The 144,179-nt window shown below is 39.7% G+C and overlaps 1 protein-coding gene across 6 annotated transcripts; it reads left to right on the top strand.

Annotated features, from left to right (window-relative positions):
• The first annotated feature begins 71,313 nt into the window (after window positions 1-71,313).
• On the top strand, window positions 71,314-137,041 carry elavl2 (ELAV like neuron-specific RNA binding protein 2). Of its 6 annotated transcripts, none has more exons than XM_060846694.1 (7): window positions 71,314-71,337; window positions 79,484-79,736; window positions 99,379-99,482; window positions 113,668-113,821; window positions 122,838-123,063; window positions 135,896-135,934; window positions 136,714-137,041. In XM_060846694.1, the coding sequence occupies exons 2-7, from the start codon at window positions 79,496-79,498 to the stop codon at window positions 137,039-137,041; spliced, it is 1,092 nt and encodes a 363-aa protein (XP_060702677.1). In that variant the 5' UTR covers window positions 71,314-71,337; window positions 79,484-79,495. The 6 variants fall into 6 exon arrangements, with proteins under 6 accessions (XP_060702677.1, XP_060702687.1, XP_060702661.1 ...); XM_060846704.1 differs by lacking the exon at window positions 135,896-135,934 and adding an exon at window positions 123,659-123,661; XM_060846678.1 differs by lacking the exon at window positions 71,314-71,337 and adding an exon at window positions 75,862-75,933.
• The last annotated feature ends 7,138 nt before the right edge of the window (window positions 137,042-144,179 follow it).

Here is a 144,179-nt window from a genome sequence, read left to right as displayed (position 1 = left end):
GAAGTCTTTTGACAGATCCTGCACCTGCAGTCATGGAACACAGGGAATCCTGAATATATTCAAATTGGGAGCAACTTGTAAAGAGAGACAGATACTGATATGGCTAGACCTCATGTATATTAAAGTCATCACACATTGAGCATGCTAATAACATCTGAATATATTATTCTGTTTCTCCCCTTCCAGTGAGTAAGTGCTTTTAGTTTAATAAACAATTTAGTGTTACAGTAACACACACATTCAAAACTAAAACAAATCTTTAGGAACAAGCATATTTGCCAAATTAGCAAAGCTTTTCTTACTTTATTTCAAATTGATAGATTAAGTCTAACAGCTGACCCATGAAACTTCCTGACCTTTGTACAACTTTTGGTGTAGAATTGGGACTCTGGTTTCAGGTCCTGACTTGCAAAGATCATGGCTCGGATATTTTGCGGAATGGGAGATCTCTGTCGGATTGCTCATACCTCTCCTACGTGTAACTTTTTTTCCCATTTGGACTGATTGCCAGTAAGTGCTGACCAGTAACTCTGGTCCCACCTCCTTCAGAAATGCGGAGCCTATCTGAAATCCAAACATTTCCTTGTAGTGCAGGACGATCGGGGAATATGAACCTCGGCTCTTTTATCACGGTAGAATATTCCATATTATGTGACTTAAATGCCCAGCTGCACAGCCAGCTGCTTTGACAGCTCCTGTGAGAGAATGTGTATGTAGGGTAGCGTGGAGTTGGAGTGGCAGCTGCAAAAAGGTGTCAAGAGAGCAGGTTGCCAGGTGAGTAAGGTGCCAGGTAAGCGATGGAGTCCTCAGAGCTGGTCAGGGAGGGTAGATGAAAGAATGTGTTGCTGGAAAAGCGCAGCAGGTCAGGCAACATCAAAAGAGCAGGAGAATCGATGTTTCGGGCATAAGCCCTTCTTCAGGAACTTAAAAGTCGATTCTCCTGTTCCTTTGATGCTGCCTGACCTGCTGCGTTTTTCCAGCAACACATTTTTCAGCTCTGATCTCCAGCATCTGCAGTCCTCACTTTCTCCTGGGGAGGGTAGATGGTCAGGTCAAGGTTCAGAATGTGCCAGGTCTCGCAGCCAGAATTGAAAACATCCTTACCCACTATTCCAATTCTGGAGCTTTCAACTTTGTGGCCTACATTGATATTTCATTTGATGGTGCCTCAGATACATCATCATCCTTTGACCTATGATATCCAATGTTGTGCTGGGAGAGAAGCACAGTCTACTGCTGCATCTTGACACTGTCATTTCCAGTGTTGCAGATAGTGGACTCAGAATAGCTGAGTGAGGTTTATATTCTGTCACGAGTATCAAATCTCTGCCCAATGAAAACCAATAAAATGTTTTGCTTCTGAGAATGATTCTAAATGATTCCTTTCCAACCTTCACGGGGTTACATCTGCTCTTGGTCAGTATGCATAATGTAAATGTTGCAACCCTTTCTTGACCACCATTCACGATATGACTGATTGCTGTCCCCTACTCCAGATTTTGAAGGACCACATTCTAGCTCCAGGTCACAATCTATTTCAAAATGAATGCGTAGTGCATGACTGGTCAAGTTTCTGCTACATGCATTAGAAGCATTTTGTTCCTTAATGCATTCCCATTTCACAACATCCTTCAACAGATCCTGCAATTGAGCGAAGAATGTTGCAAACTGAAGCTAAAATCAAAAGTAATATCGAAACAAGCTGAGAAAGATCTAAGGTTAGACTTTGTTTTTGGTTCAGGAACATTGACTATCATATCTATCCTCTCTTTAACTGACTATTCTCTTTCTCATTGATCATCAGACCAAAGAAGTCAGCTTACACAAAAGCACACAGTTGCTCCTTTGCAACTTAACAGTATGATCATTCACCCTTTTAAGCATTTCCTTAGAGAAATTAAGTTTCTCCTCTTTCGCTGAGGTCAAGATGAACACATCAGCCTGACTGTACCAGCATTATGACACTCTTTGCAAGAAGTTACTCATTGTAGCTTAGAATATTTTTGTAGATGACTTTATAGTGTGTGTGTGCGCACTTATCAGAGATACTAGGCAAAAGTAAGGACTGCAGATGTTGGAGATTAGAGTCGAGAGTGTGGCGCTGGAAAAGCATAGCAAATCAAGCAGCAGCCGAGGAACGGGAGAGTCGACATTTCAGGCAAAATCCCTTCATCAGGAATGAAGCTTTGAGCCGAGAGGGTGGTGAAATAAATGGGAGAGGGGTGACCCTGGGGGAAAGGTAGCTGAGAGTGTGATAGGTAGATGGAGGTGAGGGTAAAGGTGATAGGTCAGAAAGGAGGGTGGAGCCAATAGGTGGGAAGGAAGATGGACAAGTAGGGCAGGTCGTGAGGGCAGTGCCAAGTTGGAAGGTTGGAGCTGGGATAAGGTGGGGAGGGGAAATTAGGAAACTGGTGAAATGCACATTGATGCCATGGGGTTGGAGGGTCCCGAGTAGGAACCTCCAGTTGTCAGGTGGTCCAGGAGTGGGGATGGAGGAGGCCCAGGACCTGCATGTCCTTGATGGAGTGAAGTGTTTGGTCACGGGGCGGTAGAGTTGGTTGGTACAGGCTGAGATACTGTTGACTCTCTCAGCTTGTGTTGTGGGAAATAAGAATTACAGATTCCTTAATATCTTTAACATTTGTGCACCAATCTTGAAAGGTTGATAATAGATACTGCCCAACATTCATTACAAACTTGATTGTGATTGCATAGTCCCTGCAATGTATTATAGTCTTGTCTGAGTAGGTCACTACTTCAACTGGATGTGGTCACTGTGATCAGTTTTCACTGCCACATCATTTCTCTCCAGCTCCTTCAGTTCCTTTTTGACCTGTGTTTTAAGAGTCCAGCCTTGCAACATTTAGATCATACATTATGCCTAACTTTTGATGTGACCTTTCACACCAATTACATTTTCCTAACTTGCCTGTGAAGAAAGGTATTCAATAATGGGTTTATTCAATAACTAGGCAAAGATCTTTGTTGTCTCAATTTGAAAAAAAACACTTCCAGTCTAATGTCAGCTTACAAGACAATCTTCAATCATTACTTTTGGTTAATTCATATACTTCTCAACAACAATGGATAGTTATAATCATAGAAACCTATGTTGTGCAAAGTGACCATTCAGCACATCACATCTAGACCACCCCTCCAAAGAGCATCACACCCAGACCCAGCTCCCCACCCTGTATTTACCTTGGCTAATCCACCTAGCCTGGGCACTATGGGGAAATTTAGCATGGCCAATTGGACTATGTGAGGAAACTCACACAGACAGAGGGAGAACACACAAAATCCACACAGACAGTCACCCAAGTTTGGCATCGAACCCAGGTTCCTGGCACTGTGAGGCAGCAGTGCTAACCACTGAGCCACCATGCTGTCCACATGAAGGATTTCAACCTCACATTGGACATTACCATAGGACCATAAGACTATAAGACATAGGAGCAGAAATTAGGCCATTCAGCCCATCAAGTTTGCTCCACCATTCAATCGTGGCTGTTAAGTTTCTCAATCACATTCTCCCTGTAACCCTTGATCCCCTTGACAATCAAGAACCTATCTATCTCCTTCTTATATATACTCAATTACAGTCCACTTATCCACAGCAGAGTAGGTTTGCAATTCAACAGTGCTCTCATACCTATCTGGAATCATTACTGAGTAATGTGTAACCTTTTCAATGTGCATATTGATGTGTTTTTGATTTACCAGTCACTTATTATAGACTTTTGTAACATTTGATTGATTATCAATGATGTAAATACTGAAGAATCTAGTTCCTCTTCACTTTAGTACTTAGGATTCATTTCAAGATTGTGACCTCCATACATGTGACTCCAGTGCTCTCCATTAGCTTTGGAGTGAATATTCTTTCCTGCATTGTGCATTACTTAAAAAGCAATTTCTCTAACAGCCTATGATTTGGAACTAAAATATTTGGTAATTCTGTTGACATAATTGTGCCTTGTAATTGACTTCACAGTGATACTGGGCGGAACCTCATATGTGTCTGAGCAATGTGGAAATAGTCAGATAGAACAAAGGCAAGAGTTACACAGTTAATGGTCAGTGTTGTTGAACTGACAGACTTGGTTAGATTAGATTCCTTACAGTGTGGAAACCCCTTCAGCCCAACAAGTCCACACCGACCCTCCAAAGAGTAACCCACCCAGACCCATTTCCCTTTGATTAATACACCTAACACGATGGGCAACTTAGCTTGGCCAATTCACCTGACCTACACATCATTGAATTGTGAGAGGAAACCGGAGCACCCGGAGGAAACCCACGCAGTCAAGGGAAGAATGTGCAAACTCCACACAGACAGTTCCTGAGGCTGGGATTGAACCTGGGTCGCTGGTGCTATGAGGCAACAATGCTAACAATTGAGCCACTGTGCCACCCCAAACTCCACACACCTAGGGGTTCAAGCACATAGTTCTTTGAGAGTGGTGTCACAGCTAGACAGAGTGGAAAAGAAGGTGTTTGACATGCTTGCCTTCGCTGCTCAGACATTGAGTTCAGGAGTTGGGATGTCATGCTGCGGTTGTACAGAACATTGGTGAGGTCACTTTTGGAAAACTGTGCACAGTTCTGGTCATCCTGCTATAGGAAGGATATCATTAAATTGGAGAGGGTGCAGAAAAGATTTACGATGTTACTAGGACTGGAGGGTTTGAGTTACAGGGAGAGCCTGGATAAGGTGGTACTTATTTCGCTGGAGCCTAGGAGGTTGAGGGGTGACTTTATTGAGGTTTATAAAATCATTAGGAGCATAGATAAGCCAAATAGCAAAGATTATTTTTTCTCTCAGGTTGGGGAGTTCAAAACCAAAGGGCACAATTTTAAGATAAGAGGAGCCCTGAGAGGTAACTTTTTCACACAGAAGGTTGTTCATTATGAACTGTTTTGCCGAAGGAAGTAGTATATGCAGGTAGAGTTACAACATTTAAAAGATATTTGGACAGATGCATGAATAGGAAATGTTGAGAGGGAATGACCAAAATACAGGCAAATGGGACTAACTTAGTTTCGGAAACTAAGGGTCTGTATGACCCTATGTGAAAATTCAGGAGAGACACATCTCAACATCAAGATAATTTTGCCTCATCTTTTACACTTTCACATGCAGTATGATGAGTTTTTCATTGGGCAGTGGGGACTTGCCAATTGATAGTGATTAATCTTTGTCAAGTTCTTGTTGACTGTCCAACTTGATTCATTCACAATCTGTTTGTGATCAAATGTAGCCAACAAGCTAGGCATCAGGTAATCCCCTTATGGAGACCTGAGTGGGTCCTCGGGGGGTTGGGCTTGCTGCATGCTCCAAATATTCATGTTGGGCACCAGATTCAAAGATCTCAGGGCATGGTCCATGGGCACTAGCTATATGCCCCTCATGTTCATATATGAAATGTGCAGCTTCTGAGAACACCCAAGACACTTTTCTAATCCACATTCAGGATGTGCCTGCACTTCAGAGCTATTACTATTGTTGTTTAGCTCAGACACAAAGCCAGGAAGCTCATCATAAATGTCAGCAAGCCTCAGTCATCTCAAGGAGATTGTCTTTGCTCAGGATATCCTGGCACAATAAGTCAAGGGCAGTCTCTGATACCAGTCCAGGCCTTGATTGAGGTGGCCAGAGTAAGGACCCATTTCTCATGAAGGGGGTGATGAACTGACTGATGGGCAGCGCAGCATCTGTCTTGACTCTTTCTGCCATATGGTAGGCTGTTTACCTCCTAGAATGAAAGCGGTACAGGCAGATGAAACCTGTGGAAAATATAAGTCGATGGCATACCAGTATTGTGGTGCAGGTGGGGAGATGTCCTGCATGGGTGAGTAGGCAGCGCAGTGGGCATACAAGGGAAAGGTCCGAAGCTGGGGGTGCATGAGGATTAGTGTGGAAGATGCTGTAATCAACAATGAGAGTGGCAGAGCATGTGCCTTGAATGGGAGTGAGTACATTAGCAGAGATAGAGTGAGTGTCAGGTATTGAATAGAAGATTATGCTGGTAGAATGAAAAGAACATTGACCTTGTTCCTGTCACAGACAACAAAGACTGCTTTAACCCGGGTGGTATCCTCAGAACAGGCTGTTGTGCTTTCATGTCAGGACCTCTACTACTGGTCCTGTGGGAGGAGGACGTCTTCCCGTCCAGCAGGACCTCCAAGATTCACCCCACAAAGCAGCGTACCAATATCCCCCTGCCTGTCATGTCCAGTGCAAATGCCAGCAACATTGACAGGGCAGCTCCAGACTGACACTGCCTGTCTGGATGTACAATGAGTTTTTAAAGATGGCACCTGTGCCAAGGATGTTGGTTAAATCTGGGGTATCCAGTGAGTGGCGGGATGTTCCAGCAACAGCATCTGGTAAGATGAGATGGAAATCAGAGGTGATGTAGGAGTGAGATCAGCAATTAATGTGGCCAAGTTGATAAGATTTGGCAAGAAAACCCTCGCGATGAAAATCACTCCAACAAACTCAATATGATTTGCAGCGACCCCCAAAAGAAAACATAAGATTCAACAGTACGCTTCTGTTCAGATCTCCCCACTTCCATCTGGGAGTAGTCTCTGACAGTGGTCAAAAGTTGCAGCCATCATTGTCAGAGGACAACATTTATGAGCATTCTTCAGTCCATCTCCATGGTGAAAACAATCTTATAAAGTAAATAAAACTTTGTGTTCAGTAATGTTGAATTCTTCCTTCCATCAAACCACACATAAATCTGTGTCACAATACACAGGTTAACAATGAGTCCAAGTTGCAATGTAATGATAAACTCTTCAGTGTTTCTATTATGTAATTCTCTCACTGTTCTCCTGGTTCATTTTATTTCCAGTTGTTCAGGATTAAAGCCTTCCCCCAACTTGATGATAAATATTTTAAATGGCACAGAATGTTCTATATCTGGGGCAATGACTAGTTTGCATGTGTTATGATCCCAGTTTGAAATCTGGCTTGATCGAGTATATTTCTTGTTTGGATTTAATGAGGTGGTCTCTCACAGAAACACAAGCACACAATGCTACAAATTTAGGTTCAACAATGAAATAGAAGCTATTAAAGAAAAGAAATGGATAGAAAATAGAATAAGTTAGACTATTTACATATATTCAAACAACGATTTTGAAACACATGGTAACATATTGGGTGTCCTTGATAAGTATGTACCAGTCAGGCAGGGAGTAAAGGGTCTTGTGAGGGAGCCATGGTTTAATAAGGAATTGGAATCCCTTGTGAAAGGGAAGAGGGCGGCCTATGTAAAGATGAGGCGTGAAGGTTCAGTTGGGGCGATTGAGAGTTATAAGGTAGCCAGGAAGGATCTAAAGAGAGAGCTAAGAGCAGCGAGAAGGGGACATGAAAAGTCTTTAGTTGGTAGGATTAGGGAAAACCCAAAGGCTTTCTATAGGTATGTCAGGAATAAAAGGATGACTAGGGTAGGTATCGGTCCAGTCAAGGATAGTAGTGGGAAGTTGTGCGTAGAGGCGGAGGAGATTGGAAAGACACTAAATCAATACTTTTCGTCAGTATTCACTCAGGAACAGGACACTGTTGCTGATGTGAATATTGAGTCACAAGTGATTAGCATGGATGACCTTGGGGTATGTAGGGAAGAGGTCTGGGGAATACTGGAAAGGATGAAAATAGATAAGTCCCCTGGGCCTGATGGCATTTATCCTAGGATCCTCTGGGAAGCTAGGGAGGAGATAGCGGAGCCATTGGCCTTGATTTTTATGTCGTCATTGTCTACGGGAACAGTGCCAGAAGACTGGAGGATAGCGAATGTGTTCCCCTTGTTCAAGAAGGGGAGTAGGGATAGCCCTAGTAACTATAGGCCAGTGAGTCTCACTTCTGTTGTGGGCAAAGTCTTAGAGAGAATTGTAAGGGATAGGATTTATGAACATCTGGATAGGAATAATGTAATCAAGGATAGTCAGCATGGTTTTGTGAAGGGCAGGTCGTGCCTCACAAACCTTATTGAGTTCTTTGAGAAGGTGACCAAGGAAGTGGACGAGGGTAAAGCAGTAGATGTGGTGTATATGGATTTTAGCAAGCCGTTTGATAAGGTACCCCATGGTAGGCTAATGCAAAAACTACAGAGGTATGGCATTGAAGGTGCATTAGAGGTTTGGATTAGGAATTGGCTGGCTGGAAGGAGACAGAGAGTAATAGTTGATGGTATAGGTTCATCTTGGAGTGCAGTTACTAGCGGTGTTCCACAAGGATCTGTTTTGGGACCATTGCTGTTTGTCAGTTTTATAAATGACCTAGAGGAGGGGCTTGAAAGCTGGGTGAGCAAGTTTGCAGATGACACAAAAGTTGGTGGAGTTGTGGACAGCGAAGAAGGATGTGGCAGGTTACAGCGGGATATAGATAAGTTGCAGAGCTGGGCAGAAAGGTGGCAAATGGAGTTCAATGTAGGTAAGTGTGAAGTCATTCACTTTGGTAGGAGTAACAAGAAGATGGATTACTGGGCTAATGGTAGGCTACTTGGTAGTGTGGATGAGCAGAGGGATCTTGGTGTCCATGTACACAGATCTCTGAAAGTTGCCACCCAGATAAATAGTGCTGTGAAGAAGGCATATGGTGTACTGGGCTTTATTGGTAGAGGAATTGAGTTCCGGAGTCCTGAGGTCATGTTGCAGTTGTATAAGACTCTGGTGCGGCCTCATCTGGAGTATTGTGTGCAGTTTTGGTCGCCATACTATAGGAAGGACGTGGAGGCATTGGAACGAGTGCAGAGGAGGTTTACCAGGATGTTGCCTGGCATGGTAGGAAGATCGTATGAGGAAAGGCTGAGGCACTTGGGGCTGTTCTCATTGGAGAAAAGAAGGTTTGGGGAGATTTGATAGAGGTGTACAAGATGATTAGGGGTTTAGATAGGGTTGTCAGTGAGAACCTTTTTCCGCTAATGGAGTCAGCTGTTACTAGGGGACACAGCTTTAAATTAAGGGGTGATAGGTATAGGACAGATGTTAGGGGTAGATTCTTTACTCAGCGGATTGTGAGTTCATGGAATGCCCTGCCAGTAGCAGTGGTGGATTCTCTCTCTTTATGGTCTTTTAAGCGGGCATTGGAGAAGAATATGGAGGTTATTGGGCTAGTGTAGATTAGGTAGGCTTTGGTCGGCGCAACATCGAGGGCCGAAGGGCCTGTACTGCGCTGTATTTTTCTATGTTCTATATATCCCATTAAAACACTTGGTTACAGATCCTCAAGGTAAAATTGCCATAGTCTTAGCAGACAATAGGGCATTAGAGGGAGATCATGATGGTGATTTAACTTAAGGTTCACTAAGCCTCAGGTGAGGGAAGAGATTGGAAAGGACTGTACTTCATAGTAACTTCAGCCAGAGCAGGAATTGGATGCACACTGTTGATGTAATTTTGCATCATAACCAACCATCCACAACCAGCTGAACTAAGACCCCTTCACAGTCTCAGAAGTATCCCTTTTGGACAGTACACATCTGAGAAAAAAACACCTTCTTTCTACCACTACTGGCACACTATAATTATGACTTATACTCCCATTCAGAAAAATCATATAGACTCTTCCTGGCACTTTCAAACCCTTGAGCTTAAATATTTTCAGCTTCAAATTATCTCTTCAAGGTTTTTCCCAAATGCTTCTAGTCTGGAACTATTACTAAACAGCTTACTCTAGGCAATATAACTTTACTAAACTCTCCCTGTCTCACAAACACCGACTTGCACATCCATCTTCAAACAGGATTTCTGCAGATTTGGTCAAGTTAAAATTTAAAAATAAATCTTTTATATCAGATCCAGGTGCTCCCACTAAGTTTAAAAAAAAAACAAGTCCAGAGCTTCAATAGACAACTTCATCACATTCAGATAACTCCAAATCTTTGTAACTTGCTCACTCACAATCTCTCCTAACGTGAACTAAAATCCATTAGTTCCCGACAGGCTGTTTTTCTCAAAATGTTTTAAAATAGATCACCACATTGACAAAAATACCTACAAAGTAATCATGCAATTATTCAGAGACACAGAAAAAAAAAACATATGTCACTAATTCAAAATTCAAAACAACAAACTTTAAAATAACTCATATTAAATACATGTAAATGGCACAACCTACATCATAAAACCATGCACTTCTGGGACAATTGCTGCTAAGAAAATTGTTTTATTACAATGATGAATTAACGTATTCTGGATTTGAACATGTGGCTTTATGTCATATCCAGAGCTTGTGTTCAAAACAGATTGGTTGAAGAGGAGCCAAAGATAAGAATTGTATTTAGTCTTGAGCTTTTTTTAAAGCACAGTTTGTTACATATTAAGAATAAATACCAATATTTGTAATGTTCAAATACATACTGGGCACTAAACTTACTACGAGATCATTGGAAAACGTTTCCTTAAATCCATGGCTTTCATTAGCCGGGGGATTGAGTTTAAGAGCCATGAGGTTTTGCTGCAGCTCTATGGAGTCCTGGTTAAACCATACTTGGAATATTGTGTACAGTTCTGGTTGCTTCATTAAAGGAAAGATGTGGAAGCTTTGGAGAGGATGCAGAGGAGATTTACCAGAATGCTGCCTGGATTGGAGGGTATTTCAAATGAAGGAAGGTTGAGGGAGCCAAGACTTTTCTCATTGGAGCGAAGAAAGATAAGAGGTGACTTGATAGAGGTGTACAAGATGTTGAGAGGCATAGATAGCCAGAGACTTTTTCCCAGGGTGGAAATGTCTGTCATGAGGGGCATAAACCCTTGAGCTTAAATATTTTCAGCTTCAAAATATCTCTCCAAGGTTTTTCCCAAATGCTTCTTGTCTGGAACTATTACTAAACAGCTTACTCTAGGCAATATAACTTTACTAACCTCTCCCCATCTCACAAACACCGACTTGCACATCCATCTTCAAACAAGGTTCCTGCAGATTTGGTCAAGTTAAAATGTAAAAATAAATCTTTTATATCAGATCCCGATGCACCCACTAAGCTTAAAAAGAACAAGTCCAGAGCTTCATTAGACAACTTCATTACATTCAGATAACTCCAAGTCTTTGTAACTTGCTCACTCACAATCTCTCTTAACATGAACTAAAATCCATCAGTTCCTGACAGGCTGTTTTTCTCAAAATGCTTTAAAATAGATCACCACATCGACAAAAATACCTACAAAGTAATTATGCTATTATTCAGAGACACAGAAAAAACCATATGTCACTAATTCAAAATTCAAAACAACAAACTTTAAAATAACTCATATTAAATATATGTAAATGGCTGTGCTGTACTTTTCTATGTTCTATATTCTCTGTTCTATGTTTTAAATAATATAGCCTAGTGTCAGATGGTCTTGCATGTACAGGGAGTTGTGATGTTTGGGACACTCTCTCTCGGTGCACTGTTTAATGGCACGGGAGATCCTGGTATTGCTGGTCTTTGATATTGCTAGCTCCTCTTTCGCTGTACTCCTTGAGCTGGGTATCGCCGGTTCTGTCAATGCTGAGCATTCTTATTTCTCCTTCTCATCATCCTTCTTAACCTCAGGAATACCATCGCAATTGCTGAGTAAAATTGTCATCTGGCAAGGAAGTACTTCCTGTAAAGAAATATCAGGAATGAGATGAATGTTTTTTACTTGTGATCATGACAGAGTCAAGTTACCTTTTGATTCCTTATATGGGAACCCATATGCCACGTGAAAGACTGCCCTATAGCCACCTTGACAGGGTGAGGTGCATCGTTGATGATCTCAGCATGGATTTCCTTTTAGACCATACAACATGTGAACATAAGTAAGCCATTCAGCCCATCGAGTTTTCATTTAATGAGATCATGGCTGACCTGAATAATCATCAGAGCCACTTTCCTCATTTATCTCATAACGCTGGTTTCCCTTACTGATTAAAAATCTGTCAATTTAGCCTTGAATATATTCAACAACTCAACATGGACAGTCCTTTACAGTAAAGAATTTCATAGATTCACTATCCTTTGGGACAAAAACATCCTCCTTATTTCCCCCTTATTCTGAAGCAACACTCTCTGATCCTAGACTCTCGTCAAGGGGAAACAACATCTCTGTATCTACCCTGTCATATATGTTCATATAAGGTCTCCCTTCATTCTTATAATCTTCAATGAGTACAAGTCAACCTGCTCAATGTCTCCTCATTGGAAATCAAGCAAATCTTCTCTTGACTGCTAGAATTGGCAGTGTATTTTGCTTAAATAAGGGGTTAAAAACTGTTCTCTGTATTCTGGGTTGGGTCTGACTGGAGCCTTAGTGAGAAATGTCTGACTCTTCCACATTATGCCATGCATAAAACCTTTGTAACTTTGATCATTACACTGTTTTTCATGCATGTAGTAATTTGTTTAATCTGACTTTTGGTGGTCTTCATTGGTTTCTGCGATACAGCACCGCAACCTTGGAATCTACAGCCTGTATTCTGGTTTGATGCCCAGGTCCTTGTCTGTCCCATATATGGGCCTGTGCACACTCCAGTATGACTGTGCATGAAATCATTCACCACCCTCTGCCCCAGTTAACTCTGATTTCTCTCCACAGATGCTGCCGGACGTGCTGAGTTTTCCCAGCAATTTCTGTTTTCCTTTCTGATTTCCAGCATCTTTAGTTCTTACAGTTTTTTATATGGCTAATTTGTTAATTTTTCATTCAATTAGTTCACTCTGTACTCTCCCCACTGTACCACATGGACATGGCTTCTTCTTTTCCTTTTGCATCTCCTCTGTCCTTCTCTAATTACTGTCCCACCACCTGATTGGTATTTGGACCTTTCACTGTCTTCCCTGATATTCCTGCCCCTCCCCCAGATCTATTTCAATCCAAGTCCCTGTGCCTCACCTTAGATTCCCCAATGCCTTCTTCAATTCACTTTCTCTTTCTCCTTTTGCAGCTCCCACCCATCCATGTCCCCCTTGCACAATTGCCAATTCCTTTCCCCCACATGTCTCTGTTCCTCAGGACCCTTCCAGTATTCCCCACAACTGTGACCTCTAAATGCTACTCCCGATTGTTCATTTCCCATCATATCCATCTTAATCTGAACCTTTCGAGTTGAGCTCCCTTTTTGACACTGTTCTCAAGTTTGCTAAAAGCCATCAGTGTAGCTGCCTCTTTGGTTATAGGCTGTTGATTGAGTCAGGGATCATCGCTTACACTGTAAGAATAAATGAGCAAAACCACGTATGACTGAGGCTTCTCATGAGCTGCCTGACCCGCTCTGCCTTAATTTGTAAGCACTTATGAAAAACAATGGTTTAGTTACAAAGGAGCCAAGTTATTGAAGAGGTTTGTACTCACTGGAGCTTGGATGAAGAAGTCTATCCCACTGGATATATGCCTCACGTATATAGAAGGCTTTGTGATCACCTGGGTTTTCTGTTTCTTGCTTCATAAGATTGTGTCCACGAACGTGATTCCTGTGTCCTGTTTTTTTTTCCACTCATATGAAAAGGCTGGGCCAGCATTTATTGCCTATCCCTAGTTGCCCTTGAGAAGGTGGTGGTGAGCTGCCTTCTTGAACTACTGCAGTCCATGTGTTGCAGGTAGACCCACAAATCCATTTGGAAGGGAATAACAAGTTGCTACTAATAAATATTAAGTTAATAAATGCTCATATGAAAGGTTTAACCTGCTGTCAGGAAACTGAATTTATACTCCCCACCCATTCAAGTTCCCCACCCATCTTTCTAAAAGCTCCAGTGGGCCCTGGTGAGTTTGCCTGTAATTACTACCCAACAATTCACTTTTACTGAAAGTACACGCATATGGACATTGAGTGGGGACAGACTGGGGACCAGGCCTAGAATCATGCTGTAACAGGAAATTGACAGCTGCAGGAGATGGGACACAACAAGGGAAATAATTTTCACAGAAATCCACTCGCAGTAGGTTGAAGCCTAGGACTCAAACATTAACAAATAATTGCATGATGCACTATTTAATTTAATTAGAAAAGTTAAGAACAATTGCATGATTTTCTTCCTTCTCTCAAATTTCTTCTCAGATGATCATATTGTAAACATAATTTTATTTTTTTTGTGGGTTTTGGTCTTCCTTTAGTTTAAAATGAGAAGAGCACGCCTGCTGTTGTTCAATTATCTAGATTTGTAATAGAGGTGATTATTATGTCAGTAGTTATTTAGCATTCAGAAAGAGAATATAGCTTTCAGTTCATTGAGTTGAACAGATGTTAAAATCTTATTTAATAACACTTCTTAAAGTGATTTATGTTAGAGGCATATTTAAATTATATTTGTTCTGTATTGACATTCATTTATTGTGCAATTAAATGACCTGGCATCATCTTTATCAATATGTCATATTTATTTTCTGAATTTGATTGTGGATTTATTTTATTAGGGGATTCACGATCATCCAGGATATTATCCCAAATCATCAAAATTAATTCCGATTATGTTACTATCTATTATTTACCTGTAACCCACAAATTTTCAATTATTTTTAAACTTCAGGGAGTTTGTTCTTTTGAAGAGATTTTCAACTTGATGGACATGTGACTCTGCTGTAACTGAAGAAAGGGGATTATACTGGCCAAAAACAAATAACTGATGAACGAAAAATATATAATAGCTCAGAAACATCTTCTGCATCTATGTTAGAAACCCTGTTCTGTTAGTGCTATGTCTGTTTATTTGTAGTAAGTTTACAAATAAGTATGTAATAACAAGACATTGTTGCTGCGTTAGCTTAAGCTTTAGAACTTTTAATAAATCTGCCAGGATTTGTCCGTTAATTGCTTGCGCAAGGTATTTGACAGAAATATAATGCCAATACACAAAGCAATTCTCACTAAAGGACAGGATACTTTTAATGGTAGTCACAATACTTCCAGTGTTAAAACAATCTCATATGGCTTATTTGATGGTGAAACATTGAAAATATCTGAGGATTTAAAAAGGACCAGCCCTTTCACTTGAATTCAGTTTGAATTCTGTCCAAATTAATGGAGTAAACATCTTCATTGTGTGCCAACAGTTAAGTGTGCAAAGTGAAACAAGTTTGCATATATTTGTGCTGGTTTCTCAGAGGTCACAAGTCCACATCATGAAGATTCCATAATTTTATACTGATTTGTGATAAACTCACAAGTACATTCCAAGATACCAGAAGAACGATTAATGTGGGAAACGGGAATATCAAAGATATTGATGCATTCAGTGATACTCTCTTGAGATTAATGATGAGATCATGCTAAGCTCATTGAGGCTCTTGAGGTGTAGTGGTAGCATCTTCACCCCTAAGCCAGGAGCTTTGGGTTTAAGGCCCACCCGCTCCAGAGGTATGTAATAACATCTCTGAACAGATGGAATAAAATAACTTTGACTCTGAGAGGGGAGAACTCTATACTATTTTGCATCCATAATGTACTTAGAATCCAAAAGCAACTTACTGTAAAAGCAGAAGTTAAACATGGCAAATGTTCTAGCCCTGAATTTTAAACAAAAATTCAACCCATGAGTTCACAAGCAATGTACTCGCCTCTGCCCTTTCACTGATTCTGCTGACATACATGTAGGTAGGAAGGGTGCTTCCAAATCACTAACTTTCAGCTCCATGAAAACAACTATTAGTCAGGCACACCCACATCCCACAAGCCCAATGGGGTCTACTTGATCCTGCCAGAGAGCTTGTGTGCCTAATCTGACTCTACACCCAAAGAAAGCTGCTATAAATCTAACTGTAAGCGTGGGAAGTCTCAAATGGTAAGAAACTTTGAATGTTTTATTCTGATTTTCTTGGTGTGGGTGTGGGTGGGATGCTTTTCGGAGAGGTTGGTGTGGACTCAAAGGACTGAATAACCTGCTTCCATACTATAGAGGTTCTATGATTCTCATATTTGAATCCAGAAATATAGAAGTCTGACAATTTAACTAACCATTTGTGGTAATATGGCACAGATTCTCTGAAATAAATAAGAAAATTTCTGAAAAATTAGGAAGATATCAATTTTTTATCACTCATTTCCAATGACCCTTTATTTGCAATTGGTTCATCCTTTTGTCAATCAATAAATTACAGGTACAAAATCAAAATACTTCCAAAGATGGAAAGCTGAAATCGAAACTGAAAGTATTAGAAGTACCATTATTCCATTTTTTTCGACAATAGGTACTAACAATTGTTCTGCTTTTGCCAGTTTTAGTTCCTCTTGATCCATTTCAGAAAAATGTCCCAATACCATCACTTCTACTTTGTGCGATCAGCCTTTCATCTCTCTTCAAACCTGTCACAGATTTTCCTTTTTTCTCTCATCCACTGACTTTCTGCAAGAGCCATTGAGTCTTACAGCACGGAAACAGACCCTTCGGTCCAACTCATCCGTGCTAACCAGGTTTCCCAAACTAAACTAGTCCCATTTATTAACCCATATCCCTCCAAACCTTTCCTACTCATTTACCTGTCCAAATATCTTTTAAATGTTATAACTGTACTTGCATCTATCACTGGTAGTTCATTCCACACATGAACCATCCTCTCTGTGAAAATGTTACTCCTCTGGCCCCTTTTAAATCTTTTTCCTCTCGCCTCAAAATTATGCCCTCAAGTTTTGAACTCCCCTACCCTCGGGAAAAAAAACCTTTGCTATTCACCTTCTCTATACCACTCATGACTTTATAAGCCTCTATAAGTCACCTCTCAACTTCCTACGCTCCAGCGAAAAAATCCCAACCTATCCTCATAACTCAAACTCTCCAGTCCCAGCAACATCCTGGGAAATCTTTTCTGCACCCTCTCCAATTTAACAATATCTTTCCTATAGAAGGGTGACCAAAACTGTGCACAGTACTCCAAAAGTGGTCTTACCAACGTACTATACAACCAAAACATGACATCCTAACTCTGATACCCAATGGTCTGAGCAATGAAGGCAAACACTTTAAAATCTTTTACATCTCTACCATTGATTTCCATAGAAATGTCATGAAGGTTAACTCTCTTCTTTATTTATAATAAATTACTGGAGTTTGTTGAATAGTCTACTTATTGGGTTTGTTCAAAGTTGTCTGGGTGGCACAGTAGCTCAGTGGTTGGCACTGCTGCCTCACAGTGCCAGAAACCTGGATCCAATTCCAGCCTTGGGTAACTGTCTGTGTGGAGTTTGCACATTGTCCCCATGTCTGCGTGGGTTTCTTTCTGGTGCTCCGATTTCCTCCCATGGTCCAAAGGTGTGCAGGTTATGTGATTAACCATGCTAAACTGCCCATAGTGTCCAAGATGTTTAGCTGGTTAGTCATGGGAAATGCAAGATGACAGGTATTAAGGATGGGGGGAGTTAGGGATGGATCTGGATGGGATGGTCAGTGCGGACTTGATGGGCCGAATTCTGCACCGTAGGAATTCTATGATTGTTCAGCATATTTTTACTTTCTTCAATATAATCTTCTTTACGTAAGATAGATGCAATCACCTTACTTATTGAGAATTTCAATACTTTCATTGATTTTAGATTATAAGATCATAAGACCATATGACATAGAAGTGGAAGTAAGGCCATTCAGCCCATCGAGTCCACTCCGCCATTCAATCATGGCTGATGGGTATTTCAACTCCACTTACCCGCATTCTCCCCATAGCCCTTAATTCCTCGAGACATCAAGAATCTATCAATCTCTGTCAAGAATCTATCAATCATTGTTATGCTGATATTCTCTGCAGATTTATGCAATATTTTATGTATAAGCTTTTACTTATTTATAGTTTTTTTCAGTATTGTAATGTTATTATTTTGGTAAAGATAAACCTAAATTCCATTATATAAAAAAAAACCTATGTAAGGGCAAAAAGTCATCTGCATGCTAAGATTTGGTTTTGGTCTTTGTCAGCATTAAATTTGAAAAGGTTTCTTGTGTTGATGTCAAGGCTGTGTGTGTTATCATTGTTGGCTTTAAAAATGACAAGCTTGCGATCATTATAGGTGTGATTTTGTGTTCAATGGTGTCATCAGTTTTGTTACATGATGTGACACATAATCACCACTCTCAATAAAAACTACAATATTCTCAAATGCCAATTCCAGAAAATGAAGAGTATTCCTGACAATGCTCTCTGAGTGCATGACTGAAATTCAAAAAAATGTCAAACCCTCTATTAGGGAATACCAAAAGCAGTATTCACACCTAAACATACCTAACATTTATTACTTTTTGTAGAATATTTCTATCATCCATTCATCAGGACAATTTGCAAGAATACCAATTCAAAGGGAAAACAATATTTATTCTGCCCAAAAGGAGAGAGCTAATTGGTTCGTAAGTGAACTCTGCTTAATGGAGCCTTTACTTTAGAGAATACAACAATTAATGAAACAATTAATAATAGTTAACTGGCAGGCTTTGTTTAAATTTTAAATTGGTCAGGTTGACTCTGAATGGTCAGGATATCGTCAAGAGAAAACTAGCAAAACTAAAGCCAATGGGAATGAACGAGAAAGCTCTCCAGCTGGATTTATACCAAGCACAAAGGGAACTGGTAATAGCTGATAAATGGCAAGTAACATTTGTGCTACACCATTGTCAACTAATGTCTGTGCCCAATGAAAGAGATTATAACTACTTCCCATTGGGATTCAAAGGCATGACCATCATTAGATCCCATAATTGTCAACACCCTGGAGGTTACTATAAACCAGAAACTGAACTGAATAATCCACAAAAACATTGTGGCTACCAAGTCAGTTTATAAAGTTGGAAGTATGCAGTGAGAATTCATCTCTTGGCTCTCCAAAGCCTGTCTGTAATCTCCAATGTACAAGTCGGGTGTAATGGGATACTCCCTACTTCCCTGGATGAATGCAGCTCCAGCAACTTTCAAGAAACCTAACACCATCCAAAACAAAGAAGTCTACTTGATTGGCACTTGATGCAACATTCACTCCCTTCACTACATATGCAGTGCAGCAGCAGTTTGTGTCATCTGCAAAATGTAATACAACAACTTACCAAGCTTCCTTTGACAGCATTTTCCAAATCATGATCTCTACTATCTAGAAGGACAAGGGCACTAGCTTCATGTGACTACCACTCGCTGCAAGTTCCCCTCCAAATGACACATCATGCTGACTTGGAGTACACCTCTATTTTTCCATTGAGACTGGACCACATTCTGGAACTTCCTTCATATGGATGTATGTACATTACATGGACTTCAGCATGGTAATTCAGCACACCTACTCAAGGGTATATGGGGATCGGCAATAAATAGCCAGTAATACACACATCCCATGAAACAAAAATTAAACATTTTTGGCCTAATCTGCTCTATTATCTGGCTCAACATTAAGTTTTGCTTTATTACATTCTACAGAAGAACTTTGGAGTTATTTTTATTATCTTAATTGTGCTATATAAATACAAACTATTGTTGTTTGTTGATGATTACATAATATTTAGCTCCATTCACATTTCCTCAGATAAAGAAACAACCCACGAATGAATGCAGCAAGGCCTAAACAACATTCAAGTTTCGGCTCAAAAGTAGCAAGTATCAGTTGCACTGCACAAGAATCAAGCAACAGCATTCAACAACATCATCATCTATGTCCTATAGCAACATCTTGGGCTGGGACCATTGATCAGAAAAGCAACTGATATTGACATCTAAATGTTGCTAATACGTGCAACGAGTTTTGCATTCTGCAACAGATGTCCAGTCTTCTGTCTCTCAAAGCCACTTATGAAGCTCAAAAAAAGAGTGGGATGGAACACTGCTTCATGCCTAGGGAGGTGCAGCTGCAACAACACCAAAAGAAGCTCAACATCACCAATGACGAAAGAGTCCATTGGATAAGCACCCATTTGTAAACCTCAACACCCATCCTCTTTAATCAGCATGACGCACTTCTATTGACTGCAGGGTACACTACAGCATGACACCAAGACTTCTTTACCAGCATACCCAAACTCACAATGTCCACCATATAGATAAAAGGTGTATGGAAACATGATTTCTTCTAAGTTGCCTCAAATAGCATGCTATCCTGACTTAGACCAAAATGCTCTCCCACGATGCTTGCTTATTCAAAATCCCGGAAGATCCTGCCTGATGCCATTGTGGGATCAACTTTAACTAACTGACTTTAGCAGTTCAACAAGAAAGCTAACTCATACATTCTCAAGGGAGGATAAATGCAAGCTGTGCTAGTGATGTTCACACTCTAGGCTATAATAAAGAAATGTTTCATCCCATCTCAGAGCACTCAAACCACAAACAGTAATTGGATCATTTTCTTCCATTGCTGTTTGAGGGAAAGCCTTCCCAAGACTCACAATCCCGAGAGACAAAAAAAACTTCATCTTGTCTTGGTCTTAAATGGGGCATGTCTTGTGTTTTATTAGTGACTCCCGAGTCCCAGATTCTTCCACAACAAAATCTTCCTTTTCACATTCACCCTGTGAAGACCCACCAGAATCCTACATGTTTTCATAAAGATATTTCTAGACTCTTCTGAACTCTAGCAGACACAAGTCTAGTTTGTCCCACCTTTCATCAGAAGACAGCTGCTTCCATTCCAAGTATTTGTCTAGCAAATCTCTGAATTACTTTCAAGATATTTACATTTTTCCTTCAATGAGATAATTAATAGTCTTCAAGACATGGTCTCAGCAATGCCTTGTGTAACTGCAACATAATCTATCTACTTATACAATCAATTCCCTTCTCAATAAATAAGAACATTCGTTAGTTTGCTTTTGAAATTCACATATAAGGTCCTCCTGTATCTCAGAGTTCTGCAATCGCTTACTATTTAGATAGCATGATTTTTTAAAACTTCCTGTTAAAGTGGCCAATAGCATCTGCAATATGCACCATTTACCATAATCCTTGATCCCCTTATTTATCATGAACCTATCTATCTCTTTCTTAAATACACTCAATGACTTGGCCTCCACAGCAGTTTGTGGCAGTGAGTTCCACAGATTCACCACTCTCTAGTTGAAGAAATTCCTCCTCATCTCAGTTCTAAAGGGTTGCCCCTTCACTTTGAGTCTGTACCCATAAGTCCTAGGCTTTCCTATTAGTGGAAACACCTTTTTCACCTCCACTTTATCAAGGCCTCTCAGTATAGTGTAGGTTTCAATGAGATACCCCTCATCCTTCTAAACTCCATAAAATACAGACCCAGAGGCCCTAGCTGCTCCTCTTATGTTAAGTCCTTCATCCTAGGGATCATTCTTCTTAACCTCCTCTGGACCACTCCCAGGCCAGCACATCTTTCCTTAGATACTGGGCCCAAAACTGCTCACAATATTTCAAATCTAGTTTGACCCCAAACTTCATAGAATCCCTACTGTGTGGAAACAGGCCCTTTGGCTCAACGAGTCCACACGGACCCTCCAAACAGTAACCCATCCAGACCAGCTGCCCTACCTTATTATCCTACACAACCCTGAACACTATTGTCAATTTAGCATGGCCAATCCATCTAACCTGCACATCTTAGGATTGCGGGATGAACTGGAGCACCCAGAGGAAACTCATGCAGACATGGGGAGAATGTGCAAACTCCCTCTCTGATGCTGTGAGGCGCAAGGCTAACTACTGGGTCACCGTGCCACCCATAAACCTTATACAGCCTCAGCAGGGCATTTCTATCCTTATGTTCTAGCACTCTTGAAATGAATGCTAACATTGCGTTTACCTTCCTAACTGCTAACTGAATCTGCATGTTAATCTGAAGAGAGTCCTCAACTAGGGTTTCCAAATTCTTTTGTGTTCCAGATTTCCAAAACCTTTCCCTGTTTAGAAAATAATCTACACCTCTATTCTTCCTAACAAAGTGCATAACTTCACACTTTCCCACATTGTATTCCAACTGCTATTTCTGTGCTCACTCTCCTCGCCATCCAATTCCTTCTGTAGTCATCCTGCTTCCTCCACACTACCTGTTCCTCCACCTATCTTTGTGTCAAGTGGAAACTAAGCAACAATGCCCTCAGTTCCTTCGTCCAGATCATGCATAGTTGTGGTCCCAACACTGACCCTTGAGGAACTCCACTAGTCACTAGCTGCCATCCTGACAAAGCCAATCCTCTATTCATGTCAGTCGCCTGTGTCAAGTCCCTGTGGCACATCTTGCTAATCAGCTAAAGACCCATTAATGAGTAAAAAATGAGGTCTGCAGATGCTGGAGATCATTTTCAGCTAAAGACCCATTAATGCCTATTCTCGATTTTATCTTCTCTTCTAACCCGCACACCTTTGGACAGTGTCAGGCATCTGGAGCACCCAGAGGAAACCCACACAGACACGGGGAGAATATGCAAACCTTGCACAGAGAGTTGCCAGAGGCTGGAATTGACCCCAGGTCCCTGGTGCTGTAAGACAGCAGTGTTAACCATTGAGCCACTGTACTGCCATATGGACACCATAATGGTGCCCATGGAGCTACGACTGATTGTCATGGAAACCCATTTGATTCATTAATGTAATTTAGGGAATGAAATCTTCTGTCCTTACCTGGTCTAGCCTACAAGTAACTCCAGACAAATAGCAATGTGCTTTATTCAAAATTGAGAAATAAATAGCCTAGAAAGCAAAGTCCACATCCCATTAATGAATATTCAAAGAAGCGTTTAGCACTTTGAAGTCTACACTTGAGCACATTTCTCCATAAATGTACTTAATTGAGTAAAATACATTATCACTCTTTATTTCAATTCCAAATCTTGGCAATCCCATAAGAACAGTGGCAGGCATAAAGCTGGCTAATACCTTCATACCAGGAAACTTTGTCCTTATCTAAACAAAAACAGCTGTGTTACTGAACAAAATAACATTTGCACATTAACCATACTGTACCCTTCCCCAGAAGATTCTTGTTAGGGAATTAAATTAAATTTTGCTGCATTTTATTAGCTTAATAAACAAAATGAAACACGTAATTAGTCTTGGGTCAACCTACCAGTTTATATAGGCTTCAAACTATACCTTCCAATTAATCTGATTGGTTGATACTGATAACAGCCACTGCCAATACATAAATGCCAGTAAAAGATTACATTTGTCATGGTGTGTCTCAAGACATGTGTTTAAATAAAGAAGTAAATTATGTCAGGGAAACTTAAGTCATTCATTAGGATTATCTCTGGTACAAGATAATACAAATACATGAAACAACTTGAAAAATTACCGCGAGTTATATTTTAACAAAGGAGTTAATGAGGTGATTTCTGAAGAAACTGAACAGAGTAAATCAAAGCAAAGCATTTCTAATGGTTGAGGAGTCTGGAATAGGCTGATATCGACATAACATTAAGTGTAAGATTTGGGAAAGACAGCAGAAGAACATTTTAATTAGAGAAATACGCAAGAATGTATAGCACATGATATTCATTAGTCACTTTAGTCAAGATCATGTCAATACTTAAAGTGAAGTTATTTGAACAAAGTTATAGAGTCAAAGAGTCATCCAGCACAGAAACAGACCCTTCGGTCCAACCAGTCCATCGTGACCATAATGCTAAACTAAACTAGTCCCACCTGCCTGCTCCTGGCTCATATCCCTCCAAATCTTTCCTATTCATGTATCCGTCTAAATGTCTTTTAAATGTTGCGATTGTACCCACATCCACCTCTGGGCATTTATTCTGCACACAAGTCACTCTCTGTGCAAAAAAAAATGCACTTCATGTCTTTTTTAAATCATTCTCCTCTCACCTTAAAAATCTACCCCCCATCTTGCAATTTCAAACTGTAGGGAAAAGATAACTGCCACTCACTTTATCTGTACCCCTCATGATTTTGCAAATTCTATCTTGTTCCATTTCACTTTGATATTCTAAAAAGAATCACAATCAAATGCAATATATGGACATTTCATTAGCTATTATAATGAACTCAGGAAGAATAGTTGAATATCATATTCAGATGTGAAATAGGAGTTAAAAATTGGCAGGATAAGGTATAGATAACATTGAAAACTGAAGACATAAAATAAATATGATATGTTTTATTTGAAGTGTCACAAATTTTGATAGGTAAATTAAATATTTCCTCCTGTTACAAACAGAATACAGATAAAAGCTGAGGTTACCCATAGCACAGATATAAGTCTAAATAAGTCAAAAATATTGCAAGAATAGTTGCATGTTTCTGAACAACAACTGAAAAGCCACATTAATTCTGCTCACTAAAGGAAGAATGTGTGTAACTGTAAAAGGTTAATCAAGAGTAAGGACACAATGATGTTAAAGTGTATCATTCTAATTTAATTTGTGTTCTTTAGAAAAAGCACTTTACTTTGTTCACAGAGTACAAAAACAATTTATCTTAAAATGAACGAAAAATTAAAAAGAAACACTGTAAGCTAGATAATATATCAATTGTAAAAGAACTATACATTGGGTCAAAACTCCTAGAGAAAATTCTAAAATAGAATGACAGAAAGCAAGCTATTATTTTCCAAACAGTGCAATGATAAAACCAAATTGTTCCATCGTTTGTCACCAGTTTTATAACACAACTTTATGCAGCTTAACAACATATGATTCATATTTATGAACATTTTTGTACGTGGCATTATTGCCTGAGCTGGTGATGCTAGAGATGGAAGAATTGTTGAACTGGTCAGCATCCATAACAATGGTGTGTTCATTGGTGTTGCTACAGGCACTTCGATTCTGAAGTTCAGAGAAAACCCTGCGGAGGACAAAACAACAGATTTAAGTTTTCCCATCAATCTGGTCGTGCCAAACGAGATTTAGTAGTTAAATTATACAAATTTTCACTGTTATCATTCTCCACCACCCAGTCAAGGGATATCCACTACCAAAATGGTGACAGACTCAGCATGCAGTAAAGCAGAAATAAATGATGACAGCTGACCTGTTAATACATGAAGAACAATACTTCCTTAATGACTTGTAAATAAGCATTTGCTGAAAATGCAAATGGATTGAAAATATTGAAGCACAAATAATGAAAACACAAATCATAAGTTACTCAGTTAAGCAGCAGTATAATTGGCTCTTATTTGGATGGTATATTAGAAATATTTTATAGACTTGGACTTAGAGAGTTAAAATTTGTTGCTGACTGAAAAGTACAGAGTTTGGTAAATCATGAGGAAAAGTATAACATTTAAAGGACTCAAATTGCAGTTTATAATAAATATCCCCTCAGCTTCAGTGATACCCCATGCTCCAAAAAGAAGTTTAAGCAATTACTTCTATAGAAGGACATATTACCCTTCTGTGGTCTTGACTTGAATAAGAAATTTCCTTGCAGAGTTCAAAATTTCTATGCTCTATCTCTGAAAAACTTCCAACTTTCCCTTTCTAAAATTCAGTTGTCAGGTGAATCTACATTAACTTCCTTCTTGATTCCAAAGGTCATTGAGGCTAAGTTCCTGAAATGTCTATTTTCCAAAAATTGACTTTGAACTATGCATTCACATGAAAATAACTTTGCACAAAAGTCAATTGCAAAGGACATTCTATTTCCCAATAGGATTAGTATTAATTCAAAACGCTTAGGTGAACAATGACTTTTATGTTAGCAATCCTCCTATGTAAAATTGTTATTGGCTGCTCCTAACGTGTATGCAACAAATCACTGCAACCAATGGCCTTACACTGCACTGATTAGTCACTGTCCCATGGCCAAGAGGGAGATAACCTTCTCCTTGGTGCTTTCAATGTTAGAGTTGGGAGGGATATAAACCTCTAAAAAGGTGTTAAAAGCAAGGAAGTCATAGAGAAAGAAAAGACCAATGGAATCCTCCTCCTGACATAGTGTATGGGCTAGTCATAGCAAATACCCTTTTTCATCAGAGATACAAATACAAGACCATTGCACATATTGGTATTTGCTTGACCAATGTCATCATCCAAGTGAGAGATGGTGCATCGCCCTTGCCATGACAGGAGTGACCATTGCCCAATCCAGTGCAGCCCAAAAATAGAGCAGTGGCAACAGAAGCAATTCACAAGAAATTCAGTATGAATAAACTTAAGGACTCTGTGAAGAATGACCTGCTCAGTCAATGCCACATAAGACAAATTGGCAATGCTCAACGAACAGACAAGGCACACTGTCGACAGTGCCCAGTCTGCCCTTAAATCCATCATAAAAATCACTTCTTAAGATACTCTACCAGGAAGCACCAGGGCTGATTTGCCAAGAATGATTAGGAGATCAAGAGGTTACTAAACCTTATCTCTGTTGTTACCAAAGTGAGGCTATTGTATGTAGTCACAGAGAACTTGTCACCCATCTTGACCTGCCAAAGAATCTGCTTTAGTTTCCAATATTTTAAATAAAAGAATTTCCATTGATGACTGCTGTTCTACCTCAGAGAAAAATAAACTGATTCAACATTCACCAAAAAAAAAGAAAATCTGAGCATCAGAACTATAACCATGAATAACAATCCAGGAATGGCCTTAAAATTGATGAAAGGTTTTTTTTGATATTCAAACAGGGGAACCTGCACTGCTTAGTGCTCAGCAACTCAAGTCTGGCTAATTGGAGTTTACAAAAAACATACTTGTATTGTTTCAATGAATCGATGATTCAATTAGTTTGCAGTTCAGGAACAACTGAAAATGTGTGACAGGCACCTACAAGATTTATGTACTTTCAACATTTCAAAGACCTGAGATAGAAGCCCTCAAATGTGTTCTGATAATGCTTTGATCAACCAGTTCCATTGCTGCCTGCATTTGAAATAACTTATTATTCCTACACTGTACTTATCCCATCACGATGTCAGGAAGATTTCTTTTCAAGAATCCAACTAAATGGAGGGCAAATTTAAACTAATGAAATATTGATTTTGCCAAAGTTTTATTGAAATAAATCATAATGGAGATTATAAAATATAAAGTCAAACATCTTCTATTTTATCATGGCATCCTTTGTTGCTGTCAGATAAGTTCATTAACATTGGTGACATACCTGGTTTGTGCTAAATTTTAAAAAAATTAACTCATTTTTGAATGAATATAGTGCATAATAATTTGGAGCATTTTTTATGCCTGGAGGGTAGGTCAATACACTTGGTGCTAGCTGACTCTCTAAACTATCTTTGATCTTCAAGTTCCACTGCAATGTTGATAAATTCCCTATTTCAAAGGAACTTACGAAAGATACATTAAAGTGAAATGCGGGGTTATCTTATAATACTTAGAAGGAACATGCTCTCTGTAGAGTAGTTCAGAGAAAACTTGTATGAATAATGCTATAAGTACAAAACAATGCAAATTCCTCTCTTGCTATCTCACTTTGGAACCTAGTGCCTGACAATAACAATAATTCTCACATTAAAGGAAAGACAAACATCACGACCAGGTGAAGGCGTATATTACATGTATTGCGTCATTGACTGCTGGAGCATGTAATTCCATATTGGAGCTGAAGAATTGGAGAATAGTAAGAAATTATTATTCTTACATTCAAGAAATATAAGAATTATTCAAGAAATTCCTCTCCCACACTGTGAAATTATCTAAGTCAGAAATGTGTTGGAATACTCCCCACCTGCCTGGATGAGTATAGCTCCAACAACACTCAAGAAGCTTCACACCATCCAAGGCAAAGCAGACAGTTTGACTTTTTTTGTTCATTCACAGGATGAGGGCGTCACTGGCTTGGCCAGCATTTATTACCCATCCCTAATTGCCCAGAGGGCAGTTAAGTGTCAACCATATTGACGTGGGTCCAGAGTCACATGTAGGCCAGACCAAGTAAGTTTCCATCCCTAAAGGACGATAGTGAACTAGATTTTTTCCAACAATTAACATTGGATTCCTGGTCATCATTAGACTCTGAATTCCAGATATTTATTGAACTCAAATTCAACCATCAGCTGTGGCAGGATTTGAACCCAGGTCCCCAGAACGTAACCCAGAGACTCAGATAAAGAGCCAGCACCAATACCATTAAGCCATTGCCTCCCCTTAGTGGGAATTAGCACTACATTCACATATATCCACTCCCTCCACCACCGACGCTCAGTAATAGCAGTGTATACTATCTACATGATAAATTGCAGAAATTCATCAAAGATCCTCAGACAGCACCTTTCAAACACATGACCACTTTCAATTAGAAGGACATGGGCAGCAGACACTTGAGAATATCGCCACCTTCAAGTTCCCCTCCGAGCCACTCATCCTCTTAACTTGGAAATATATCACTGTTCCTTCACTGCCACTGGGTTAGATTTCCTGGATTTTCCTGTCTAAAGGCATTGTTGATTAACCATAGCAAGTGGACTGCAGTGGTTCAAGAAGGCAGCTCACCCCCACCTTCTCAAGGGGCAGCTTGGGACAGGCAATAAATGCTGGCCATCCAGTGACACGCACATCCCACAAAAGAATTTTTAAAAAAGAGATGTAAACATTTCTGTGTAGTCCAAGATGGAGGATGCGAACATTTCCTGGCTGGAAAAGGCTGCTCCTTTTTTGAGGTATTTTAGGTGTTGGAGGGGATTCCCTTGAATTCCAGGAGCAGCATTTACTGTTTTATATACTGTCACATTGTTTTGGAATTTTAGAGAAAGAAAAGTCAAAACAAGTTAAAAGGGAAAAAGACAGACAATAGACAGCACATGGTCTGTGCAGGATAGATAGAGAAAGAAACCCACACTGCTGACCAACATAACACTGAACCTGTGCAGTTACTGCCTTTGCTGTTTGAATTCATGTATTGCTGGACATTGGAGTGTGTCTAGGAAAACTTAACAACCCGCAAAATTCACAACTGATCTTGGAATAGGCAGTTTGAGAGAGTTCACAGCACAGAAACAGTTAAGTGAATAGTACAGCCTTGCTTTAAATCTACAATAGTGAGTAGAGTGGGTTCTTTCTCAATTATATGTTTTATTGAGATACGTCTCGTAAGTCATAAGTATTAAGTTAGCATGGAGCAGTGTTTTGTAGAGGAATAAGATGAAGGGCTCTGGCCCGAAACGTCGAATTTCCTGTTCCTTGGATGCTGCCTGACCTGCTGTGCTTTAACCAGCAACACATTTTCAGTAGAGGAATAAGATGGTGCTATTTCCTGGGTCTGTAGTGTTGAAGAAGCAAAAATGGCCCTTTGTAGAGTGATATGTTCTTCCGATCAGATGTGGAAGTTTAGGGAGGGTTTATGTGTTACTGAGGATTATATCTACAATAAATACCGTTAGTTGCAAATTTTTTTTTTGATTAGACTTACAGTGTGGAAACAGGCCCTTCAGCCCAAGTCCACACCGACCCGCCGAAGCGCAACCCACCCATACCCCTACATTTACCTCTTACCTAACACTACGGGCAATTTAGCTTGGCCAATTCACCTGACCCGCACATCTTTGTGACTGTGGGAGGAAACCGGAGCACCCGGAGGAAACCCACGCAGACACGGGGAGAACGTGCAAATTCCACACAGTCAGTTGCCTGAGTCGGGAATTGAACCCAGGTCTACAGGCGCTGTGAGGCAGCAGTGCTAACCACTGTGCCACCGTGTCGCCCCTAAAGTGCTGCGTAAGGCGACACCCCACCCCATCAACTGAATGCAGATAAGCGGTTGTTGGCAAAGCAGATTAAGGACACACAAGGAAGAGTCAGACACCCCAGATGGGACTTGAACCCACAACCCCTGGCTTAGGAGGCCAGTGCCTCACCCATTAGGCCACTGCAGATAGAATGGATCAGTTGGAGCAATAGTTAGAAACAATGTGGAATTTACAAGAGCAAAGGGGTGTGATGGATGGCAGGGATAAGAAGGGAGAAAAGCTGCAGATATAGTCACATAAATGGGTTAACTTCAAGCAAGGTAAGGAAAGTAGGCTGGTTGTGCAGGAGTCATCTGTTGCTATCTCCTTTTCAAACAATTACCCTGTTTTGGAAAATGTAGGGGGTGATGGATTCTCAGGGGAACGTAACATGAACAGCCAGGTTTCTGATATCAACACAGGATCTAATGTATTGAGAGGTATGTCGGGTTCTAAGTGATCGATTGTGCTCGGGGACTCTCTAGTCAGAGGCACAGACAGACATTTCTGTAGCCAGCAGCAAAAAATCAGAATGGTGTGTTGCCTCCCTGGTGCCATGATCAAGGATGTCTCAGAAAGGGTGCAGAATGTTCTCATGGGGGAGAGGGACCAGCAGGAGGCCATTGTACACATTGGAACCAACAACATAAGAAGGGAAAAGTATGAGATTCTGAAGGGAGAATATAGAAAGTTAGGCAGGAATTTAAAAAGGAGGTCCTCGAGGATAGTAATATTTGGATTACTCCCGGTGCTACAAGCTAGTGAGGGTAGGAATAGGAGGAAAAGCAGATGAATGCATAGCTGAGGAGCTGATGCACGGAAGAAGGATTCACATTTTTGGATCATTGGAATCTTTTCTGGGTAGAAGTGACCTGTATAAGAACTATGGATTGTACCTGAATTGGAAGGGGACTAATATACTGGCAGGGAGATTTGCTAGAGCTGCTTGGGAGGATTTAAACTAGTAAGGTGGGGGTGTGGGACCTAGGGAGATAGTGAGGAAAGATTTCAATCTGAGACTTGTACAGTTAAGAAAAGAAGTGAGTCAAACAGTCAGGGCAGGCAGGGACAAAATAGAGAATAAGGTAGGATTGATAAATTGAACTGCATTTATTTTAATGCAAGAGGCCTAACAGGGAAGGCAGATGAACTCAGGGCATGGTTAAGAACATGGGACTGGGATATCATAGCAGTTACGGAAACATGGCTCAGGGGTGGGCAGGACTGGCAGCTTAATGTACCACGACACAAATGCTACAGGAAGGATAGAAAAGGAGACAAGAGAGGAGGGGGAGTGGTGTTTTTGACAAGGGTTAGCGTTACAGCTGTACTTAGGAAGGATATTCTTGGGAATACATCCAGGGAAGTTCTGTGGATGGAATTAAGAAATAAGAAAGGGGTGATCACTTTATTGGGATTGTATTACAGACTCCCTAATAGTCAGCTGGAAATTGAGAAACAATTTCAGTTATCTGAAAAAATGGTGCACTGAGAACAAACTAGCTCTCAATGCCAGCAAAACCAAGGAACTCATTATTGACTTTCAGCGAGACATTACTTATGCCCACCTACACATTAACAGCACAGAGGTAGAATGAATGGAGAGGGTCAAGCTCCTGTGAATGGTCATCCACAACAAGCTTTCTTGGACTCTTCACGTGGACACACTGGTTACAAAGGTCCAACAATGTCTCTTCTTCTTCAGGCAGCTGAGGAAACATGGCATGACGGCGAATCCTCTTGCCAACTTTTATAGATGCGCCATCGAGAGCATTCTGTCTGGACATATCAATACCTAGTGTGGTAACTGTACCATTCAAGATCGGTGATGGTTACAGAGATTGGTGAACTCAAACCGGACAATCACAAAGGCCAATCTCCCACCTATAGAATCTACCTTCCAGGCCCGCTGTCAAGGAAAGGCCGTCAGCATTCTCAAAGATCCATCCCACCCTGGCAATGTTTTTCTACAGCCTCTACCATAGGGGAGAAGGTACAGAAGCCTGAACACATGCACCAGCTGGATTCATAATAGTTTCTACCTTACTGTTGTTAGAATACTGAATGGACTCACAAACTCTTAACATTCAACTGTGCCTGTGTTTTTGTTTTTGCCGCTGTTTACCTATTATTTACTTAACTCTGTGATCTGCCTGTATTGCTCGCAAGGTAAAGCTTTTCACTGTGCCTCGGTAGACGTGACAATAAATTCAGTTCAAATTCAATTCAATTCAATTGATAACAATAATAGGGTGGTTATGGTAGGGGATTTTAACTTTCCAAACATAGACTGGGACTGCCATAGTGTTAAGGTTTCAGATGGAGAGGAATTTATAAAGCGTGTACAGGAAAATGTTCTGATTCAGTATGTGGATGTACCTACTGGAGAAGGTGCTAAACTTGACCTGCTTTTGGGAAATAAGGCAGGGCAGGTGACTGAGGTCACTTTGAGGCCAGCAATAATAATTCTATTAGTTTTAAAATGGATTAGATTAGATTCCCTACAGTGTGGAAACATGCCCTTTGGCCCAACCAGTCCACACCAACCCTCCGAAGTGTAACCCACCCCGACTCATTTCCCTCTGACTAATGCACCTAGCACTACGGGCAATTTAGCATGACCAATTTATGTGACCTGCACATCTTTGGACTGTGGGAGGAAACCGGAGCACCCGGAGAAAACCCACACAGACACAGAGAGAATATGCAGACTCCACACAGACTGTCATCCGAGGCTGGAATCGAAACAGGGACCCTAGTGCTGTAAGGCAGCAGTGCTATAGCGATGCAAAAGGATAGACTAGATCTAAACACTGAATTTCTAAATTTGAGGAAGGCCAATTTTAGTGGTATTAGGCAAGAACTTTCAAAAGCTGATTGGGGGCAGATATTCGCAGGTAAAAGGACAGAAAATGGGAAGACTTCAGAAATGAGATAACCAGAGTCCAGAGACAGTATATTCCTGTAATGGTAAAAGGCAAGGCTGGCAGGTGTAGGGAATGTTGGATGATAGAGCAATTGAGGGTTTGGTTAAGAAAAAGAAGGAAGCACATGCCAGGTATAGACAGGATAGATCAAGTGAATCCTTAGAAGAGTATAAAGGCAGTAGGAGTATACTTGAGGGAAATCAGGAGGGCAAAAAGGGGACATGAGATAGCTTTGGCAAATAGAATTAAGGAGAATCCAAAGGGTTTTTTCCAAATGCATTAAGGACAAAAGAGTAACTAGGGAGAGAATAGGGCCCCTCAAAGATCAGCAAGGCGGTCTTTGTGTGGAGCCACAGGAGATGGGGGAGATACGAATGGAGTATTTTACATCAGTGTTTACTGTGGAAAAGGACATGGAAGATCTAGACTGTAGGGAAATAGATGGTGACATCTTGAAGAATGTCCATATTACAGAGAAGAAAGTGCTAGATGCCTTGAAACGCATAAAGGTGGATAGATCCCCAGGACCTGATCAGGTATACCCTTGAACTCTGGAGGAAGCTAGGGAAATGATTGCTGGACTCCTTGCTGTGATATTTGTATCATTGATAGTCAAAGGTGAGGTGCTGAAGACTGGAGGTTGGCTAACGTGGTGCCACTATTTAGAAAGGTGGTAAGGACAAGCCAGGGAACTATAGACCGATGAGCCTGACATCAGTGGTGGGCAAGGTGTTGGTGGGAATCCTAAGGGACATGATTTACATGTATTTGGAAAGGCAAGGACTGATTAGGGATAGTCAACATGGCTTTGTGCGTAGGAAATCATGTCTCACAAACTTGATTGAGTTTCCTGAAGAAGTAACAAAGAGGATTGATGAGGGCAGAGTGATAGATGTAATCTATATGGACTTCAGTAAGGCGTTCGACAAGGTTCCCCATGGGAGACTGGTTAGCACGGTTAGATCACATGGAATACAGGGAGAACTAGCCATTTGGATACAGAACTGGCTCAAAGGTAGAAGACAGAGGATGGTGGTGGAGGGTTGTTTTTCAGACTGGAGGCCTGTGGCCAGTGGAGTGCCACAAGGATCGGTACTGGGTCGACTATTTTTTGTCATTTATGTAAATGATTTGGATGTGAACATAGGAGGTATAGTTAGTAAGTTTGCAGATGACACCAAAATTGGAGGTGTAGTGGACAGTGAAGAAGGTTACCTCAGATTACAACAGATCGGCCAATGGGCTAAGGAATGACATATAGAGCTTAATCTAGACAAATGTGAGGTGATGCATTTTGGGTAAGCAAGTCAGAGCAGGACTTATTCAGTAAATGATAAGGTCCTGGAAAGTGTTTCTGAACAAAGAGACTTTGGTGTGCAGGTTCACAGCTCCTTGAAAGTAGAGTTGTAGGTAGATAGGGATAGTGAAGAAGGCATTTTGGTATGCTTTCCTTTATTCATCAGAGCATTGAGTATAGGAGTTAGGAAGTCATGTTGCGGCTGTACAGGGTGTTGGTTAGGCCACTTTTGGAATGTTGTGTGCAATTCTGGTCTCCTTCCTATTGGAAGAATGTTGTGAAATTTGAAAGGTTTCAGAAAAGATTTACAAAGATGTTGCCAGGGTTAGAGGATTTGAGCTATAGGGAGAATAGGCTAGGGCTGTTTTCCCTGGAGCATTGGAGGCTGAGGGGTGACCTTCTCGAGGTTTATAAATTTGTGAGGGACATGGATAGGATAAATAGACAAAGTATTTTCCTTGAGGTGGGGGAGTCCAGAACTAGAGTGCATAGGTTTAGGATGAGAGGAGTAAAGTATAAGGGGCAACTTTTTCACACAGTGTGTTGTGCATGTTTGGAATGAGCAGCCAGAGGATATGGTGGAGGCTGGTACAATTACGACATTTAAAAGGCACCTGGATGAGTACAGGAATAGGAAAGGTTTAGAGGGATGTGGGCCTGATGCTGGCAGGTGGGACTAGATGGGGTTGGGATATCTGGTCAGCATGGATGAGTTGGACCAAAGGGTCTGTTTCCAGGCTGTAAATCTTGATGAGTATAATGAGAACTGCAGTAAGAGAACTCAAAAATGATAGTGATATGACAAATGTTTCATCATTTTCAGAGGTCTTTAACAATATTTAAACTTTTATTCACAGTTTAACTTCCTCCGATGCTCATTTTGGTCATTCTCACATCCAGGATAAACTCCCAACTCAGGTAGTATCATAGCTTTGAGCCAAATAAGAATCTTCAAATGATATGTAGTGAGGTTTATCTAAGTTGGTCCCACATTAGACATGTATAGTATTTACCAAGATTCTATCAGAACTCAAATATCAAAAATACGAGATCAGATGGCAAATTGCAGAATGCTCCATCATTTCATATTGGGGTCTGATAAATGGGAATAGCAATGATCCTCACATTTAAGGGAGGGCTATAAGGATTGCCTGGAGAAACAATATGTTGCTGCACACAAGGACTGAGCCATTGGGATATGACCTTCCATTTGTGAGTGAGAGAACCAGAAAATAAACATTCATAAGCACATAAACTTCCATCCCATTTGGTCAGGGGTAATTTAATGAATAACTCAAGGGTGGCAGTCTTTTCATCAACTGTGTCCTTCAATATCTTTGGTACATAAACTCTTGCAATGATTTTAATCAAGATTATCCCAAATGTAAATCAACGTTTTGACATGCTTCAATTTTTTTCTTGGCTTCATCAACATCTCATAATACTACTGCATTGGTCTCACTGACAAAAATCACATCAGTTAATGGATGCCAACAAATGAGCAGCTTTGACTAGTAATGTGAAGCAACTTTCTCATTAATTTAGTATATGAAACCTTTTAGCTAGCTGGTTATACCTAGATATCGCATTGAACATCATGGTGTACAGATATGGTGGCTTAGAACGGTAAAAATAAATATAGCTGTCAAACATTAGTATTAGATACAAATTAAGTCATCATAATTTATTTAAGTATTGATATATTTTAAACTTGAATTACAATATACAATTACATACTAATGTAGGCAATGGGAGCAGGCCAATATGCCCCTCAACCTTGCTCCACCATTCAAGAAGATTATGGCTTTACATCTCTGTTCTGAATGTATGTCCTCTTATTCTGTAACTACATCCCAAGGTTCGAGGCTTCCCCACTGATGGAAACATTTCTCAATGTCTATCTTATCAAGCCCCCTCAAAATTATGTATGCTTCAACAATATCACCCATTCATCGCCTAAATTTGTAGAAACATAAAAGAAAGGAGATGGCATAGGTCATTTGACTCATGTATCCTGCTCTGCCCTTCAATATGATCATGGCTGATCTTCCAACTCAATCCCATGTTCCCGCTTTCTCCCCATATACATTCACTGCTTTAACCTTAAGAACTACATCTAAATCTTGACTGAAAACATACAATGTTTTGGTCTCAACCACGTTCTGTGGCAACGAATTTCACAGGCTCTCCACTCTCTGGGTGAAGTCATTTCTCATCTCAGTTCTGAATGACCTATCCCATATCCTTAGACCATACTCCCTAGTTTTGGACTCCCTGGTCATCAGGAACGTGCGCCCTGTGATTACCCTGTCCAGTCCTGTTAGAATTTTATAGATTTCTATGAGACAACCCTCATTCTTCTGTGACTCAGTGAACCCAGTCCTAATTGATCCAATCTCTCTTCATACATCCTGCCATTCCAGGAATAGTTGTGGTAAACCTTCATTGCAGTCCCTGTCATAGTCAGAGCTTTCTTCCTCAGATAAGGAGACTATGACTGCACACAACACTCACCAAAGCCTTGTACAATTGTGTCAAGCCAGAGCTGCTTCTGTACTTGAATCCTCTCACTATGAAGGCCAGCATATTATTTCCCTTCTTTACTGCCTGCTGCATCTGCACCTGTCTCTTTCCCAATCTATCACCTTTCAGATAATAATCTGGCTTTTTTTTTCTTTTTTTTAACCAGAGTGGATAATCTCACATACTTGATCTGCCATGCATTTGCCCACTTACTCAACTTGTCCAAATCACACTGAAGCATATTTGCAGCCTGCTGACAGTTCACTCACCCAACCAACTTTGTGTCATCTGAGAACCTGTATATATTACATTTATTTCCTTCATCTACATCATTAATATATTGTGAATAGTTGGGGTCCAAACACTGATAGCTGCAGAACCTAAGTAGTCACTGGCTGTCACACAGAAAAGAATTGTTCCTATTCTTTGATTCCTGTCTGCTAAACAATTCTCTGTCCATATCATTACACCACCTTCAATCCCTGGGCTTTAACATTACATGCTAATCTCCTTTGTGGGAATGTATCAAAAGCTTTCTGAAAGTTTGATGAATAAAGGCTAACCTGTTATCTGTTCTTGATAAGCCAACACCTTCATATCAGGAATCAGCCTGGTGAATCTCTTTGAACCACTTCTTTTATAAATACAAGGACCAAAGCTCTATACAGTACTATACTGTATACAACGCGTTAGGTGCAGCCTCACAATCACCCTGCACAGTTGTAACATTTCTCTAATTTTAAACTCCAAACTCTGAACAATAAGCCCAAAATTTCAGTCTTAATTCTTTGCTGCACCTACATGCTAGCATTTATGCTTTATGCACAAGTATACCCGAATTCCTCTCTATTGCACATTTTTAAAATCTCTCTCCATTTATATCATACTCTGTTTTTGAGTCTTCCTACCAAATAACATTACTCTCACTTTCCTATATTAAACTCCATCTGCCCGTGTCTTGCCCCTTCACCAAACCTATTTATATGCTCTTGTAGATTTTATAACTCCTCAACATAACATGCTTTTTCACCTATGTTTGTATCATCAGACAAATTTGGATACATTACACTCTGTCTTCTCCACCAAGTCGTTAATATATATAGGAGGAAAAAGTGAGGTCTGCAGATGCTGGAGATCAGAGCTGAAAATGTGTTGCTGGAAAAGCACAGCAGTTCAGGCAGCATCCAAGGAACAGGACATTCGACGTTTCGGGCATAAGCCCTTCATCAGGAAACTTCCCAAAATGTCGAATTTCCTGTTCCGTTAATATATATAGTAAATAATTGAGGTTCTGGGATTTGTGGTATTGCACTGGTTAGGAGCTACCACGGTGGCACAGTGGTTAGCGCTGCTGCTTCGCAGTGTCAGAGACCTAGGTTCAATTCCTGCCTCAGGCGACTGTTTGCGTGGGTTTCCTCCCACAATCCCAAAAAAAATGTGCAGGTTGGGTGAATTGGCTATGCTACATTGCCTGTAGTGTTAGGTGTAGGGGAATGGGTTTGAGTGGGTTGCGTTTATGGGCGGCACAGTGGTTAGCAATGATGCCTCACAGTGCCAGAGTCCAGGGTTCAATTCCCACCTCAGGCGACTCTCTATGTGGAGTTTGTACATTCTCCCCGTGTCTGTGCCGGTTTCCTCTGGGTGCTCTGGTTTCCTCCCACAATCCAAAAATGTGCAGGTTAAGTGAATTGGCCATGCTAAATTGCCCGTAGTGTTAGGTGAAGGGGTAAATGTAGGGGAATGGGTCTGGGTGGGTTACGCGTCAGCGGGACTTGTTGGGCCGAAGGGCCTGTCTCCACACTGTAAGTAATCTAATCTAAATCTTTCTAAAAAAGTTCCGTTAATCCTAACTCTTTTTCTTATGTCTGTTGCTAATCATCAATCCATGATGAAACATTAGCCCCAAAAAAGTCAAGCTGCTATCGAGTGCAATAATGTTTTCTGTGGTATCTTATTGAATGCCTCCTGAATATCCAAATACACTACATCCCTAATTATCTTTTATCAACTTTGTTTGTTATAGCCTCAAAGAACTGCAGAACACTTGTCAAACAAGATTTTCCTTTAACATAGGCATTTAATATGGTTATTTTAATTTTTCTAAATGTCCTGCTATTTCTACCTCAATCATAGACTCCAGCATTTCCTCAATGATAGATAGATGACCTGGTCGATAATTTTATTTTTTCTGTCCCATTGTCTTCTTGAACAGGGGCTTCACACAAGCAATTTTCCAATCTGCTGGAACCCTCTGGGAATGCAGCAACTTCTGCAATATTTTGGCCAATGCCTGCACTATCTCAATAGCCTCCTTTAAAAATCTGTAGTTGCAGGCCATCAAGTCCTGGTGACTTGTTGGCCTTCAATCTCTACTGCAGGCAGTCATTGGGTTGCAAACAGGCTCCATTCTGGAATTGTTCGCAAATCATTTTGTACCCAAGTCAGAACATAATGCAGAACAATATAAAGGAGGAGTTCATAAGGACAGGAAATGTTTAGATGTCAGTTCTATAAAATTACACCCCTGTATGAGATTAGTGCAATTGTTTGTAAGTCAAGTATTTGTAAATCTTGCCAAATACTTTGTCCCTCATGATAGAGATGATTACAAGAACTTTCCTTCCATGAACACCTTGCCTACCTGAAATCTTTGGGATGTTTACAGCATCCACTAATGTGAAGACCAATGCAAATATTATTTTAATTTATCTGTTCTATTTTATTATTTCCCCCAGTCACATCACCTTTAATCCCACACTTACTACACTCTTTTTATATATCTGTAGCAGCCCTCACTCTTTGTTTTTATGTTTCATATAAACCTGTTTTCATAATTTTCCCTCACTTTATTAGCTTTTTCTCATACATTTATAGTTCCTAAAAGACCCCCAATCTTGTAGCCTTTCACTACATTTTGCTGCTTTGTGCTCTTTAATTTTGATTGAATACCCTCCCTAACCACTTACATTACCGCAAGTGGTTTATCCTGCTAATCGAGTCTTCTTTTTCACCAGAATTATTTTTTTGAGTTGATATCTGCTGATCCACTGACTTCTTGGTTAGTATATTTTCATCATACCTCTGTACCATATTTAAGTTGAGACCACTGGTTTGATGCTCTGGCTGCACTCACACAAATTGGATGTGAAATCCCACCACATTGCGATCACTATCTTCAAGAATACCCTTAACCATGAGGCTGTTTATTAATTCTGCCTCATTACACGTTACTAGATCTGAACCAAATCTGTTCCTGGGTAGAGTTGTCCAATATGCTGCCCTAAGAAACAATCCCTGATGCACTCTATGAATTTTGTTGCTAGGTTATCCATGTCCATTTGATGTATCCAGTCAATATGCGGATTATATTCACTCATGACAATTTCAGTGTACTTCTTGCATGCCTCCATTATTTTCCAATTGATGTAAATTATTTGCATTCTTGGTCACACTGCAACCATATCTCCATAATAACTATCACAACATATTCATTTATTTCTGTTTGTAATCTATCTAGGTACAAATGGCTTCATGCATTCAGAGAAAGAGCCTGAAGCTTTGACTTATTACCATTACTACAGATCCTGGTTCTAATTTCTGCTGCACACTTCTGCATATCTTTTCTACCCCTCTCTGATACACTTTGATTACTTTTCACTTCTTCACTCCTCCGAACCTCTGCTCACCCATTTCTTTTTGATCTTTTAAACTTTATCATGTTGCGGTTGTACAGGACATTGGTTAAACCACTTTTGGAATACTGCATTCAATTCTGGCCTCTCAGCTATAGGAAGGATGTTATTAAATGTGAAAGGATTCAGAAATGATTCACAAGGATGTTGCCATGGTTGGAAGTTTGAGCTACAGGGAGAGGCTGAACAGGTTGGGGCTTTTCTCCTTGGAACATCAGAAGTTGAAGGGTGATCTTATAGAGCCCTATAAAATCATAAGGGGCATGAATAGCTTGAATAACCAAGACCTTTTTCCCAGGGAGGGGAGTCCAAAATTAGAGGTCATAGGTTTAAGGTAGGAAGGGGAAGATTTAAAACGATCCTAAGGGGAAACTTTTTCAAGCAGAGTGTGGTGCATGCATGGAAAAAGCTCCAGAGGAATTGAAAGAGGTGGTACAATTTCAGCATTTAAAAGGCATCTGGATGGGTACATAAAGGGTTTAGAGGGAGATAGGCCAAATGCTGGCAAAAATGTGACTAGATTAATTTAAGCTATCTGGTCAGCATAGACAGGTTTGACCAGAGGGTCTGTTTCCATGCTGTACAGCTCTATGACTCTATGACCCCTACTTTCCACATTAATCAATATAAAAAATCTTACGTAACACATTAGTCCCAACATGGTTCAAATATAACCCATCCCATGGAACAGCTCTGTCTTTCCTCGGTACTGGTACCAGTACACCATGAATTGGAACCAATTTCTCCCACGACAATCTTTGAGCCATGCATTGATCTCTTTAAGTCAATTGCATTATGAAAATTGCACATGGCTCAGGTAATAATCATGAGATTGTTGACTTTGTGTTCCTACTTTGTCATATAGCCACGATTTGCTTGTAATTCCTCAGCAGAGTCTTTTCCATAGTCCTACCTATGTATTTGGCTCCAGTGTGACCATGAAACATGGATGACTCTTCTCCTACCACACATTCCTCTCCAGCCCACAAGCAATGTCTTCAACCTTGTCACCAGGTAGCAACACAGCCTTTGGGATTCTGTGTCTTTGCTGCAGAGAACTGTATCTATTCCCCTAAATGCACTATCCCCTACTACTGCTATATTTATTTATTTTTTCCTCCCCATTTGAATGGCATTCTCTATCATGTACTTCAGTCAGTGCACTCAACCTTCCTGTGGTCTGAACACTCATTCATGCCACAATCAAGAATCTCACACATTTTGGAAAGGGCACTAGCTGAAGCTCATCCAAAACTAAATTTTGGATTGCCCATACCAGTCTCACTTGTAAGCACGCCTTCCTGTCTCTGACCACAAATCAAATCTGATATAATTAGTACAAGACTGTCTCTTGAAAGAGAATGTCCAGGTAACTCCCACCCCAACCACACCCCAAATATAGTAGTACCTGCAAAGTAGACTCCAGTGCAGCAATTCTGTGCCAAAGTTCCTTGAGCAGCCAACACTTACCCCACTTCCCACATACTATAGCAGCATCACATCACCTGCCCAGCCATCTCTATTCTATTGCATTTTAATTAATTATTTTGGATGTTAAATGTAATAAATTCTCATCAGCCGTAATGACAAATGGCTTGAACTCACAAAAGAGACACAGAAAAATACACATTAATCCCCTCGCTGCTTTTCTGTGAGTTTGGGATTGGGCTGTAGTGGTGGAAAGAATTGAAGGTAGAACTGGTAAAGACAAAGCAGGCTTCTGATGAAGGATCCTGAAACGTTGACTCTCCTGCTCTTCTGATGCTTGTGTTTTTTGACCTGTGTTTGTTTTCTCTAGCTCCGCATTTAATCCACTCTGACTTTTCAGCATCTCCAGTCCTCACTATCTCCAGAAAGGATTGAAGGGTTTTCTGCTAATGGTTTCTATCTCCCACCCTCTGACACAGCTCCTCTCTTCAATTTATGAAGTTGCTGTACCTTCTCTGGCTACTTATGGGTGTGCAAAGAGACTATCTCTTATTGAATACCTATATAATCAAGGAGGGCTTGCACAATTCGATCCGCTCACATGTAAAACTCAATCCGGTTATTGTTAAGCCTAGAGCAGGCCATCATAATTATCCCATTTTTGCCCTTTTACAGTTAAATAACATTATATTCATTAGAGTCCTCGTGTGAGTTGCTGAAGGTATGTTAGTTAATATACTAAGTTGTACAAAAACTAAATGCAGATCACCTTACAACACCAGTTATGTAATGTTATTAGTCTGATATTTGACATACTTATAATTTGTCATTTGAAACTATATCACATATCGCTCCGATAAAGCATCAACCAGGTGGGACGTTAACTATGTTTCTTTCTCCACATTGGCTGCCAAACCCTCTGAGCATTTCTAGTGTTTGTTGGATTCCTGAGATGCTGCCTAACCTGCTGTGCTTTGACCAGCAACACATTTGCAGCTGGATTTGATATCAGATTTGCAGCGTCTGCAGTATTTTCCCTTCGTGTGACTTTATGCAGCCATTGAATTTACTGCCAAGGTGTTTAACTTGGAAATGTTTGCACCAACATAGATAGAGACACGAAGGGAAAAAAGGCATTGGAGCATTTTAACATTGTCATTGCGTAATTGTATTTCATCCTAGCTTGTGTTAGCTGGATGTCAACACAAACACTAAAAAAATTACCGTATAAATCATTTTTATTGCACTTTAACAGAGAAACAGGTAAGCCAGTCCACAATTCAACTATGCCCTTTTTGTTGTCATAAAAAAAGTCTCCTTCTAATCTTCTCCCACTGTGAAGAGATGCCAAGAAGAATGTGTAAATCCTTGATTTCTTATTTTATCTGTGCACAGCTAAATCGATCCACGGCGCTTCTGCACCTGCTCCCTCGCTTTTTGCACTAATAATGGTGCCATCCAATCAGACCATTTAAACCAGGCTATTACAAAGGAAAATGAAAAATGCTGCTGCCCAGTGTCGTTTCCCCGTCTGGGAGATAAAAAACTAATAAATTTCACAAGCATGGCACATTTAACTGAAATTCCGTGCTCTTTCCCGCGATATAGCCAAGTGTTTTGCCCACTTGGTTACTGGATCCAGAGTTCCCCAAGGACTCACTGACTAGATCAATATCTCCCAGCACACGTAGTCAAAATGGCTCCATCTGGTCTCTGCTAGCTAGTAGGACATTCGCGGATAGACATTCTGTTGCTTGAGGTAATACGTATTATTTTAAAATATAACGTTTATCGTCGTCATGAGATACTTGCAGAAAATAGCATCTTTTTTTACTGTTCGAGAATTGTATCCTGCAGTTAGCTAACACATTCTGAAAGGCCTCCAATTTCAGGTCGCTGTTCCAAATGTAACTTTCCTCACATTCTTTAACGAGGGCAACGTTATTAGGCGTGAACCAGAGCGTTTCACAAGCAGCCCCCTGGTTTTAATGACTTGTTGAACAAGTGGGCTTTGTTTTCCGAGGCTGCTTAAATGAATGCAGCAAGACTGTCCCATCTGGCTTTAAGTTGGAAAAACAAATATTGCCTCGAGTTTAATTCGCGTCAGCTGGTGACTAGATGCGTTTCAATAACGCCAACTAGTTTCTTGGTCACGGCGTCAAAATTTTGGCGATGATTGGCCGGTAAAATAAACAATAATCATCAGATCAACACCACTTTCAACGACAGTTGCAGACTTTCTGCTAAAGTGTTACGCATGGCAAGTGAATTGCATCGGTTACAGTGAAAGTGAAAGTTCACTTAAAGTGAGTCTTCGGTCTTCTGAAGGTTGAAGACTGGAATTTCGCTTCTCACTTGGTCCTGAACTGCCACATTATACCAATTTCTTTATCCTGTTAATGTTACTGAGTCAGAGAGTAACAAACTTCTGTTGTGAGGTTACCTACGGTGTTCTCGATCCTCTGGATATTTCATGGACATGAACAAACGAATATAAGCCTTGGTAGAGGCCACAACATGTAGGAAGAATGTTTGCTTTCCATTTCCAAACTTCTGATTACGTGGCCGTGAAATGTTGACACTGGCTGCGCTTAAACAACCAAAAGTACTAATAAATCGGAGAGTTTTGCTGCATCAGCTCAGAATACTATTATGTTGACGTTTTTAACTGAATTCTGTGAGGAATCCGGTGCACGGTGTTGGAATAAGTCATTTTTAGGGGCTATCTTGTGGGCGAAGTTACTGCTTTAAAGAGTTGCGTAGTATTCTTGCATTTGGTTTTCGCAACCAAACAGCCACAAATGAACAGTATTCGTGTTACCCAAAACTCGGTTTTATTCGACCAGAATATTTCAAAACTCACACCAGCCACTTGTAAATGAGATATTTTAGGGGAAGCAATTTTTTAAAAAAATTGTAAGGTAGTTCTCCAATTTGATAGTGTCATTATATTCCAATCTAGATCGCAGCCTGGACTCATGTCACCATCAAAGTAAATAGTTGCCTTTTTAAACACTTTATTTAGTTCATACTGTGTGCAATTAACGAAAAGTATTTAACTTGTATTGATAAGTTATTTGAAAACCGGTTGGAATTATTTAAATAAGCTGATTAATGTTATTATATTATACGCTATGGTTTGTAGTTACAGTCGATGAATACAAAAGCCGCGGGATTTACCAGAAGTAAGCTTATTCTACTTAATAGAAACTTAATTTTCCACAGGTGAATCTGTTTGGGGACGGGGTGGAGGGGAACGTAGGACTCTCGTTCGCTGTAGCACACTTAAGAATGAGTCTCAATCCGAAAACAAGTAGTACAAAAACTCGCTTGCACTAAATTTCTGGTTTCTTTTTCCCCCCATAGACTATTACATTAAAATGTATTGCTACTAGGGAGGAAAATAGTTAACTATCGCACGAGGCGATACTCTTTTGGTCGAATTAGGTGCCACACTGAATAGTTGTGTAACCGCATTGAGCTGCCGGAATACTTGGTAGCTGAAGGTATGCAAGCCATGAAGCACGCGAAGTTAATGTTCGCTTGTTCTTTCAGAACTATGGACAGCTCTTACTGACGGGCTTCTGCAGGAGTTATTCTCCGAGTTTGACATTACGGAAACTGTCCCTTTGGTCCAACCCTATCCACATCCAACATTCATCCCAATCTGACCTAGTCCCATTTGCCAGCATTTGGCCCATATTCTTCTGAACCCTTCCTATTCATATATCCATCCAGATACCTTTCAAATGTTGTAGTTGTGCCAGCCTCCACCACTTCCTCTGGCAGCTCATTCCATAGCTGCACCACCCACTGAGTGAAAAAGAGTTACCTCTCGGGTCCTTTTCAAATCTCTCCCCTCTCTCCTTTTAAAGCTAGGATCTCCACTTCTGGACTCCTCACCCCAGGGAAAACACCTTTGGCTGTTTACCCTATCCATGGCCCCTCATGATTTTATAAACCTTTTATAAGAGGTCACCCCCTCAGCCAGACACTCCAGGAAAAAGAAACTCAACCCACCTAGCCTCGCCCTGTAGCTCAAACACTATAATTCCAGCAACATCATTGTAAATCTTTTCTGCACCTTTTCAAGTTTATCAACATTCTTACAAAAAGGACAACCAGAATTGTCTGCAGTATTCCACGTGATTCCTAGCATTCTCCCATTTAGATTGAAACGGCAATATATCTTAGCGACATGGAATCATAAAATTTTATAATCCAGACGTGTTACGATTAGAGTAATTTTGTCTTACGGATTTTAAGAAAAATGTTTACATATCACGGAATTTTAAAATTGAGATAAATGACAACTATTTCTAACAGCAGCCAGTGCCCCCTCGCTGTCAAGCACATTCTCCTCCTGAGGTGACCCTAGTCGTTGACTGCCTTTGACCAAGTCGCATTGCAGCCAACTGATGTTCACAAAAATAAAATACTTTGTTGGTTTAACATCTAACGCTGTGGTAGCCAAGCAACTGAGTACGCTGAGCACTTGGGGCTGTCGAGAGGCATTTTACAACAATTATTCCCATTATCTCCCATCCGCCAGTCTTCAATCACAATCTCTTTGGGAAATATTTCGAACCATAATACGTATTGCTCGGAAACACTGCTCCATTTGCCCAGATGCAATTTAAATGTGATTGAAACGTGGAACTTAAACAAAAACAAGAGCATGCTAATACCCGAAAACAGCCACAGTTGACTTTTTGAACCCAATTTCTGCGACAGTGTTCTTTAATGGATTTTCTCAATTGCTCTCAGACGATTTGCACTTTTTTACATACATGGAGTGATTTGAGATTACATTTCATGGGGGTGTTTTCACTTCCTATCCCCTCCTGCAATCTGACGGAAACTGGCGAAATAGTTTTTTTTTCGGAACGAAAAACTACGTTCTTAGTTGAGACACTCAATGTGTTGTGAACAATGTAGTCTACAAATAAATGCAAGGTATATGCCTTTTCACTTTTTTCCTAACTCAACAGGTACTCGAATGATTGTAATTATTGCCTCCAAGAGGCCCGAATAGACGCTGATTGCAGCTTTGTGGAACACCACAAAGACACGAGATGAAGCGGCTTATTTCCTCCTTCATTATCTCCATATTCATCAGAGGAGAGCACAGGCGCTTGGAACCTGTGGTGTATTTGGAGGGGAAACGTATCATATAGTGTCGCACACACCATCAGCCTTTTGCGGGGGGGAGTTGAATGTTCTTCAACTCAAATAGCCCTGTATATTTTTCTCCTTTAACAGGATGTTTTTAAAAAATAAGTCCACCTGCATGTGTAAACTGTTTATAACTACGAATGTAAGGGCAAAATTATCAACTTTTGACATTGAATGATACAGGTCTTACTTCTAATGATCCAACGCAAATAGATTCTCAATTAGAATTATATATATAAAACGCCTTTAAGATATCTAATTGGTAAATTTCTTAAATCGGCCCAGTCAGCAACTAGATCACAAAGTTCAGATTGCATCTGGAACCATTTCGTGGCGAGAAGGTATTTCGATAACCAGGTTTAAAAAGTGTTAGAATTATTCTGTCTCTCGCAAAACGTACTTGCAGTCAGAGCATTAATACCCTGCCGCGAATTAGGTCAGAGAACCACATTTGTCGGTATGAGTTGAACCAAACACTCAATCTCACTGTTCTCTGGTTAGTGGAGCGGTAAAGTTATATCTGACCTTGAGAATCTCTTTTATCCAAAGTAAATAGGATAGTTGCCATATTTTCAAAACTCCCTTGGAAATTTGATAGTGATATACACACTTTTCTCGTACTTAGGAAAGAGTAAACACCTTATGGATGCTGTAGATCTAATTGAATTCTGCACTTGTCCCTGTGCGGTGAAATTATCTTAGTTTACTGTACTTTGCGAAACTTGTTTCATACCTTGGAATTTATACCCACACGAATGTTTTTTTTAAAATATACAAACGTACAACCCCTCTGTTCCTCCAAAGGTCAGTAGGTAGAGAAGACTGGTTTTGAAATGACCGTTAGATATTCTGAAATAGGAAATTGATTTTTAATTATATGACTTGCTGCATGATTTTTTTAAAACATCAAAACTGCGATCTAACAGTCTCCGGAAGAGAAAGACGGGTGGCGGTGATCTGGATTGATCTGTATCCTAATAAAGAGCTAATTTTTTGTTCAAACAGAAGTGAAAATACAGCTAATAGATATTGGGCAGGTAGAAGTGAATTCAATTGTTTCTTTTAAATTAAACTCACTATCCACAAGGGAAAGTAAACAGCTGTGAAAATAAAAACAAAGTCCATGTCTTTTTCTCCACTACCCTTTGAACAAGATGGTTATATAAACCGAATCCCGTTGTGTTGCAGCTTTTAATGTTTATTTTAACTTGAAAACCTCTCCTCTTGCACCTGAATTTCAATTTCTTAATTTGCAGTGGAGATAAAGTGGCAGGGGCTGGATCGGTGCTGTTGTTACTATGGGCAGGTCTTATCAAGCGTGAAGTTTGGTGCATTGCAAACCTATTTAAGTGATTATCTGTAGAGGACCTCTCGAGTCATCCCCATCGCTGCATTCTGCTGATAAGACAGCTGTTCCTGTGGCTGCTGGACTCTCGTCGGCTTTTGATATAGTGTAGCTTTGTTATTACGCCCCGGTGCTATCACTTGCTCTCTTCTGAAAGCATTTGATCTGAAGACAAAGGGGTTGATAGAAAGATTGATTGATTGATGCAACTAAATACTGCGCCACAACGGCTGCGCGAATCTTCCGCGGAATTGCACTAATCTAAATGCAAAATCAGAAAATTAATTAAACCTCCGTCGATAACAATCACTGCAAAGTCGTGAGGACTAGCGCGTTCTGAAACGTGTTTTCAATTCGCAGTGATAACACAATTTTTAATTGCAATTAATATTCTAATATTTTAAAAATTATCAGCAGCAAACACTATTTTTCAATGTCAGAGGGAAACTTGCTTCACCTAAATAAAATTCACGCAACAATCTCTTCCTTGCAATGCTAGAACTTTCCAGGCAACGCGCTCACGTTTTGTCAAGTAATCTGGCCGACTGGCTCATTTTTGTTTGCGACAAATGCGCCTAACTAAGCGAAAGCTGGGCTGCCTACAGTAACATTTAATAATCTAAACGAAGCTGCTAGTAGTGGCTGTAGGATACGATATATTAATTCGGTTCGAGGACTAAACTACCGACCAGCAACAACACATTTCGCATTGATTCAACGTAGGGCGCTTTCCACAAGCCAAACAGTTGCTAATTACTTAAAATAAGCATTTAACAGTCAGGGTAAAGGTCACCATTGGTAATCAATACATCTTAAATGTCTATACAAGTAACAAACAAAGTCAAAGTGACAGTCTGAATGTGATTCCTCGAGGTTGTAATTTGTCACGAAGACAAAATTGTAAACACACATTCCCTACAAGATTCCGTATTTTGTGGTAAAGCTGGAAGTGCAAGGAATTACATTCTCAACATCTGGATGTTATAGCTAGGGTCAAGCAGCAGAGGCATAAAATCCCACTGATCCGCTAGTACAACTGCTAAAGTGCCTATACTAAATCTCCAACGCAAGGCTTCTTAGCTATTGATCGTGGTCTTGAATACTAATCACATTTGAAAACCTACAAATTCTTCAAAGCGCACGGCCCTTATGTGTGATTTATGTCGAGCCTCTATGTTCTTTAGTAAAACAAAATAGGTTCAGTACAGAGGCGTTGGTTGGGAAGTCTGGTAATAGACTCGAGCACCTCCAGGTGCTTTAAGAAAATACGTAATTTACTTTTAAAATGCTTAGATTCCTTTTCGAAGAAACAATAAATATTTGAGAATAATCAGAGAGAAAAAATAAATTTTGCAATGTTCTGCTTTGGCGGTACGTTAGGTGAATGACAGTCAGTGGATCATGTTAACGTTGCAAACTCTTGGCCAGTGTTTAGATAACAATCATTGTTATGACTGCAATGCACAGGGCCAGGCTGGTCTATCTATCCAAAATGCAATAGCTTGCCTTCCTATGCTGCCGCCATTTTGTACTTCAGCTCTAAGTGACTTGAAAGGAGATCACAAAAGCAGCATAGAACCAGCCAATTGAAAGCTATTGACCTTGACAATTCGTTGTACATTTAGTTCTCAGTTTCAGTTATTAGCTTGATGGTGTTGAGTACAGATGGTGCACATTTTTTTTCACTCGCAACAATGTGTATTTAAACTATATTGCTTTGAAATGGGACAAAATTATAAAATACTAAACATGCCTTAACATTTTCTCATTCTGACATCCACACGAATTTTTAGTTGTGTAACTTCTAATCCCGAAAACAAGCAGCCTGACTCTAATTAAATCCATTAATAAATTGCAAACTCCGATTTTCTTTTAATCGCCTATGATCACAGCGCGCAATAAATCAGATGAGTAAAATCTTATACCGAAATCTTTGCAAATCGGGATAGAATAACATAAAGAAGGATCTGCTCATGCAATTGTAAGTACAACTTCTCTACATGGTTTTTGCTTAAAGTGAGACACGAATAATTTGTCAATGCTCTAATGAATACGGAATTAAATCGAAATCAATTGATAATGTTCAATCAGCAAGGGGTCCACCTGGTGCTCATTAATCGTAAAGTGAATACTATTTGAAGTTGTGGTTAATGTACTTGTTACACTAATCTGTACATTAAATCATTGGGACACACAGTAAACTTTTGCAGGTTGTATGTTGTGTAGGTCTTATACGTTTCTTCTATGCATTTTAAGCTATATGACTTATCGCTTCCTATCCAAAGTGAAACAAAACTGATTTATAAAGGAGGAAAATTAATATGACATTGAAGGGAACAACAGTTAAAGGATTTGTAAGGTTTATACCTCAATATTTCGACTCCAATAGTAAGATAAACAATGAAACACTTATAAATCTTTCTCTTCGCTGTATACTTGAATGTTTTTATTTCATTTTTACAACCAATGCATTTTCCTGTGTAGTATTTGGGACAGGTCTAAAGTGTAAGCGTAGACAAATTCACTTGTGCGTACAAATTAACCCGAGTACTGTAAGTTAAATTGGGAACGTAGACAGTATTCTACAACTTTACATATCTCACTAAAACGAATTTGTTTTATATATGCATTTTAAATTTAGAATTATTCGGCTTGGCCCAGGCGCACACCACGAAGGGGCCAGAGGATTGTGGTGAACCGAGTGAGGGTTATTGATACAGAACACATGTACCGAATGCCTAATCTTTATGTAAAGGGAATGTGTGAAATTGAGTCTTTGTCACTAAATTGGAAAGGGGGTGTTTGCACTGAATTCATATTTATGAAAGTAATCCAAATTTCAAACAGCTTAAAGTAGAAACAAGAGAGCAGAAACCCTCATTGAGGTTTAAGATTTTTGGGGCAGAGTTCCGGTTCGCCATGAGATCTTGACTTGACATGCTGTAAGCTATTATTGGTTGGTAAATGTCAGAGGAAAGGGGTTCCCCTCTACGAAGCTGCTTGAAAATGCACCTAACCTTTCCTCAAGTGGTTAATGTAAGCCTAGTTCTATCTAGTGTAAATATAAAGGAATTTCAATTATTAAGAAACTGATGTATTTAAATGTTTTGTATTTGCACAATTATCAACCTTTTTGTCTTTAATTTGGAGTACAGTTCCAATCAACATTGCAGCTACGAACACATTAAAGGCGTTCTTGATGCTTTATGCGAACCATTGATCGTTTAAGCAGAAATTGTTAAAAATTGTTGTTCCAAGCAGAAAATACCAGAAACGATGCACAAATGGTTCTCGCTCATTTGAATCAATAGTGGATTGCAAACGCTATGAAAGTTTTGTTGTTTCGTAAAGCCCTATTTGGATGTAAATTAGACATTTCCATTACCCCTGGTCCAGACCTTGCGAATCTCATTTGCTCATGTGTCCAGCTCCTATACATGTATAAAATGAACATCCGTTTGCTTAGACTGCTACTGTTCGACCGAAAATACAATGAACCGTTACAACTGACCGTCTCCTTAAGTGAACTGCTTAGTTCAAGCTGTTGTCAATCATAGTGTTACGTACTTTTCATCAGTATTCTCAATTATTGACAACTGTTTCCGAGCAGATGTAATATATTAGCGTTTTTGCTCTGCCAAGTTTTGTTAGTTTTTCTCGTTACGGTATGATGTTATTCCGCCTAATATTACAGGAATGGCCATATTCCCGCTGTGATATCACCAGCAGTTAACCAGAAGCCCTTTTCATACCTGTCATGACTTGATGGGATTTCTTTGAGATGATCTAACGTACCGTAAAAGCAGCAGGAGAACGTTGCTGTGCACCATCAATTAGGAAATGGAATTATGCGCTGGCACAGTCTTGCTTTAACACCAATGTTAACACAAACTGCTGCTTTTGTTTGAGGAGTCACCGAGAAAAAAAACAGTTACCTGAATACACTGAGCGTGCAGTGTTTGTTGTCATTTTTAAAATGATAAACACGCTGCACAGTTACGAGTATTTGGGACCGCTCTGGCCAATGTCTCTTTTTTTTTGCCTTTTTAAGAGACCTTAACAGTTCCAAAACGTGATTTGTCACCCTCCGTGAAAGGACGGCTGAGCCAAACGTTTTCTCACGGCAAAGGGGGATTCCAGTTTTGAAAGCTGACTCGGCAGATGGGGAAATTGATTCTGATAGCAGGAAACAAACCCTCCTCTCGTTTCCTATTGTTTCACTCAGAAACCAGGCGCTGTCTTCACCAACAGTGTTAACTACGTACAACACAGTTTTAAAAAAATGCAATCATCGTCTTTATCACTAAACAAAAACGCTTTGCACTTTTTTTTTGTGTGGCTTTGTATACTGACAAGTCAACCGATCGAGACCACAAGTGACCCAGGAAGGGTCAAAAATAACAGCAGTAACTTACCAACAGTAAACACTGTAAGGCATATTCCAATGCAAAGATTTAGCTGAAGCGTGTCAAGTTAAATTTTGTCGCACCGAATTTTAAAATGAGTGGTTCGACTGGGTATTAAAACAATAAAGCGTTTTTTTTGTGGGGGGTTTTGGGGGTGGGGAGCGACGGTAAATCCACGGTCTTTTTTTTATCTATCCGTTCTTGTGTATTCAATAAGAATGCGATACTGCGGGGGAGGAAGGGATGAGGAAGAGGAGAATCTGCGGTCGTCTGCCAGCTCTCTCTCTCTCCTCCCCTCCCCATACCCCCACCTCTCTCTCTCTCTGGTTATTCAATAGAAACGCCAGGTTTCCGCTCAGACCCCGGCTGACGGTGCAAAGGGAGCTGGGGGCCTTTCCCAAGTCAGCCCCGGGAGGGGAGGAATAGGGGCACTGACCATTCGGAGACAAGACTTTCCATATTCCCTCCATACCCCCCCCCCCAATATTCCCATACATATCCTCACACACCCCACCACTTCCCACAACTATCACCCCAATATCCCCCACCCCTTGTGTTCTCCCTCTATCACCCCACATTTACCATCCCAGATATATCCTCCTCTAACAGCCCCCACCCCGCATATCCTCTTTTAATATATCCTACCCCGCATAATCCACCCCTAATATCCCCCATCCCACATATAATCCTATAATATCCCTGACCCCCTGTATTCCACCCCGAATATCCCCCATCCCATGTATTTCACCACCACCCCCAATATCCTCCATCTCACATATATCCTATAAATATTCCGTCCACCAATATCCCCCAGCCCACATATTCAACCCCCAAAATCCCCATCCCACATATATTCTATAATATCCCCTATATTCCACCCCCAATATCCCCCACCCCACATATCCTATAATAGCCCCATCCCATATATTCCACCAATATCCCCATCCCACATATATCTTGTAATATCCCTGATCCCATGTATTCCACCCCCCAATATCCCCCATATATCCTATATCCCCAATCTCATGTATTCCAGCCCCCAATATTTCCCCTATCCTCATATATCCTATAATATCCCCAATATTCCCCCATCCCCCATATATCCTATAATATCCCGGATCCCATGTATTCCACCCCCCAAAAACTCCCCCATATATCCTATAATATCCCCGATCCCATGTATTTCACCCCCAATAGTCCCCCATCCCCCATATATCCTATAATATCTCGGATCCCATGTGTTCCACCCCCCCAATATTCCCCCATATAATCCTATAATATCCCGGATCCCATGTGTTCCACCCCCCAATATTCCCCCATATAATCCTATAATATCCCGGATCCCATGTGTTCCACCCCCCAATATTCCCCATATATCCTATAATATCTCTCTCCCATGTATTCCACCCCCCAATAGTCCCCCATCTCCCATATATTCTATAATATCCCAATCCCATGTATTCCACCCCCCAATATTCCCCCATATCCTATAATATCCCCTTTTCCATGTATTCCACCATCTCACATATATCCTATAAATATTCCACCCCCCCAGTCCAAATCTATCCTCCCCCCCCCAGTTATCCCCACTCTCTCAAAACCCCTTCCCCATGTATTCCCATCCCCATTACCCCCCCCCCCCCTCTCTCTCCCTCACATATGCACCGCCCAGTTACCCCTCTCCCTCCCTCCCACCCAATCTCCGACTCCGGCTGCGCGCGTGCCGACAGAGACGGTATCCGTCCGCCGCCGGGGGAGGGGGAGGGGGAGGGTGGGGGGCGGTTGGTGCGGCGGCAGCAGCAGCAGCAGCGAGATCCCGAGGTGAAGAAGCGGCCCGCCCACTCGCGCGAGCGTGTGTATGTGTGTGTGAGAGAGATCCTCTTTCCTCCCCCCCCCCCCCCGCCCTGCCTCGACTTGTGCGCGTGTCCGCCTGGCTCTCTGCGCGCGGCGGCCGTTTGTGGGGCGGGCGCCTGGTGAGTGGCGGATGTGGCGAGGCGCGGAGCTGCGGTGGGTGTTGTTCGGCTCTATAAAGGAGTGCGCGAAGCCGCCTCCCGGTGACAGAAAAAGCGCCTTCTTTATTTGCCGCGTGCGTCAGAGCTCCTGAGCAGGGCGATGCTGCAGCTGCTTCTCTCTCTGTTATAGAGGGGGGCAAACAAAACCGCTCTCACCATCCCCTCTTTTTATATATTATATATATAAAAAACGCACACATATACATAACCTTTTTTTTCCGTGTGTTTCATTTAACCTCTTGTTTTAACCACCCATTGAATTAATTAGACCTTCCCTTCCCCACCCCACCCTTGTTTCTTTTTTTTTGTTATACATTAAAGTTTATTTTGTGCATCTTTCTCCCCCTGCTTTTGGGTTCATTTTTGTTCCTCCTCAACCCAGGTTGCTTTCACTTCAGGGTTTTGCTGTGTTTTTTGATACCCTTTTGTGTCAGATCATCTTTCTTTGGTAGAAGGACTGCACTTAACTTTTCTACTTTTTTTAGAAAAAAAAACAAAGAAAGGTAAGTGAGCTCTCTACTTGTCTTGCTTTGCATTTAACTGTTTTATCTTCCTGTTGGACGCTTAGTGCAGTGATTTGGGGTTTTTGTTTGAAAGAGAGGACTACCTGCAGTAGGAAAGTGGATTTTCAGCAGTTAGCTATAGATGTATTTTTTTTTAAAAAAGGCTGTTTAAGAGAATAAGTCGGTGAATGTGAATTTTGGCTGTTTCTCGATCCTCTGCTAAACGCAGTAGTGCTTGTAGAAAGGGTTTTGGGAGCCACTTGAAAGATTAAGAATGTGTAGCCCATCTTCAGTAACCATTCTCAATAGTCTTTGGATGTTGGAGGTACATGAGCTGGTATTTGATGATGGGGGCTTTGACAGTGCATTTCAGAGATGGTTTGGTTTTTGGATGTATTTGTGTCTTCCACTTGAAAGCTGAGAAATATCCATCACAAAGCAAATGATGCCTAAAGATAGGCGAGGTCTCCTTGCTTCCCTCCTTTAGTATCAGATTGTCTGTAAAAATTCAGTTATTGATGCATCTAGCTTCCTCCCTTTTTTGTCTTTCTCTCTTTTTTTAAAATCTCCTCCTTGGCAACTGAAGCTTCAGATTTAATTGGCTTTTTTTTTTCGGTTTAGATTCTAACGTTGGGAGATACCCCATGGCTTGATAGTCCCAAGGAATAAATGGAGCTCGGTGACTGTCTTTTTGGAATAGTGTTTTTGCAAGGAAGCTTATTTTTTTTTAAAAAAGGGGTGAAGCCAGTGATTGAATGTTTAAAATATAGCAACTTCATAGATGCAGCGATTGACTCGGGTAACTTCGTATCGAGAAAGGCATGCTTTGGGATTCTTTTTTAAAAATGCAATCTGTCCAGATTATGTTCTGGAGCTTGGATGTATTGACCCTTCTCATTTAGTGCCTATTTGGTTATAGTTTGGCACCCCCCAGATAAGATTCTTTCTTTCCCCCCCCAAAAAAAATCCAGTTTATTCGAGGCTGTGCTAAAAGGGTGTGTGTGTGTAAAAGAGTGTGTGTGCCTTATAGTGGAAAGTAATGACCGTTCAGAATGTTTCCCATCTTGGTATAATAGTCAGTCATTCTGTGTTCAGTCGGAGATTCATAACCTCCCCCTATCTGCTTTGCAGAAATGCACATTCCGCATTTTAGCTCCCCCCCCCCCCCCCTCAAGTTTTGCACTCGGGAATGGATGTGGCAGTGGGCGATCAGTTGGCTTTTTCCCTTTTAACCGTTATGAATGAATAGCAGCAAATATTAAAATCCCCAAGGCTGGGTTAAGGGGCTTGCACCGTTCCCTTTTGCTCTGTTGTCAAACGCCGCGGAAACTCCATGCATTTGGACCCCCAGGGCCTGGAAAAGGCGAGGATTGGGGTTGGGGGGGATGAATTCGGTCTCGCACCTCTTTGGGTTTACACCAACACGAGGTCCTCGGGCAGCATGAGGCTTGCACATGCTCGTTAGTGAACATTTTATGCATTTACGTGCAGGTTGCAATAATTAGAGGCGTGCGGGGTTTTACCGTGTGTCTCATGGTTACAAGCTTCCCCTTTTCCCTCCAGCCCCCTTTGCTTTTTTTTTAAAAAAAAGCATAACCAATGCATCTTCGCGTTGGGCCCTAGGTTTGGTTTGCTCCCATGTTGTCTATTTTGGAAAAGGTGTAAGAGAGCAGTCCTTGGCTCAGCTTGCACTGCAGGGGCGCCAACCTTCATTTGCAACGCGGTCACTTGTCAACCCTGCAGATATCTCTTTTTTTCCCGCCAAACTTGCAGGTTCGGTGGATAGTTGGTAACAAAAAGAAATGTGAAGGGAGGGAAGGAAGTGGGTTTCACTCTGCAGTGTGCAGCAGGCAAGTGGCATTGGATAAAATTGGAACTGAATCACCTTTCCTTTGTGTGTCTCTGTCTGCATCATTTGTGTGTATGGGGTGGAGGTGTCTTGTTTTTAATTCCCCTCCACTCCTTCCCCGTTAGGGATGAGTGGGGAGCTGGGGTAGACTGTCAGAAGACTCATGTCTGTCTCTCCTCTTTCTCCCCCCCCTGTGGCGCCAGAGCAGACATCCCAAGCCCAGAGTTGCATTTACCTCCCAGTTTGTAACAATTCGGGGTATCTCTCTGCTGCGGTGACGTGGACTCGTTTTTTGGGGGGGGGGGGGGGGGGGGAAACACGTGCTATTTGTTAATAAAATCCTGCTAATACCATTCCGGTGTCTTATTGAGTTTATGTCGGAGGGTCAGGGTTTGGGAAGCTGCAGTCGCTCCTGACGTTACGAAGGCAGGTTTTTTTTTATTCGTGTAGATATCTTGGACTTTTTAACCCAAGTGGTTAATACGTTTCTGTATTTTTTGTTTCTCAAACGGCTGCAAAAATTGCATATAGCGTATTCAGTGCTTCACAGTGAAGACCAAGCTTTACATCTCTTGTTCTGAGTACAAGGTATATTCTACTGTAATTTGCAGAATCTCCTGCCTTGACCATGACTAAATCTTCGACAGATATTTAAAATCTTCGAGACGCAAATCATTGTTCAGGTAGAATGCCTTCTGCCACCAGAGGACTGAATACCATGGGCGACTATAGTTCAGAAAGTAGAGACAGCATTTTCTCTCAGACGTGACAATTTGCACTGAGATGCAGTTAAGTTGGATTCTGCGTGGTAAGCGTTTATACAGGGCGCATACCCAAGCAGAAGTGGAGTGTCAGTTAAGACTTGAATGTGCATTAAGGCTGGAAAGCCCTTCAAAAACTCATCTTTATAGAGTTGTCTGCAACTCTTTATCTAGCTCCACTGAGGGGCATTGTGGAAAAAAAAGCATGCCTTTCACTTGTTTGATGTGAAAGACAAATAGTCTTGAATTAAATAATTGGCATTAACCAGCTTACTGATGGTGCAAACAAATGAGGCTGAGAGACTTGTATCATGTTTCATGAGTTCATTATACACAAATAAGTGACTTTCATTCAGTTGTCATGTCTAGGTTCATATCTTGACTTATTTGTGAATAATTGCTGCTGTATAACAGTACTGATAGTCTATCCTGTTGAGAGAAGCTATCAATTTATCTTTTTAGTAGAAGAATCTCAGAAATCAATCCTTGTGCGGTCTTCAATAGGGTACTTAATGCAACATACACTATCTTGTGGCATCAAGATTCAAAATTTAGTTTTTAAAAATGCTTCTAATTATTTGAGTAGTGGTGGTGTAATTTTAACATTAGTCAGTTCTTTGTGCTAAAGATGTTGATTTATTGCCTTCATGCTTTGAAAGGAGTTGTGAAGTGAGGTCCTTGGGCTGCATAGGTGAAATATTTACGATTGATCCAAGTAGATAATTGTGAGAAGCTTATTTATTCTGTAAAAGTTGTTTTCCTGCTTCCAGGCAGAGAAAAAGCTTTTTGTAACCGACTGCATGCCGTCATGTTGCTGGAACATGCAATAAAATGTTTTCATAGAACCCTTTGGAGTTGGTACAGAAATTCAATGCTAATGCCATTTAAGATCTTGAAAAGTAGAGCTCCCATTTGCAATTTGTTTTGCAGACTATCTCAAATTGAGAATCTGCTTTATGGGGAAATGTTTTTGTACAATAATTCTAGAATACAGTTTGTCAAATGCCAATAATTTGACATGTTTAATACTTAACAGCTGTTAGTGGCAGTCATTAACAGATGAATCTTGTCCCTGCATAAACTTGGATAAAGCAGGTTTTGAGATTTATTGGTATTGTAACTTGCAAATTAGTCAATGAAATATAAAAATTGTTAACTTTATTCTTGACCTGTGCACTGTACATTTGCAATGAACAAAAGCTTCAAATCTTAACTACAGAATCGTTTTCTTGCAATGCATGAGGAAACCATACAAATTTCCATTGGTATTAAAATGCAAAAAATTAATTTAACTTTGGAACTACTTAAAGTATTTTTTGAGCATTACAAATGTTTGACTTGAACTGGACTGAGTATTTTGACCAAGTACAGCTCAATTACTTTGTACATGACAGAGCTTAAGCTATATTAATTATTTGGTTTACTTTGCTTTTCTGCAGGATTTAGATTGTGCAATGTCTATGAAATGTTCATCCATTATTAATATAGCTCAAAAGTGAACTATATACACAGATAAGATTTAATAATTTTCATGTGTGCTATGACCACTTTGCCTAGATTGTTTGGTCGAGTTGTCCCTCTGCCTACGTCTGCTCACCCAGCCTCTAGTTCTTACTTAGGATGTTGAGTAGTTGGAGTACGCCTACTTTGTTGAAACCATTGTGCATTTACAGTTGATGTGCTTTTTTAGGGTTTCACTATAGTACAATATGTAAAGTCTTTAGTATAACATCAAAGGAAATGGTTGTCAGGTTTGATGTGGGACAATTGGTTAGGATGACTTCCCCAATCTTTCCTATATCCGTACAGTGTTTTTCTAAAATGTTTATCCAGTTCTCTTTTCTAAAACTGTTAAATCAGAATTAACATGGGCAGTAAATTCAAATCCTTGTCGCTAATGATTTAAAACAAAACCCTCACTTCCTATCAAATAGTCTTCGATCTGTTCTCTTGTTATTGATCTTTCTTTCATAGATTGAACATGGCTTGATTTAATCTCAATGCTTCATGATTTTTAAAATCTCTTTCAAATCTCCTTTTTCTCCTTGTTCAAAGGGGAGTAACTGGTTTCTCATGACTAGTAACTGGAATTTCTTTGTATTCATTCTAGCGAAGAGGCACCCTATAATGTGCCTAATTTATCTGATGCAGCACTGTAAGTTGAAATGTCATAATTCAAATTATCTAATGTGCTGTTGAAAAAGTGTATTTTTGTCTAGAGGTGGTGTTGATGGGTTAGCTTAATTTGACTTGTTCCTACTTGCAGGGAGGGCAAGAACTTCATATTTTAATTTGTGCAACTGATCTAATTTGAATTATTAAAAGGAGTAATGAAGTCTTTCAGCTATGTACAGTGATCACAGATGGAGACATTACACTTAATCCTTTTCAATCTTTGCTTCTGCATTTCTCTGGTAGAATTAGAAATGGTTCAAATTCTACTGTAGATGTTTGCAGTTGGTCGGTATCCGATTTTAACTGGGTTATCGATTTTGAAGAAATTTTAGACTTGTAATTGTCTCAATGCGAGTAATTGGACGAACATGCAAATAAAATCTTTTTGTTCATGTTGCAACATTTTGAACTTTGTAAGCAATGTTTAAGTGCAGCACTTTGTGAATGGTCATGACGTAAAATGATTGCGAACGGTGCAGAATTTGTGCACACCTTATGTTGGTGTCTTAAGCTATTTGAGAAAATTAAATAATTGGTCTCTTGCTAGTTTGAAATAACTGAGGAATGTGTTGAAATAACCCAGTTTGTTTGCTATTAAAATCCCTGATTTTATTGGAACAAAACTTTTAAATCTTCAGAATGAAGCTTCATAGTATTGCCAATTCCTGCATGATTGTAAGAAATAGTTGAGATTTGTGCAAGCGCAATTTTTTAGTAAAACTTTTAGCCTTGTGCATTTGTGCAGAAGCATAGTTTGTACTCTGGTACAGTTCTTTGACAATCTCAATGTTGTACTATAATGCTTTTTAAATGAAGCATGTCACTTCGTAATATAACTGCCAATAAGTCTTGAGTACAATGGTTTGAGTTATTGCTATAATTCATTCAACATTTTCACTTTAAGAAAGAAGCAAAAAGCATGAATGTTTGCAATCTGTGGTGGATAAGGCAGAATTGTGCAAGACTAAATGTTTATTTGGTAGATTATTAATGTTGCACTAGGTATTAGCAAGTCAATGGAAAGTGAGTTGGAATAATTGTTTTATCAAAGGAACACAATGAGAAGTCTGGTTTTATATAGCTTTTTAAAGCTATTTACGAACTCAACATTTTTTTTCTCATGTGAATCTTGTAGGTAGAAGCTTCCACAGGGTTAATAACAACTTTGGTACATTTTAAATTAAACTATCAAATAAATCTACTTCACTTTTGATTAGTCCAAGTTTCACTTTACTAACCTTGAACATAGGTTTGTTGGAGCTTCAAGAGGAAATGGGGGTTGGGGGGGGGGGGGGGGGGGGGTGCAGTTAATAGAGATTGATTCAAGTCATTGTGGAGACATGGTTGCAAGGCTTTGTTATAGATATTTTAGGGATTTGCCTTTTTAGAAAGGATAAGAAGGAATGGATGGAGGTGGAGCTTCATTAGTCAAAAGCATTAGATGGAATAGCAAAAAATATTTTGGTTTGGAAGATATGGATTCTATAGGAGTAGAGCTAAGTAACAAAGGGAAGAAAGTACCCTTGGCAGTAGCCTTTTAGTCCTCCTGACAGCTACAATCGCAAGATAATGAAGACGTTCTTTTGGGGTGGGAGAGTAGTGAAAAACAGTGCATTACTCATGGGTAACTTAATCTCTTTTGTCGGTTTGGAAAATGAAATCAGTTGAGGTAGTCATGAAGGCAGGGAGTGGAGAAGAAATGTCTGGAGTGTATTTGGGACAGTTTCCTAGAACAAATGTGGATGCAACCAATAATTGGATTGTATTGGAATTTGTCATTATGTAAGATATTAATGAGTAAAATGTCACCTAGGTCACAGTGACAGTAACGTAGATTTTACCATCAGTCAACTTTGAGATTAATAAACCTGGCCTGGCAGTAACTGTGGTAAACTTAAACACAATTACGAAGAAATAAGGGCAGAGTTGGCTGGAGTGGCCTGGGAACGGGTGTGATGTGCAATGGCATACTGACAAACAGATCATGGTTCAACAAAGATGTGATGAAGGAGGATTCTAGAAGAGGTAAAACTATGGTTAACCAAGGGAATTGAGGATTTCAAATTTGGGGAAAAAAGCAACATGGCAAAGATCAGCGGTTGGTCAGAAGAATGGGAACATTTTAAATATCGACACATTTAAAAAGAAAAATAAGACTAGTCGTCCAGGTGAACTAGCAAGTGACATCAAAACAGACAGGAGCTTTAAATTTAAACACAATAAGTTGCCCAGTGAGCATAAGCCCTTTGAGGCTGGTGGATTTTTAAAAAAATGGGGATATCAGGTAATGGGAGAGGAGTCGACTGAACACTTTGCATTGTCTTCCTATAGAAGACTTTAATAGCTTGTCAAAAATTCCAAATCAAGGGGATGAAAAACTAATCACAAGCTTCCCTAGTTTTTGAGGTTAAATTCTGATGAGTCCCCAGATGTGAAAGGAAGTAGCTGGAGAGCGTACGTGCATTGGTATTAACCTTCCAAGAGATGCTAGAAAAGTGAAGTTTTCCTGTTTCTTGGCAATGTAACACTTAGCCTAAAAAGGAAGGACACAAAGCTAACAATAGACTATTTTTGCTTAACATTGGAGAAATGTTGTCTGTCATGAAGGATGTAATCAACCATGGTTTCATGAAGTGCACTTGTGGCTATCACTCATCACTCCTCCCTTTTTTTTTGAGGAGATATCAAGCAGACTAGATAAAAGGAAAGCAGTAAATCTGAACTATTTAGATTTCCAGAGGAGTTTGATTAGGCTGCTTCAGGTTTCTTAAGAGCTAGTGGTGTTGAGAGAGTACTTTAGTATGGAAGGAGGGTTGGCGAAGACCAAATTGGAATGGAATTGCATTTTTAGTATGGCAATCTGTAACTTGTGTATCACTGCTAGTGCTGCAATTGCTTATGATATACATTAATGGTTTGAACGATGGAAGTGAATGTACTATGCCAAGATTGTGGATGACATTAATTGATAGAGAATGCAAGTGGTGAGCACATGAGTTAGAAGGATGTAGACAAAGTGAATTGACAAAACCTTGGCAGATTGTACACACTATTTAGAAATGAGGTTCTCCATTTTGGGAAGAATAGGGGAGCTGAGTATTAAACGGAGAAAGGCCATATCGCAATTTGAGGGTCTTCGGCGTGCATTCCAAGCTTGCATCCAAATTCAGGTGATAGGGAAGGCAAATGTAATGTTGGCCTTTATTTATACCTTTTGCCATCCCCTATGAAATAAGGAAGCCTTGCTAAAACTATACAAGGCACTGGTCAGATGACAGCTGGAAAACTGAACAGTTTTTGGGCCCTATCTAATCAAAGATTAGCATTGGCAGCAATGGAGAAAAGGTTCAGTTGATCCTGGGTACGGATGGATTACCTTGTAAGGAGGAGGAGTCTGCTTTGCTTGAAATCGGTGGAATTTAGAAGCTTTAGGTATTGAACCGTACAAGATTGCTGCAGTGGCCTGACAAAATAGGTGTAGAGAGAGGACTTTTGCCTTTGTGAGAGTACTTCAGATCAGAGGACACTATTTCAGAGTGAGGTTGCACATTTAAAGCAGATCAGTAGTTTTTTTTCTTGGTTGTGAATCTGTGAAGTTCTTTACCCCACGCAGCTGTCACCTGGTCAGTTTGTGTAGTCAGGGCTGAAATTTTTAACTGAGGTTTTTGCACTTTATAGGGAAAAAGACAAAGTGGAGTTCCAAATTCACAGGTCAGTTGTAATGTCATTGAATTACAGTGCGGACTTGATAGATTTAATGGCCTATTTCTGTTCCAGTGCCTTAAAGAAATGAGGGGTTTGGAAAACTAATTCCACAGTTTAGAACCTTGTTAGCTGATAGTTCAGTTGTGAATAAAAGGCAGGATTACAGAGGCCAGAAGTGGGGAAATGCAAACATTTGAAAGCTTTATTGGATAGGAGGCAGCTATGCAGATGGAATTGGATGAAACAAATGAAGATTATACAAACAAAATTAGTAAGTTGAGCATGAAGTGTTGGTGCTTTTATCATTAAGATGAAATCACACTTTATTTTAGTTTATTCCTCTTGTGCAACATAGGAATTGCTAGCCGGTCAGTATTTATTGCCTGCCCCTAATTGCCCTCGAGGTTGGTGAGCTGTTGTCTTGAACTGCTGCAGTCCACCTGTTGTGGGTTGGCACACTGCCATTAAGGAGGGAATTCCAGGACATTGGCAATCTACTTCCAAATCAGCATGATGAGTGGCTTGAGGGAAATGTGCAGGTGGTGGTATTGCTATGTACCTGCTGCTCTTGTCCTCCCACATGGGAGTGGTTGTGGGTTTGGAAGGTACTGTCTGAGGATCTTAGAATTTATGCAGTGCATCTTGTAGATGGTACACACTGCTATAGTGTTGGTGGTGGAGGGAGTAGATGCTTGTGGAAGTAGTGCTAATCAAGTATGCTGCTTTCATCTGCATGATGTCAAGCTGCTTGGGTGTTTTTGTGACTGCGCTTGTCCAAGCAAAGTGGTGAGTATTCAGTCACATTCCTGTGCACAGGCTTTGGCAAGTCCGGAGGTGATTTCTTGCCGCAGTATTTATAATCTCTAACCTCCTCGTATAGCCACTGACCAGAAACTCAACTGGACTCGCCACAAGCAATGATAACCCCAGGATGTCAAGGGGTCGTGGTTAGTCTCATCACTGGCGATGGACATTGGCACCATACAAATGCCAGGTTATGTTTTTGCCTTTAGATTTAAGTGTGAACTTTATTAGGATAAATTGATTTGGCAAAGCTGTTCAGTTTTAATACCATTAGGCTGAATTTGCATGTATGCTTGGATTGAGGTACTCTGATTATAACACTTCAGATAAACCAAGTAACTGTTAAAAAAGCCTATTTGAGTACTAGTTACATCAAACTGAATCAAGTAAACCTATTTGAGCTGACCAATTGCAAATCAAATGTGAAGACTGATCCCTAATGACTCCCTTGTCTTCTTTAAAGCAAGATTCAAAAGTAGTGTTCCAACTTATACTCCACAACTATTTTAGTAATATCTTGCTGATCTCATCAGTATAGCACTACCTTTGTATTATGCCTAAGATTGATGAAATGTACAGTCTTGCAGATAACCATTATCAATTTGCTAGAAGACTGAATATGTTGGGAGGTTATAAATGTCCTATTTGAAACACATGGAATAGTCTGGTACTAGAGGTGTTGCAGTTTGGTTGATTCAAAAAGTGCTGTTTTGCTTCCATAATGGTTTTCAAAATGAGAAATTGGCATGTTGTACCAGGTACGGTTGACACTTCAGATGGATTTTTCAAACTGGTAGCCAAAAAGCTGGCAAATGCCTGTTAACATTTTTTTGCTATTGTATCTGTCACTTGGACTGTAGGTTTATTAAATGCTTTTCCGGAATCTTGCTGTTTGAAAGTACTATTGTCATCTGTGATGGAAAGTAAACCTAATTTAGAATTTCAATTACTTTTGCAGCACTAAGTTGAGACTTTTCACAGGTCACTTCACTCCCAACCTTAGATAAAATGAAAAATGAGACTATTCCATCCCTTGAGACTGTTCTACTTTCAGTAAGAGAAAAAAATACTGTAGATGCTGGAATCCAAAGTAGACAACCAGCAGGCTGGAAGCCCTGAAGAAGGATTAATATCTGAAGCATTGACTACGTCACCTCCTGAAACTGCCTGGTCTGTGGTGTTCTTCCAGCCTTCTATTTGTCGCCTTTCAGTAAAGTTGGGATCAGTCTTCTGCCTATTTTCCCCTGACTACACTGTCCATGTTTCTTGATTTCTTTTTTAATATATTGAAAAATCTGGATTCTTTGTATATACTTAGTGTGGGTTTTTTTGTGGCATAATGGTAGTGTTCCCTACATCTAAAGAAAACAAGGGGATTAAGCCTTGCCAGCCTTCTCGGGCAGGTTACATGTCTTGACAGGCAATTTAAAAGCAATGTCTGAGTGAACACTATATTTTAAAAGTTCTGTCCTTTTTTGTGTGAAGAAATTGTTCCTCATCTTGAACCTTCAAAAATTGTGACCCTTGGTTTTAAGCTTCCCAGTCAGGGAGATGTCCTTACAGCATCACCAGGTGAAATAGAGATAGTGGGAACAGATCCTTTGGTCCAGCCAGTGTCTTAATTTTGTTTTAATTACATAACATCTAAATTAGGAATGGTCATTGAATGTTGGCCTAGCCAGCAAGACTTGCACTCAGTGAAAATGTTTGAAAATTGAAGAATATAAGCATAATTTACTCCAGCTTTCCATTCATTTTTTTCCTGAATTTTAGAATTCTTGCTTTCCTTGGGCTTATCTCCTTTAGCGATGTCCTACTCTTCCTTTTGACTCTTAAAAATTAAAGTTAGGCCAGTGTCGTAGAGATGTACAGTATGGAAACAGACCTTTTGGTCCAACCCGTCCATGCCGACCAGCTATCCCAACCCAATCTAGTCCCACCTGCCAGCACCCGGCCCATATCCCTCCAAACCCTTCCTATTCATATACCCATCCAAATGCCTCTTAAATGTTGCAATTGTACGAGCCTCCACCACTTCCTCTGGCAGCTCATTCCATACATGTACCACTCTGTGTTAAAAAATTACCCCTTATGTCTCTTTTATATCTTCCCCTCTCACCCTAAAACCTATGCCCTCTAGTTCTAGACTCCCTGACCCCAGGGAAAAGACTTTGTCTGTTTATCCTATCCATGCCCCTCATAGTTTTGTAAACCTCTAAAAGGTCACCCCTCAGCCTCTGCTCCAGGGAAAAGATCCCCAGCCTGTTCAGCACCTCTCTATAGCTCAAATCCTCCAACCCTGGCAACATCCTTGTAAATCTCTTCTGAATCCTTTCAAGTTTCACAACATTTTTCTGATAGGAAGGAAGCCAGAATTGCATGCAATATTCCAACAGTGGCCTAAGCAATGTCCTGTACAGTCGCAATAAGACCTCCCAACTCTTGTACTCAATACTCTGACCCATAAAGGAAAGCATACCAAACACTGCCTTCACTATCCATCTACCTGCGACTCTACTTTCAAGGAGCTATGAACCTGCACTCCAAGGTCTCTTTGTTTAGCAATACTCCCTAGGACCTTACCATTAAGTGTATAAGTCCTGCTAAGATTTGCTTTCCCAAAATGCAGCCCCCCCCCCCCCCCCCATTTATCTGAATTGAACATCATCTGCTACTTCTCAGCCCATCGGCCCTTCTGGTCCATATTATGTTGTAATCTGAGGTGGTAACCCTCTTCGCTGTCCACTACACCTCCAATTTTGGTGTCATCTGCAAACTTACTAACTGTACCTCTTATGCTCGCATCCACGTCATTTATGTAAATGACAAAAAGTAGAGGATCCAGCACCAATCCTTGTGGCACTCCACTGGTCACATGGCTTAATATGGCTGTTTTTATTGAAATATAATCATTGTAGATTACAAATTCATCTTTGATATGCTGCTTATCGAAAATAATGAAACTTCACCAACTTGATCCTCCCATGCCTCCATAGTTTGCTTTTGTTCAGATTGCTATATTACTGAAGTACTTAGATTACTTAGTGTGGAAATAGGCCCTTTGGCCCAACAAATCCACACCGACCTGCCAGAGTGCAACCCACCCAGACCCATTCCCCTATATTTACCCCTTCACCTAACACTATGGGCAATTCCCGCCTCAGGCGACTGACTGTGTGGAGTTTGCACATGCTCCCCGTGTCTGCATGGGTTTCCTCCAGGTGCTCTGGCTTCCTCCCACAATCCTAAAAATGTGCAGGTTAGGTGAATTGGCCATGCTAAATTGCCCGTAGTGTTAGGTGAAGGGGTAAATGTATGGGTCGGTGTGGACTTGTTGGGCCAAAGGGTCTGTTTCCACACTAAGTAATCTAATCTAATTTAGCATGGCCAATTCACCTAACCACACTTTTTTGGATTATGGGAGGAAACCAGAGCACCCAGAGGAAACCCATGCAGACATGGGGAGAATGTGCCAACTCCACCCACAGTCACCTGAGATGGGAATTGAGCCTGGGTGTTCTGACGCTGTGAGGCAGCAGTGCTAACCACCGTGCTGCCCACTAAAGTACTGTTATGAGTACTTTTAAGTTTCCTGGTATTAGAGCTACTGTTAAATGGGAAATTTATAGATTCCCCATCTTCTCTTTTGATTGGACTGGAACCAAACAAACAATCAGTTTTGTTTATGGAGTGAAGCTGTTTCTGGTCAGGCCAGCATATATTGTCAATTTGTAATTGTCTAGAGTGGTTCAGAGTCAGCCACACTTCTGTACATCCAGAATCATCTTGAGGTCTGATCAGGTAGGTGTGGCAGTTTCCTAATGGGCATTAGTAAATGGTTAATTCAACTAATATTTTGTTGCTTGTTTTCTTTGTCATTCTTTATTGGAGCATCTTTTTAATCATGAGCTTAACACACCCTCCTCATTGAATTTGTGTAAATCTGTCCTGGAATATTTTAATTCCCAACTTTATTCACTAACCCCACACCCTCGGTGATTTTAATAAATGAAGTGTTTTATTAAATAGTTTATTCTCTTTACAGGTATGTCCATTTAGAGCAGTGTTTGCAGTTCTATGAATATTTACCTAGGTTTTTTTGGCTTGCGTTAATTGAGTTTTAAAGTTTTTACATAAATTCATTTGCTTTGAAATACATAAGCTGTTCATCTAATGTGGATTACTGCTATTTTACCAGGAGCTGATTTGGTTTGATCAGCTATTTGTTTGTGGTGGTAATTAATTTAAAACTGAACCTAGTAGAATGAGTTCTAACTAATCTCAATTAGTTTCGGTAGATTAATCAATCAGGCTAATTATAGGTGTGTTAATTGTTTCCCAATGTTTTACTCACAGGTCTATAGGTGAAATTGGTTAAAGAATATTCAAGGAATAAAGAATCATTGACTTCAGTTTATTTTTGGGTTGTGAATATCACTAGCAAGGCTGTAGTTGAGTGTAAATGGAGTGTCGGAGAATTCGTTGTTGTAATGTCACTGTTACAGGTACACGACCAGATTTGTTGAAATGGTCAGTCTCACTTAACCTGGACAACATTTTTTTGCCTACAGGCACATAAATGCTTAATTATCTGGGGAATTAACTTGTACTGGAGGTATAACTCTTGATAGGTATTCTCACCTGATCTAATGAGAGAAGGTCATTAAAGCAGCTGAAACTTATTAAAGCTGAAATGTTGCTTGAGGGTGGTTGTAGCCAGGTCACAGTGAAGTTGATCTCTAATTGTGACCGTCTTTGTTATGTATGATTTACAGGTACTTTAAGGGCATTCTTCCTAATCTCCATTCACTTCTGCTTTACTAAGTTCAGCACTGAATTGACTGCCTTTATATCAAGGGCAGCCATCCTAAGTCTGAAATTTGACATTGCACCTTTAGATCAAAGCAAGTGGAGTTGTGGTGTTGTCTTATTTGTACTGGTGACATTGTTACTAGTTTAAGTGGCAGTTGAAAAACGCTACTTCTGGCTACCTCTTACTTTATGTGGTGTATGGTGAAACTGTTTTGATTCGCCAAAATGGATTTGTCCTGTTTGTTGGTCAGGATATGCTGGGCAATTTTCCACATCTGTGTAAATTTCAGTTTAATGGAATAATTGAACTCTGCTGTCCTAGTGTGTAATTACTCCAGCTGTCAATTGTTGGGATGTCTAGCTTTTCTGTCTAATGCATGATATAGTTCACAACATCATGGAAATAGAGGTTGTTTGAAACATGTTAAAGGATCTATAGTATAGCATCCCAGTAAAGGAATACTCTGGTGTCACTGCACTGATAGTGAATTGAGTGCAGTATTCCAAATCCATAACAATGACTTGGAACACTTTTAGATTGATGTTCTGTCCACATAGGTCAAGTTATCAAACTCTCGATTCTTGACTCTTTTAAGCTGTTCTGTGAAAAATGTACTAACTTAGACAGGTTACTATCTTTCAAAGTACAGAGATAACAAAAAACTAAAATTTTAGCTTGAGTCTTAAAGGAATTGATTTCCTTTATGTTGGGCTTCCATACTTTATGCACTGCATCAGAAGAATTCATTTCATTTTGGCTTTGTATGGTATTTTATATTGACCAGCCATGGGATGTTTAATCTGTAATTGCTGTCTTAAATCAAAGCTGTGCTATTGGAGCAATTCAATAGGAAGAAGCTGCTAAAATAAACAATAACAATAAATAAAATAATTTTCATTTTTCTTTAATCTTTCTGACATGGATTTTAGATCCATTATTCTAGAAATGCTAAGAATGGATGCTTGGCCCCTTTTACGAACCTAAATGCTGGAGAAATTTGGGTCTGGCAATATCAGCAGAGTTAACTTTTCTAGTTGTCTGGCTTGACTTCAGTTTCTCCAGTTTTTGTTTTTCAGATTTCCAACATCTGCAGCATTTGCTTCTGAGTCAATACCTTTGCTCTCCACTTAAGTAACTTGGTCTAATATCCTCCTTACTAATGGCCCCATAGTTTTCTAATATGGCTGCTGGGCCAGATACAATTGTATTAAGATAGCTTTTTTTTTTACATTAAAAGCTTGTGCTAAATCAAATAATCATTGCCATGTTTTGATGGTCTAATATTTTAAAATATTCCCTCAGTTTTATATTATGACCGCTATAACTGTGGGTTTTACCGGAAAAGTCAAAACGCCAAGGGCAGTAATGTTATCCAGCCCATTTTTTAGAAAACTTGGATCAGTTTGATTCTTGAAATTGTTCAGTGTAATTCCTTTTGAAAAGGTAAGCATAATAATTTAAGCGTGCTTTTTTCAATCTTATTTCCATAATGGTAAACTGAACTTTAGGAATAATATTCAAAGTGTCAAGAACTTTGAGATTTTTATTGGTTTGGAATTCTGTTCTCAACTAAGTTGAAAGTAAAGGTCAGGACTCAAGATGTTGACTCAAGTTGAGTTACCTTTTTTTGCCTTCTCATCAATTATCCCTCAACTATCTACTGCTGTTGGGCTTTTTAAATTTGAAGCTGAATAAATCAAAGTGCATTTCTTTTTTGTCCTCTTTATCTGTATCCACTCTGAAAGCTAAGCACTTAGTCAGTTTTGACCAAGAATATAGGACTATGAAGGTTCAAGGTATTGCAAGATTAGTGTGATTAAAAAGTATTTATTTGGTAAGTAAAATAACTGAGTAATAGATATGTTACCACAGCTTGGACATTCGTTTTGTAAACATTAGTCCCATTCTCTCCAGATTTAATTTTATGGTTGTATGTGCAATACAGTTGATGCCAAAGTTGAATTCAAATTGCCTGAATGTGAGCTAGGTAGTGTCAAAAATAAAACGAAGTTGCTTACTTTGAATTAAAGTTGAGTTTATACAAATAAGAACATTGTCCTAATTTAGATTGTTGAATTTGCTTGCTAGATAACTTCTAACTAACTGGCACGGATAGTGTGCAAACAAGTGCCATTGGTATTGTAGGCATACATCTGTATACCTCTACATCCATTCTGGTTTTAAGAGGGACTTGTGTTGATGAATCCTAGATTTAGTGTAATCTATTTTGGGTGTGGTGATGCTGTTTTGTGGTAAAGTTGAATTTTGTCTGTCAAAACTAATACCTCCGCTTGACAAACTTGTCCAGTGGCTTAATTTGTTGACTAATCTTGAACTGTGGAATTGTTCAAAGAAATTTAGTGTTTTTAAACAATTTGAGATAGTCTTGAGAGTTGATACAGAGGAGGTTTCTTGTTAGTTTTTATTATTGTTTTCTAGTGCAAGTGCTTGAAAACTGAATAGGTTGTAAAGTTGCTTTTGTTAACATGTAAATTTACATGTTAAAGTTTGCAAGCTTTGGCATTATCAATTCTATGTTTAAATCAATAATTTAGTCCTTGACAGTGAACCACATCTGACTAAGAACTTTGTTCTGCATTGCCCAAAATGGGTTATTGGTTAAATAGAGTTTGGAGCATTGCTTCAAAGTCGTCCTTTTCTTTGCAGTTGATCCTGACATCCCACTCAAGTTGTTCATTGGCAATATTTTGGAGGCTTGTCGTCTCATCAGTGCCACATGTGCCACTTTTTATATAACTAATCATTTGAATATGGGTCCCAACTGTAGCACCGTTTTGGGAAAAATGGATGTTTGTTTTTTACCAGAAAATTGACTGAGCTAGTCAGATAAAATATATAATTGTCCATAATGGACCTCTGGGTTTGAGAAGGAGGGCAGTTGTGATGCATGCTGCTTTTAGAGTTAAATACTTTGTCTTTGCAGTCTTTTGGATTGGTTACAGGGATTTCTAGAGCATTTTTTTTGGAAAAAGTCAGTTTTTTTTCTCAATAGTTGAGTGGTAGTCTATTTTAAACTGATTGCTTTGGAGACTGTAGCAAGTGCAAAACTGTGACTACAAGCAGCTAACGTTTTTTCATTGTGAAACATTGCAGCTAAGCTAATTGGGAGGAAAACAAACTGGTGCTCAGTATGAATTATAATTGAAATCTCTCATTAGACTTTTAATGGAGTGGACCCAGAAATTGCACTGAGTGTATGGAAATGGGGTAAGATGGAAGAGGTGTAAGTGTAAAGTAGAGGGTTGGAGAACATCTCCCAAGTTCCTACATATTGTGACCAGGTTTGAGATTTCATATGTTTGTTGTCATTTGCTGTTAAGGTATGTTGATTTAAAGATGAATTAATTTGATCAAATAACAAGGAAAAGTATCTTGAGTACAACCTATTTTAATGAGTTTCTCCAGTATTGTTCAAGGTTTACAAGCAACAATATTCCAACAAATTGTGCTACAGTCAGATGTGGCTAACTGCATTATTGATTAAATAAAGATATTTTGGGTATTTGGTTACCTATCTGCATGGCAAGATGATGAGACAAAAGCAAAATATGGGTGTAGTGGTGTACTTAAAATTCTTTAGTTTAACATTTATTTGTACAATTTTGAAGTTGGAACATGTTGTTAGTGTTTGTAGCCATGTAACTGAGGAAATGGTTCTGGACAGTAAATTAGAAAATTGCTAAGGATGGTTATTTGGTTTCTAAATTCCTGAAGCCAAGTCTCCTTTTTAGTTCTGAACAGGACATAATGAAACATGTATGAAGGAGCTTGATTAAAATTCTTTTTCATGCTTGAATTATTGTGAATGTAATAGATGAAAAATTTTCTTCATTCACGAAACAATTCATTTCAGGGCTAGTAGTCAAACTTGTCAATGCCCTGTCAATATCATAGCCATTTCAAGTTGTATGCAATTGTGAATTGATTTTTTAAATCCTGCCGGCAAATGTAATAATGCTGGTGGTAACTTTTCGGACTAATAACCCTCAACTGAAATCTGTACCTAGTGGAGCAAGGGCTAAGCAGCTAACTCCTGTACAGATAGTGGGGAAATTTCCTGGTGCAATGTGAAAACGAATTGCATTACAAATTTTATTTTTTAGATATCTAGTGGTGCTGACATCTAATCAATAAAATTATCAACCTGTAGAATGTATTTACTGACACTTCAGGATGGATAATTAAATCAAACTAACTGGTTGAAATAGGTGACTTGCTTTCAGGTCCATTTGTTCCATTAAAGTGTGGCATTTGTCATAAGCCATAATTCATTTTATTTAACCTTTGTGTAAAGGTTGATTTTTTTTTTTAAACTGGCCAAATCTTATCCAAAATGCACAATGTTGTTTGGGGAGGTTTTGATGTAGTCTTCTCAACTTTCAGTTTCCTTACTCCACCCCAATTCCCCCCTAAACTTGTTTAATAATGTTTGCTTTCCTGACTTTGAAATCAGAATTTTTGTCTGGTATATTTTTTTTTCTTTCTCACCAGTTAAAGCTTGGTCCATGTAATTGGGTGGAGCAAGTGGTCAGATGTCTCCATTTTGAATCTATGGTTGGGACCACAGAACCAGGAATGATTTTAAGTAATTTGGAAGTTCTGTCTTGCTGGCGGTGTGGTGCTGCAATAGCTTTGTATGGGAGGAGAGGGATTAAAACTTTGCTGTTCTTGGTTAGAGAGCCTTTAATTTAAAACTTTCATATTTCTAAATTTCCTCTGTATATTGTCAAGCTTGACAATCTATTTTAAATAATTTAGCCTTTCCATTCCTGTAAACTTCAATGACCCAACCTGTACGTTTTTTGTAAAATGACCTCTTATCCAGGAAACTTTCTCTTAATTGCTTCCTTGTATTGTCCTTGAAGACTAACTTTATATGGTATTGTGCAGATTCAACAATACTCTAAAGTCGTAGCAAGACCTCTCCCAATACTCAATATTTTTCCATTGCATTTAGTATCCTCACCACTTGATGTTCCTGCATATTTGATTGCATGTGCAAGGGCAGAGATCCCTCTGAGCTGTAGGACTCAATTGTCGGAGTTTAAATCTGTTTGTTCTTCCTGCCAGATTCTTGCCAATTCATTTGGTTTTATAAATTCTATATAATGTGGCACCCAGTAAGCATTCTTGGGCACTTTTTTAAAATTCATTCCCCCTGCCACACACTGAAGTTTTGTATTTTATGGGTATGTCCAACATTAGAATTTAACTGCTCAAATGCTTTCTATTTTACATCCTAAAACTATTTAGTTGAAGGATGACATTTGAGGATTATTTGACTATTTGCCTTGTGAAGGTTTCAGTGCTATATTGAATTGTGCATGATGCACCCGGTCTTAAATTGTAAATCCTAGGATAAAATGGATTGAAATGATTTACTAAAAAATTTAATAGCGTGAAGTTCAAAGTGTTGAGGCTGATTTACCCCCCACCCCCCGAAAAAAATCTGCTTGTTTAGGTCTTTGGAAACTCCAATGTCTTTTTTGGTTAATTTCAGGAATTTGCACATAGCACATCCTCATCAGGGTTTCTGAGCATTGATCAAAAGAAACCCTTTACTTTTAAATAAATGGTGCCTCTTTATTGAACTAATTGGTAATGAGTTTAAAGTGTGCAGAAAAGTGTTTGTTTCTGCTCACTTGTGTTGAATCAAATGGTCCAAACTGGTATCTGCACTGTAACCCTTAAGTATTTTTAGGTGTCCATTACTTGGGCACTCATCAGAATCACAAGCAAAAGTTGTGCAGTGGTGATCTATTGTCACCTGAGTTTAATGGTAGATGGGCTAAATTCTTGAATGCTTGTTTGCTTATTGAAAATGCGTATATATGCTTTGTGATGTTAAAGTCACAACCTTGTATAGCCTCTTCAGTGTAGTGAAGAATATGAGCATGTTTGGGATAATACAAAGTTGCCTTTTAGCTATGTTCAGTGTGACTGTCTAAATCAGTAATTAATCACGTAATTTTAATTAAGTTCATGAACTATTGCTTGATAGCACAATGTATTTTGAAATTCTGAACAATTCCAAATGTTTAGTACGTTACACTGAATAACTGAGCTTTAGTTGTGAACTTTTGAAGTTAAGGTGTAACCTGGATTTTAAACAAATCGTCTCAATTTGAAATTTTTTGAAAGGCTACCAAGTGTGGAGTGGTTAGTGTTGATATGAAAATGTAACGAACGGTTCGCACAACAAATTAGCTTGATTTTAATTAATTTGGTCATCGATTGTTTCCAAATATGACAGTGTCTAGTTGGTATGTGAGAAGAGGAGAGCTCCTGCTTTCTAGCTGTATTCTAGAGATTCACTGGGTTCCAGTTTTTGAACCCTGCGGATCTGAAACATTTTCTAGTTTTAAATTTAAAAATCAGATGGTCTTATGCATGATAAAATGCGGAAAGCCTTTCGTTTAGGAAAAAGTCTACTTGAGTCCAACCTGAATTAAAACTTTGCAGCATGTGTAAATATCTTTGCATTTAGACACTTCTGATTTAGACATGGCTGAAATCTGCTTCTGCATCCCCCAAGCTGGCTTGTCTGAGTGGAAGTAGAATATTGGGCTTACTATTTTATATGTAGTTCTCAATATATTGATTTCAAAAATTGCAGAATCTGTCTGCAATTTTGTCAATCTTCCACATCTGACAATATCCCATCACTTCCAATAGCCAATTCATTACACTAATTTTTATGCATGGAGAATTGTCATCCATATTTAATTATTTTCTAACAAGATTAGGTTGGAATTGCCTCATTGTTGAGCTCAAACTGCATGGACATGCTCTGAATATACATAAGGCATTGTAAACTGATTTGTTGCATTATATTGTTAATCTAACATACGGTACTCTTTTGTGTCCATATTGCAGACGGCAACTCCAAACTAACATGGCAGTCAGACTGTGTGATGTGGCTACTCTGCTTAGAAGTGGTTCGTGGGCTGCAGAGCCTTGGACTGGGGTCTGTGGGACTTTTCTTTAAATTCAGTAGTGACTTAAGTTTTCTTTTTTCTTTTCGAGGCCATACCAAAAACCTATAAAATGCATATTATAGGTTCTGTACCCTTGTAAAAATGAAATTGGTTCAGAAATACTTGGTTCTTTTGAAACAGCAAGTCTTTATCTACAAAAAATAACCTTAAGTGAAGCCAATGCAATTATTTTTGGTATGGTCTAATAAAGCTTGTATATAAAAGTATTTACTGAAAGTGGATTTGTTGTATTATGTCTGCTGTAGTGGTGCACGTGTTTTAACAGCTATTACCCTCTGTAAATGGCATCCGAGTGGAAAATTTCATCCTAATACCAATTGATCCACCCCTTTTGTCCCTCATATCCACTAAATCTGAATTGTAAGATTCGGTGTATGTGGTGGCTCAATTGCAAATTTACTTGCATGATGTATAGTGATCCCTATCAAAAAGAGAAAATGCCTGTTGGATAGAAAGTCATTGCTCTGCAAAGTGCATAGTGAACAGTTGCATTCACTTGGAATTCTGACCTAACTGTATATTTCCGCATGCAAATGTAAATTGATGATAGACCTGTCATTACAGATAACTTAAAATACTTGGACAAAACTTTGCAAAAAATGCTGAGCTTGTTCCTTTCTTACAAGTGCTCTACACTTGTTTTGATAATTCATTCTTTTCTCTTCTAATTCTGAGATAGCAAGCATTTATAACTATAAGGACTATCCCCAAAATAGCTAATGGTGTTGCGCTGATTTTTTTATTTTTCTATTGTTTGAAAGCCAAGCCTCAAACTTATTTTTAAACAAATCTTTTGTGCAGTATAGGGATACTCATTGAACAGAATTTTCATTGTTTAAATGCTAACTTGGCTGGTGTACTGTGAACTTGGCATTTGTGCTTGAACAGAATACTTGTGTGAAACTACCAAAATGTAAAATACTTGAAGTTCTTATTAGATTATTCTGCCCCCTCCCTTAACCTTGGTTCTAAAGTTATTGTATCCGACTGCTAGGCTGAACCAGTTTTGGAATACCAACTTCTTTCTGAGCTCAGCATTGTCACTGTCACACCCCTACTCCTGTTTTCTGTAAGGGTCCTTATCGGAACATGTAGCAGGTGCTCAGTTTTGTTTAACTGCATATTTCCTGCTTATTTCAAGACTGCCCTATTTAGTGTTCTGTATTGATGCTGCGTTTTGCAGAACATTCAGTGCAGTGATACAGCTGGCATAAGCTCAAAGGAGAAATAGAATGGTGAAGATTAGATGGTGTACGCATCTAGTATCTGAAATGCACAATTTGATTTCTAAATGTTAGTTTGGAATGCTGCTTAAAGAAGTTTTCCACAGCGAATGACAGCCCAAAGAGGCAAGTTGAACAAATTTAAGTATTTGAAGTCAAGAAGCTACATTTACCAGAAAAGGCAAATCATTTCCATTTTTTTGCAATTGAGTGATTGCAGTGGTTTGTGTGCAGAGCCTGCTTGTCTGCAAGTACAGACAATTGATAACTGTTTCCCTGTGTCTGAAACATTAATGTGTCTACATCCATCTGATAGCAAAGTATATGAATTGGACAGGAAGAAATGAAGGGTCAATGATTGAGAGCTTCTTGTGAGCTTGTGTATTGAACTGAGTTGAACCAACCTGTCCCTACCCCTCTGTTTCATTTCTCTCCCCCCCCCCCCCCCCCCACCCCCCATCCTCCTCAATGTATATCTTCGATAGAGAAATTTTATAACTCCCTGATCTGTACCAAGCGTGACTGAGAGTTTGCTTTCAAGTTGTAATTTGTCTAGTGTGCTTTAAGGATAAAGTCTTAATTCAACTTAGAAAAAGGCCTTTTAGGAGTGGGGTAAGGCTAACTGCAGAAGGAGAGGGGCAAGAGATGATATTACCAGACTAAAGATGAACTGGCAAATCTGTTTTCTGCTCAGCAGAGTTAGCTTACTGGATATGGTGGATGAAAATATCCACTAAAAGGTACCAAGCATAAAGAATTTAATTTTGTGCTTTGAGATGTTTCTAAATTTATCACCAGCTAATGGTTTTTGTCCTAATCAATGGAAATTACTTTAAGGAAATTGAAATGATCTCTGGTTTACCTTGGAACTCTGGTGCAGATTACTAGAAGTAAATGGTTTTTCCTAGTTTAGCTTGATGTGTGCAGTATGCTGAATTAACATTGACTTCAAAATAGACAGTTGGCATACAGCTTGTAAATGCTATTGTGATCATTATGCACATCCCAGTTGGTTTTCAGCCAATCATTGTCATTAAATATTTTTATTAATGGCAGTTTGTCATCAAAATACTGTTCATAGTCTGCAACAAAGCAAGCAGCAGTGCTTTGCCACCAGATGGCATTGGTCTGGTAGCTGTGGATGTAAATGTCTAATGGTTTGTGATCCTGCAGTATAGTTGAAACACAAATCGCAAACTAATTTTAAATAACTGAAGAGTTGGAAGCTTCACTGTGAAGCTGTTTTAACAGTGAGATAATAGCTACAGGACACAAGTTTCTTGCTATTTGATAAGTTAAGCTTGGTAGCCCCTAAATAGTAAACTCAAGTTACAGAATTGTAAAGTTATTACATTTTATAAATATGTAACTTTGACATTTTGCTTGTTGCATTCTTGTATTGTACTTATTGCTTTCAACATGCCAAAAGTTCAAGTTATGTTCCACACTGACTTACAGGTTAATTGGGTCATAAATGCTTAAAGACTTGATTACAAGAAGTTTACTGTAATCTGATCCATAACTCTGCTAAAGTTATTCATCAGGGAGCAATGTTTCAAAAATGAATGGTCTTTCAGTCCCAAAAACATTTTCGTTGTGTACAGAGATGGCATATCTTCCTTGAGATAAAGTTGAATAATGCATTTTTGATTTTATTTTGGTATCTGCTCACCAGCTTTTTTCAAACTGAGCATCCCAATTTCTTTGCTCCATGTGAGTTTATTTCTCACCAGTGAGAAAATTCTGCTTTTTGTCGAACGGCAGATTGATTCACTTCATTTTTTTCGCCGTTCGCTTTTTATTTGACTTGTTTCTTTTAAACTTGCCCTCATCTGCACAATTGACTGGCCTGCTAGATTGAATAGCCAGGATGGAGATGACAAAGGTGGTGCAAATTTATGGCCCAGTATAGATGACTTGGGCAATACAACTTACTATATCATTATCAAATCTTATTTACTTTTATTTCTACACTATTACCTCTGATGTGGATTGAATTTTAAATTGAACTTTTGGGAACCTATTTGTTTTAAAATTGAATAAGGAATGGATTTAACATTCGATACATGTTGAATTACAGCCAATTTTCCCAAAGTGTAGATGAATATGTCACTATCTTTCTCCAGCTTTTCAAAGCTCTATTAGCCTGCAAGTTTGGGGCTTAAATTGTAACTTTCCTAAAATGTTTGAATGTCATGTTGCCATTTCTGAGAAAGCCTAATTAGTCTTGTGGCTATGTTCAATGAGTTGTAAAAGAATTCAAAGGAGTAACAGTTTATTTATCTTTTTATAGCAGGTAATTGCTGCCATGGAAACACAACTGTCAAATGGTCCAACTTGTAATAATACAACAAATGGTCCTTCAAACACCAACACTGGCACAAACAACTGCTCATCACCTGTTGACAGTAACACCATGCCAGAGGACAGCAAAACCAACTTGATAGTCAACTACTTGCCTCAAAACATGACACAAGAAGAGCTGAAAAGCCTGTTTGGCAGCATTGGTGAAATAGAATCCTGCAAACTTGTACGGGACAAAATAACAGGTATCTCTCACTTGAGAGTTTTTGTTCTGTTTGCTTCAGCGTTGTAGCTGCTTGTTAATAACCATATACTTGTACAATGTTTGCGGGCTTTTCTTTCTGCAGCAATGTCTCCTATTCGGGTGCATACTAGCCTGAGGCTCTTGATGCTACTTGCCAGTTATTTTATCAGAGTCATAGTACAGAGAGAGGCCCTTTGGCACATAGTGGTGGTTCTTCCATTTAAAAAAAAATTCATTTCTATGTTGCTTTTTAACTTGTTGTAACAATTTACGATTACAGTTGCTTACAATAGGATAGTTATACTATTGCCTGTAGAGCTATTATTGTAGAGTTATTGCATGCTGATGTCAAAAATCACAGGTTGAGTCCTACAGTGATGGAAACTATCTGTTTAAAAGAGCTATCCAATTAATTCTTTCAACTATCATTTCTCAAAACCCTGAAATTAACTAAAATATTTAATTAGCCTTTGGCAAATTTCTATTTCCTTTCTCTAAAGTACAGTCTGGTTAACGCCATGCAGTGTGTCTTCTCTCAAGTTGCATTTGATTCTCGTCACTTATTATGTATCTTTTTGACGACCAGCCTGTATGCCAATGGGAAAGTTTTTTTTCCACTATTCACTGTCTAAACCCTTAGTTTGTCCCCTATTAAATCTTCCCATTGCTTTCTCTTTTCTGAGAGCATAACATAAAACATTAAGCACAGGAATAGGCCATTTGGTAAGGTAGATCTGGTTGCTTTATGTCCTAAGTGTGCTGTCTCTAACATTAATTACCCCCTAGCAGCCTGCAGGATACTCCTTTCTCTTATTTTGTTTCCTTTAAAACGTAACCTGTTCTGATCATGTGTTCCTGTGACAGGAAGTACAGTATTCTAATGCATATTTCCATTTGCTTTACTGGTGATTGTTATATTAATTGGTCCTAGTTATCGTCTTCAAATAGAAATGCATTCTATATCAACGCTATCAAAATCTTTTGGATTTTAAAGCTCTAACGAGTAGCCTTTCATTCTTTGTTGTTTGGAGCCTATAATGGAGCCATTTCAAAAGATTTAAATTCTTGTGATTTCACATGATGTGAAGTAAATGTCAACTAAATTGATAATTGTTTCTAGGAATGGAAGTAATTCAACTGATACTTGTTCGCAATTATCGGCAAAACCAGCTGCGGATATTGACCTTGGGGCCATCTGGATTTGTAGATTTATGCAGTGCATCTTGAGCAAAGTACCTGAGTTTGTCAGCAGAGCATAGTTCCGTTCTTGCCATTTAATATGATCAGGGCTAATCTTTGTCATCAACTTGGTCACTTTCACAAAACCATGTTGACATTTATGTATTAATATTTCCTTTTTTATTTCAGCACTTGCTCAACTGCTGGAGGCCTACTTTTCCTTTTCTCTCCTTTTCTTTAATATCGCTACATTTGCGAGCTTGCACACAACTGGAATTGTTCTGGAAAACCAGCACACCTATCTCAAATATTAGAATGTAGATATGGATTTTAGGCTGTTCAGTTTCTCTAGTACTTCTCTAATTACACTAATTTTCTCACGCAAGGCTGTCAGGTTACTGTCTAGTAATTCACTTCTATTGTGAATAAAGTTTTTATGCCTCTTCTAGGAGAAAGTGAGGACTGCAGATGCTGGAGATTAGAGCTGAAAGTGTGTTGCTGGAAAAGCACAGCAGGTCAGGCAGCATCCCAGGAGCAGGAGAATTGATGTTTCAGGCATGGAATTCTTCTGGAATTCCTGAAGAAGGGCTCATGCCCGAAACGTCAATCCTCCTGCTCCTGGGATGCTGCCTGACCTGCTGTGCTTTTCCAACAACTCATATTTTCAGCTTTTATGTCTCTTTCCCCCGCTTCAGAAGGACCAATATTTATTTTGTTGGAGCAGGCTGTTGGGCTACAGTTATGGCACAGCAATTTGAGCTGACTGCCTCAGTTGTTTGGCTTCCCCAGCAAGTGAGAATATTGGAATGAGGTTCCAGGGTCAAGAGCTCCTTTAGCTAAAGTTTCTCATCCTTAGTACTATTCAAGTAAAACTCTTTCGCATCCATTCCAAAGCATGAGTCTATTTTTAGGTATGTTACCCTAGCAGAATCCTAATCATTGAACTTTTTCAGACAAATTTGAGCATAACTTCCTGGTTTTATACTCCACCTTTGTCTTGTCAACTTATGAACTTGTCTCACGCCACTTTGTAATTTCTTTTTGTGAGCGCCATCTAGATCCTATTACTGTTCCTCATTTGCCTTGGAGGTCATTAGAAAATGTGGAAAAATCTCCAGGATCTGATCTAGTGTATCCCAGGATTTTGAGGGGAGTTGGGGGGGGGGGTGGGGGGTGGAATTGTGGGGCCCCTGAACAAAGTATTTGATTTGCCTATTAATATGCATGAGCTGCTTAATGTGCCTTTGTTGAAGGGATTTAAGAAGCAGCCTGGGACCTATAGACTTCGGAGTATGACTTTGGTCCTGAAAAATATGCATTTGAAGAGGCAAGGAATAATTGGGGATAGTCAGCATGGTTTTCTGTGAGGGAAATATCTGAAACTTGTTTGAGTTTTTTGAAGAAGATTGAGGGTAGAGTGGTAGATATTGTTTACTTGGACTTCAGTAAAGCCTTTGGCAAGGTTCCACATGGTAAACTAATGTAGTAAAGTTAGATTCCAATGGATTGGGGGTGAGCTTGCCAATTGGATGCAAAATTGGTTTAATAGGAGACTGATTGTGGGGGAGTTGTTTTTCTGACTGGAAACCTGTGACCAGTGGTTTTCCACAGGGATCAGTGCTGGTCCACTTCTGTTTCTAATTTACAAGTGAATTAGATGAGAAAATAGCACATGGTTAGTAAATTTGTGGGTGATACCAGAATTGGTGTAGTGGGCAGTAAAGGGGATTATTTGAGTACAAATAGCTTAATCAATTGGATTAATGTGCTGAAGAATGGCAAATGGAGTTTAATTTGGAAGAATGAGAGATATTACATTTTGGTGATACAGGGCAAAACTTGTAGAATTAAAAGTAGGGCCTAGGGTGTTGTAGAACAGAGACCTAGGAGTTCAGGTATGTAATTAGGGCATTTAGCATGCTTGCCTTCATTGCTCACTCTGAGTAGAGGAGCTGGGATGTCATGTTGAGGTTGTACAGGATGTTGATGAACCTCTCCTGGAGTACTCTGTTCCAGTTCTGGTTGCCCTATCAAGCTGGAGTGTTCAGAAGAGATTTAACAGGATATTGCTTGGAATGGAGGGTTTGAGTTGTAAGGAGGCTGGATAGGCTGGGACTTTTTTTTTTCACTGGAGGGGAGGATGCAAGGTGACCCTATAGAAGTTTATAAAATGAGGATAGAAAAAGTGGGTTTTTTTCTCCCCAGGATGAGAAATTTCAAGACTTGGGCATATTTTTAAGATGAGAAGAGAGACGTTTAGACATGAGGCAATTTTTTTTTTAACATATATGGAATGAAGTTTGAGGAAGTAGTGGATGTGCCTATAATAAATCATGCAGAAGACATTTAGATAAGTACATGAATGGGAAATGTTTTGAAGGGATATGGGCCAAGTGCAGGCAGGTGGGGCTAGTCTAGTTTGTAATTATGGTTTGCATGGGCTGGTTGGACAGAACAGTCTGTTTCCATGCTGTATGACTTATGCTGTTAAATTTACACCTGCTGGATTGTGATCTAATTTCTGTTTCTGAAGTCTTAGCATTCCTGTTTTTATAAGCTGCAATTCCAAGTATTGTCATTTGTGCACTTTTTTTAATGAGGCACAGTTTTAATGTTTGACTTTTTTTAATAGATTCAACAAGTTAAGGGGACAGGATTAATGGTTTGTACTGTTAGTATACTTAGCTCAATCTTAATACTTTGCAGACCATTTTAAGTGAATTTTCAATATCATGTCATTCCTATTTAAATTTTAGCTATTTAAGCCTGTGCTGCCTTGACATAAACCTTTCCACACCTGCCAGGTATGCATTGCAGACCTTTGTATCTGTAGAGCCTAAAACCAGGATGCCCTCGTGGTGCAGTTTCCTGTTATCATTATTTTGTCCTGTTTGTTCTGGTTGTGCATTTTTTTCATGGGGGAGGGGCAAGAGGAGGCTTAAATTGTCATTTTTCTTTTTATAACAGTAAATATTAATTGCTACAATGCATGATTCAACTTGTGCATTGCTTTTCTCTTTCATTCTTTTTCCTTTTTGACACCATCTCTTCTGACTCTGCATAGCTGATATTTATTGTTTCTTTTTCCCTGTCTTTGTACCATTTGTGATCAACTGAACCCACAACCTTTGTTACTATTTCTCAGCCTGACTGCTCCTCAGGTGATACTAGCTATGTTGGAGTTATACAGCACAGAAACCTTTGGTCCAACCAGTCTACACTGACCATAATCCCAAACTAATCTTGTCCCACCTGCCTGGTTCTGGCCCCTATCCCTCCAAACCTTTCCTATTCATGTATTCATCCAAGTCTTTTAAATGTCACTGCCCGCATCCATCCCTCCCTCAGGAAGTTCATTCCAAACATGAACTTTTTGGGTGGAGAAAAAAACAGCCCCTCATGTCTTTTGCTAAATCTCTCTCCTTTTTTTCTTAAAGAAAGCTCCCCCATCCTTGCGAAAATAAGCCTACCATTTAACCATGTCAGTACTCCTCTGATTTTAAATGTATAGGATGACATACCAATCGCTTATGCTCCAGTGAAAAAGATTCCAACATTCCATACCTGGAAAATCCCTTTTAGTAGAAAATCCTTTTTTGGACAATCTAGTTTTCTTATGGACTCTCTCCAGCTTAATACCCTAACAGAAGTGGCCTCAATGTCCTGTACAACCTCAACGTGACTTCCGATCTTTACGGAAGATCTGCACAATGAGGGCAAGCATGCTAAATACCTCTTTAACCACTCTGTCTGTGGCACAAACCTCAAAGAATTATATACCTGAACTCCTAGGTTTCCCTGATTCTACAAGACTAGCCAAGGACCGACCGTTAATTGTAAATCCTATCTGTTTGTTGTACCAAAATGCAAACCTTTCATTTATCCAGATCGGACTACATCTGCCATTTTTCTGCCTGTTGACCCATTTGTTCAAGATCCCTTTCTAATAAAAAAAAACTGTCGCTGTTTACTATGCCACCAATTTTGGTATTGTCCGTAAACTTACTAACCATGCCTTCTATACTGATCAAAGTCAGTTTTAACAAAATTGAGGTGCATGGATAGGATAAATAGACAGTCTTTTCCCTGGGGTTGGGGTGTCCAGAACAAGAGGGCATAGGTTTAGCGTGAGAGGGGAAAGATATAAAAGAGACCTAAGGGGCAACTTTTTTTTGTGGTATGTGTATGGAATGAGCTTCCAAAGGATGCGGTGGAGGCTGGTACAATTGCAACATTTGAGGCATTTGGATGGGTATATGAATAGGAAAGGGTTGGAGGGATATGGCAGGTGGGACTAGATTGGGTTGGGATATTTGGTCGGCATGGACAGGTTGGACTGAAGGGTCTGTTTCCATGCTGCACATCTCTCGGTCTGAGAGGCCGGTCAACCAATCCCTTTGGAATACTGCTGGTCACAGGCCTCCAGTCCGAGAAGCAGCCTTCTACCACCATTGTCTCCTGCAATTAAACCAACATTGTACCTAATTGGCACTCTGTGAGTGTTGACAATACTGATTTGACATTGCGTGTGAATTGTAAGAGGAAGTGGAGCAATCAGGAATTAATCCCAGTGCCCTTCATAGGTTAAGCAACGTTCAAAATACTTCCATTTTAGAAGATTTGATTTGGTTAGTGACTACTGTTGCATCTATGTACAATTTTTTGTTTTAATGACATTGAGCAAATGTCTGGTTCTTCAGCTTCACATGTAAAGTGCCCTAGACTCTTTTTTTAATTTGCTTAAAGAAGTCTCCTTGAAGCATAATTACCAAGATTTTCCTTCACTTGAAAGGAGTTAAAGTATGTTTTCTTTATGAACATTGATTTGCAGCATATGTGCATCAGGCTTTTCGTGCAACTTTTATTTCTTAAAGTGGCACTTTGTTTCTGCAGTGCTGTGTTTTAAAGTAGGCCCATACCTAGATATTTGAAAAGATTGGTGGTAAAGTGAAACTAGAAACTGTTGATTTTTGCCTCTACATTCTATCATCAGGACACGAAGCAACAAGTTGATTGGGCCCAATGTCCAGTTGCCAATGTAACTGTTCACTGATATTTGAGTTGCATGCCATATACTGTGGATATTTGAATTTGAAATGTTTCTCTCATGGAGGCCTGTAACGTGAAAGTTCTGTGTAAAGATGTTTAGAATTTGACAACCATGCAACATTGCAAATTTGCTTTGAATAATTGTACAAGTGAGAAGAATAGACTGTTGGTATTTCAGTCAAAATTGGAGTGGTGCTGGAAAAGTGGAGCAGGAAAATCTGTTTGGCTGAAAGCCTGTGTTGCACGGTTCAGTAGTTTAGCTGAAGACTCTTTAAATCTTTATGAAAAGATGGACTTTTTTGAAGCAATCTGCATGAAACATTTCAGAATCCCGAGTGTGGAAGCAGGCCATTTGTCCCACTGGAGTGACCCACCCCATCTCTGTATTTCCCATGGCTAATCCACCTAGCTTGCACATCTTTTGAGCTATGGGAGGAAACTGGAGCACCTGGTGGAAGCCCACATGGACATGTGGAGAGTGCAAACTCCACAGACAGTGGCTCAGGGTGGAATCGAACTTAGGTCCCTGATGCTGTGAGGTAGCTATATCAAACACTGAGCCATCTTGCTGCCCAGTATGTGACATTGGATATTTGTGTCGATCTGAAGGAGCAGAAATAGCAATTTTCTTGATAAAAGATTAAATTTTAACCGGCCCCCTATAATGAACTGCTAGGAAATCAATAAACTTTGGATGCAGTAAAGCCCATGAGACAGATGTGATTTGAACATCCAACCGTTTGATCTGGAATTGGATGTGCTTCTGTTGTGGCACAAGCTCTGCTATTTCTCGTTCCTTTATAATAATTAAAGGAGGTTAGAATTGATTCTTCCCCAAGCTGTACCTTGTGGGGAGGTGTAGAGAGTTTTCGGATTTAACTGGTTAGGTTTGCATTACAAAAACAAGCATGACTATCAATGTTAAATGAACACTTTGTAACTAGAAAGGCTGTATATCAATGTACATAGTGCTGACATCTCCAATACTTACAAACTTTGGCTTGGATGAAAGGACTGAGTATGTGGAAACCAAGGATGCAGTATCCTTGAGAAAAGGAAGTGTTTTTTTTTAAAAACGAGAACCAGCTTTGTGTCAGGATTGTGGGCAAAAACTCTGCAGATACAAATTTTTAGATTCTAGAAAAGCCCAGAGGATTAGGGAAACTGCTAATGCAACACCTTTAAATAACAAAGCAAGAAAAAGAACAGCTAACTGTGTACCTTTTAGCTTAATGTTCGTTGTTGTGAAAGTTCGTCCATTATATATGATGTAATGACATTCAAAAATAGTACTATCAAGCACCTTCCGTGTGACTTCATGAAGAGGAAATAATGTCTGACAAATTTACATAAATTCTTGGAGTAGATAACAAGCAGGATTGATGAAGGGGAAGCTTTGAATATAATCTATTTTTTTTCATAAAGTGGTTGATAAGGTTACTGGCTACCTGAGGGTTCACTGGAGGTATCAGGGATATGTGCCTGAGGCAGGCACATGGAGCTAGGCCACAGATCACCAATGATATTGAATAGAGGAGCAGGTACAAGGGGATGTTGCATGGCCTACTTTCCCTATTTTCCTAGCTGAATGTTACTTCAATAGAAAAGAACTACAGAAAATTTGGGAGTCCTCTTAAATATGAAAACTTGAATCCACAAAGTAAATGGAATGTTGGCCTTTATTTCAAAGAGAATAGAACATACAAAAACTGTACATGCTAGAACACAGCAAGAGTGAGGTGACATTATTGAAACAGAAGATTCTTAAGGGACTTGATAACATGGAAAGGTGGTTTCTCCTTTTTGAGAGGGTAGAAGACCAGAAGGCGCATTCTCAGAATAAAGGGATTTCGTAGAGGCTTGTGAATCAGTAATTGTTTTATGGTGGAGACGTTGAGGATATTAAAGGCTGAGAATTTATCAGTCAGGCAATAAAGGGCTGTTGGGATGAGGATAATGCATGGAATGCGTTACCAGCTGTATGTAGGTGTTCTGGTATGAGTATTGAGTTCATATGTAGATATAGGAGCTGATTAAGGTAAATTAGATGTTATTATTACACGGGAGTGAAATGCAGCTTTTCCACTGTTAGGAAGGGCATTGAAACTGCATTAGTAGTCCTGTTTGAGTTCATTAGATACGAGGCTTAATTACATTTGAAGCAATGCAGAGAAAGTTTACTCAATCCCTTATGAAGGGCTCATCTTGAGGAAAGGTTGCAGCAAAGACAAATGTTGCATTCCTGATCCTAACCTGTTTGCCTCGATAAGAAAATCTTCGTGGCGAGAAGTCAAATATTTAAGTTTGTCAGTCACACTCTAGCAGTTTAGAGGGTATGATGACACAGTAGTCTGGTAAAATGCACTCTGACACTAAAGATTAGGAATACTTTGATATCTATCTTGCAGTGAATCACTAATTATAACCTTACATTCTTTAAGTAATTTGAACTTTAGTTTTTCATTGTGCATTAACATACCAAAATGTTGTAAATTTTGGTAGGGGAGAGTGTGTAATATATTTAATATTACTATCACATCTATGATCCTAAGAAGCAGGGAGATTTAAAGACCAGGAGCATATTTTTAAGTGACAGGAGAGAGCTTTATAGATAGGGATTTTGTGGAGGGGTTACCAATTTGTTTAAAGTGGCTAGTGTGTGGAATGACCTTCCATAGAAACAGGAATGTGGATGCAATTAAAACATTTTAAGACATTTAAGTACATTAATTTTGCTGGGGTATGGACCAAGCATAGATAGCTGGGACTAGTATGGATTTAAGATTATGGTCTGAATGAACTGGTTGAATTGAAAGGTCTATTTTCATGCTGTTCAATTTTTAAGTGTTTTAAGATGGTGTATCTTGAAATGTTCAGGCATTAAGTGGGACCGCTGGGATACTCAGTAAAATCTGGGGTGGTGCATGAATTAAAACTAAACTTAGATTTCAAGATTGGCCCAGTTTATGCACGAGTGCTGCAGGTAAGGATTTGTCTAGACTTAAAAGCTTTTATGCATTTTGATCCATGATTATGTACTTGGAATTGCTTGAAAATGGGAAGTGTTGTTTGTTTTAGACTTGGACTTATTGGTGTCCTGAAATAGTTTGTCTACTTCTAGAGAATGTAGTTGGCAAATGGCAAACACTTCCAAATAGTGTGTTTCTGGGACATAGTTCTGTAGAACATAGAGCATTACAGTGCAGTACAGGCCCTTCAGCACTCAATATTGTGCACCCTATGAAAACAATCCGAAGCCCATCTAACCTACATTTTTTCCATTCTCATCCATATGCCTATCCAATGACCATTTAAATGCCCATAAAGTTTGCGAGTCCACGGCTGTTGCAGGCGATGTTCCACGTCTCCGCTACTGAGTATAGAAACTACATTTGACATCTGTCCTACATCTATTACCCCTCAATTTGAAGCTATGCCCCTCATGCTAGCCATCACCATCCAAGGAAAAAGGCTCACTGTTCACCCTATCTAACCTTCTGGTTATCTTGTATGTCTCAATTAAGTCACCCCTCAACCTTCTCTTAAACAGTGTCAAGTCCTTGAACCTTTTCCTTTTAAGACCTTCCCTCCATATCAGGCAACGCCCTAGTAAATCTCCTCTGAACCGCTTCCACATCTTTCCTATAACGTAGTGACCAGGACTGCATGCAATAGTCGAAGTGTGGCATACTAAAGTTTTCTGAAGCTGCAAAATGACACCATGGCTCCGGAACTCAATCTCTCTATTAATAAAAGCTAACACACCGTATGTTGCCTTAACAACCCTATCAATTTGGGTGGCAACATTGAGTGATCTATGTACATGAACACAGATCTCTGTTCATCTACACTACCAAGAACCTGAACATTTACCCAGTACTATGCATTTCTGTTACTGTTTCTAAAGTGAATCACCTTGCACTTTTCCACATTAAACTTCATTTGCCACCCCTCAGCTCAGCGTTGCAGCTTATCTATGTCCCTCTAACCTACAACATCCTTCGGCACTATCCACCACTGTACTGATCTTGGTGTCGTTTGCAAATTTACTAATCCCTCCTATGTCCTCGTCCAGGTTGTTTATAAAAATCTCAAACTGCAGAAGGGCCCAAAAAGATCTTTGCAGTATACCACGAGTAACTGAATGTCAGGATGAATATTTCCCATCAATCGCCACCCTCTGTTGTCTTTCACGTAGCCAATTTCTGTTGCAAACTGCTAAATAGTGCCCTCAATCCCATGTCCCCATATTTTGTGCAATAGCCTACCGTGGGGGAACCTTATCAAACACCTTATTGAAATCCACATGCACCACATCAACTGCTTGTCCCTCATTCACCTGTTTGGTCGCTATTTTAAAGATCTCAAGGTTTGTGAGGCATGACCTACCCTTCGCAAAAAGGTGTTGGCTATCCCTAATCAACGTATTCCTTTTGATATAATTGTAAATCCTATTTCTTATCCTTTCCAACACTTTGGTTGTGGGCAAAGTAAGGCTCACTTACCGTGGTTGTCTCTATTCCCCTTAAAGGAACAATGTTGGCTATCCTCATTCTTTTGGTACTTTTCATGTAGATTTTGTGTACTACTTCAACTGACTTTAGGAGTGCAGTTATGAGCAATCCAACTGCGTAGCAAGGCACCACAAACAGTTAATGAGACTGCTGTCCATTTTGAATTTGGTGTGCTTGCAGAACATTTCATTTAATAGTATGCTGGAATGTGCCTTAGCATCACATCTTAAAGAGGGCACTTTTCCAATATACACTCATCCTAACATGCTCAAATCCTACCGTTAGTCTGTGAATTGGTAACTATCACATGGCTCTTCAGCCAAACTGGGAAGGGTTCACAAAGCAAAAACTAAGGTGTGTGTCAATACTAGCTTCATCTTAGCTTAGCATTTCTCACTTCAACAAAAGTAGTGCCAATTGAGTTCATATACAGCGGAACCTCTGTTATCTGACCAAGGTGGGTGGGCACTATTTCATTTGGGTAATTTTGGATAACTAATTTTCCCTTAAGCATGGCTTCTTCCCTTGTTTATCAAATGCTGTGCTCTACTGGAGAATTTATTTAAATCTATAATGTATTGAGCGCAAGAGGACACAGATTTCACACGAACAAATAAAACAATGATAACACGAGAAAACGTTTTAAAAATGCAGCAGTAGTTATCATTTGGCAAGAAGTGGTGAAGGCAGCGTTAAACCAAGTGCCGAACAGCTGCTACACTCGCAACAGCATTTCAGTTTCTGGGAATTCAGTCTCTCCATGGAAAGACAGAAGCACTGCCTCTCGCATGCATTTACGTTCTTGGCTATTTTAAATTAATGGCCAGTAAAATGACAGGAATACCTGTACAATAATGTAAAGGTCTGTTACAACCATGACACACAACACATCCAGTCTCTGATGCTTGAGCTGCTTGTGTTTCTTCGTTTTTGCCAGTGTTTTCACATGTTCTTCACTTCAGGTAAATAAAATGCACTTTGTAACCGTTTTCTGGGACCTCAATCATCCGATAATCTGAATTTTGGATAATGAAGGTTCTTCTGTAGTTACAAAAACCTTGTTAATGAGTGATTCAAGTCAGTATTATAATTCAGCCTTCAGCTGAAGGGACAGCACCGAGGACCCAGGTTCGATTCCAGCCTCAGGCAGCAGTCTCTGTGGAGTTTGTGTTCTCCCAGTGCAGATTAGGTGAATTGGCCAAGCTAAATTGCCCATAGTGTTAGGTGCATTAGTCAGAGGGAAATGGGTCTGGGTGGGTTACTCTTCAGAGGATCGGTGTGGACTTGATGGGCCGAAGGACCTATGTCCACGCTGTAGGGAATCTAATCTAATTTGAAGGGTTTTTCAACTTGAGGAGAACTGCTTACAGTCCTTGCATTTTTCTTTGGATAGAACACTTGAAACTGCAAATTGTCCCAAAAATATCATATAGCACTTCTAATAGCTCCAGGCAGTGGGTGAAGGCTTGCCCTGTACATGAAGAGCTTTGACATTCCCTTATTTTGCTCGCTGAGTAGTAGCTGTTGTGAGATTTATCTTTGTTTCCAATCCTCTTCTGTAGTTTCATTAAGATTGGTTTGAGCAGTTTTAATTTGACTGTTGCTATATCCAACACAATTTACTCTAGTATTGTTGGTGACTTGGAGAATCTTTTTCTCCAATTATGGGGGAAAGCGGACCCTTGTTCAGTTAACTAACTGCCTTTTGCTTATGGATGGTTTGCATTTGTATTATCTTGACATAATTTGGAGGTGAAGGTTTGGACTGAGGTGGAAAAAATTAAAAATCTCTCACCGGATTTAGTCCAGCGAGTTTATCTGGAAGCCCTGCTTTCAGAACCACAACCACCCGATGAAGGAGCAGCACTCCGAAATCTGGGGATTCCAAATAAACTTGTTGAACTAAACGTGGTGCTGTGATTTTTAATCTTTATTTTGACGTACTTTTGGGTGTCCTCAATGTGTGAATACTTAATTTGATGTATTGAATGACTCCACAACCTGTCTTGAGGGGAAAATAATTGAAAATTTTAAGTTTAAAGCATCAACACTACTTGAAACTTTTTCCAGTGTTGAATCTAATTTCAGTTTGGGTGGATTTCAATATGCAAAACTTTAGAGAAATTTTAACCTTTTTGGCTGAAAGTTTACTACTTCAAGGCTGGCAGTTTTGCGAGAATACAGGTAGAGTTCTTTTTTCTTTCAAACTTTATATTGCATGCATGAGTAAAAGTGTACCTCTATTTTGAACATGAAAATGTTCAATGTGAGCAGATGTGCTCCTTCCAAAAAAAGACACTTCTACAGTGAGTAACCAGGTTATTTTTACTCAAATATGTTTTGAGGTCTGACTTTACTAGATCCCAAACCAGTTGGACATATCAGCTGTTGACATCAAGAAGCTTAGCTTCAACTTATCTGATGGTTGGGATAGTTTCTCTCTGGGGCCATGTTTTAAGGCTTTTTTTTTTAGCTGTTGTTACCTCCTTGTGCAATTGAGGTGTCTACCAAAAAACTACTTTCTTTAATGTGATAGAAGAATTTAAGTCTGTTGTTTATAGAATCCAAACTTGCCTGTATTGGCTATGAAGTCATTCTGGCCCCATTAGTTTAAATGGCACAGCTGTTGTGATTTTAGTGAGATCACATGAGAAGGCAACTATTGCATTATATCAGAATCACCTGCAAGCTGGAAAGTTATTTAAAATACAAGACTTGAAATATTTCTTGATGCAGTAAGTTAACCATCTTTAAGATTCTTGAATTGTCGCAACACAACTTAATTTCAGATTTTTCGAATCTCCACTCTAATGGCACTTTGCTACCATTTTGATTTTACCTTTTTAGTTCAGTTTCAGCCATCTTTCTTCCAGATAAGAAGCTCAGGCCCCTATGTATTGGCTGGAATAAACATTTTCCGGTTACACTATTTGCTTGTGCTTTGCTGAAAGTACCCATTTTATTTTCAGTATGCTTTACATGCTATTTGCTTATGTATTTGAAATGGAGTTTTTAAATGGGATTCAGAGGTAAATCGATCTAAACAAATCCTATAGTATACGGAGATAAACTTGAGAATTTGACTTTCCTGTTAAGGGCTAAAACCACTTTTGCTACTGTAGCAAATGATGAAAAGCACTATGTACTTAAAAGTGCAAGCTACCTAAAGAAAGTAATATTCCTTTAGTTGTCATGCACCATGCTACCCACTGAATAGTCCTAAAAGCCCTCCCCAACCCAGCAACTTCCACAATCCTGTTCCACTGAGTGGTAACTCTGACCCTCATAATCCATATTTATGTTCCGAGTTCTCCCGGTCCTCCACTAGCAGTGATGTCTATTCTGATTGTACATAAATGTCCATCTCCCAGTATAAATCCCCTGTAATCTGTAGAAACCTACATGACACACCACCTTTGCAACTGTCATCTTTTAACATCTGGCTTTGGTAGCTTCCAAAACTTAATGGCCTTTTTTCTGCTAACTGCTTTTTCTTCATGTCAAAATGACATTCCTTCATGGTGATGTGTAACATGTGCATCTTGTACTTAAATTGGAATTCTAATTGGCCATCCTTGATGCTGATTCTTGCACTCCCCCACCCCACCTTGGAATGCAATAGGTCCACTTATTCTATCAACCTGGTACCTTCAACTCCTTTTCTGCAAGTTCAGCTTGTTAACCTGTAAAATGAGTTTATTGATGCTTCAGTTCTGTGTAAATGCCACCACCTAACTAAAACAATCCAAGTCTTTGACTAAGCCTGGGATGCTTTGATTATTAGACAAACTGCAGAACAGATCACCTGACCTAACTTAAGCAGAATTTTAAAGTAAATCCCAGCATGCTAACGTTGTTTATGACCAGTGTTCTGATTTGATATACCTTCCTAATTGCCAGAATTCTGACCATTTTGCTTGGAACTAAAAACAGTTTGCTTGGATTAATAGAATATTAAATCTGATTTTATGATTTTCTGTTACTAGTGCTTGTTAAATTTTGCTGTACCATAAAATTACCTAGAAATTTCAGTATTAAGTCTTCCCTTTGTGTCATAAGTGCTTTTCATATCTCAATGTGCCTGTTCTTTCTGTTCTTCCATCTGTCACTGTTCCTTGTTTTGCATTTTAGGCAGCACTCTAGTACCATAGTGTTTCTAGCATTTGCTGTTGAGGTTCAGAGCTGTAGTTTTTTTTTATGGGACTCCTTGTCAAGAACATCCTGAACCATTCTGACTTGGCAAATTTGACACAGTAACTGTCCATTCTCGTGTGTACACAATGGAATTTTTCAGTAGCTTGGAATCACTTCACTTTTTTTTTGTGTGGTGTACTTTGTATTTAGGTGCTATTTTCAGTTGTCAGGTGCCCCATTTGGTATATAGCTGATGTCCTACAGCCGTCTGGTATGTTTGTTTCCTCCTTCCAGTATTGCTGTGCTGTGTTCTTGCTTTCCCTGCCCATGTGTTGCTGATCTCCATTGCACTCTTATTTCTTTTCTCTCTCACCTTTAAACCTCCCCTCTAGTTTTGGACTCAGGCTATCTTTTCCCTGGGGTAGTTATCTGCTGTATGCATGCCCCTCATGATTTTATAAACCTCTAATGTCACCCCTCAGCCTCTAACTCTCCAGGAAAAAATATTTCCAGCCTATTTACACTCTCTGCATAGCTCAAACTCTTCAAACCTAGCAACATTTTAGATTAGATTTAGTGTGGAAACAGGCCCTTCGGCCCAACAAGTCCACACCGACCCGCCGAAGCGCAACCCACCCATACCCCTATGTTTACCCCTTACCTAACACTACGGGCAATTTAGTATGGCCAATTCACCTGACTCGCACATCTTTGGATTGTGGGAGGAAACCGGAGCACCCGGAGGAAACCCACGCAGACACGGGGAGAATGTGCAAACTCCACACAGTCAGTCGCCTGAGTCGGGAATTGAACCTGGGTCTCGGGCACTGTGAGGCAGCAGTGCTAACCACTGTGCTACCGTGCCGCCCATAAGTCGTTTCTGAACCCTTTCAAGTTCCACAACCCCTTCCTATAGTTGGGACACCAGAATTCACTAGATCTAATTGATTCAATAACTTCCCTGCACTGGGAAATATTGCCTTTCTTTCCCTTTTGTTTCAAAATACTGGAGTTTCCTTCCTAACAGGCACCAATGTTAAATGCACGAGTGGGATGGGCTTGCTGTATTTGTACAGGGCGTTGGTAAGATCACACCTGGCGAAGTGTGCGCAGTTTGGGCCTCATCAGAGGAAGGATAGCAGAGCAATGGAGGCAGTGCAACAAAGATTTACCAGATTAGTTCTGGCATCATAGTAGTCAATATATGAAGAGACTGAATTGATGCGTTTACAAGAGTGGGGATTTTATTGATTGTGCTGTTTGTGAGGCAGGGAGAGGGTGGTATGAAATCTCTTTTGGATTTTGTTTCTAACAGGACTGCAAGGGCTAAATGCAGGAAGGAAGATCTTGATGACAAAGGAATTCAGGATCGGATGTAGGTGGTCTAATTTAATTTTTGTAGACATGTGAAAATCGGTTGTGGATAGTGAGGAAGTTTGTCAATATATAAGATATGGATCAGTTGAGAAGTTAGTCAGATGGCAGAATGTGTTTGATCTGAGCAAGTGAGAGGTGATGCAATTTAAAAGGTCAAATGCAAAACCAAAATATACACTAACTGGCTGTATTTTTAGAGCATTGTACGGAGGGATGTTAAGGTGCAAGTCAATTACTCACTGAAAGTGGCACCACAAGTGGATAAGGTATTTTAAAAAAAAATCTTGTTTCCATCAGTCAGGGCATTCAGGTATAAAAGTTGGCAAGTCATGCTGCAACCATAAGTTGTTTGCATAATTAGGTCACATTTTGTGTATTGTGTGTAGTTCTGGTTGAGTTAGGTGATCATGTTGAAATGGTGGAGCAGGCTCACAGGGCTGAATGACCTATTCCTATTCTCTTTCTGGGTGTACCTGGGTGGCAAGGTGGCTCAATGGTTTGAACTGCTGCCTCACAGTGCCAGGGACAGACTGTGTATTGTTTGCGCATTCTCCCCTTGTCTGCGTGGGTTTCCTCCCACAGTCTGAAGCTGCGCAGGTCAGTTATGGCCTCCTTCTTCAAGGACCGCAGATTCCCCCCAGACGTGATCGACGATGCCCTCCACCGCATCTCCTCCACTTCCCGCTCCTCCGCCCTTGAGCCCCGCTCCTCCAACCGCCACCAAGACAGAACCCCACTGGTTCTCACCTACCACCCCACCAACCTGCGCATACAACGTATTATCCGCCGCCATTTCCGCCACCTCCAAACGGACCCCACCACCAAGGATATATTTCCCTCCCCTCCCCTATCAGCGTTCCGCAAGGACCACTCCCTTCGTGACTCCCTCGTCAGATCCACACCCCCCACCAACCCAACCTCCACCCCCGGCACCTTCCCCTGCAACCGCAGGAAATGTAAAACTTGCGCCCACACCTCCACACTCACTTCCCTCCAAGGCCCCAAGGGATCCTTCCATATCCGCCACAAGTTCACCTGTACCTCCACACACATCATCTATTGCATCCGCTGCACCCGATGTGGCCTCCTCTATATTGGTGAGACAGGCCGCTTACTTGCGGAACGCTTCAGAGAACACCTCTGGGCCGCCCGAACCAACCAACCCAATCACCCCGTGGCTCAACACTTTAACTCCCCCTCCCACTCCACCGAGGACATGCAGGTCCTTGGACTCCTCCACCGGCAGAACACAACTACACGACGGCTGGAGGAGGAGCGCCTCATCTTCCGCCTGGGAACCCTCCAACCACAAGGTATGAATTCAGATTTCTCCAGCTTCCTCATTTCCCCTCCCCCCACCTTGTCTCAGTCGGTTCCCTCAACTCAGCACCGCCCTCCTAACCTGCAATCCTCTTCCTGACCTCTCCGCCCCCACCCCACTCCGGCCTATCACCCTCACCTTGACCTCCTTCCACCTATCCCACCTCCATCGCCCCTCCCCCTAGTCCCTCCTCCCTACCTTTTATCTCAGCCGGCTTGGCTCTCTCTCTCTTATTCCTGATGAAGGGCTTATGCTCGAAACGTCGAATTCTCTATTCCTGAGATGCTGCCTGGCCTGCTGTGCTTTGACCAGCAACACATTTGCAGCTGTGATCTCCAGCATCTGCAGACCTCATTTTTTACATGCCAAAATTGTCCATAGTGTTAGGTACATTTTTCAGAGGGAAATGGGGTCTGGGTGGATTACTGTTCAGACGGTCGGTGTTTACTTGGACCGAAGGGCCTGTTTCCACACTGTACAAAATCTAATTGAATCTATGCTGTTGATTTGCAGTGGCTTGATGGTGCCTCTGCACCACCTTGGAATTGAGCTGGCTGAACTAATGCCTCCTACATCTCTCAGGAATTTAAAATACAGGAACTTTGTAAATTTTTACTGTTTTTGCTTTCTGCATGCCAAATGAAGCTCAGACTATCCAATTTCAGGGTTTAGGGTTTAGAATCCTGGAACACTTTACTTCTGCCACATGGCTATCTGCATCAAGCTAGAGTTCTATTTTCTAAGCATGTATTACTGTGGCACTTCATGTAATTCAGGAATAAATTTAATTTGTTTTGTTACCACTAAGGTTAGAGTTTAATTGCAGGAGTGATATTAGTTTGCATTGATTTAAGAACTTATTGGAGTTATTGTTGTGTAGCTTGAATTTGTGTTCAGTAATTTGTAATGTTAAAACTGCGTAATTCTACAATGCTTCTTGAAGCTTAGATGTAATATTTTGGTATGATGTGAGATGAATGTTCACTCCAGGACAGTGGTTGTCTCCCTGGACTGGGAGACCCAGTTCAAGTTTCATCGCTGAACAAATCGATTAGAATAAGACATCAAAATTGCAGTGGTAAAGGGCTAAAATGAAAGACTGCAAGCTTTGTTTAGAATTTGCCTAGGAGCTATAGTCATTGACTGTTTTGCAAAAAAAAATACTATACACTATCCCTCCTTGGGATTGGGGGAAAATGGAATGTGTTAGATGGACAAGTTCAATATATTAATTGTGGTTATGCAAGGCCAGTGGTCATGTGCTTTTTTTCTCCAGTTTCTCTGAAGGTAGTGATTATATTGCCCATTCTAAGCCATCAAGCCAAGGAATTAATCTGGCTCAATGAAGAGTGCAGAAGGATATATGCCAGAAACAGGCACAGCTTAAAAATAAGTAGTCGTGTTGAAGCTGGAATAAAGAACTACTTTAATGCCAAACCACATTGGCAGTAGATGATGCAGCAATTCCAGAACCAACAGACTGGGTCCAAGCTCTCGCTGTCTCGATGCATTCAGTTGGGAAAGGCAATGAACAATTGAACAGTTGACTGGAGAAATGCATTCTGAATATCCCCATCAGTCCAAGTATCATCAAATTAACTGCAGTGGTTCAAAGTGGCATCTCACCACCTTTTTTTTTTCAAGGTCAATAATTGCTAGCCCAGCAAGTATAGTCGACATGCCATGGCTCCCATCTGCCCAGATCATTTTAAAATTGTCATCTTGCTGTAGGTCAGAAATGGTGCTCATGTCAGCCGAGGGAAGGAGCAGCAGTTGTTGTGCTTCTATAAATATCAATTTTACAGTTTAACCTGTTCAATTTTTATTGCTGTTCATCTTGAAATCTACTTAATCATATTTCTTTCCATAATTTGAGGAATCAAGTTGTCAAACTGTGTTCAAAGTATTACTGTACTGAATTTGTATAGTGGTTACTCTTATACTGCTATAAAATGGTATTAGTTTGAGATGATAGAAAAATGTGCAGTGATTTGACAGTCCACTTTCTAACATGTTAATAATGTGTACAAGTGAGGCTATGAAACTAAAATATTTTTGCTTCCCTTCAGGTCAGAGCCTTGGTTATGGATTTGTAAACTATGTGGATCCCAAGGATGCTGAAAAAGCCATCAACACGTTAAATGGTCTCCGACTCCAAACCAAAACAATAAAGGTACAGATTTGGCTTTCATGTTTTGTACTAGACTTTGAATTTAACTTTGTTTTCATTTTTACTACTTTAGGGTAGATTTGAGGTTGTCATAGTGCCTGTTTGGTATATCTGTTATAAAGTTGTGGCCAAAGCCCATTGCTAATGACTGTACACCATATTCAGTTCGGAAGCTAGGAACCAAGTGGAGTAGCCTCAAATTTTTCAGCTGAAGGGCTGACTACTGTTCTGCATCTGACAAGTGCAGATCTGCTACAATGATCCACAGACTGGATCCTGTTTTTGACCATTTAAAATGTAGTTCAGTCTTAAGAACTGCAAATTACCTGAAAGGGATTTATTTTTCCGAGGTGGTTTTATAGCTTTGTCTAGTTAAGTTATTTGGATGTCATAGCTGTTTGACTTCCAGGCTATCCTAGTTGCAAGCCAGACAGACATTCAATGTAAAAGGATGCCAACAGTGTGTTCGGTTCCTGCACTGGCTGAGGTTACCACTCCCCCCTCAACCCCTCTCGTCACCTAAGTATGGTGTACCTCCAGCACCATTAACTCAGGGGCCCCTTCCTCTTTTTCCTGCTTTCCTCCTCCTCCTCCTCTCCCCCCCCCCCCCCCCCCAAAAAAAAAACTGGAGAGAAGCCGTCTGTTCCAGTTGGACTGTGGTGACTTCATCGCACTACACAAAACAGCTTTCCCTATGTATTTTGCATTGAAGATACTGCATCCTTTTTGTTTTAAAGGGACTTTTTTTTTGGGCACTTCACTATGTATCAGGATAGTCTACAAGGTTTGCTTAACTGTTTGTCCAGGTAAACATTAGTCAACCAAGAACATCCAGATTCTTGGGATGTACAACACTTCATATTTTAAGCCTCAATTGTTAAATTGCATTGTTAGTGTTTATATGTTGACCCAATTTGATTTTTGATCTTGTAATGCTTTGCTTTTGTGCTGCAGTAATTCAGTTGACATTGGCCAAGAGCTTTGTGGTTTGAGAGTGAGCACTACGTAACAATGGTGTCTTGGAACTCACTTTCATATTTTTAGAAAAAAATTAGATGCAAAATGATAGCTGTGGTTGAGAATTTATTACTGTAGATGCTTGATACTGTCTCAAAATTCCTGCATACATAAACTGTGGAAACAACTTGGTATGAAACATGGTTAAAATGCTGAAATACATTTCTATAAATCATTTTATTTGCTCCCATGTATTGAAGTAATTTCATGAGACTAAGCCAAGGTAGTTGAATAAGCAAAGTAAAAATACACTTTTTCTCAACTGAGTTTTTTTAACATGAGATAACAAGCCAACTATTAAAGATCCCAAGACATGTTGCAAAAGAACTAAAGCAAAGTTATGATCTGAAAGTTGGCCAGAGATGGATTTTAAGTGGGAAGTTTGGTAGGAAATTCAGGAGTGTGACCTCTGCAGTCAAAGGCATAGCTACTAGTGGGTGAAAGGAGGAGCTGAAAATGTGTTGCTGGAAAAGGGCAGCAGGTCAGGCCGCATCCAAGGAACAGGAGATTTGATGTTTCGGGCATGAGCCCTTCAGGAATCCTGAAGAAGGGCTCATGCCTGAAACATCGAATCTCCTGTTCCTTGGATGCTGCCTGACCTGCTGCCCTTTTCCAGCAACACATTTTCATCTCTGATCTCCAGCATCTGCAGTCCTCACTTTCTCCCCGAAAGGAGGAGCTGGTCAAGTTTGGACTGGTCAATATGGAAAGTGGGGAGAGCTGTTGAGAATTAAAATGCAAATTTGATAATGACTTGCATGCAATTGCAGGTCAGAAGTGCGGGCACTTTGTGTGGGACTTGTGTTTACTGTGTGATGCAGACAGTGTAGTTTGGCAGTAGGTAACCTTTTTGCTGAAGGGTGATTAAAGACTCTGGGAATCAAGATGAGAAAGGTTTAACTTTTTTTTTGAGGCATACTTTGATATGGAGCTTGAAGTAGAAAGTTTTTTCTGACAAAGATATTGGGCTAAAGTTCAGCTCTGAATGCTGAGCTTAAAAGTCAAGCTCATCCAGAGCTTTTGAGAGATGAGAATGTAAGGCAAGAGGAATGGAATTGGTTTTGAATAACGTTCAGGTAGGGGCTTGAAATAGCTTTAAACTTTTGTAATGTTTTTAGATGGAGGAAATTTCAGCTCCTCCCAAGCCAGATTTCATCAGACAAGCAGTTTGGCACAAATTACAGATGAGAAATTGCATTTACTTGATCACTTAAGTCCCAATGGTTCAGACAATTCTTTTTTCTTTCCACTTTGGCCTTTTCTGATGTAAAACGTATCATTCAAAAGAAGTCAAAACTATGCAATAATTTTAATCAGAGACTTGCATAGCATGTTGTCCCCACAATGCAAAGTTAGTTTTATTGGAGTTGTATTCTTTTCTCATCAGTATCCCAATTTTGGAGGTACTTTTTAAAAAAAAAAACACCACTTAAAAGATCAATCCTTCTGTCCTGCTGTTTAGTACCAGATTAATTAGAAATCATTGTTTCAAATATAACATTTGTCTAATCTCAACCATACTTTTTATTCCTGTTGAAATGAATGTTGGTGGTTCAATCTAGTAAATCCGGTCAAGTTCCAGTATAAGACAGGGTGGGCAAAACTTTGCATATGGGATGCTTGTTTTTTGCGTGAATGAAGGACATGTATCTTATCAAAAGCAAGCCAGTTTTCCTTCCTTTTACATGCAGATTTTTATGTAATCTGATTTCGGGTTCCTTCTAAAAATCACTTCAGTACGCACAAAATATTGTGCTGAGGATTCATGTTCTGTCAAATATCAAGTATGCAAACAATCCTAAAGATAATCCAGTTCGCCAAGACATCCACAGATGGGTCAAGATCAGAATTTCAATCTACACTGCAAACCTGTCTTGTACTCGGTACTGCAAAAGCTTTACCGTTCTGACTCAATTCCAGGCTTTTAGAATGTTTCAGAACAGTTGTGCAATTCTTCTAGGGTTTCCTTTGGCACAACTCTTGAATACATGAAAAAGCCGCGGCACAAGCTCACTGGTTTTATTGCTAGACTATTTACCCAGAGATCCCAGTATTTTGGGATGCTGCTTTCAAAGCCTGCCATAAGAGATGGTAGAATTTGAATTCAAAAATCTGGAATTAAGAATCTAATGATTGTGTAACGTTCTTTATTGTAGGAAAATCCATCTAGTTCACTACTTGAGGAACTTGTCCTTACCTGGTCTAGCCTGCATCTAACTCCAGATCCACAGCAATGTGGTTAATTCGTAACTGCCCTCTGGGGAGTTAGGGATGGGCAATAAATGCTGCTCTATTAGTGATGCCTGTGGCTCAGTGGTCAGCACTGCTGCATCATGGCACCAGGGACCTGGGTTCAATTCCCACCTTGAGGGACTCTGTGTGGAGTTCCTGTGTCTGCATGGGTTTCTGCCAGGTGCTCCAGTTTCCTCCCATGATCCAAAGATGTGCAGGATAAGTGGATTGGCCATGCTAAATTGCTCAGTGTTAGTTGCATTAGTCAGGGGTAAATGTAGGGGAATGGGTTACTGAGCGTCTGTGTGGACTTGTTGGGCCAAATGGCCTGTTTCCACATGATAGGGAATCTATCACAACCAATGATCAATTTAAAAACAAATTCCAGTGTAGCTGTGTATGTTGGCTCTCTAAAATTTTTGTACCATATTATTTACACTAACTTTTAAAGGGTCTGGTTGTTACATAGATCTCAACCTAATTATTATTGCTGAAGCAACTAAACACGATCAATTTAAAAATTTCTGACTGCCTAACAGTATATGAAAATGACCTGAAAACTGCTGTTTGCATCATTTCATAAGTACTGCTTCCAGCATTCTCAAATGGGGCATTTAATTCCGTCCACAAACTTGCTTCCAATCGGCCTGTTTGGTCAACCAGTTCACCATTTGCAATTGCAGTTAGTGTTCTGTTCAGTTTATTGGCTTTTCTTTGGTGGTCTCTTGCCTCTGGTGTGGGGATGCTTTTTTAAATTTGCCAGTTTTATTAACACTATCTAGTCAATGGGATGAACAGTGTAGGTCTATTAATCTTTTTTGAACATCAGGATGTACCTTGTAGTGAATTCCTTTGTATTTATCAATAGGGGAAGAATTTTGACAGACATTGTAGGTGCAGACTGCTAGCCAGTGAGAGCACTTACTCGGTTTGCAGGTCATTGACCACTGAATGGTGCAAGTATGAAATCCAGGTGTTGTGGCATTTCCCCTGCTCCTCGTACTCCAACAAGATGTCAATCATTCTAACCTCTATAGCATCTCTTCTGCAGGCCACACTGACTTGATCTTTTTAAGGGGTATTTTGGAAACTACCTGTTGGGAAAGTGTTTCTATAAGACCACCAACCCTTGCAGTATGCTGGTAAGGTGAGGTGCTGGAAAAGCACAGCTGGTCAGGCAGTGTCTGAGGAGCAGGAGAATCAACGTTTTAAGTAAAGCTCTTCATCCTCCTGATGAAGAGCTTATGCTTGAAACATTGATTCTCCTGCTCCTCTGCTGCCTGACTGGCTGTGCTTTTCTAGCACCCCATACTCCACACTATCTCCAGCACCTGCAGTCCTCACTTTCTTGCAGTATGCTGCTGAGTGTCCAATTAATTGTATAGTTCTAATCTTTTTTTGGGAATAATGCGTTCTTGCGTGATTCCACCTCCATTTTGGCCCCTCCTTTTCCAACATCAGTTTGCTGTACCATGGAGGTTTTCTTGCCCTTTCTGTTTCTCCTTGTTTCGTGATAGGAGAAAGTAATCCATCAGTAATGGATATCTGTTGCAAAACTGGTACGTGATTGGGTACGAGAGCAAGTTTACTCAATTATGTTGTAGATTTTGACTGGGAGTTTTGTGTATTAAATTATTCTCTCAATTAAAGTCTTCTACTTTTTTGTACATAGTGTTTGTCATTCAGGCTCATATGAACTAGGTTTGTTCTCGTTCTGCTTTTTTTCCCCCTCAGTATTTGTCTTTCCAACAATACTGATGCATCTTGTCTTGATCAGCTTGCCCCACTTATATGCCGTGCATCCCTGGTTGTCTAGTTCCTTTAGAACAAAAAGTAACACATAGGTCTGCAGCTTCTTGAATCTGCTTGATCCTTCCAAACAATCCCCCTTGGTCACCTGCCTTTCTTGACTTGGTACCCCATGTTGTTTCCATACTGTCCAAAATGTCAGTATGTTGTAATGAGATTACACAGGTTTGAGGCAAATAAGCATCATCTTGATAGTCCAAAAGGGAATTTTCATCGCATGAACCTTCCTCTTATACTTTGTGGTGTGTACTTTTCTTTTGAAGTGACTAGAGCCAAACACCAGGTAATAATTAGATTAGACTCCCTATAGTGTGGAATCGGGCCCTTCGGCCCAACAAGTCCACACCGACCCTCCCAGATCCATTTCCCTCTGACTAATGCACCGACTGTCATGGACAATTTAGCACAGCCAATTCACCTGACTTGCACATCTTTGGACTGTGGGAGGAAACTGGAGCACCCGGAGGAAACCCACACAGACACTGGGAGAATGTGCAAACTGCACACAGTCTGCCCGAGGCTGGAATTGAACCTGAGGCAGCATTCCTAACCACTGAGCCACTGTGCTTTTGGTGCAACATGGTTGCAGCATGCTAGTTGATTTCTAACTTTTTCCTTTCCCATTATACTCTTTATCTGGAGCCATGCTCAAAATTTACCTAAATGCTTTCTAACTTCAGTAGTTCGGATTGTATTTTTGCAAATGTGGTTATGTTTAATGATCTTGTAAATCATTTAACACATTTGTAGGCAGACTGCAGTGCCAATCTTTTTGTGGTTTCTAATTTTTATTCTTCTGTTCTGTCCACTAACCAAACCTAATTACCCTCAATCCCAAGAGCCGTGTTCTTTTGATCTTTTATCCAATGCCTTTTAAAACTTATTCACTCTGGTTACACAATTTTGACACTTTCTATTTGATGCAACCATGTTGACCTTTTGAATTTGTCATGTTACCATGTCCCAAAGAGTGTCTCTACAATATAGGCAACCTAGCCCATTTGTAGTTTTTTTTTTTCTCCCCTCTCCCCTCCTCCCCCTCTCCCCTCTCCTCCTCCCTCTCTTTCCAACACCCCCCCCCCCCCCCCCCCTCCCCCCCCCAACCACAGTTCAAGAAACAGAACATATTCTGACTTGTATCTGTAGGAACCAATAGAGAATCTCCTAGATAAACCAATACCTTCGATGTGATATTGTTGTCATCATGAAAACATGGTTGAAGGAAGGGCTGACCGGCAACTCCAGAATGTAGTGTCTTTAGGCAAGACGAGAGGGTGTAAAAAGGGTGGTGTAGCACTGTTAAAGGAGTCAATTACTGTAATGAGGGATGATATTTTGGAAGAGTCCTCAAATGAGGCTTTGTGGGTAGAACTTAGGAACATTAGGGGGACAGCCATTTTACTAGGAGTATGTTGTAGGTCCCCAAAGAGTCAGCAGGAAATAGAGAAATATGTAGATAGTTCAGAGTTGAAAGAGTAATCGAGGAATTATGCTAGGGGATTTCAACTTTCAGAACAAAATTTAGGATAGTCAGAGTTCAGACATGGCCAATTTCTTGATGTATCTGGGAGAGCTTTTTATTTTTGTATCAATTTGTAGAAGGCCCAACAAAGTCAGTGCAGTGCTGAATCTGGTTTTGGGGAAAGAAACCAGACAAATGTTCAATGTAGTGACTGCAACATGATATGGTTCAAATTCCTTCTGGATGAAGAAAACGATCCCTTTGGATTAAAATAGAGCAGCAAGCTGTGGCCACAGTAGATGGGGAACAGATACTTGTGGATAAGTCTACAGTGGAGCAATGGTGGACATTAGAAAAGCAGCTGGGAAGAGTACAGGACCAACATGTATCCTTTAGAGGGAAATGTAGGAGCAAGGTGTTCAGAGAGCCCCGATTTTCAAGAACAATTTGACACTGGATAAAGAAGTGTAGAGCTTCTAACAAGCCCAAAGGGAACAATTCAGTTGTGGCCATTTAGGGTTATAGGAAGTGCAGGAGCGAACTTAAAACTATTAGAGCAAAAAAGGGAGGCATCAAGATTGATAGCTAACAGAAGATGGTTGTGGGTTATAGAAAGGCATAGATGGGTTAGTCAGATGGGCAGACCAGTGGCAGGTGATGAATTAGTGGTGCTGGAAGAGCACAGCAGTTCAGGCAGCATCCGAGGAGCAGTAAAATCGACGTTTTGTGCAAAAGCCCTTCATCAGGAATAAAGGCAGAGAGCCTGAAGCATGGAGAGATGACTCTCTGCCTTTATTCCTGATGAAGGGCTTTTGCCTGAAATGTCAATTTTACTGCTCCTCAGATGCTGCCTGAACTGCTGTGCTCTTCCAGCACCACTAATCCAGAATCTGGTTTCCAGCATCTGCAGTCATTGTTTTTACCCAGTGGCAGATGGTATTTAACCCTGATAAGTGACGTGATGCACTTTGGAAGAAGAAACAAGATGAGTATTTAATGAATGGCAGGACACTGACTAGCAGAGAGGAACAGAGGGATCTGGGGAAATTACTCAGGCCCTGAAGTCAGCAGAGCATGTGAATAGGATAGTTAAGGCATATGGGCCACTTGCTTTCATCTGTAGTGGTATCAAGCATAAGGGCAAGGACATAATGTTGGAGTTGTAAAGTGTTGGTCAGGCCACAGCTGGAGTACTGTGCAGTTCTGGTCACCTCGTCACAGTGGTGGTTCACCAGGAGGTTACCTGGGATAGAGAACTTCTCCTATAAGGCGAGACTAGATATGCTTGGGTTCTTTGGAGCAGGAAAGACTGAGGTTGGGGATGTTATTGAAGGTGAATGAACATGGGTGAATAGAAAGCAGCTGTTCCCCTCAGTTTGGGGGGTGGTCAATTACAAGGGCATACCTTTAGGGTAAGGGGCAAGGAATGTAAGGCTAAAGCAATGATGGGTGTCTGGAATCCACTGCCTGGGAAGGTAGTGGGTCCTGGAAACCTTGCAACCTTTAAAATATTTGGATGGGCACTTAAAATATCATAACATTCAAGGACCTGGGACAAGTGCAGGGCATTGGGATTTGTGCAGTTTTTAAATGGTAGTTATGTTGGTGCAGACTAGAGTTGCTAAAGGGCTTTTTCTGTGCTGTATGAATCAGAAACCTTCATCCCTGCAGCTGCCTCTCTTCAAACTTGGGAAAGTAGGGCATTACGTGCATGTAAGATGTTTTTGGTTCCATTACCACCTTAGATCCTTGATTTCTACCTACATTTTTTTTCTTTGAGGGTGGGTGCTGATTTGTTCAAGCTGTTTGTTCTTTCGTTATTATCTTTTCTCCTGCCTCCAAGGGACTTATTTAAGTTTTAATCATCTTTCCTTTGCATATTTGCTTCTGCAAACTTATTTTTGTTTTATAAGTTTTCTTATCAATTTCTTAAGTTAGCTGATTTCAAATAACCTTCCCAGTCCACATGACAAGCATTTTCCTTTTTAGCCAGTTAGCTGCTGTCATCTCATCTTTTTTGTACAAATATATAAGTTGGTTGAGATTGAAGTCCTTTAATGTACCATCTAATCTAAATTTAGCCCACTTATTCCACACCTGTGCAATTGACTTAACGTGTCGAAAGGGAGGCAGGAAGTTGTAGATTTCAATCATGTAATCATCAGGACTCATGCAAGAAATGTGCTTTGTGGAGGACTGCAATTTATGCAGCATGGGAAGAGTGCAGGTTGGCTTGGTAATTCAGCATGAACAGTTAAATGGCACTCTTTTCTGTCAGGCTGACTCTGCTCACAGCGTTGCTATGGATATGCAGTGGCCATTGACAGATAGTTATGAAATTCTTTGCCTCAAAACAGGAGCCCTGTGTTACTTCTAATTTTTTAGCATTCACAAATGTATCATACGGAGCTCCCAACTGAATCTTAAATTGGTTTCCTGTGTAATTTTTCACCAGTATGGAGTGTTTAATAGATGTGCAATAGCAGAATAGTATCTAAATATTATTTGCAGTGTTTTGAGATTTATAAACACAGGCTAGTTGAGCATGTTTAGCATACTGCCCTTTCACTAATTAACCTGACAGAAATGGGGCCCCACTTCAGTGCCAAATGTGTAGAGATGCACCCTTTCATGAGTTTGAGCTATATACAAGGAGTAATGATCTAATTTAGGTTAGTTGCCACAGATTGTATTGATATGCCCTTTCATGGCGTCAAGCTTTCACAGTAAGTAAATGACCCTCAGGGTCATCAGTAAGGTTAATCTTGTTCATGGAATTCTAGTAGGATGTTCCCGCCTGTATATTGACAAGTCAACTTAACCTTTTTGGGTTAAAAATCACAACACCAAGTTATAGTCAAACACGTGTAAATTTTAACATTATACACCCCAGTCCAATGCTGGCACCTCCAAATCATAACCTTTTGGGAGATCTTTAGAGACTCCATTGTCAGGTTTCTTAGAGCTTGCTCACCAAGTGTTTAGGGGTGGAGGGATGGTGGTAGTGGTGGCAAGTGGGCACCTACACTAAATGGACTAAATTCTACAAGGCAGCAGCTCACTATTGCCACATTGAGGGCAGCTGAGGAGGGGGAATAAGTGCTGGCCCAACAAATGGCATCCTCTTGAAAGGCCTATTTTAAAAAGAAACTTGAGAAAAGGATGCTTATTTGCTGTATTTCAGTGGTAAATTTGAGTGCAGGGTGGAGTTTAAGCAGCTGGAGATTAAAATATATCTCATGACCTGTGGTTTGAAGGTTTGAGATCTAGATAGAGGCAACCTCATTAATGTGCCCGAGGCCGCCTCCATGAGATGGGCCATATCAAAATTCATCTGCATGATAGCTACACTGATGTGATGCACTATACAACAAATTCATGCAAGGGCCCATGTCCACAGTCTTGACCCTGAGCAATGATCAGTCTGCCTCCAGGGTACAGAATTTTACAGCAAACTAATGAATAGTTTGCTCCACCAACAGGATGTTGATGTCAAATGAAAGATACTTCAGTAACCACACAGGTATGATTTTTAGTGTGCTGCTGTAATGCCAGGTGTGGTGTGTATCAAATGGTCTATGTGTTGACTGTTTGCATCAGGCAACAGACCAGTAATTCTCAGTCAGTGCTTACAAGCTTCAGAGCTCTATGTCCAATATTGATGTGATTCTGCTATTGGACAACAGTTATTAAAACTTCAGATTGAAACTCTTGGCACACCAGAAGTAATTTGAGATTGACTGACTGTTTGCAGTATGATGCATTTGTGCATGCTTGGGCTGCTCATTAATGCGTAGGACTCAGTTTTAAGTCTGGATTTGCATCTATGGGGAAAAAGGCACAAGTCAAGGAGGCTGCCAATCTCTGCATTTCCACGGCAGTACTAACCAGTCAGAATCCATTTCCTTGGTCTGAGAGCTAAGATTGGCTATTTATTGTTCCTGCTGCATCTCATTGTGCCCATAATGTCTAAGCAATCAGCACTGTCATCATGTGATATTTAAAATGTCTCCCTTTCATAACAGCCCTCCCATCCCTGAAAGTATGCTTCAGTGCTAATTGTGTACAAGACAGACCTTCAACTAACTTTGTTCTAGTGATGATTCCTAAGTAATTGGATTTAGTGTAAGAATTTTGGCCTAACCACCTCACTGAAGCACTGAATGTGAAATGCACCAGGAGCCTTGGAATACCATCAAGAGCAGAGATTGACTTAGTTGCTGAATGGAAGTGAACGGTCAGTGTTATTAGATACAAGTTTTGTTGTGAATATGAGGACTGCAGATGCTGGAGGTCAGTAGAGTGTGTGGTGCTCAAAGCACAGCAGATCAGGCAGCATCAGAGAAGGAGAATAGATGTTTCGGGCAAAAGCTGCTTCCTGTGTGGTGAATGTGTCTTGGAAACTCCCTTTTTGTCTTTTCAAACTCATCTGTATTGTCTGCTGCTTTTGTTTCCCAGTTATGAGATACTGGTGGTTTATAAGCAGAGGCTGACCACTGCATGTATAACATTTGTGGCTGAGAAAGGAGTTGATTTGAATTTTAAAAACTATATTATCGCACGTTGACAGGGCTAATGTCTTTAGATTGTCGAGTAGTCTGTTCCTCAGTTGATTTTTAATCTCTAATCCCATGGAGTTAACCTCCAGCCTTTGTCATGTCACTGATATGAAGTGTTTTTTTTATTTTGAGAAAAGTACAGGCAGATCATATGAAGACACAGATCATGGGATGTTTAGACAAAATGAGAGATACAAGGTTATGGGTTCCCAGGAGGTGCACAAAAGCAAGATCAACATCCGATTTGAAATTGGAGAGGTCCAATCAGCAGCTAATGATAGCAGGGAAGAAGCTACGGTGTGTTTTAAGCTTTTGTATCTTTGCCTGATTGGAAAGGTTGGAAGAGTTACTGGGGTGGGAGGGATCTTTGGCAGCCTTCCCACAGCAACGAGAAGTGTAGATGGTGTCCATGAATGGGACCGTGGGCTTTTGTGATGGTATGGGATATGTATACCACTGTGTAGTTTCTTCAGGTTCTGGGCAGAGTAGTTGGCACACCAGCCATCTGTGTAAGTTGGTGAGGGTGCTTATGAGCATGCTGAATTGCCTAAGCCTCCCGAGGAACAGTTGTTGTGCTACTTTGACAGATCTGTTTGGAAGGTCCAGGACAGATTGGTCATGTTCTGCCACACAAAGCAGCTGAAGCCAAAATACTTGATTTTTTTCAAGAAGGAATTAGAAATATTGAGACTAAAGGGATCAAGAGTATGGAAAGAAAATGGAAATAGAATATGGAATTGGATGAGCTGGCATAAAGGGCTGAATGATGCCCATCTGCTCCCATTTTATTTCTATCTTAGCATTTGATTAATCTGAGAATTTAAAGTGTTGTCAACGTTCCATGGTCACACTTTAAATTTGCTGAATTGAAACACCCGCAGAACTTCAATAAGAAGCACTGATGTTTCTTCTGTAGTTTTTTAATATCACCCCATTCTCGTACCAGTAAATAATTCTGTTGTATTTCTGGTTGCCAGCTGAGTCTATAGATGCACGTTTTTGTGAAAAGTTAAATGTTGATTAATTTCTTCTGTTTTGATCAATGTTTACCCCTTAATTAAAACTGATTTTTCAGTCTTTTGTCTCATTTCTGAGAGATTGATGAACAAAGCCACCTACTTATTAAAATGATTGAACAGGTATAAAATGGTTAGATGACTTGAAACCATAAAAACACATTTCCCTTGCAATACTTTTTTATATATACCTATAATCGAGAGGGGCACGGATCGGATAATTAGACAAGTCTTTTCCCTGGGGTGGGTGAGTCCAGAACTAGAGGGCATAGGTTTAGGGTGAGATGGGAAGGGTGTAAAAGAGACCTGAGGGGCATTTTTTCACGCAGTGTGGTGCGTGAATGGAATGAGTTGCCAGAGGAAGTGGCAGAGGCTAATACAATTTCAACACTTTAAAAGGCATTTGGATGAGTATATGCATAAGGAGGGTTTAGAGGGATATGGGTCAAGTGCTGGCAAATGGGACTAGATTAGGTTGAGATATCTGGTTGGGGTTGGACTGAAGGGTCAGTGTCCATGCTGTATATCTGACTCTGAGCGTTAGATTTGTTCTACATTATCTCCATTCTGTGCTGCCTTTGTGTGGAAAGCAGCAGAACTTTTTAACCTTGCTTGAGGTTTTGTAATTTTTTCATTTGCTTCAAATTATTTCATTTAAATTCTTTAAACTCATTTATATGCTACAGTCTTAAGGGAGATGACCTTTTTTTCAACAAAGGTAGGGGGATTGAGCTTATGGATATTTGATTCTATGCAGCATTTTTCTGATCAAGCAGATGCCGACCTACAGCAGACTTAGGCTGAACAAGGGTCAGGTAATATCTACAGCACAGCTGCCCATCAGTGACCATCTCCAACAAAGGCCCTGTGACCATTGTGATAAAGTATCTCCTGGCTCTTTCTGTAAAGTCATATGTTATGTCCCTGACTCTGAGACATTGTCTAATTCAGCTTGTCTACTAAGTGTCTAATCAGGTGAGTAACTGTAGTGTTAATCCTGTGTGTTTAAACTGTTCAAGGAAAAGTGTAATTGTTTTTATAATACTGTCATGGCATAGAAAATGGCACCAGCTATTGACTAATTCTTCTGTGCTCATTGCTTTGTAAAATTAACTGTTTCCTTTGGCTGAAAAGTCTAAACACCTGCCAAAGACTAAATAGTATTAATTTGATTTGTTGGGGTTTAGTTTTAGTCAAGTTGTCACCTGACATCTGTTGCTCTTTTTTTGGAAACTGAACTGGTGATGGGCAAACTCAAGAAAATCTGCAGTATTAGTCTTCTGTAAAGTTAGAGCTGCTGAAGGAAGTTTCAGGAGCTCAAAGAACCAGATAGTGGCTGGATGAGTAAATTTGATATGTAAAATAAAGGCATTGCTTCACATTGTGTTTTGTTAATCACAGTTTTGGCTTGCATTTACTATCTATTGTGCACAGCTGATCCATTTTTTTAGGTAGACATTCTGATTATCTGCGTGAACAAGTTTATCCAATTGCTACTTCATAGTTGAAAGGAAAGTAAATCACTATTTCACACGAGATTAGTGTTTGTGCTAGATATTCTGATCCTAATGCAGTATTTATGTATTAAGTCTTGATTTTGAACAAATACTCTATCGCACCGGTAAACTTGTTACTCACAATTCAGAAGCATTGTGATGACAGAATATAATTTGTCTTCAAATAATTGGTACACAATGCTGAAAATACTCAGCAGGTCTGGCAGTGTCTCTGGCGAGAATGTGTTCCAAAGATCACCAACCAAAACTTCCTTTTCCTGTAACCACTGTGTTGCTGAAATTGTTTCCTGGATCTGCAGCATTTTGTTTTTACTCTAACTGTTTTGCAATGTGATTTTAAAAATCATCAAGCTGGGAAACTGGTTGAATCAACTAAAGTTAAAGTTTTTGCCCTTCAGTATTCTAACTGATCTCCTACTTGGTTCCCCTGAAATATCAGCTATTGTTTCGGATGCATTCAGTTCTTCCCTGTATTTCCAGAGTCCTTTTTATTTTATCCTAACAAATCTTTTGTGCATATCACTAGAAGATTTTACATGTTTTTGTAAGTTTATGAATAATTGTTTTTATTTTCAGGTTTCCTATGCTCGTCCCAGCTCTGCTTCCATTAGAGATGCAAATTTGTATGTCAGTGGGCTCCCAAAAACTATGTCCCAAAAAGAACTGGAACAGCTTTTCACCCAATATGGACGCATAATTACCTCAAGGATTCTTGTGGACCAGGTCACTGGTAAGTACGTGCCCACTGTTAATGTCTTTTATGAGACTGATGGTTGTGCAGTTCTTCAGTTCTTACTATCTTGCCTGCAGGACTTGTCGAGGGTTGAGAGATGTGGGCCAGAAAATGTAATTTTCTGCTGGAATTGTTCATAAATATGCATGGACAAAAATAGATTTAAGAGCTCACGCTGACTTGAGTCATTTCCCACCCTGGAGGTGCGGGTTTGAACTGTGCTTTCACGGCTGGTGAAGTAATAAATTTAAAGCAGTTATAATCTTTATTTTAAACCTGCTATAGAGGATGATGTTCTAATCCTTAGTGTTGCTAATGTGTTTTTAAATTAAGCAGGAATGTAAAGCAAACTTAAAATGCTTAGAAATGGGACTTGCACTTATAACAACAATCATATTTTCAACATAGCTTTATGCAATTGTAGCACATCTGCATAGTATAGATAGGTACCACTGGTCCGGAACTCCTGATTCGTTCAGTAAATGAAACCATTTCTGTCATGCTGCAATGCAGATGGAGGGAAATGTTGTTCAAATTAAGAGTATCTTTTTGAATAATCTTTTACATCTAGGAGAAAAGTGAATTGAGCAATTGATTTTTGAAAGTAAATCCTGACTACTTGTGCAATGTATGCAGTTTGAATAAGTGATTTTATTGATTTGAACATGTAACTAAAAGTATTCACACTATTGGGTATTCTTTAGGCTGGTCTTGCTCATGAACAGATCATTTTGAAGGTGTTGGTGTTTTGTCTTGCTATCTTTAATGGGGAAATCTCTTTGGCTGGCTCTGCCTGTGGATTCTAGTTCTAACATTTTTGGCAAGCTTCTGTTGGTTGGAAGCTTGCATTTTAACCACTTTTACTATTACAAACAAAAGCACCTGTATTGTTGTAAGCCAGAGTAGGCATTCACCCCCTTGCTATTATTGGCAGCATCTGTGCGCCTTGGTTGCATATCCCCTATATGTAGGCGAACATAAATCTAAAATCAAACTTAAAATTTTTTAATTGAGCTGTTTAATTTTGGGGAGGAAGCTCTACTTATAGCAATTTGCACTGTTTCTCCAATTTCTAAAAATTGGACATGTATCCACAATAATACAACATACTGGTGCTAGTGTTGGGGGGGGGTGGGGTTTAACTTTTCCAGTTGGTTTCTTTTGTTTTGAGATCTTGAAACACTGGTGTTCTGGCAACAGTCTGAATTTGTGCAATCCTTCCAAGATTCACATACTATAAAGTCTCTCTGAAGGTTGCAAATGCCCATAACTGAACTATGGAATGCACTCCAGATTAAATCTAACCAGATAAAGCTTTTGGATTATTGTAAGAAAGTTGCTTCCTATGACAATGGTGATAGCTTGTTGTAAAGGAAATTCCAATCTGTTTTCTCACCTTGCATTTTGGGAGGTGGTGATGGTGATACAATGTCACTGAAGCACTTAATCCGCAGCACCAGGCTGAAATTCCAGTGATAAGCATAAAATCCCCTCACCCATGGCAAGTCTGGAAGTTTTGAATTCTGAAAAATATACAATAGGTGCAGGAGTAGGCCATTCTGCCCTTTGAGCCTGCACCACCATTAAATATGATCATGGCTGATCATCCTTAATCAGTATCCTGTTCCTGCCTTATCTCCATAACCGTTGATTCCACAATCCTTGAGAGCTCTATCCAACTCTTTCTTAAATGAATCCAGAGACTGGGCCTCCACTGCCCTCTGGGGCATAGCATTCCACAGCCACCAATCTCTGGGTGAAGAAGTTTCTCCTCATCTGTCCTAAATGGTCTACCCTGTATTTTTAAGCTGTGTCCTCTGGTTCGGCACTCTCCCATCAGCGGAAACATGTTTCCTGCCTCCAGAGTGTCCAATCTTTTAATAATCTTATGTCTCAATCAGATCCCCCCTCAGTCTTCTAAACTCAAGGGGTATAAAAGCCCAGTCGCTTCCTCCTTTGTGGAAGGTAATCCCGCCATTCCAGGAGTTTACTTCGTGAACCTACGCTGCACTCCCTCAATAGAATGTCTTTCCTCAAATTTGAAGACCAGAAATGCGCACACTACTCCAGTTGCAGTCTCACCAGGGCCCTGTACAGCTGCAGAAGAATCTCTTTGCTTCTATACTCAATCCCTCTTGTTATGAAGGCCAGCATGCTATTAGCCTTCTTCACTACCTGCTGTGTCTGCATGCTTACCTTCATTGACTAGTGTACAAAAACACCCAGATCTCTCTGTACTGCCCCTTTACCTAAATTGATTGCATTTAGGTAGTAATCTGCCTTCCTGTTCTTGCCACCAAAATGGATAACCATCCATTTATCCACTTTAAACTGCATCTACCATGCATCTGCCCACTCACCTAACTTGTCCAGGTCACCCTGTAATTTCCTAACATCCTCATCACATTTCACCCTGCTACCCAGCTTAGTATCATCAGCAAATTTGCTAATGTTATTACTAATACAATATATATTAATGATAGAAGATGGTAAGAAGCTGCGGTCCCAGTACTGATTCCTGTGATACCCCACTGGTCGCTGCCTGCCATTCCGAAATGGAGCCGTTTATCACCACTCTGTTTCCTATCAGCCAACCACTTTCAATCCAAATTAGTACTTTTCCCCCAATACCATGCACCCTAATTTTGCTCACTAACCTCCCATGTAGGACCTTTTCAAAAGCTTTCTGAAAGTCCAGGTACACTACATCTACTGGATCTCCCTCGTCCATCTTCAGAGTTACATCCTCAGAATTCCAGAAGATTAGTCGAGCATGATTTCCCCTTCATAAACCCATGCTGACTCTGGTCTATCCTGTTACTACTATCCAGATGTGTCGTCATTTCTTCCTTTATAATAGACTCCAGCACCTTTCCCACCACTGAGTTCAGACTAACTAGTTTATAACTTCCTGCTTTCTCTCTCCCACCTTTTCTTAAAAAGTGATAACATTAGCCACCCTCCAATCCGCAGGAACTGATCCTGAATCTAGCGAACTCTGGAAAATAATCGCCAACGCATCCATGATTTCTCGAGCCACCTCCTTCAGTACCCTGGGATGTAGAACATCAGGCCCCGGGGACTTATCAACCTTCAGACCTAACAGTCTTTCCAACACTAATTCCTGGCAAATATAAATTCCCTTAAGTTCAGGTCCTTTAGCCACTGTTACCTCAGGGAGATTGCTTGTGTCTTCCCCAGCGAACACAGATCTGAAGTACCAATTCAATTCTTCTGCCATTTCTTTGTTCCCCATGATATATTCCCCTGTTTCTGCCTTCACGGGCCCAATTTGGTATTACTCACTAGTCTACTGACAATGAGTGTTATCAATTATTGTAAGTTTTCTTCAAAAACGGTTGACTAGTGTTATTTGGAGAAGGAAACCTGCGATCCTTTACTGTGTCTACCCTGCACGTGACTTCAGATCCACAGGTTGTCATTCAACTGTGAGCAGTTAAACTGGCAATAAATACTGTTGAACCAGAGCCCTTATCCCATCTGTCATAATTGCATATATATTTTATCCATTGTTGCTTTACAATGTTATAATCCCATTACATTAATGTCGCTGATCTTTTATCAGCAAACTTGTACATGGTATTCCATTACCTTGGCTAAATAGAGGCCCTGACAAAAGAAATAAGTATTTGGGGTTGGGGTGTGTGGGTTAGCAGAATTTAACAGCAACACAGAACAACCAGACTCAGGACCTGAAGATTTTGATTCCAAAAATTGAAAAAGGAAGATGAGGAAAACTATGATACTTTTGTCAAACAAACCTAATTGAGTTTTGAGGAGGTCACTGTATTGAAGGATCTGGGAGTGTCTTTGTCTTCTAGAAGTTTATCATTCAAATGTTCAAAAATGCTGAAGGCACAACTTATCCATCCTCTTGGGCGGTATGTACTCCACTTGGAAGGGCTTTGGTAGTAGGACAGAAGTGCAAGAACTGATCAATGATGGATTTAGAGAAGGAAGAGGGAATGAAAGTTGACACAGGTTCTGGGGAGATTTATGGGAGGCTGATGGAGCGAAGGATGTGGAAAGTCTTTGGTCTATGAAAACTGGCTACAATGGTATCCCTTTGAAAAGATTTGCGGAGATTCTTTCCAAATGCTTACAAAATGGTTTTCCTCCTATTCCTAACCACTGTCCATGGTGCAGTGCAATAGGAACAAGAATCACTCCTGTTTCTTCTGTGCTTTCATTTTAAAAAAAAAAGTTAGATTTCATGCCTTGCTGCTGAATTTAACATTGGGCTAGTCAACCTCACCATTCCATGGATTGTCACTTCCTGCAGTGGAGAGGCTTGTGTGACTTTTATCACGAGGTGCTTTTGGGAACTTTCAACTCCTGGCAGACCCACCTGTAACTGTAAGCTCTGAGGGCAGGAACCAGACAAGTGTAATCCAAAGCAATTACTGAATGGTGACCCAGGTGGCAGATAATTCTCTGCTATTGTGTTGGCAGTATGGTAGATGAAGGCTGCAGTAGTACAGAGGTGCTAGATCAACAAGATTTCCTTGGTGCTGGAACTGGATCTACCTTTTTGTCAAGTGCTGTATTTGCTGATGTGCAAATCCCACATGAAAAGCTGTCCTGTACAAAGTTCTACCTAGAAGAAGAAATCAAGAACTGGGAAAGTTGAGCTCCAACTCCTTGCTGACCAACACAACAACCACTTTCCTCAGTGCCACCAAAGCAATATGTGGGCTCAAACCTTTTTGATCTCATATTGGTGTCAAGTAAAGGATGGAACCCTTTTGTGAGAGAGAGAAAACATCCGCCTCAAGTGGACAGAAGGTGGACGAGCAGGAGTCTGGGAAAACACAGCAAGCCAGGCAGTATCAGAAGGTGGAAAAGTCGACATTTTGGATGTAAGCCTTCAGGACAAGACAAACTGTAATGCAAACAATTGAAGGTGTGTTTGAGGAAGTACCCCAACTGACTCCCACCTAGTTTGGCAGAAGTTGAAACCACCTTTTTTTTTAGACCTATGAAGAATGGAAAAACCATAATAAGAGATGAAATTCTTAAATCTGGAGCAGCAGAGCTTACCCCTCAATTCAATCATTGCTGAAGATCTGGAGCAAGAAAACAACATTCCTGCCAATCTGGGATGCTGCCATTGCCACCACTTTTGAGAAAAGCAGTGGGACCAAACTAATCTTCTATTATCCATCATGGGAGATTATTGCCTGAATCCTTCACTGCATTCCCATCTGAGGAAATACTTCCTTGAAAGCTGATGTGTGGCTTCTGACCAAACTATGGAACTATAGACACTTGTATCAGTTGCTGGGCAGTGAAAACATGCCTGGGATGAGACCAATCATTCTGTGGTTATTGAAGCTTTTGCCTAAGTCAATCAGGAAGCACAAGAGAAATTATCCATCCTCTTCTCCATAATAAAATGTAAGTAACCGTTCTTCACATACAATATCACAATTCTGAGGTCAAGCAGGATGTCTCTCCATTTTTTTTTTCTATCTTCATAGCTGTTCTTGTCAAGAGCAAGTGGTGTGGATGTTATCTGTAGAATGGATGGAAAACACTTCACCCTTAAATTGGATGAAATTCAGAAAGTCAAGTCCTGCAAGTAGTTTTCTATGTGGATGGCAATATTGTTGCTGCATTCAGAAGAAAATCTTCAAACTTGCTTAATATTGTCACAGAATTGATGAAAATTGTTGATCTTAGCCTCAATCTCAAGACTCAAATCCTTTTACCAACCTGTCCCAGGTCAGGTTCTGGTCTATGTATGAAGGTCGGTGGAGAAATCATTCAAATGTAGAACATTTACCCTACCTGGGAAGCTACCTTTTCAAACTGACATTGAATTTCCGGTCTGCAAACATGCTGCCTTTGGATACCTAAGGATGAGAGTCTTTGGTATCAGGACAAATATCACTGTCAAAGTCCTTGTGTATAAAGTAATTACTCTTCTGACTCTTCTATATCTCTGAAACTTGGACTACATATAAACATCACCTCAAAGCTGCCAAAGCAACTCATCTCCCTCTATCTTGAGAGTCTCTTAAAACAAAAATGTCTGTATTGGAGACCCACCTTCAGAAGAAAGTGATTTTTGGAGGGCCTTCCTGTATGAAGGGAAAACTCTTGCCAAAGAGTGTTCAAAGTTGTTCAGAAAATAAACAGGAAGGAATGTAGTGATTTTAAAAGCCGAAGGTAGACTAATTTCATATCCCAGAAACCTGCCAGATTCTGGTTAGAGGTATAGCCCTTGGATCTGTTTCATCAGCCAGACAAGTATTGCAGAAGCCATGACCAGTGACATGGAATATTGTAGGTGGGTGCTCATGAGTGCTTGCAAGTTATCCTGATTCTTGTGCAAGTGGAAACATGCTTTATGCAGAAAAATCAACTAACACATGCACCTACTACATTAATTATCTCCCTAGTTTGTTGCGCCTTGCTTCCATTAATCTTGCAGGCATTCCCTGGGTTGCAAACAGCTTCCCTTGTGTGTATGCATGTCCTAACACAATGCAGGACAATATAAGAACTATTCGGAAGTACAGAGAAGCATCTGAATCTTTAATGCATCCTTATTTGATTTTGTGAAGTACTGTATGAGCAATTGTAACTCAAATGTTTGTAAATCTGGGGCCATCTATAAACTTCTAATTGTGGATCTTTCCTTTCTCTTGGACAGACTTGAGTCCAGATCTAGTGCTGTATTGAACTAGGTGATGTAGCTGTTTTGTGCATATCCTTGAATTCTTTGGAGCCCTGAGGTTTCTCATTTATGGGGCAGAACCTTAAATTTTATTGAGGCCTTGCTCAAATTGGAAGATTCTGATAAAATTCCAAATTTTTTTGCATGCCTAAATGTTTTTTTAAATTGCAAGGTAGCAATGTAGAACTGGTTTCAAAATAACTCCATTGCTACTTAATTTCAGCAAGATTTAACTTAAAGCTAGTTACTTATCCGCTTCAATAGTTGGTAATATTTGTGCAAATGTGTTTTCTTAATGGGCATGTCACCGGCTATGTCAGCATTGTGTTGCCTTTTCTCTGCTCCGTAAGGTGATGAGCGGCTGTGTGGGATAGCTGTGGTACATGCTTAATGCTGTTATGAAGGAATTTCCAGAATCTTGACCAAAATGGGGTTTTTTGGACTCACCCAATTTTAACATGCTCTAATAGTTTTCAGGCAGCTGACCTAAGTAGTTCAGGTTCTTGAGAATCAGTGCCTGTAACTGCATAGTATATTTTGAAGTATAAAAGGTAATCTGCAGTCACTTTGTTACCACCTGATTTTACAATAATCATTACTTTTTTTTAAACTTTATGGGCTGTCTGCTTGGCTGGTGTACCTGCTGAGCATTGTGAAACTGATCTAAAATGAAAACTAAACATGTTCAAGAACTGTTACAGTGCCTTCCTTGGTTAAGGGGGGAAATGTAGTACTTGGTCATGTATTCAGACTTTTTGAGCTATTGTGCATAGCGAATAGTGCATTCTGAACTACGTTTTCTATTTCTGCATATTTATTGCACCATTTTATGCTAAAGCTGTATGATTCTGTGATAGTAAATACATTCTAGGTGGTTTTGATTTCTTGGGTAATTTTACCTTCTTGCTTCCCTGCTACAGATGAAAGACCTGTCAAACACAAAACAAATAGATCTAAAGCTGTGACCCATCTTTTCTTGGTTTCTCATGGTTAAAATTAGGTGATAACCAGTATAAAATTTTACATTTGTAGTGCTAGTGCTCAGAACAAAATGGGTTTCAAATTTTAGTTGACAATTGGAATTTAATCATGTCTGCCTGTGCTACACTTGTTTATATCCTGAGGAAGAGCGCTTTAAATATTGCCTTTAATTTCAAGGTATAGGGCAGCCTTAATGTATTTTGTTTTGAAAATCTACAGCTTTGCTCCAGATCTCCAATGATTTGAAGTTCAGATATCCCAAAAGAATAGCTGCAAAGGTTGCGAATTTATTGTCCTTTCAACAATGAACTAAGTTGAAACTGAACCTTTTTCTAGCCATTTCGTTAGTTTGGGCAACTTTTGAAATCTGGTTCCAAGAGAACAAGGACCGATTTTAAATATTGTTAATCAGCCTGTTCAAATCTGATGGGGCACATGAAACTTTGACCCTTTAGCTGAGAGATAAGGAGATGACCACATTATTTGAGCACTTGTGGTGCAGAGTGTAGGGTTTTTAAGTAAGGATCAGAACATTCCAATTGCTGAGAAGACACTATATAGTTTACTGCACTAAATCTGTAATGCACTTGAGAATTTGTATCTGAAGTGCTGCATAGTGCTTCAATGGAGCTGCTTGTAGACTTAAAATGGTTGAGTTGAAAGCTGAATTGATACTTTTGTGATGCTAGTAACACTAACAAATCAAGGTAACGTTCATTGCATTTTCCTTCACCTAATTGATAGTGGATTTGTATATTCCAAAGTCAAAGGTTCAACTGGGGTCACCAGATCAAGGTTTCAAATTAAATGTATATTGAAATGATGTAAAATATCTAGATTCAGGGTCAAATGATGAAAAGGAACTTGACAGACTTTAGTGCTATTTTGCATGGGTAGAAACCAGTTTCACATCTGACTCAGCAAGCAAATTGTTTCAAGCATTGATTTGTAATCTCAAATTACTGCTGATCATGCTACCACAAGACATTGATTGAAACATTCCAGTTAAGTTTTCAAAGGGAGTCATCTCTTATGCGATGTATCTCCATTTACTAGATTGAGATTTACTAGCAGGAATTGCCATGTTTGGGCCTGAATCAGCAAATTTCTCATTTATTTTGTAGTTGGGAAGCTTGAGGTTTGCTGGAATTTATAGAACTTCCATATTTTTCTTTTATCCCTAGTTGTATTTCTCAAATGGCTTGTGCTTTGAGCAATTTTAGCAAGTTAAAGTGGATTAACAATTTGCTAATTCTAATTCCGATCCTAGAATTATAAATGTTGGATTAAATTAGACAGCAATTAATTGAGCCTGCTTTTTTTTTAAAGGTGTGTCCAGGGGTGTTGGTTTCATTCGGTTTGACAAGAGAGTAGAAGCTGAGGAAGCAATCAAAGGTTTGAATGGACAAAAGCCTCCAGGTGCCACAGAGCCAATCACTGTCAAGTTTGCCAATAATCCAAGTCAGAAGACCAACCAAGCAATTCTGTCTCAGTTGTATCAGTCCCCAAATAGACGATACCCAGGACCCCTCCATCATCAAGCGCAAAGGTTAAGGTATGTAACTCTACTCAAAATAGCTGTTTTAACAACTAATGAAAACAAGGCTACTTGGAAGTCACCAAGGGGTTGAATGAATGAAGTAAAACTGGTGTTCTAAGCATGCAAATGCCTGGATGTTGCTTTACCCAATTTAGTTTAAAATGTACCAAATGTTTGCGAAATACAAATTATTCCTTACTGATCATTGAAGTACATTGGCAGCAAGCCACAGTATGTATGTTATGATTGGGCCATATTTTGAATGCACCCATGTAATTAGTTTATCCAAATTCTATTGCTTCTGATTACAGGGATATTTCTCTATCTAATTTGTGATTTTAGCTGATTCATTATGCTTAGTCTGTATCAAAGTATTGTCCTTTTATCCAGGAAAAGTGCACATCTTTGATATTAACAGCACATGTTTGTTCCGTCTATTCAACTGTCTATCTCAACAGCTTCTGTCAGTAAATTGCACCTGGAAATGTTGATTTACTCCACTGATCCTCCTGTTACCATAACATTCTTCATTTTTGTGAAATCCTGATTTGAGACATCGTTGGCTGCTTCCTGCAAGTGCACTTGAAATTTGTTTTTCAAAGTTGATCAGTAGGTGTGTAATGTTGCTTTATTTCTGCTTCAGGTGTCCTTCAATCCCCCTTCAAGAGCCAAAAATTTAGTTACAGATTCTTGATGACGACTGACAAGCAGTACTTTTGTTCCAATTGTATCTTTTTAAGAAAAAATAGACCAAAAGATGCAGTTGAGTACTGAGTGTTGCCTGAGGTTTTTGATTGTTCAAATACTTTTAATAAGGAGTTTGTCCAACTTGAAATTCTAGGATTTAGTTTAGATCATCTCTGGGATGAACATAGTGTATGTGCTCTATTAAGATGTTGGTTATTAACTCCAGCTCTTTTGCAGCTGAGTGTATTTGCAAGTACAGAATCAAATCCAAGGATTACCTTTGGCCTGAATTGTTACCTTGGTTCATTACATTTGGTGCTTGGCAGTATGAGTTGATATTCCCATGCTATGGTTATAGTGCCAGAGTCTGGCCAAGAGTTTGAACTAAGCTTTTAATTTCCTCAACAGTTGAACATAATCATTGGTCTTGAATTAACTGTGCAATTTATGATGTTTATGATATAATTGAGTCTCAACTGTTAGACTGTGACTCAAAGGTGATTAGAGGAAAAAGCTGAGATTCTTTAAATTTCCAAGTTAAAGATTTGTCTTGGATTACTCTCTCTTGGTTCTGAATGCTGAACAGATCAGGAACTTGATTTTTTTAAGTTTTTTTTGTTCAGAATTTTTCTGGCTGGTCTTTGGATACCCTCTATGATTGTTGTTTGTCGATTCGTAAAAGTAATTATTTGGGATCTGTGTCACATAGCTGGTGGGGGATGGAAAACCAATGATTTTGATGTTTTTGCCAACTTCTTGGACTAGCAGTTTTTAAAAATTCCATTTGTACAGCCAGGTGGCTGCTCTTTTATGAAAAGGAAGTATTAGTGATTGTCATCCAGTACACTTCAAACGAATATCAGGAAATTGCAGGTTACACATTGATTGTGATTCTTGCTGGCAGTCCTGTTTTGAGTTTAAATTCAACAAAGTTTATAATCCTGTATATTTGCACATTAATTCCTGTTTAACTCTTCTAGACTGAGAAGAGACATGTCTGGAATTATAATCCTGTGTCCCAAAATCTGGTTGTGTGTTGACTGACAAAGGTGGCTATTTGTAGTGCTATTCTTCTACTGAAAGGAACATAGAGACCAGACACAGTTTAATCCTGTTGTCTTAATCACGATGAAGTCATTTTCTTGTCAGATTTTTTTAAAGCCTGTTTTGCCCTTCTCTTAGTTGACCTTAACCATGGTCAACATTCTCTCCAGTGCCTTTCTGAAAATCCAAAAATAAGTTCTTCTAGATCGATCTTCCTGAGCAAGTTGTGAGGCTTGCTGTAACTAGTTTGAAAATCTTCCCAACCCTTCTTTTCTGTTAGATCATCCACAGATGTAACTTCTAATGTTCAGATTGAATGCACACAGATGTGTTGGGTGTTTTTGGTTTTGGAGACCTATATTCGACTGCTTACTGGTATGAACATTTACCTTGAGTATGGTTCTCTGGCTTTGGTTCACTATCTATATTGGCTTGCATCAAATGTCGCAAGGATGCCAGTTGATGTGTTTAGATTAGATTACTTAGTGTGGAAACACGGACCCGTCAAAGTGTAACCCACCCATACCCATACATTTACCCCCTCACCTAACACTGGCAATTTAGCATGGCCTGCACATCCTTGGACTGCGGGAAGAAACCGGAACTACCGGAGGAAACCCACGCAGACACAGGGAGAATGTGTAAACTGCACGCAGTTGCCTGAGGCGGGAATTGAACCCGGGTCTCTGGTGCTGAGAGGCAGCAGTGCTAACCTCTGTGCCACCGTGCTGCCCATTAACATTACTGCCATAGGCTCTCATATAAAAGGATCATTTTTGATTTTCTGAATAGGTTCTTCACCTTGTACATTTTTGCATTGGTCATTTAAATTTATTGGGAAACTAAATAACAACTTTGTGCTCAGGATCTATTAGACCTGGGTGTTCTGTACTGGAAGACTTTACTGACTTGGCAAATTGTTATTCTTGCATACAATCAATTATAGACCTTTGCAACTTCCTCAGGATAACCACTCTTGATCTTGGTATTCCTTTCCTCTAAATTCAGCATGTTTGTTTTTGGGAATTGAACTTGATGCTCTTGAATGCTATCCAGATCAGAAATAATTGAGGATAGGTTTTTGATTTTAATTGCTCACCTATTGGCTGCCAGGAATGTAATTCAGATTAGGAGAAATAAGATTATATAAAAGTGGGTATAATCTCCATACACTTAAACACTCTATAATACATCAATAAGCAGATTGAACCAACTTTGAGCAAACAGTGGAATGGCTTTCTTAATGTTAAAATAAACTGCTGGAGTATAGGATCTTGTATTGCTTGAGTGAAACAGATCTTCTCAAAGCTATAAAACTACAAAAGGCTGATTTGTCTTATACTAGAATGTCCTTTTCTAATTAACCACATTCCAGTCAGTTTTCATACAAACAAAGCAGATGTCTGTTACATGTCCCCCACTGCAGCCTGGCTGATTGAAGGAAAAACAATTTGGTCTCATTTATGCTGTTAATGTCTTTTTTTTTCTGTCCTATGCTATCAATTCCAAGGTCATTCTCAACATTTTTGTTCACACTTTGGGAATTGATCTAAACGCAAGACATTAAACTGAAACAAGATTGAAACCTGCCTCCCTTTTGCTATGGAATTATCACATAGTCAAAAAGTGCAGATTTTCTCCTTTCACACAATACTTGGCTTAGAATCCATGACTCACCCTATTAAACAGCCAATTTTTTTTTAATGATCCTGGCCGAGACCTCTGTTTTCATGACCTGGTTGGAAGCCCCAACCTTATTTAAAAATAGGTTGAAGTTTGGAAATCTCAAATCCTTTCTAATTAGGTATAACAGAACTCCATAAGTTTGAAGAACCAAAATGAATTTTTACTTAGTAAGCAATTTTATTTCCTGCTTTGCGAAATTTATCTTGCACCATGCCAACTACAGAGCCAGTAAGTAAACAACACGCTGCATAATAAATGGTGGATGATGCATTTGTGAGCAACTTGGTCAGACAATCAAACAATCTTTTATGTTGTGTTCCCCTAGAGGAATTTCTACTCCTTTCTGTCAGAGCCAGTGTTTGAATTCTCGTTTTGCTTCCCCTGCCCTCCCTCTTCTCCTCCCCCCCCCCCCCCCCCCCCCCCCCCAACCTTTGCTGTTGTGACTTGTACCAGAACATCTCAAGTACCCCACCCCATGCTTCAATCTAATCATCTTAAACTGGTTTCTAACTGCAACTCCTTCTGAGCTTTCCAGGGTTTGTCTTTGCCCTAGTTACATGGAACGAGCTCTGTGTTTCTTTTTACCTGGAAACCACCTCATTGGCTCCTCTGCCAGTTTTCTGCTCTCCATCTTCTGAATTCCAGGTTCTCCTTTTGGTCATCTGTCTCCTGAGATACCTGCCCCCCCCCAGCTCTTGTTTCCTTTTTGTTTTAGGTAGAGCACATCTTGGGTTCAAATGCAAGTTTTGTTTTTATATACATATATCACACTGCACTTTACTTGGCTGGGCTCCAGAGAAAGCAGGTGGTGAACAGAGCATGCCCAGCTGGAAATGCTGTCCCACACTGAGAATGGGCAAGGACAGATGGCCTGCTGAAGATTGGAGCCCGTGACTGAATCGGGCTCGTTGGTTTCACAATGATCCTCATTCACTCTGGTTGCTGGCCGTGGTCCTGAAATCGGGGGATGACTGCCCTGGCTTTATCAGTACTTCTGAGCTCTTTAAATGAAAAACAATTGTATAATAAGAATTCCCTCAAGCATACGATGCTTTTTTTAAAAAAGCAGCATTAGGCACATTTAAGGATTTAAGTCAAAATTAAAACATGACTCTTGTAATCACTTGAGTAAATACAGTGAATTAATAACTATTAAATATACAACTGATATTGGTTCAAATAAAGCTTACCAAGTTTATGTATTGTCACTGCCTCCTTTCATCCTTGTTTTATCAGTGGAAGGAATGAGCTCAGGCTGCATTCTCATCTCTTCCCACCCCCACCCCCCCATGCTGCTGCTGCTCCCCCCTCCCCCTCCCCAGCATGCACAAACTCAAGTGGATCTAGTGATACCTGTACTGTTCCAAACTGTAAATCTCCATTGTGTTTGTAGACAGTGTAATTTAGTTAAAATGACCTTTCCTGATTTGAGTTTGGGTTCATGTTCTGTGAAGCTGTTAGCAATCATGATGTTTGGTCCTGTAGCAAAATCACCTGTATGTGCACTATCATGATGACCGCATTTGTCCATGTAACCATGTTTGGCTTCTAAAAGTCTTTTAAAATCAGATTTTTGGTTTTGTAACTAGTACTCTTGAATTAGATAACTTGTCAGGGTGAAAGATACCAAGTGTTTTGCAAAGATTCTCTCCATATTGTTGAAACTAATGGAGAAAGATTTAGTTTCCTTAAGGCATGCAGCTGCAGTTACATAATGTTGGACTTTATTGCAAGGAAGCTAGTTTATGCAAGTTAACAAAAAAATGTTGCAGCAGTTCTTTGTCAGTCCACATCTAGAGTACTGTGTGCAATTTTGGTCAAATTGTCATAGGAAGGATTTACTCAGATTTGCTCATCTGAATCCTTGGGTGATAAGGTTATTTAGACTGAGGTGAAGCATTCCTTCACTTAGGGTTGGATATCTTTAATAATTCTGTGCCCAGAAGCTTACAGGTGCTCAGTTGTCACATACTCACATCTGAAATTAATATATCTTGGGACATGAAAGGAATATTAAAGAAAAGGTAGAACTCTTGAAGCTTTTGGCAAGTGCCGCAAGGTAGTCTTGTCAGCAGAATCCAAATGCGTAGTTCAAACTGGGTGGTTGCAGAATGCGTACAAAACTGGCTAAATAATAGTAAGTAGCAAACAGTACGTACATTGTCTGCCAGTCTTTATTCAGACCAAGGACTGACTATGCTTTGTAATAATGACCTAAACTTGGTTATGCAGGGCATGATTGCAAAGTAACTTTTTGTTAAAGATGTGGCCATATTGTGAATGGAAGATAGTGCTGAATATCAAGTCAGTGGTCTGATGAAATTGATAACCATGACACTTTTAATGTAGAGCAGTGTGAAGTGATGCATTTTTGGAATAATGTGGAGATTGTGATGCTAGAACTAGTTGAGAAAGTAGCTAAGGGACCTTAGATCATAAACATCCTTGCTTTAGTACTTTATCCACTATAAAAAGTGAGCTCAGCTGGTGTATTCAATCTGGATACCATACTTGATGAAAGATGTGAAGGCATTTGAGAGGATGCAGAAACTGTCAAGAGGAATCTCTTTATCTAGCATCTGATTATCCAAATATCTGATTATCCCCCAAAATCACAAGGTCCTGATGGGCTAAGCTGTTAGCCAGCATTCAATAATCTGGAATTTGACTAACTGAACACAATACTGCCCACCTGCGCCCTTTGAATAATCGAGGTTCCTCTGTGTAAGCAAGTGGCTTCTGATATGAAGGGCTTCTAGTTTTAAAGACTGGAGAAACTGGGTTTCATCTTGGAGCAGACACAGTTGAAAGGCAGCTTGACAGGTCAAAATAATTGTCTAAAATAGAGTAATTGGGTTATACTGCTCCCACTAGTAGAGGACAGATTTGAAGTGTTTGTGTCTGTCTGGTGGTGGTTCGTGTAACTTAAGATCAGGAATGTATTTGGGGGTGGGGGTGGGGAGGGAGGTTGAGGCAGATTCAGTCATGGCTTACAGAAGGAATTGAATAAATATCTGGGGGGAAAAAAGGGACTTGGGTCGTTCCACTTCTGCTTATTCCTTCCTGAGTCGCACTTTAGTAGAGTTCTAGCAGGGTAACTATTCCTACTGTAACCATTCCATGATATTAATTACCTTTTTAGAAATTAACCAGTAAAAGCAAACCTAAAAGTAAAGAGGCAAATAAACTAAGTTTCCATGCTTGTTTACCTTCTGTTACTCCAAAATACTTACTCAAGTATGTCACTAATCCTGAACTACTGATCTTCAAGAATTGAATTCCACTTCTCGTGTAATTAAGAACAGATTTAGCAATTATATAATGAACACCTCACATAGTTATTTGTAATATCGGACTGTGGTCTTTGCAATTAACTACATGATACAGACTTAAGTGAAATCTGGTCATTTTCATTGAGATTTCCCTACTTAGGTGCTATTTGTATAACTGAACAAGTTGACTTTTAGAAGCTTAAGAATGGTGTCCATTCAACTTACACCTTCATACCAACTTGCATCGTGTTAAGGGGTACTATACCAGAAGAGTTAAAAGCTAGCAGAACTACTTGACGCAGCAGCAAGTGTTCTGTAACATCAGGTCGAACAGCTAGATTAGCTGGGTTGCCTGGAGACAAAAACAAATTGAAATACTGTCAATCAGTTTAAATTATCCCTCAAATACCAAACTCAAATCAAGTTTGAATTTAGAATTTTGACAGTATAAATACCATGAAACGATCTGATGCTTTGGGGTATAAAACCAAAAAGAAACTGAACAGTTGGAGGAGAACTGCCAAAAGACAAACAGATGTAGGCTGCTAGTAAGAGCTCTGAGGTAGGTACCTCTCTGGAGAAGTTGGCACAGGAAAAAAAATAACATCGATCTAGAGAACAAAACACAATAGCTCTTTACTGAAAATGTGATAGCAGTCCATATTCTCTTGCGCATCATTCATGTTTTCTTGCTTTTGTATTTTTTTCTTTATCTTTTCAAATATTATTGATCTTTACAGCTTGACTCTGCAAGGATGTTACAGAACTGTATCCTCAGATTTTGGAGCAGTGTCTTTGATCACTACTAGGGAATAGATTTGTTGTATCCCAACATTTCTCAGTGGACTGCATAGGTAGCACAAAATACTTCCCCTGAAAACGTCTATCCTTTTCCCACAGGGTTCACTTTGAAAGTTGTATTCCATCTTGGCAGATTTAGTGTACAGGATAATTTGATTTAGTTCTTCAACTGTATTCTAAGGATATCCATTGCAGCAGATTAGTTGGTTATGACTGGTCAGTTGTTCCTCCTTTTTCCTCGTTTTTTTTTTCCCCCACCAGGATGTTGCCTACCACGGTAGGAAGATCGTATGAGGAAAGGCTGAGGCACTTGGGCCTGTTCTCATTGGAGAAAAGAAGGTTTAGGGGAGATTTGATAGAGGTGTATAAGATGATTAGGGGTTTAGATAGGGTAGATACTAAGAACCTTTTACCGCTAATGGAGTCAGCTGTTACTAGGGGACACAGCTTTAAATTAAGGGGTGGTAGGTATAGGACAGATGTTAGGGGTAGATTCTTTATGCAGCGGGTTGAGAGTTCATGGAATGCCCTGCCAGTAGCAGTGGTGAACTCTCCCTCTTTATGGTCATTTAAGCAGGCATTGGATAGGCATATGGAAGTTATTGGGCTAGTGTAGGATTTGGTCGGCGCAACATCGAGGGCCGAAGGGCCTGTACTGCGCTGTATTTTTCTATGTTCTATATCTTAACTTTAAAGTCACTGGCAAAGCTACAATTGTTTTAATTTTGTCCATATGTCTTGTACAAGCTAAATAGCTATAAAGTTTTTTCCTCTAGAGAATCACTGAAGAATGTCTCTCACCCATCGGCATTGGACAACTGTTCTTCACGCCAATAACATTTTGGACGTGGTACCTGTGCCAGTTTTTCAGATAGCAAATTAGTCCCACTCCCTTGCTCTCAATCCATAAACCTTAAATACTTGGGGGAAAATTCATCAAATTCTCCTGTTTTTGCTATCTTTTCAGGCAGTGCATTCCAGTTCCCAAATTGCTGCTTATTTTTTTCCCTTATTGCTTCAAACTGCACATCATTTGACAGAACAGCCAATCTCTGGTTACTAACAGACCAGTTTCTCCTTTCTCACCAAAATGGAATTTTGAGAGTTCCTGTACTTCAAGAACGATGTCATCTCATCCACTCCCTGAACATCTCATGCAGGGTTAGTAATCATTAAGGATAGATCCCAATTCTGTACAGTTGAAATTTGTCCATCTTGGATGGATGATCGTATCCCAAGAATCAGAAATACATTTTTTGAGCCAGTTGCTGTGTTGAGTAGTGTGCCCTTAAATACAAAACTTTGGTTTTTGAGATCTGTGACAAAGAAGCTATGCAGTCGGACATGTCAGTCAGTAGTTGGCTCACTTAATCTAAACTCCATTTGTATGGTGTAGGTATGTGAACTCAAATACTGACTAACCAAGGTTACTTATGTATCACCAATGGTAAATTTGCAGACAGATCATTGCTAAGCATTTAAGCTGCATTCTTTGCATCCCCTTATTGCTACATTGTTTTTAAGCCTAACATTTTGCATGGGATTTGACCTGTCCTAGATAGATGGTTTAGCTAGAGAATGTGATGTCAAGATCTGCATGTTGCTAAACTGGATCGCATGCTGAAGTGTTCGAGTTGGAAGGTTATTGAACTCCCGAAAAACTCATGCCTTGCAGTAGCTGGAACACCTGAGAGTTGGTGATTTCACGAGAGCTGTGATGCATTTTAGTTTGGTTCCTGGAGGAGTGAAGGCAATTTCAATCTTGCAAAATACAAGATACTCTTGGGTGAGAATGGAAATTTATTTGAGGGTTCACATTGAGTTTGAGCCTAAAGAATGTTTATAATTTGGCTTTAACTCTTATACAAGCTACAAGGGGACGTTAAATGGGCTGGGGCTGTTTTCCCCTGAAGCATGGGAGGTTGAGCGGTAACCTTTAGAGGTTTAAAATCGTGAGCATGGATAGGGTGAATATAGAAGGTCTTTTCCCCAGGATAGGGGAGTCCAAAATTAGGGGGCATGGACTTAAGGTAAGCAGGGCAAGATTTAAAAGGGTCTGAAAGGGCAAACTTTCCTTATGAAGAGGGTGGTGCATGTATGGAATGAACTCCCAAAGGAAGTGGTGGAGGCTGGTACAATTGCCACACTTAAAAGGCACCTGGATGGGTACATGAATAGGAAAGATGGAGTTATGGGCCAAGTGTTGCAAATGGGACTAGATTATTTTAGGATATCTGGTTGACATGGATGAGTTGGACCAAAGGATCTGTTTGTGCTCTACATCTGACTATGAATGAAAGCAGGTGTAGAGCATGTGGCCATTGAGCTTCCATTAACATAACTGTGGCTCTACTTTCCTGATCACTTCCACGTTCCATAATTCACTAGCCAAAACCTGTTCCGTCCCAGCCTTACATATATAGTCAAAGGTAACTCTACAATTTGGAGGAAATTTCTCACTTCAGCTGAATTATATTCAGTTCCAGAAGATTGCAAAGTTAGCTCCTGATAGTGTCATTACACCCACATCATAGATTACTGACTAGCAGAAACAACAATGTAACAATTACTGTTAATCCCCTTCAATCTTGTACCTTTTCAACAAGAAAGCATTCAATTTATTCGGGCAATTGACTTTTTTTAAAGGCACAAAACCAAAGGTGTATTTTTTTTACGAATTGGAGTTCAAATTTCTTAAGGTTTACTAATTTCCATTAAATCTATTCTACTAACAAAGGAAAAATATTACCATGGATCAGTAAATTTTTGAAAACAAAAATGCACAGTGCAGATGCTGAAAATGCCAGAAATGATCAAATAGGTAGCTACATGTGAGGGAAAAAATGTTTTAACATTTCAGATCAATCTTTTTAACTTTGAACAGGTTAATTTTTGAGCTTTTGCTTAAGTAAACTCCATTTATAATGGGCTTCTGTAGACCCACAAATAATGAATAATGCAGTCTCTGCCATTTTCCAAATCTTCTCAAGCTCCTAAGGTTATTGACAAAAGAGCAAAGTTCACAAGTTTGCAGCTGCCCCCAAAGAATATTTGGGAAAGTTGCTTTCTAAGTGAGATGCTAGTCTTTTGCTTTAAAGGTTTTGCGCGAAGGAATCTAGGGTTGCAACTTGACAAGCACTGTGTATGATGAATTTAAAACCAACTTGGCATGATTTGCTGCCCTGAAACCCAGGTGAACACACTTGTTTCCAACCTGAGAGCTTTGATCAAACTGAGCAGCTTGAAATCTCCTGTCCGGTTTTCCTTCACCATCCAAAAAGTTGCTGATCACTGACTTAACTGGAAAATAGAGAAGATAGCACTTAAAATATTTTGGTAGCCCCCAGTAATAAGGTCTGACTTTTTTTTTGAGTATTTATTCCTTCACTTTTGGTCAAATCTATCTTTGGATATAAACATGGTTTGACTTTGACCCAATATATTGAAACTGTCTTGAATTTAGCAAAATGCATTTAGGGTTCATTATGTAAGAAATGTATTTGAATAATTGTTAGTTAAATTGAAGAATATCTTCACTGGTGGCTACCAAACTATTTTAGGAGCTGTTAAGTAGAGTATTGGGATGTCATATTTTGGCTGTACAGGATATTAATTAGGCCACTTTCAGATACTATGTGCAATTCTGGTTTCCCTGCTATAGAAAGGATGTTGGCAAACTTGAAAGGGGTTCAGAAAAGATTTAAAAGGATGTTGTCAGGGTTAGAAGGCTTGAGCTATGGGAAAATACGCCAGGACTACTTTTTTTTTTCTCGGAGTGTCGGAGGCTGAGGGATTTATAGATGCTTATAAAATCATGACTGACATGAATAGGGTGAATAGGCACGTCTTTCACCTGGGATGTGCGAGTCGGAAAGGCGTTTGGATGGGTATATGAATAGGAAGGGTTTAGAGGGATGTGGGCCCAATGCTGACAAATGGGGCTAGATTAAGTCAGGCTATCTGGTCAGCATGGACGTGTTGGACCAAAAGGGTGCTTTTACAGCTGTGACTTGTGACTCTTTGGAAATGGTACATCGACTACATTTGCTACCACCATTGTGTTTTTGACCTAATGGCTGGACAGGTCTCTGATTTGTTTTTCTGAGAATAGGCTCTCTTTTAAACAAGATACACTTAATTACCAACCACAATAAGTTAAAAGTTACATTAGTTTGGACACTTAGTATGACTAGGGAAGAGGCGGTAGCTGTATATCCTTCTGATAGCCATAGGTGTTCTCCTATCCCTGTCTGTACACTATAATTTTGCATGATACTCACTGTACCCCTCAACATTCATCCTTCATCACTCTGCAACATATTCTCTCCACTTAATAGTAAGTTTGTTATGTGTACTTCTATATGAAAAACAGTTAAAAACTTTAAATTGCCGCTCTGGACTTCTGTCACTGGTGTAAGCACCAAACTAAAACAAAGTACAGTTAAGACCGTTCAGTTAACAGCTCCTGGGCTGGAGTAACACCAACTTGAATAATGGAATACTTTTGAAGCTGTGGCTGGGATGAGACTGCCATTCTGGAACAAGGCAGTGTATCCTTTCTAAATGGAGAAATTTTGCCATAGACCTTTTTAGTACTTAATGGGAACCTACCTTGCCCAGTTGAGGTGAAGTTTACTCACTGAATACAAAGCCTTTCAGTTCTTGGCCATCCATTATTATTTCCAGTAACTGATTTGATTTAAAGTGGTTCTAAAACCATATCATCTCAGACGGGATCCAACATGTGTTGGATCCTATTGTTGAGCAACTCCAGTCTCCAGAAGTGGAGGTCGAAATTTAATCTTGTCTTGCAACATAAGGTAATTACTTACTGGTGCTTTGCTTGAATGCACATTTTTTTCTATTCTGTAAATACACCAGGAAACCTGTGCTTGTATCCACTGGCATGAATATCAAATTATACATAATCAGTAATTTAGTTAAACATTGTCAAGATAAATTCATTCATAACGGAATAAAGCTTCCCTTGTACGAAGCTCTGCTTGAAGCTATTATTTGATGTATATGCATTGTCGTTCATTGTATGCTAAATCTGATGAGTCAATTCAATGCAAGACTTTTTGTATAATTGCATGAGAGATTACTGGGTATAAGGGTAATCTTAATGTTTCTGCTTTTCCAACCCTTCCCTTGCCCTTCCCTACCGCCATCACATCCAAACCCCTTCCAATTTTGATTAGCTTCAGTTTTAATCTTCATTTGACAATACACCAGCACTGCAGTGCTTTTCCCAAGTTTATTTGCAAACAAGAAAAATTCTACAATGAATATTCATCTCTGTGGGGTAGACAGCTTTGTTTTTTGTTCAACTGAATTGCAAAATATCTGTCTTGCAGGTTGGACAATCTTCTAAATATGGCTTATGGCGTCAAAAGGTAATTATCCCTTTTTCCAGCAATTTGGAATTTTAGGATAAGTATTTTCCTGGTTTACTTTTGTATTTAGGAATTGCACTCAGTGTCTATTAGATTGAGATGTTGACTTCAATTAATCAATTTGCAATAATCCCATTGCATGAAATCGATTTACTAGTTTGGAGTAAGGCTAGTCTTTAAATAATCAGACTTGTTACTTCCATGCAACTCCTTTGTCCATGTTTCGAGTTCAACCTATAAAAGTGCTATTTAAATTATTTTCTTGTTTTTTTGGTTAAATTTCAAGTGAAAATAACTTAAGTATATTGGAGAAACATAAAAATAAAAGTCTTGACCCTGCAAATCTGAAATAAAACAGGAAATGCTGGTAAAGGTGTCGACATCTGTGGAGAGCAAAAGTTTGAGTTATGACTCTTTGAAGCAGGAGAAATAAATGTTTGGAAAGGAATGCATGAGGGTGTTCAATTGCTCAGATTGTGGGTCTACCTACAGCAAGAAGGCTGCTCCTTAATGCCTCCAGGGCAACTAAGGAGGAACATTACATGCTGGCCCACATCCCACGAGTGAATGTGATCATTTTAATGTTAGACTGGAATGCTTAATTGCTATTGGCTAGCCTCAATGGGATGTTGATGTTTTATAATGCAGCATCAGTATTTGAACTATTTATGGTTTTAAAAGTAAAAATACAGAACTCCTTACACATTGTAAAGCCGCAACATTAAAAATCTTGTTAACTGTTATGTATGAGGATACATTGTAGTTTTGATTTTTGGCAGGTTTTCGCCAATGACTATTGATGGAATGACCAGTTTGGCAGGCATCAATATCCCTGGACATGCTGGAACAGGCTGGTGTATATTTGTTTACAATTTAGCACCTGATGCAGATGAGAGTATTCTTTGGCAAATGTTTGGACCATTTGGTGCTGTGACCAATGTGAAAGTCATCCGCGACTTCAACACAAACAAGTGCAAAGGATTTGGATTTGTGACTATGACCAACTATGATGAAGCAGCCATGGCAATAGCCAGTTTAAACGGATACCGTCTAGGGGACAGAGTACTGCAGGTGTCCTTCAAAACCAACAAAACGCACAAAGCCTAATATGTAACATAACTGTTATATAGCTATTCAAAAAGACATGTTAAAGCAAAACTTTATATATTAGTGCAAAGACTTTGTAAGTCAGTGTTAAGACAGAAGTATGACTATTTAGCATCCTAAGAATATGAGAAGGTTTTATATTGCTGGTAACTTTGCATTAAATCTTCTTTCATAGCTTTTATGTTTTGAAAATTGACGAGGTGCAGGGTTTTTTACCTGTCACACAACATTCTAGTAACCTCCTTTTGAAGGAGGTGGACCTTTTAAAAAAAGAAACTGTTTCAGCTGAAGGAAGAAAGACTCCTAGATTTTTACACAACTGCCTTGAAACAGTACATAAAGTGAATTTGTGAGGCTTTGTTTCTTTTTCTTTTTTAGAAGAAAATATATTTTGGTCAAGTATTTGATTTGCCTTTAAATTCATTGCATTTAAGTGATCAGTTTCAAAAGTGTTGGTTTACATTTGTTTTCTTTATTTACATGTTAAGTAAAGTTTTTATTTTGATAAGATTTTGGATTGGGAAAAGGGTGGGCTGCAATTATACCTTATTGTAAGGTTCTTGGAAATCCTTTTTTTTCATAACACAGTACCTTGCCAAAGAGAGAGAGCCTCTTTGCTGAAGTGGGTTTAAATAAAAGCATCTATTTTTATAAAAGAAATTTGGAGAAACTTTTTACAGGACCTGGAACAAATATTTTGACTTGGTTACTTTGAGAATCTCTTCATACGACATCTAGTGAGCTTTTGAAAAAATTAAAACCAGGAAATTTCCAGTGGCTGGCATTTATTGGAAAGACATGTGATGTAGAGATTACCTTGAAGACCTTTGTATTACCAAGATGTAGAACCAGTGGGCACTGTGGGTTTCATTTGTATAATCAGTGGATCATCCTGGTTATTTGTGACAAAATGGCTCACGTTTAATTGTGATTTCAAGAATTAAAAAGAGGCTTAACATTGAGAGTGCATGCAAATATATCAATTATTGAAAATTGGGGGAAATATGTTCTTCCTGAAAGTATTCCCTTCTGTTAAAGCTCAAGGTGTTTAGTGATGTACACTCTCCTGCTGTATTGTCTGTGCTGGAATTGGGTGGAAAAATGATTGGATTTGCTTTGCAATACAGATTACAAAGCGGTCAGAATAAATTTAGAAAATGCAAAAATATAATAGACTGCACCTGAGCATTGTGTAATGTAAATAAGTCCTTGTGTTATGGACCTTTTTCTGCTTTTTGTTTTTGACTACATGCCAAGTGCTGTTTAAAGAACCTGAATGCTTTGTATGTTTTTTGTTTCTTGTAGACTGCATTAACATTACTTGAAGTTTACTTGTTTTGTTGTCCTAATGACCAGAATTGCAGTGCATCAGATTTGTTTGTTGTTGGTCTGTAGATAGTCTTGTTGCAGCTCTTTAAAACTATAGTGACACTGCTTTTGTTATATATGCATTTGTGGTACAATGGGTAAAGCCACAGTTTGAACAAATATGCTTACATTTTCATACTAAAAAGGAAGGTATCCTGTTGAAACGTTTAAAGTAAATTTGCAATTAATGCTTAAATCACTATGGGGAGATATAGCAGTTCTTTATCATAACAGGAATAAATTTGAAAAACTCTATTTTCAGAGAAGCATCTAGCTTAACTTATTCTTCTAAGAACAAATTGGTTGTGGAATTGCAGTCCTCGACCAGGTGCACTGATAACTGTAGTTAAATGTCCTGCTTTGTGTAAACTGAAATGCTCATGTGCTCTTCCCCTTAGAACAAGCAATGTGCTATGCATAACAGTTGTACATTTATCTTTGCTATTGCTTTTGAATACTGTAGTTATAAATTCTCAGCCTAGTTGAAGTACATATACTGTGAAGCACGTGAAAGTGTACACCCACGTTTTCATGCTCACCCACTCAATGCTGTCATATAGGACTAACCTTTAGGCTTTGCACAGAAGGGTTGCAAAAGAAACCATGTGCAGCTTTAAAAACAGACTCCTTTCAGTTAATTGTTAAAGCCAATAGTTAACATGAATGTTCTAGCCTATAGCCTATTTGTAGCTGAGTCAAATGCAGCAAAACTTAGTGGGAAAGCATGTGAATTGGTCTTCACTTTACGATGTTTATCATAGCACTTAATAAAATGTAAGTCTGTATTTATTTGAAGTTGTAAAGTATGACTAAATTTACGTTGGTTGAATAGAATGTATGTTCCTTTGAGTATTTAAGAGGCTGTACATGTTTCTTTCCTTATATTGTGTTTGGATCATTTGTACTTTTTCATGTTCAGTACATCAATAAACAAAAGTTGAAGGGAATTAAAACTTGTTTTAAGGTTCAGTACACCTAATCATTGACTCTGAACTTGCCTTTATTTGTCTGCTGTGTGAAACTGGGAAAAGGAGAGAATTGGTAATCTTCAAACAGATAATATCTTACTGAGCAAACTTTGCTCTGACTCAACCTGGAAGTGCACTGATGTCTCATTGCAAAGAATTTAATCAAAATAAACAATTGTATGTGCTCCTGTCTTGGGCCAAAGTGAGCCCTGTTGAGCTATCTTTTTGTACAGATGAAACTAGTTTTAGTTCATAATACAGTATGGGAAATTTATTAATTTTGCTTCAAAAAAGCTGGAGCAAAGACTGATTTGCAGCTGACTGTTTACAAAATATCAATTTTCTGCTTTCACCAAGCCAGTGTTTTGGCCATTCCTGAAATTTCAACTTCCCAAATGTGTTCCAGTGACTGTTCAGCTCATCTTTGGAATCGCTTTTACTACATCTTTTCCTTATTATCTCACCCAACCTTTATTCAATTTGAGTCTGATATGCTTTCAACTCAAGAGCATTTACTGAAAACAAATTGGTTATCTGCGTGAGTGATACCATTACTCTGTATAAAGTATGTATGTAATAGAAATCCAGTGAGGAGCCTGAAGGTCCTTTTTGAAATACTTGAAATTGAGCTTTGTTCTTTCTGACTTCAGTAGATTTGATATTGGATTTGTTCAGATATGGTCAATCTGCAGTTCAGGAGGTACAGTTCAGCTGTGGTCATACCCACTGCTACTTTTAAAAGCAGAAGAACACCTTCAAACAACATGTGCACGTAAGCAGTCAGCTTTGGTTCAGTAGCAGCTCCTATGTTTAGTTATCTTCCCAATCCCACTGTGTAGAGTTGATTGCAAAATCCAGGTGACCATTTCATAAAATCTAAGGAAGGGCAATGCAATAGGAGCTCCTGGCTACTTGAATGAGTTCCCACGTCTCCCTCTGTTCTGATATGGATGTGAAAGATAAGTAGAAGTTATCTGAGGAGGTTTAAATGGTATCATTGCTCTCCTGCTTAAATATGCGCAAGTTCTTTATAATCTCATGTGCTTTAAAACTTCAAACAACTTGTTGGCCTACACTAATGAAGCATTAAGCATTTTGGGGTATCCAGTGCTATGTAAATCAAAGTACCACTTTTTTAAGTGGCTATTTCATTTTTTTTAAGTGCAAGTAATATGCCACCTCCATTTGACTTTGAATGTTGGGTATTTAGTCTGAGGTTTTGCCCAGCAGTAGACTGACATTTAGTCTGATTTATAGTTGATTTCAAATCTCATTTGTTGCTTGTGATAACTCCTGTAAGGGGTTACCTTTTATATTTTTTGCATGTAGATTTGTTGAATGTTCTCTTGAAATGGAGGTATTTACTGGAAACAGATTCCTCAAACTCTTGAACTTGATGTTCTAGATTTCCTACTTGTCTTTGGACAAGAACAGAACATGCATCAATAATTGGAGTAAAGTGTTCCCAAGACAGGGAAGTGATCCTTCAATTGTGAAATTACAAGCTCATCCATAAGTCCTTGTCAACTTGTTTTTAAAGGGCATGCTATTAATGCCAATGCAATTATATTATCTCCATTTACAAAATGCTGATTATCAGTTTTGCTGGATGTTTAATAGCTTTAAGTGAATGTAGAGTTCCTCACCTTGAAATCAGTCAGTGTGTGTATTTTCTACCAATACAGGCAAGGATAATTAACCAAATTTAGTTTTGATTTGGGACTGAAGGTTTCTTGTATTGTATTTTCTAACTGCCATCCAAGAAATAGTCTATCACTACTAATCCTTCATCTTACGGGCAGCAGAGACCCGGGTTCAGTTCCTGCCTTGGGCAGCTGTGTGGAGTTTGCCCATTCTCCCCGTGTCTGCGTGGGTTTCCTCCCACAGTCCAAAGATGTGCTGGTCAGGTGAATTGACCATGCTAAATTTCCCACCGTGTTAGGTGAAGGGGTAAATGTAGGGGAATGGGTCTGGGTGGGTTGCTCTTCAGAGGGTCAGTGTGGACTTGTTGGGCCAAAGCGCCTGTTTCCACACTGTAAGTGATCTGATATTCGCATCATGGATTCCTCTTTAGTGCCGTCAGATCCACTCAAGACGGACGTACAAATACTGCCCGAGATCATTCTTCAAAACCAACAGTGATTGACTGTTGAATTCCCTATTTGTACTTACTGCTAAATGGAGGTCGCTACCAACCGTAAAACAAAAAAAGCTAATTATATTGGAGGCTTGGTTTTGCTCACTGATCTCAAAGATTAATAGGCAGCAGGATGCAGTAAAATAACTGATCAAGTTGCTGGAAGCATAAAATGTGAAATTAAATATTGAATTTTAGCCAAGGGAAAAGCTTGTAGATTGATCTGCCTTTTCTTTCACTCTTTTTTTGACTCCTTATTTCTTCCAGCAGAGCGAAAATCTCCCTATCACATTTCACAAGCTAATACTGTTTGACCGTAAATGGGAGCTGAAGTAGAGACCATTCAGCCCAGTGAGTTTGCTCTACCGTTCAACAAGGACATACTGATCTGATCCTCCATTCTACTTCCCTGCCTTTCCCTTGTAACCCTTGCATCCGAAACCAAATTTTAAAAATCTGTCTGCATTTGTTAGTAATTTCACATGGACGCAATTTAAAATTGAACTGAGCAATTACTCTCAGATTTTTGTATTGCATTTAAATTTAATTTTTTCTAGGTGTGGCCAAACTAAATCGTTGCATTCCTGTAAGTCTATGTTTCACTGTCCTTCAAGTTGGTCTGTATTATTGGAGTGCTGAATGCTGCAAATGGAATATTTGAACTATTGCTACGGATGCACTTTTTTGGGGGGCAACAAAGAAAGTAGATCATCGTCAATGTAACACTGGAAATCTGCAACCTTTCTCATTTGTATTAATGGTGAAAAGATTTGACCAATGTTTATTTGTGAGTCTTTCAATTGTGGGGAAGAATGCTGAATCAGTTCAGCGTAAAATTTATTTCAACATGAACTTTCACTTGGAATTTTTCAAGAATTCAATTGTCTCTATGCTGGAGATTAATTTTGAAAATGTGTTCATTCCCACAGCATTCTAGTGTTTATCCAAAATCCGAAAAGCTCAAATCTGAGTGTTTTTTAAATGGAGTGTGGAGCATTATTTTGGAGTGCGAACAGGTGACCAAACTCTCTACAAATGTGACGTGACATCATGGCTCAGCACTGGCAGTCATCAGTTGTCTCAGTGCTGTAGTACACTCATGTCTGAACATAAAACATTACAGCGCAGTACAGGTCCTTTGGCCCCTGCTGTTGCGCCGCCCTGCCATACCAATCTGAAGCCCATCCCACCTAAACTATTCCATGTACGTGCATAAGCTTGCCCAATGACGACTTAAATGTACTTAAAGTTGGCGAATCTACTACTGTTGCAGGCAAAGCATTCCATACCCTTTACTCTGAGTGAAGAAACTACGTCTGACATCTGTCCTATATCTATCACCCCTCAATTTAAAGCTATGCCCCCTTGTGCTTGCTGTCACCATACTTGGAAAAAGGCTCTCCCTGTTCACCCTATCTAACCCTCTGATTATCTTTATATGTTTCTGTTAAGTCACCGCTCAACCTTCTTCTCTCAAACAAAAACAACCTCAAGTCCCTCAGCCTTTCCGCGTAAGACCTTTCCTCCATACCAGGCCCCATTCTCATAGATCTCCTCGGCACCCTTTTCCAAAGCTTCCACATCCTCCTTATAAAGCGGTGACCAGAAATGTATGCAATACTCCAAGTGTGGCCGCACCAGAGTTTTGTACAGCTGCAGCATAACCTCACGGTTCTGGAACTCGATCCCTCTATTAATAAAAGTTAAAACACTTTATGCCTTCTTAACAACCCTATCAATTTTAATGCTAACTTTCAAGGATCTGTGTACATGGACGCCGAGATCTCTGTTCATCTACACTACCAAGAATCTTACCATTAGCCCAGTACTTTGCATTCTGGTTACTCCGACCAAAGTGAATCATCTTACACTTGTCTGCATTAAACTCCATTTGCCACCTCTCAGACCAGCTGTGCAGCTTATCTTTGTTTCTCTCTAACCTACAACATCCTTCGTCACTACCCACAACTCCACCGACCTTTGGTGTCATCTGCAAATTTACTAACCCACTCTTCTACGCCCTCATCCAGGTCGTTTATAAAAATGACTAACAGCAGTGGACCCAACACCGACCCTTGCGGTATGCCACTATTGGATTCATAGAGATGTACAGCATGGAAACATACCCTTCTGTCCAACCTGTCCACACCGATCAGATATCCCAACCCAATCTAGTCCCACCTGCCCGCACCTGGCCCATATCTCTCCAAACCCTTCCTATTCATATACCCATCCAAATGCCTTGTAAATGTTACAATTGTATCAGCCTCAACCATATCCTCTGGCAGCTCATCCCATACCACCCTCTGCATGAAAAAAATTGCCCCTTAGGTCTATATATGTGCCTCATTATTTTTAAGCCTCCGACGCTTCAGGGAAAATAACCCCAGCCTGTTCAGCCTCTCCCTGTAACTCAAATCGTCCAACCCTGGCAACATCCTTGTAAATCTTTTCTGAACCATTTCATGTTTCAATCTTTCCGATAGGAAGGAGACCAGAATTGCACACAATATTCCAACAGTGGCCTAAACGGTGTCCTGTACAGCCACAACATGACCTCCCAACTCCTGTACTCAATACTCTGACCAATAAAGGAAAGCATACCAAACTGTTAGCCTTTTTTATTTCACTGAAAATGTCACTTATTCCAAAATCTGAAAAATTC

This window comes from Hemiscyllium ocellatum, chromosome 2, assembly GCF_020745735.1.
Source record: "Hemiscyllium ocellatum isolate sHemOce1 chromosome 2, sHemOce1.pat.X.cur, whole genome shotgun sequence".
Lineage (NCBI taxonomy): Eukaryota > Metazoa > Chordata > Chondrichthyes > Orectolobiformes > Hemiscylliidae > Hemiscyllium > Hemiscyllium ocellatum.
The sequence above is the reverse complement of the archived record's forward strand: the minus strand, read 5'-3'. Positions and strand labels throughout refer to the sequence as shown.

Excerpts from the sequence above, each read along its gene's own strand:
- elavl2 (XM_060846658.1), top strand. The coding sequence starts at position 75,862 with ATGGCAGTCAGACTGTGTGATGTGGCTACTCTGCTTAGAAGTGGTTCG. Across the intron at positions 99,483-113,667 it reads TCCAAACCAAAACAATAAAG|GTTTCCTATGCTCGTCCCAG; the intron begins GTACAGATTTGG and ends TTTTATTTTCAG. Across the intron at positions 135,935-136,713 it reads ATGGCTTATGGCGTCAAAAG|GTTTTCGCCAATGACTATTG; the intron begins GTAATTATCCCT and ends GATTTTTGGCAG.